This window comes from Heterodontus francisci, chromosome 30 (assembly GCF_036365525.1).
Source record: "Heterodontus francisci isolate sHetFra1 chromosome 30, sHetFra1.hap1, whole genome shotgun sequence".
NCBI classification, from domain to species: domain Eukaryota; kingdom Metazoa; phylum Chordata; class Chondrichthyes; order Heterodontiformes; family Heterodontidae; genus Heterodontus; species Heterodontus francisci.
In genome coordinates this window covers 22,685,918-22,818,216 of record NC_090400.1, presented here as the reverse complement: position 1 = coordinate 22,818,216, position 132,299 = coordinate 22,685,918, and the positions used below count along the sequence as shown (strand labels likewise).

The window sequence follows — 132,299 nt, the reverse complement described above, 5'->3', positions numbered from 1 at the left end:
TCTCCTCTGCCCTGGTCACACTAAATCCCATTCACGCATCACCCCTGAGCTTGTTGACCTAAATTAGCTCTCGGTCTAGCAATGGCTTGATTTTTAAATTCTCATATTTGTGTTCAAATTCTCTCCATGGCCTCACCCCTCCAAGACTCTGTTAACTCTTCCAGTCCCACAACCCTCTGAAAACTCTGGGTTCTTCCAACTGGGCTATTGTGCATCCCCCACTTCCTTCGCCCCATTACTGGCAGCCGTGTCTTTGGCCATCTAAGCACAAAGCTCTGGAATTCCCTCCCTAAATCTCTTCGCCTGTCTACCTCGTTCTCCTTCTTTAATATGCTCCTTAAAACCTATCTCTTTGACTAAGCATTTGGTCATCTGATCGAACATCTCCTTATGTGACTTGGTGTTAGATTTGTCTGATTACAATCTTGTGATGCACTTTGGGATGTTAAAGTTGCTAGTTGTTGTTGTTGGTGTTGCATCATTGCCCACCTTCAAAACTCAACTTAAAACTTGCATTTTTGACAGCTCATTCCCCCACCTCTCCCTATTTCCCTCTACCTTGCAATATCATGCTACACACTCTGGGCTTGATTTTCATCCCAGGCTGGGACTGGAGGTGGGCAGGCACTAAAAATAATGCCGCCGGCCTGCGTGCTGTTTCCTGGGCTCCTTCCCGACCCCAGGCCTTTTTACTGGAGGCAGGATGGAGGGGGCAGTAAGGCTACCCACCTGCATGCAGCGGGGAGAAGATTAAACCAATTAAGGGCTTATTAAGACCTATTAACGGAGGCCAACTGGGATTTTTCAGTCAGCATCTAGGATCCTGCAGGTGTCAGGGGTATAGTTTAGCTGCCTGAAGGCAGCCTCCTAGTGGCAGTCGGGAAACCATCCCTCCAGGCCCTCCCTGCCTGCGTGTGCAGCGCAGCCACAGGCCACCCTGTCGAGGGGTTCCCCAGCACAGTGGTGGGCCAGCTGCAAGGGCAATTTTTTAGTTTAAATTTTAAAAAGTTGAACCACCCTCTCCCTCACTTAGCTACCATGGTATCCTGCTGTTGCTTTCAAGCTGGAGGGCCTCTGATTGGCACTCCAGCTTCGAGAGCCCACTCACAATCCTTAATTGGACAGCGAGACCGCCCTCTGGCCAATAATTGGCAGCTCTGAGGAATATCACATTGAGTGACTGTTTCCACACAGTGTAAGCTTCTGACCCCCAATTGAGCCTGACAACAGGGTTCATAAGCCCGCACCTACTGTTACAAACAGGTGAGGAGGCGTCGCAAGGCTCTCCTCTTCCCTTGCTCTTGTTTGACTGCAACAGGTTTTATTCCATTTTAAAACAGTGGTTGTGTTTACCACCTCAGTGAGTGTTTTACCTTTTTCCTTTGTTGTGATCATAAAAGAACCAATTGGACAGGTTTTCTTTAGATTAAATAAGAAAGAGGTGAGTTTATTGTACTTAACAAAAATCTAAACCTAAGCTAGATAAAATAATAAAAAGTACGCTACACTTTCATTCACATGTGCACACGAGAATCATACACGCAAATAGAGTGATAAGAAATAGTTTGATTTGGATTAGAGTCCAGAACAAGTAAAAATGAATATACAGTCTGTGGGGGTCGGGTAATTCCATTGTCTTCCGGCTGAAGTTGTGATCTTGAAGTATTTGGCTGGTAGAAGTGCACTTTGTGGCTGACCCACCTGGCTCAGGGTTTTCTTGGAGACAGAATTGTAGGCGCCTTTCTTTCCCTGGGATCTGTCTGTAGCAATCTGTAGGGTTGGATGGTCCACATTCGCAGACGGTTTTCAAACTTGCAATGTTATCTGGAGAGAAAGAGAGAGATACACACAGTCCCACTGGGGTTCTGCATGGTTAGTACTCAAAGCTTGTCTGCTTCAAAGTCTCAGGAGTTATCTGCTGTGTGTAACAAAACTCAGTTTACACAGCCTGGGGAGACTGTCACATGATTCTCTCAATCTCCTTTCTTTTTAATGAGGTCCAAAGTCTAAAACCCAAACCTCTCTCAAGTGGTATTGTCAGTGTTTCCCTCTTGGAGGGACATCTCCATTCATGAATGCCTCAAGATGGCTTTGAATGTCCCGCTAACATAGGTGATATGGATAATCTACTCAGTTAGCCAAAACATTGTTCTGGATGGGATTCTTGTTAGACTTTTTTTCTATTGGTTCATGGGATGTGGGCATCGCTGGCTATTCCAGCATTTATTGCCCATCCCTAATTTCCCTTGAGAAGGGGTTGGTGAGCTACCTTCTTCTACCACTGCAGTCCATATGGGGTAGGTACACCGACAGTACTGTGAGAAAGGGAATTCCAGGATTTTGACCCAGCGACTTGAAGGAATGCCGATATCGTTCCAAGTCAGGATGGTCTGTGGCTTGGAGGGGAACTTGCAGGTGGTGGTGTTCCCATGCATTTGTTGCCCTTGTCCTTCTACTTGGTAAAGGTCGCGCGTTTGGAAGGTGCTGGCGAAGGAGCCCTGGTGCGTTGATGCAGTGCGTCTTGTAGATGGTACACACTGCTGCCACTGTGCGTTGGTGATGGAGGGAGTGAATGTTTGTGGATAGGGGCCAATCAAGCGGGCAACTTTATTCTGGATGGTGTTGAGCTTCTTGAGTGTTATTGGAGCTGCACCCATCCAGGCAAGTGGAGAGTATTCCATCACTTTCCTGACTTGTGCCTTGCAGATGGTGGGCAGGCTTTGGGGAGTCAGGAGGTGAGTTACTCGCCTCATGATTCCTAGACCCTGACCTGCTCTTGTAGCCATGGTTTATATATGGCTACTCCAGTTCAGTTTCTGGTCAATGGTAACCCCCAGGATGTTGATAGTGAGGGATTCAGTGATCGTAATGCCATTGAATGTCAAGGGGAGATGGTTAGATCCTCTCATGTTGGAGATGGCCATTGCCTGGAACTTGTGTGGCACAAATGTTACTTGCCACTTATCGACCCAAGCCTGGATATTGTCCAGGTATTGCTGCATTTCTACATGGATTGCTTCAGTATCTGAGGAGTCACGAATGGTGCTGAGCATTGTGCAATCATCAGCGAACATCCCCACTTTTGACCTTATGATTGAAGGAAGGTCATTGATGAAGCAACTGAAGATGGTTGAGCAGTGATGTCCTGGAGCTGAGATGATTGGCATCCAACAAGCACAACCATCTTCCTTTGCGCGACGTATGACTCCAACCAGCGGAGAGTTTTCCCCCATTGACTTCAGTTTTGCTAGGGCTCCTTGATGCCATACTCGATCAAATGCTGCCTTGATGTCAAGGGCAGTCGCTCTCACCTCATCTCTTGTGTTCAGCTCCTTTGTCCATGTTTGAACCAAGGCTGTAATGAGGTCAGGAGCTGAGTGGCCCTGACGGAACTCATACTGACCGTCACTGAGCAGGATGGAGATATTTGTGGAGCCACTTCCTCCAGTTAGTTGTTTAATTGTCCACCATCATTCACAACTGGATGTGGCAGGACTGCAGAGCTTAGATCTGATCCGTTGGTTGTGGGATCGCTTAGCTCTGTCTATCACATGCTGCTTATGCTGTTTGGCATGCAAGTAGTCCTGAATTGTAGCTTCACCAGGTTGCCACCTCATTTTGAGGTATGCCTGGTGCTGCTTCTGGCATGCCCTCCTGCACTCTTTATTGAACCATTGTGTCTCCAATTCGATGTCCTAGAATCTGAAGTATATCAGATGCAAATTGTTGTTGCCATCTTGTCTTCCAGCTTTTTAAAAGTTAATTGTAGGATCCCTGCTCCTTTTTTTAATTAAAAGTTTAATATAGGTTTCCAACTGATGAATTAAAAATCCTAATTTGGTATAGTATGCTTTCTTGACACCTACATTGGTGTAAATTTTCAGCAAGCTTAGTATAGCTGCGTTAGTTTCCAGGCTGGAGTTTTGCTACCCTCTTGGGAACAGGCTGGGAGCCAGGAAGGTTGTCAAAATGGAACGGGAAGGCATTGGTGGGGGCAAGCCCATTGCCTTCCTATCTTCATGCCATTTTGCCAGCAGCAGGAAATGTGGTAGATGGGCCGCCACCAAGAGACAAAATGAGCCATTCAAGTGGCCAATTAAGGGCCTCTTCCTGTCTCTGCTGGCACATTGCCGATGGCGATGGTGCCCGCCACCACATGGGGAGACTATCCAGTGAAAGCTGACGGGTTCAGGGAGGGAGGCCTTCCTTTTCGGGCACTCCATGGCCCATGGAGGGACCCCAGGCTTCCCCGTGGCCATGGCACACCTGCCCTCAGCGACCCCTCACCTTCCCCCAATCGCCAGGGCCTGACTGCCTGGCCCCAGCATCCCCAGACCCCACTTACCTGTCTACAAAGGCACATGGCCATCTATATGCCCTCATCCTGCATGTGTAGCCACAGCTGTGGCCACCACGAGTGGTGGCACTGCTGAGCTGCCAGCCCTCTGATTGGGCCAGCAACTCTTGCTGGCAAGCTGCCATCCTTAATGGGGATGACAGCCCCGGTGGCAGCTACTTAATTGGCCACCGCCAGGAAGTTGCTTCTCTGGGTCCTGCCACTAGCCTAAGAGGATTCGCCTTCCACTTTCAGCCCTTGCAGCAGCACTTCTACCTCGGTTATAAAATTCAGCCCCCAGTCTCCGCCACAATACTGGCTGACAAAATCAAGCATTCTTGGCTTTCTTTTTTACTGGCTAGATGGGAACCTCCCTCCCTCCTTCTGACAAATACGATGATCATTCTTTGCACAATTACTATGTACATAATGCTTACTTTATAAAAGGTGTTTAAAAAATTCAAGGACAAACTGAATCTTTAAGCGTTCAAGTCAAAAGATTGAAAATTAATCTGCAACAAATCCCAGGAGCACATTAAATAAATTTGAATATATTAGGATTTTTTCACTTTTTAGTCAGAAAACTGCAATCCACAGAAAATTCAAGAAATGTTGCAAAGCAGCCCTTAAAATAATTTCATACATATGTTGGAAATCAAACAATTTGCTGTTCGAGAGTTTGAGAATTAAATGTGGAAAATGATTTGCCAGCTATTTTAAAATGAGAAATTTATGCCAAACTGAAAAAATTTAATTGATTTAAAGACTTTATTCATAAATCACACAGATCTATTTACATTTCTGGAGAATTCATTTATATATATATATATATATATATATATTAATCATAGAATGGTTACAGCACATAAGGAGGACATTGTCTCTGTGCCAATTCTCTGCAAGAGCAAATCAGTTAGTCCCAATCCCCAGCCCTTTCTCTGTAGTCCTGAAAATGTTTTCTCTTCATGTGCTTATAGGCCTCCACCACACTCTTTGGCAGTGCATTCCAGATCCTAACCACTCACTGCAAAAAAAGATGTTCCCCGTGTCATCGTTGTTTCTTTTGCCATTCACCTTACATTGGTGTCCTCTGGTCCACCACTCTACTGCCAATGGGAACAGTTTCTCTCTATCCACTCTGTTTAGACTGCTCATCATTTCGAACACCTCTGTTAAATCTCCTCTCAATCTTCTCTTCCCTAAGGAAAACAGCTCCAGCTTCTCCAATCTATCCACATAACTGAGGTTCCTCATCCCTGGAACCATTCTTGTAAATCCTTTCTGCATTCTCTCAAAACCATCACGTCTTTCCTTAAAGTGCGGTGCCCGGAATTGGACACAATACTCCAGTTGAGGATGAACCAGCATTCTATAAAAGATCATCATAACTTCCTCACTTTTATACACTATGCCTCTATTTATAAAACCTGCCCTGCCATTTTCAATGATTTTTGCACATATACCCCCCAGGTCCCTCTGTTCCTGCACACCCTTTAGAATTGCATCCTTTATTTTATACTGCCTCTCCTGTTCTTCCTATCAAAATCTATCACTTTGCATTTCTCTACATTAAATTTCATCTGCCATGTGTCTGCCCATTCCACTAGCCTGTCCACGTCCTCTTGAAGTCTCTATTATCCACCTCACAGTTCACGATACTTCCAAATCTTGTTTCATGGGCACATTTTGAAATTGTGCCCTGTTTACCCACATCTAGGTCATTAAAATATATCAAGAAAACAGTTGTCCTGGTACCAACCCTTGGGGAACCCCATTATATACCTTTCTCCAGTATGAAAAACAACTGTTTACCACTGCTCTCTGTTTCCTGTCACTGCCCTCCAACTTTGTATCCATGCTGCCACTGTCCCTTTTATTCCATGACCTACAACTTTGCAAGCAAGCCTATTATGTGGCACTTTATCAAACGTCTTTTGGACATCTATGTACACCACATCAACCCTTGCTGTTACCATACGTCATGCAGGCCCCCACCTGCCAAGAATGCGGTACATTAATTTCGCCACATGGACATTAAATTTCAAATTGTTTCTGGGAAGAAGAGAAGGCCTGTTACAAGGGGTTGCCAGGCCCCTCGTTGGAAAGACATTTTTGCATGTTAACAGACAGTGTTTGGGAACAAAGGAGCTATCCCCTGCTCCAATATAATCCACAAACAGACATGGCAGACCAGTTAGTCACATGACTACCTTGCTGGACAACTTGGGGAGTTTAAAATTGTCGAGACAGTGTTTGAACCCAGGGCCTGCAGAATGCTCCTGGACTGAGAAGAACTCTCCTGCCTGCTCCCATCTCTTTCTCACCAGCTTCGGAATTCATTGAAGACACACGAACCCCAAGAAAGAAAAGTCCCCTACAACGAACAAGGTTTAAGGAGAATACAGGGCCCCAACGAAAAGCAAGACCTCCAATCAAGTACCCTACAGTGAGCTCAAAGACCCATAACAAAAAACTCCTCAGATATTGCCTCAAATTTTTCCACTTTATTTCTTCTGTTTTCGTTCTGTCTCTATCTACATGTTCATATCGCATATGCATGCTAACATGGGGCGCGGCATGTATCTGTAGGCGTTAACCGAATTAGAGTTTAAGTTCAAGTTTAATAAATTTCAACTTTTCTTCTTTAAACCCAAGAAAGCCTGTTTGTGCTGGTTTCTTTGCCTTATAACTGGAAAGTGAACAAGGATTCACCAAGGGGGAGCTCAAAACACGGTGTGTTTAAAATTAAACACTGTTACAGTAAGACCAGGTGAAGGCTGAAAGAGAACCCTAGAGCTCTTTCTCACCTGGTAGTAACAGAAATTTGGGTGCTAGCGTCTGGAATTTTAACCTCAGACAAACGAGTGAAATTGGAAGTGAGAAGCTAAATTGTTCCCAATCAAAAAAGAACAAGATTAATACAAGTTTTCTTGTGGATGTGTGTGATTTAATACTAACATGTCTGCAGCTGAAGCTAGTAGCTCCCCAAGCCAGGGTGAAGTAACTTGGGATAAGTTAATGGAGGAGTCTATTTGGAGTTGAGGAAAATGGCTGAGCAATGTGGGATCACTGTATGTGGCAAGGCGAGGAAATCTGAACTCTTAAGATGGCCAACCAGGTTTCCCTTGAATTTGAAGAAGTAGAACAGGGTTAGAAGCAGACTCCAATAGGGTATTGCTAGCAAAGACACAATTGGAACAAAGGAAACTTGAATTTGAGGAAAGAGAGAGGGAGAAAGAAAGAGCCTTCCAGAAAGAATGTGAAGAAAAACAAAGACAGGAGAAGGAACTGAGAGAGAGGAGAGGGAGAGAGAAAGAAGATTCGGGACGGAATGTGAAGAGAGAGAGCTGAAGCAGCTTGAGTTAACTCGGGGGCAACAGAGTAACCTCAGTGAAAACATGGCCAATATGGAGAAGCATAATTCAGGGTTGGGTACAAAATTGTTAAAACGAGCTCAACTAATTCCAAACTTCAATGAGGAGGATGTAGGAGAATTTTTGTGTCCTTTGAGAACCTAGCAAGGCAGCTAAAATGGCCAGCTGACACCTGGCCTCTTTTACTACTAAGGAAGCTAACTGGAAAAACCCATGAGGTTTATTCCCTGTTGCCAGAGGAGAGTTCATCAAATTATAAACAGACAAAAAATGGTCGGGCATATGAATTAGTACCCGAAGCCTTTCGCCAAAAGTTTAGAACCCTCAAGAAGCAAGCTAATCAAACTTATCTGGAGTTTGAAAGAAATATGCAGCCGATGTTTGACCAGTGGCTGAGGGCTTTAAAATACAGCTCAGCTATGAGAATCTCAGAGAAGTAATTCTGTTAGAGGAATTTAAACTCTCTCCCACTCTCCATAAAGACCCATGTAGAGGAGCAGCGGGTTCAGAGAGCCCAGCAAGCAGCCGTTCTGGCCGATGAGTTTGCTTTAATTTATAAGTCGGTTTCCCGGGGAGAACCTTTCCTAATCACCCCCAAAAATCCACCCCAAAGGGTGGAAAGGTGTTAGCAGCCCAAGCAGTCTTGGGAGAGAAAGGAAAACAGGAGACACAGGGGGCCCTCCTCTACCCAAAAAGGAAGGTGCTGTGAGCAACAGTGAGACCTGGAGACCTGTGTGCTTCCATTGTAATAAAGCAGGACATTTAAAAGCTGACTGCTGGAAACTAAAGGGAAAGACGGTCGGGTTAATGAGGGCACACCCGCTCAGTGAAGAAGAGACCCTGATGGAAAGCACAGCAGAACAAGCTGTGGCTTTAACTGCAGTAAGAGTGAGACCCAGGAAGCTTACGGCTGCAAGTGCAGGAAAATTTAACAGGATTCCTGAAGGTTATCAGGATTTTGTGTCCGAAGGGAAAGTAACCCCATACCCCTGGAGTGGGGCAAACAAGTCTATAGGGACACAGGGGCCACTAGATCCCTTTTACTGGGAAAAGGCCTAACCTTTTCCCCAGAGAGTGCAGTGAACACCAGAATGGTGGTGAATGGTATTGGAGGGTAGTGTATGCGACCTAGTTTTGGGACTGGTGATCATAGGGATTGTCCCTAGTTTGCCTGTTGACGGGATTGACCTGCCCCCAGGTAATGATCTGGCAGGGATGAAGGTGGTAGGCACCCCAGTAGTGAAAGAAAGACCACAGGAGGTCAGAGAGACAGGGCCGTGGCAGGAGACAGACCCCTGCAGTTTCCCTGAATGTGTAGTGGATCAGGCCATGATCAAACCAGCTCCCCAAGAGAAGACTGAATTGGCACTGCAGGCAGATGACCCTGAGGTCTGCCTATCCAAGACTTTCTTTGGAACGTTAGGAGACCCAGGGAATTAATTAAATGGATTTTCCCTAGCTGAGGTTCAGCGAGCCAACCCAGTATTGCAAGAGTTAGCACAGGCTGCCCAGTCTGAAAGTAAAGCAGAGGGAGTCCCTGATTGCTCCTATTTAAAGAATGAGGTACTGATGAGGAAATGGAGTTCTCCTCACAGACCTGAGAACAAGGAGTGGACAGTCATTCACCAGTTAGTGGTGCCGCAGAGATACCGGGGAGAAATATTAAGAAGGGCCCACGAGACTGCAGTGGCTGTACATGCTGGTGTAAGAAAGACCAAAGCCCACATAAGGCAGCAGTTTGACTGGCCAAAACTCCACAAAGATGTGATGGAGTACTGCAAGAGTTACCGCATGTACCAAGTTGAGGGGAAACCCCAACCTACAGTGAAGCCTGCACCCCTTAGGTCCTGTACTGGTGTTAGGAGGACTCTTCAGCCGAGGGCTGGTGAACTGTAAGGGACCCCCGCCGAGAACAAAAGGGGACAGACAGGCACATGGCTGGCAAAAGTTTAAAAAGAGAAGGGAAAAAAGTGACCAAGAGGGCAGGTTAAAGGAAGTCCAGGAGGAATCCCAGATGAAAACCCCTACTGTCCAGTCAGCCAACCCCGAGAAATGTGAAAAGTTGGACTCCACATCCTCCAATGTAAATGCAGACACTAGAAGCACCCCACCAGAGTTGCTAACAGCATGTACAGGGACAAAGAAAGACTTCTAGGGGGCAGAGAAACCATGAGGGTGATGCCTCACCTAGTCGATGTGCCGCAGGGGAGTGCAGTAGAGTCTGCACAAATACCTGCAGGCAGGAGTGTCCCAGAGAACAAAAGGGAGATTAACAAAGAGTCCTCCCACACAATCAGAGGAAAAGGAAACCACCCATCCCCTGAAGCCAAAAGCCTTTGCACGACTCAGCAAAGCACTGAAAGAGACATCAGGATTGACCCGCCCACTACTGAGTCTTTTGGAAAAAAATTCCAATTTAGGGCTATTTAAATCTAACTCTTCCCCCTGCCCCCCCTCCACTTGGCAGACCTCAATAGGAACGAAGACCCTTGGCAATTATGGCAATGGGCAAACTGAAGAAAAAATTCCCCAAAGAACCACATGATTAATGGGATGCCAAAAAGGGGAAATTAAAGCAGCACTGGCACCAAGAAAAGACAGTTTTAATAAGCTTTAGGATTTATGAATGAATGAGACTGAATGAGAGAAATGCATGGTTTTCTGTATCTTATATTTTCTCTCAAACCTTTTAATGAAATATGCCTTTCCTCAAATTGCATTTCATTCCCCTGGGTGTGGAGGTGTTATGCCAAGAATTGTGCCACATGGACATTAAATTTCAAATTGTTGCTGGGAAGAAGAAAAGGCCTGTGACAAGGGGTTGCCAGGCCCTTGGCTGGAAAGACATGTTTGCATGCTAACAGAGAGTGTTTGGGAACAAAGGAGCTATCCCCTGCTCCAATGCAATCCACAAACAGATGTGGTCAGACCAGTTAGTCACATGACTACCCTGCTGGCCAAAGTGGGGAGTTTTAAATTGTAGAGACAGTGTTTGAACCCAGGGCCTGCAGAAAGCAGAATGCTCCTGAACTGAGAAGAACTCTCCTGGCTGGCTCACCACTGCCTCTCCTGCCTGTCTGCCTGCGCCCATCTCTTTCTCACCAGCTTCTGAATCCACTGAAAACACATGAACCCCGCGAGAGAAAAGTCTCCTACAGCGAACAAGATTTAAGGAGAATACTGGGCCCCAACGAAAAGCAAGATCTATCTCTAATCAAGTACCCTACAGTGAGCTCGAAGACCTGTAACAAAACACCTCCTCAGGGAAATGCAGCAAGGTGGATACAAAATTGGCTCAGTGGTAGGAAAATAAGGGTAATTGTTGATGGCTGTTTTAGCGACTGGAGGGCTGTTTCCAGTGGCATTCTGCAGGGCTCAGTACTTGGACGTAACTGTAGGGGGCATGATCAAGAACTTTGCAGATGACACATAGATTGGCCGGCCGTGTGGTAGATAGTAAGGAGGTTAGCTGTCGGCTGCAGGAAGATATTGATGGTCTGGTCATATGGGCAGAAAAGTGGCAAATGGAATTCAACCTGGAGAAGTGTTAGGTGATGCATTTGGGGAGGTCAAACGAGGCAAAGGAATACATGATCAATGGGAAAATACTGAGAAATGTAGAGGAAGTGAGGGACCTTGGAGTGAATATTCACAAATCCGTGAAGGTAACAGAACTAGTCGTTAAGGTGGTTAAGAAGGCATATGGAATCCTTTCCTTTATTAACCGAGGTATAGAATACAAGAGCAGGGAGGTTATGCTGGAATTGTATTACTCATTGGTTAAGCCACAACTTGAGTACTGTGTGCAGTTCTGGACACTTCATGACAGAAAGGATATAATTGCACTAGACAGGGTACAGAGGATATTTACGAGAATGTTGCCAGGACTGGAAAAATGCAGCTATGAGGAAAGATTGGATTGGCTGGGGTTGTTCTCCTTGGAACAGAGAAGGCTGAGGGGAGATCTGATTGAAATGAACAAAATTGTGAGGGGCCTGGACTGGGTAGAGTTGAAGGATCTATTTACCTGAGCAGAGAGGTCGGTGATGAGGAGGCATAGATTTAAAGTGATTGGTAGAAAAATTAGAGGGGAGATGAGGAAAAAATTTTCATCCAGAGGGTGGTGATGGTCTGGAACTCACTGCCTGAAAGAGTAGTTGAGGCAGAGACCCTCAACTCGTTCAAAAGGAGTCTGGATATGCACCTCAAGTGCCGTAATCTGCAGGGCTACGGACCAAATGCGGAAGGTGGGATTAGAATAGGTGGATCGTTTTACCACCAGCACAGACACAATGGGCCAAGTGGCCTCTTTCTGTGCCTTAAACTTTCTATGATTCTATGATATAGCCTCAAACTTTTCCACTTTATTTCTTCTGTTTTCTTTCTGTCTCTAGCTGCATGTACGTATCGCGTATGCATGCCAGTGTGGGGCGTGTCATGTATCTGTAGGCGTTAACCAAATTAGAGTTTAAGTTCAAGTTTGATAAATTTCAATTTTTCATCTTTAAAGCTAAGAAAACCTGTTTGCGCTGGTTTCTTTGCCTTATAATTGGAAAGTGGTGAACAAGGATTCACCAAGGCAGAGCTAAAAACACGGCATGTTTAATATTAAACCCTGTTACGTTAAGACCAGGTGAAGGCTGAAAGGGAACCCTAGACCTCTTTCTCACCTGGTAATAACACCTTATCAAAAATACTCAATCAAGTTAGTTCATCAAGATTTTTCTTTAATAAATCTATGCTGGCTTTCCCTAATTAATGCACACTTATCCAAGTGACTATTAATTTTGTCCCAGATTATCATTTCTAAAAACTTTCCCACCATTGAGATTAAGCTTACTCGCCAGTAATTGTTGGGTTTCTCTGATCTCGGTAATATCCTCCAGCCATACAACCTCCTAGATATCTGCGCTTCTTCAATTCTGGCCTTATGAGCATCCCATATTGCTTTTAGCTGCCTAAGCTCTGGAATTCCTTCCCTAAACCTTTCTGCTTGTCGACCCTCCTTTAAGAAGCTCCTTCAAACCTAGTTGAGCACAAAAATCAAAAGACTAAGGGAGTGCTGCATTGTCAGATGAGATTTTAGACCTGCCCTCTCTGGTGGACATAAGAGATCCTATGGCACTATTTTGAAGAAGAGCAAGGGAGTTATTTGTGTGTCCTGGCCAATATTAATCCCTCAATCAATATCACAAAAACAGATTATCTGGTCATTATCACATGGCTGTTTATGGGAGCTTGCAGTTTGCAAATCGGCTGCTGAAGGTCCTACATTACAACAGTGACTACACTTCAAAAGTACTTCATTGGCTGTAAAGTACTTTGGGACGTTCTGAGGTTATGAAAGGCAATATATAAGTGCAAGTTTTTCTTTCCCTCTTTGACCACGCTAGTTACCCTAATAACTTTATGTGGCTTGATATCTGAATATGTTCCGTTTTAGTATGTTAAAAGCACAACATAAATGCAAGTTCTTGTTGCGCTCTGGTTAGCATGTTTTCCTGTTTCTGTTAAACCATGTGTTTCCCTGACTCTCTAACCTATTCCAAGCGCTTTAGCTTTCTTTGCCTTTCCAGCCCCGCCTGGCGGCTGTTAGATCCCACAGACCCGCCCTGCTTGCACACACTCCGCCCCGGTTCGCTGGCTCTGGCTATCGGTTGCTGGGTCTGGCATGGTCCGGCTCCGCTACTGACTCCGTCTCGCCCATCTTCCCGGGGGGCTGACCGGCAGCAGCATGTCCCGGGACCGCTTCGGCATCCTCAGCACCCGGCAGCTGAGGGATGTGTTGGAGGACGAGGAGAAGCTGGGCAGGATGGTGCAGCTGAGCTCGCAGGTAGGAGAGAGATAGACACCAGGCGCATTGTAATAAATCGCAATACAAAACCCTGCAGACAGCAGAAGCTGGCGCTGAGATGCTCGTTAATTTCACCCTGAAATTGAAGCCTCCGCCGGGCGCAGGGTTGGTGTGAAATTGACAAAGCAGGAATTTTCGCCCGGACTACAAACAAGGGATTCCTGTTATTGAGAGAGAAATGCTTTTGGGACCTCTATTGAAGCCAGGACTGTGTAGAGGGGCTGGGAACTGGGTAAGATGAGCCCTTGTTTGGAACAAAGGAGGAGGGATTGCTCCCCTTGTTGATCTGCTGGTAGCGACCCACTCCGTTGCTTGCATCACTTAACCCTGCGAAGATGAACGAGAACAAGGGAAGCCCAGTGTGAGTCAATTGGGGTCTCTGCTCTGAACCCACCGACTCCTGATCACATTCGCTGACTGCGCTGCTCCTTCAAAGGAGTCCCAGTCAGATCGGGCTCCATCCCAGACATCAAATTCATGCAGCCAAAGGTGTGAATGTTCGAGTGTTTAAAGGGCTTCCATGTTTCACATTAATATGTGCAATTGGCTGCATGCTGATTAACTTCAAAGTTGTTTTTGTAACCACACTGAAGAGCTAGTGATCTAGTTATCTATAAACCAAATTTTAAAGATCTCTCTTCAGGAGCACTTATGTCGACCCTACCCACTAGAATTCCGATGTCCACATTTATAATGGAAACTGCCTATGTAAACTGGTCACTCTGTAATTGCGCCCTCCTACCTGTTGAGGTGCTGCAGTGCCACCCCTGGCAGGATGGAGCATGCCAAGCTTACATATACAGTTTCTATTATAAATGCAGACTTAGGAATTTATAATAGCAATGTTTTTTTTTTAAAAAGGACAGAATTTATAACTTTAAAATGGGCCTGAATTGCATAAGTGTGGCTTGGTCCAACTGTTCCCAACTTCTTGCCTTACTTCACCTAGTCTTGACAATGCCATGGGCAATTGACTAGTAATAATATAAAACCAAAATATGATATAAAGTTTAAAAAAAAATACGGAGTGAAATGGGTCTTTTTGCCAGTAGCACAAAAAGAGCTCAGTGAATCGACAGCCGGTTTTACATCATGCCTGTTAACTTCAGTGAAAAGGAGATTGAGGCACAGTGTATCACTGGCTGCTGATTGTCTACAGACTTGTTTCACGATACTGGTGTAGACCAATTTCATTACCATTATGCATAACTTTAAAATGCTGTTTGAATTATGTTTGTGAGCTCTATTCCAATTATCCCCACTCTCTATCCTCACCACCTAAAGACGAGGGAGTAGAATTGGTCTGTGTTGTGCCCATTTTTCAGGTATAAAACAGCCGCAAAGTTGGGCAACTTAGCAGTAGGATGGTCTGTGCTCAATCTATGGAGATGGTCCCATTGCCAAATTGGTGGGGCTCAATTTTTAGGCATCCCGGGCAGTAACCTAAAACAAACATTAGGAATACTCTCCCCTGACTCCCCTCCCCTTCCTCGTGGTCCACTCTGACCCTGTGCCTCAATCTTATCTGAAGGCCTATTCCTAGCAAGGCAGGTGGTGTCTTCTTCACTCCAATGATTAGATGCGGCCTAAGGGCCAATTGGTACCAATCCTCGGGCCTCTTGCGTCCAGCTCATGCTGCCTTTGCAGCACCGAGTTTGCAACAAGACTAATCTCTGGACCATCACTTTGTCTTGATTCCCATGTGCATCACCACTGGATATTAATTAGTTAACATAGAAAAGTCTTAGGTTTGGTGCTCAGTTGCCACACTGTGTTACAGAGATAAAACATTCTTTAACAAAATTTAAAAAGAAAATCTGTCATTTCAGTTCTAATTGCCTCTGATTAACCTTGGGACTTCACAAGCAGCTAGAATTACCTAGACTTCTCTGACTATATCCCTTCATCACAGGATATACACAAGCAGTGGGGTTTTTTACCTCTCATAGAAGATTGCATTGTCAGAGGTTGAGCGTTTGGTGCATGTAGTTGTTCTGTATGGATGGGGCAGGCTTGATGAGCCCAATGGTTTGTTCCATTTTTTTTTTATATATCCATCTAGTTTACCGGGGAAGACCATTCAGTAGCTAAACACATCAATCATGCTCCATATCCTGGCCTACATGTGAACAGTGCCACAGGAGATCCACTAGTTTATATGATTTAAAAAGACAAACAAGCTTCAAAGCAATGAAGGATAAAGTAAAATAAATTAACTGGGAAATATCACTGAAAGATATTTTATTTGAGGAAAGATAAAAATGTTTAAAACTATGAGGCTGAGTCTGTAGGACAGGTAAACACCAGAGAAAAATAAATGTAAATGTTGCACATGTCTCCAAATTGGCTGGACAGGAAAATGACAAGAAGGATATAATTAATGGCCATAAAAACAGGGTAAAGGAACAGAAGGGCAGTGGGCCAAGTGTAGATATTTGCTGAAACAGGGATTAAAAGAGATATTAGATAAGCACAAGGATCTGGGAGATAAATACAGCAAGCACAATGCTGAAGCTTTCTGCAGCATGTTGAATTCTCATGTTTATACCGCTCCTTATCAAAATCTCTCAAAGCATGTCGCACAGTGGACAATTTTTGAATGTGGTGAAGTCAGAAAATGAAACAGCCATACTGCACCATCTAACGTAACAGCAAAAGAATCAAAACTGCAAGAGATAAAATTGTTAAAATTATTAAGTGACTATTTTCCAGCAGTATTTATCGAAGAAGGTAGCACTAATTTGTTACCCAGTTTCTGTTGTATACCCAAAATCCAAGGATTATGAAGTGAGTGCAGCAGATATACTTGATAGGTGAAAGAGGCTTAAGACTAACAAGACTTCTGCGACAGATTGACTAGATTCTAGAGCTGTGAAGTAGATTAGGGGGGCAGTTTACGAAGCACTGGGCACTACGAGGTCCTGCGTAACTTTAATTCCAGAATAAGCCAGGTTATCCAAATTCACGCCAGCATGCATGTTTGTAGCCAGACCTGTCAGCTGCCACTCATTTCGATTCAATAATGTCATCTTTATCTGACTCACTCTTAAAATGAATCTGTCAAGATCATTATGGTGTGGAAGACTATTTGGCCCATCATAATTCATCCATCTTGAATAAGTGTACAGTCTCATACATTGTTGCATCTTATTATTTCTCAAATATTCCAGAGTTTTCATCTCCACCACTCGATCTGAAAGTCAATTCCAAGTGTTGATCACTCTGTATTGTTGGAATTTAATTCTCCCATTTCTTAGAAGTGAATACACTTGGAAACCTGGAGTCAGCAGCTTTAGTATTATACAAAAAAATAAATCTAATGAATCATAACAAGCAAATTTTTATACATCTCTATACTTACAAGCAGACAATGCACTGGGTGAACTTAGTACACCCTGAACTTGATTTCTGGTGCCATCAGTCCAAGTTGCCTGTACCCTACTGGAAAGGCCTGACCTTTATGCTTACAAGGAAACATCTCAACAGGCTTTTGTCCTCAGTGGTTTTTCTATTAACCCAAGGATTTCATCCTTCCTGTTAATTGTGTTAATTTGTTAGAATTGTGCATTGTTAACTTACTTTAGTCCCTTGTTATTTATTCATTCTATATCAATTTAATCTGGCCTGTCTCATCTGCCTTTACTTCTGCTTCCTGCCTTATCCCACCTAGCCTGACTGGTCGCTTAAGGGTGTCTCTTCCTGTTATAGGCTAGCTTCTTTTACCCATAATGTCTGTGTTAGCCATTTTTACTAGTGTATCTAAAACCTACATACATGAAAAAGAACATTGATTTTCTGTTCTGAATTACCCTTTTTCTAATTTGAACCTATGATCCTCTGTCCTACTCTCATAATTTTAAGTAAAGTAATATTCCACATTTACCTTTTTTATTCCCTTAACCATCTTGTGTATCTCTGTAACATCACCTATTAGAGACCTCCTTTCCAGGCTGAAAAGCCCACATTTCTCTGATCTTTCCTCCTAATTCAGACCTCTGACATTGGGGATGGCCTTCTCCAATGCCTGAACATCTCCATTGTTTCTCAATTACCAGAACTGAACGCAATGATCAAGGTGTGGTCTGACAAGAGCACTGTACAGTTGGATCCTGATTGCCAGTAACTTGCAGTCTATAGTTTTGGCTATATAGTTAAATATCCCATTTACTTTATTGATATCTGCTCTGTATTGGTGTTGGACACATTGAACATCAAATCTACTAAGACTCCTACATCTCTTTCAACTTGACCCTCAGCTTATTCAACACCATTCATGGAGAGCGTGTGTTGCCAATGTTCTATCCTATATGCAGTTTGTTTAAAAGTAACCCTCTTGCCAAACACCTGTGATGTAATTGATGTCCAACAGTGGCTCAGGCACTTTCATGGATTCTCTGATCTTAGCCATGGAAGGTGAAATCAGTCAGTGTTCTTTTACTTTATCCAATTGTCCTCAACTGAATGAAACGTATATGTGGAATGGAACATAGATGTGAACAGTGGGTGGGGACAGGAATGGACATAACTGTGATGCCGCAAGATAAAATAGCCTGCTGGCACTCCCAGACTAAGAGGACTGGTCAATTTGATGGGGACTGCAGTATGCATGAAACTGTATCCAATCAAAATGCAGCAGGTTAGATTTTCCTTCACAATCCCATCCTAAATTGGGTAAGATAATGGCAGGAAAATGGTGCCTCCCCACATTGTCTTGAATTGTCGTTCCTCAGGCTAATGGGGTGGCTGCTGACTGCCGGTTCCCTTCCTGCTGCATGTAAATGCTGACAGGAAGGTGGGGCCTGGCAGCTCAACCCATTTTCCTCCCACCCGTTCCCTTACCACTGCTCCCTAGGTTCACCTGGTGGAAGGTGCCAGGAGACTCAGGGTAACCATCGTAATGGCCCTCAAGTTTGCTGCTGAGGCTGAGGCCCAAGGAAAGGTCTCCTCTCCCTCCAAATAGGCCTCAGTACCTACCTTTGAAGACCTTGGTCTCAATTGAGCACTACAAAAATTGCTATCATTTCTGTCTTTGGAGGTCTTTGGCCCCTTTAAGTATATAAGCACACCCTCTGGTGCTGCATTACTGCCTGATTTCTCTTACTTACCAGCGGGAATACTATCAGAAAACCAGAGTGCATGGAAAGTAACTCTGATGTAGGTAAATGGGATTATAACAGGCAAAAGTCCAGTCCAAAGTGGGAAATTCCACCCAGTATCTTCAGGAAAAGGCAGAGAAAATTGTTTCCCTCCCCCAGCCCCCAAGTTTGTACTTGCATTGAGTTCAGGTTTTAGAGATGTGAGGTTAGCCCCTTCCTGTTTGTGAGTAATGAGCCGTTAGGATTGCTCCATGCAGATCAACAACTAAGAGATTGATTTTTCTAGTAGACAATAACCAGAAATTAATAATTAACTAGACAATTAATCACCATTAGTCTGCGGCTTCAGTGCACACAGAGAGCAAAATAAACATAACCATATTATGAACAGAACAATTTTTGGAACTGTGAAAGGAGAACAAACCCAACAAGCACATCTCTTTTCAGCAGATCAACTCCACTCATCTATCGTCTCACCATTTCTCACACCACCACCTCTTTCCAGAAATGCATCGAATTTCCTCTTCAGCCATTTCAATTTATACTTCAACGGGCTTCCCAGTTAACATACTCTTCAATCGGGGAATCTGTTCAATGACAAGGTTCAACCTGACTTTCCACTTTCTCCTAACATCCATTTTTATCTATTGTTTGCTTGGATCAATCTCCTGTATGATAACATAATTGAGGTTGTTACAGTTAACTGATATCTTACATTGCCCCACCATTGGAAATTAGTTAACCCAGCAGCACCCACTGAAATCAACAAACCCTGCAGCACCCACTGAAATCAGTGAATCTGGAGCACCCACTGAAATCAACAAACCCAGCAGTACCCACTGAAATCAATGCATCTGGAGCACCCACTGAAATCAGTTAACCCAGCAGCACCCACTGAAATCAACAAACCCTGCAGCACCCACTGAAATCAGTGAATCTGGAGCACCCACTGAAATCAGTTAACCCAGAAGCACCCACTGAAATCAACAAACCCTGCAGCACCCACTGAAATCAGTGAATCTGGAGCACCCACTGAAATCAACAAACCCAGCAGCACCCACTGAAATCAATGAATCTGGAGCACCCACTGAAATCAGTTAACCCAGAAGCACCCACTGAAATCAGTTAACCCAGCAGCACCTACTGAAATCAACAAACCCAGCAGCACCCACTGAAATCAGTTAACCCAGCAGCACCCACTGAAATCAGTGAACCCAGAAGCACCCACTGAAATCAGTGAATCTGGAGCACCCACTGAAATCAACAAACCTAGCAGCACCCACTGAAATCAACAAACCCAGCAGCACCCACTGAAATCAGTGAACCTGGAGCACCCACTGAAATCAGTGAACCCAGCAGCACCCACTGAAATCAATGAATCTGGAGCACCCACTGAAATCAGTTAACCCAGCAGCACCCACTGAAATCAGTTAACACAGCAGCACCCACTGAAATCAGTGAACCTGGAGCACCCACTGAAATCAGTGAACCCAGCAGTACCCACTGAAATCAACAAACCCAGCAGCACCCACTGAAATCAATGAATCTGGGGCACCCACTGAAATCAGTTAACCCAGCAGCACCCACTGAAATCAGTGAACCCAGCAGTACGCACAGAAATCAACAAACCCAGCAGCACCCACTGAAATCAATGAACCTGGAGCACCCACTGAAATCAGTGAACCCAGCAGCACCCACTGAAATCAGTGAACCCAGAAGCACCCACTGAAATCAGTGAATCTGGAGCACCCACTGAAATCAACAAACCTAGCAGCACCCACTGAAATCAACAAACCCAGCAGCACCCACTGAAATCAGTGAATCTGGAGCACCCACTGAAATCAGTGAACCCAGCAGCACCCACTGAAATCAATGAATCTGGAGCACCCACTGAAATCAGTTAACCCAGCAGCACCCACTGAAATCAGTTAACCCAGCAGCACCCACTGAAATCAGTGAACCTGGAGCACCCACTGAAATCAGTGAACCCAGCAGTACCCACTGAAATCAACAAACCCAGCAGCACCCACTGAAATCAGTGAACCTGGAGCACCCACCGAAATCAGTGAACCCAGCAGCACCCACTGAAATCAGTGAACCCAGAAGCACCCACTGAAATCAGTGAATCTGGAGCACCCACTGAAATCAACAAACCCAGCAGCACCCACTGAAATCAGTGAATCTGGAGCACCCACTGAAATCAGTTAACCCAGCAGCACCCACTGAAATCAACAAACCCAGCAGCACCCACTGAAATCAACAAACCCAGCAGCACCCACTGAAATCAGTGAATCTGGAGCACCCACTGAAATCAGTTAACCCAGCAGCACCCACTGAAATCAACGAACCCAGCAGCAACCACTGAAATCAACAAACCCAGCAACACCCACTGAAATCAACGAACCTGGAGCACCCACTGAAATCAGTGAACCCAGCAGCACCCACTGAAATCAGTGAACCCAGAAGCACCCACTGAAATCAGTGAATCTGGAGCACCCACTGAAATCAACAAACCTAGCAGCACCCACTGAAATCAACAAGCCCAGCAGCACCCACTGAAATCAGTGAATCTGGAGCACCCACCGAAATCAGTGAACCCAGCAGCACCCACTGAAATCAGTGAACCCAGAAGCACCCACTGAAATCAGTGAATCTGGAGCACCCACTGAAATCAACAAACCCAGCAGCACCCACTGAAATCAGTGAATCTGGAGCACCCACTGAAATCAGTTAACCCAGCAGCACCCACTGAAATCAACGAACCCAGCAGCACCCACTGAAATCAACAAACCCAGCAGCACCCACTGAAATCAGTGAATCTGGAGCACCCACTGAAATCAGTTAACCCAGCAGCACCCACTGAAATCAACGAACCCAGCAGCAACCACTGAAATCAACAAACCCAGCAACACCCACTGAAATCAACGAACCTAGCAACACCCACTGAAATCAACGAACCCAGCAGCACCCACTGAAATCAACAAACCCAGCAGCACCCACTGAAATCAGGACTCTAACAGAGTAAATTAAAATCAATTTTTTTTCTTAAAGGTAAATCAGTCTAAAATTCACAGTAAAGAGACAAGAAACTCCAATTTAACTGAATCCTAGGACTGACCTGGCACTGGCCTGGCCAGTAATCCAGTGCATTTGGAATAGTAGTGGTGATCTGCTCAAGGGCAGGTTCTCTGCTCATTTCTCCATGCCTGTCAGTCCTGCGCTTTCCTCTTCAGTTGCTCATAAGAGCTTCCATGAGAAATGAGAAATGAGCAATATGACTAGGGAAAAAGTACATGAGGTGGTTTTCCATTGCCTTCCTGATGTGTGCTTTAAAGAAAATACAAGTCCTTTTCTCAAGGGTCCTCCGTCTGTAAGCAGTCGTTGTTTCACAAGTTTCTAGCTCTTCTGCCATCTGGTTCTATCATTGGCCGTGGCTTGTAACCCTGAGCATGGGACCCTTACCTGGCGAGTCGCAAAAGGGTAGGGACAACTGCTCCCTGAGGTCTCAAATGACCCTGCTACCCTAGCATTTGGAATAGAAGTTGGAAAATGAAATGGATGAATTATGTTACTGATTTCATTCAAGCTCCAGTGTGTTTATTTTCAGTGTTTCTCCTGTTCTTGGGGAGCTGTGTAAGATGTCAAACAAAAATTGGGTCATATTTTGAATCATATATTTTGAAAGAAGATTCCTGAGAAGACCATAATGAAAATCTGCATCAAGGTGTAGTCATTTATTGTGTCTGTAAGGATAAAGGAGAGAAGGTAGGAATACTTGCCCACACTTTATAAGTTCTTGCAGGGAGTGAACAGGCATGCTGGGCTTTACCACACAGCATGCACAGCAATAGCAATATATTTTTCCAAAATTATTCAGGCTTAACTTTAAAAATGGAAGAAATGTGAAATTCGGTGCCTGCTCATTGGCTAGATAGAGCAGTAGGAGGAATTGGATGGAGCATAGACATTGGGATGTGGCACATTGGAGAAGTGAGACACACATATTGAGTGACAGAGAGTGCAGGGGCTTGGTTGTCCTGATGGGAAAGTGCTGTATATACCACAACCATATCTTATCATTGAGGTCAAGCCCATTACTTGTGTTTCTGGGATATCTGCACACAAGAAGGCATAGGAACAGGAGTAGGCCATTCAGCCCCTTGAGCCTATTCCACCATTCAATTAGATCATAGCTGATCTGCATCTTAAATCCATTTACATGCCTTAATTCCGTATCCCTTAATATCCTTGCCTACCAAAAATCTATCAATCTGAGTTTTGAAATTTACAATTGACTAACGAAAGATAGTACTTTACAATTCCATACAAACTCCATGAGTAATGTACAATACTATGACTGATTATGTAAACAGGGTTAGCATGTTATTAAGAGGACTGCTGAACAGTTATTGACCTACAGACATTCAACCTGGTATTGGCATGCTATGAAGGAATGCTACTTTTTTGCAACAACAACTTATAGTTATATAGTGCCTTCAACATGGTAAAACGGTCCAAGGCTCTTCACAGGAGCATAATCCAACAAAAATTGACTCCGTGCCAAAGAAGGAAATATTAGGAGAGGATCAAAGAGGTAGCTTTTAAGGAGGATGTTAAAGAGGGATAGCGGTGAAGAGATTTACAGGGGGGATTCTTATACAATAGAGTCGTTCAGATATTGGAACCAACAAGTATCTCTGAGTAGAGATGATTCATAGGTTCTGATGTGCCCAACTTTTTCATTATGAGCTAAACACAGGAGTTGACTGACTGCTACTATTTTGAGTTCAAGAATCACTTCATTACTTCTTCATACTTACACAGAATTTCCAACTCACATGTGTTTGTCACCCTGCACAATCGCCCCCATTCATTAGTCAATGTACACTCATCTCATTCAATAGTTTACTGGTGCAATTTATCATCAAACAGAGCAAAGGTATAGTTTGTGACAACTGAAAGCATGCAGAGGCCTAAAGTAGGCCCAGATCACTACCAAATATGCTTCACTTACGCCTTCATTAAAACTTGACTGAATCTTCACCTTCATAAAATGTTCCTTAGGTGCAAAGATAACACATACAAAAATATGATTAAGCACTCAAGCTTATAAGACATTCCTAACATAGCAGGTGCTAATTAAATGCACTTCCTGCGTAGGATGATGTAAAATTTCACACTCCTAATGCACGATTCCTGTTGTTGCCTGTTAAATTATTTCACCTTCACAGCATTTATAAATGAGTGAGTCTTGTTCCCTGTATCTAAAGCTGGTGATAAACTGTATGCAGAGGTGATAAGGGACTGCTTCTACAAATATTTATTTGCCAGAGCCTCCAACTTTCCTAAGTAAAAAGCAAAATGCTTATTGTTACAGACCTGTGCTGCTGCAGAGTACTCTGGGTTATTTGGTTTCCCTGAACCAATCAAAAGGGGAAGTTTATGTTCCACACAGGAGAATTAAACAAGTCTGCAGGTTTGAGCTCATTAACAACAGTTAGTGGTTTAATATGTGGTCCTGAAACATTATGGCTGGTGTGTTCTCATTTGTTGCTCAAAAGCGTGTTACTTTTATCATGCACGAATGCACCCGAGGTTGCTGGAAGTGTAGAAAGTTGTACCTTCCTAAAAGTCTGTTTTAAAGAAAAGAGAAAAATTGCCTTCAATTTAACCAAGAATAATTTCACCTCCTGCTTAGCTGTAGTGGGATATGTTGCATTTTTTAGATGAACATTTAAATGAAGATAAGAGTAGTAAGTTTATAGCAAGTTTATAACACTAGTTTTATCACTAATTGTGTTATTATGCTTCTCTAGAATCTTTGCAGGATACCTTATCTGATGAGTGTTTTTTAAATCCAGTAATGATAGCCTACAGTCACTAACTTCTACAAAATATGCAGTTCAACCTGGTATGGCCATCTGCCTCACACACATGTGCGCACTCGTGCACACACGCACACTCTTACAAACATGCTCTTATACTCTCGTGCACATCCTCTCTCACACACGCTCCCTCTTTCATGCACACACACACATTTAGGAGAACAGCAGCCAGTGTTTCTGTTCCTGATCACAATCCTGCTGGAAAGTACACCTGTGTGGATGTTGAGTAGTCATAGGATCAGACTTGGCTATGATGGCCCATGCAATTAATAACCTGTCGAGGCTCACTGCCCTGTCAATACACTGCATCATTTCAGAATGAAAGGTCTGCCTGTGGAACCTTCCTTACTCCAGCGAGAGACAGCACCCTGAAAAGGAAATGAAATAAATGGGGCAAGAAAATGAAACATGTTCAGTTTAGTGATCCAGCATAACTCTTTGTTCCAGAACCATCCGTTCTCTCTTCATCAGAAAATATCACCCGAATCAATAAAATTATTGTATCAAGCCCCTGCCTTTTTAGCAACAAGCATTGTCAGAACAAGTAAACCAGGGAATGGTTTATAACATTATCACTATTATTTATTTGTCGTGCTACATTGTTATAATCAGCTCCGTCATTACAAAAAGAGCACACAGATTAGCAGCTTTGTACCCACATAGCGGAGAATTTTTCCTCAAAATGCATCATAAAAAGCATTTTGATGCGACAGGGCATCAATGCCAACGGAATGCAATTGTGAAAGGATTGCGCACAATACAGAATGCAACAAAACATACACATTGCTCAAAATGCACTGAAAAACCTTTGACACCAAACTTCATCCGTTGGATCTGGTGTTGGTGAATCTCTGTGGTTAACGCATGTGTTTCTACTTCCAGTTACAGACTCTCCAGCTGGAGCGAGAGATGATCCTAGCCAGTAACCGAAGGATGGCAGAAGACAATCTCAGCCTGCAGCCTCGGTTAGACGACAGCAAACTACTTTTGGCCAGGAAGTACCAGGAGTTGCAGGAGGTGACTGTAGTTTATGAGGATAAGCAGAGAAAAGTGGGTAAGCAACTCTTCTGCAATGTGCTGCCTTGCCGTCTCACCCCTCCCCACCCTTTTCCCTCCAGATTATAGTCAGCCTTTTCCTGTATAATTCTATACACACACACACCCAGATGGACAGTAGAACACTGGTCTGGGAGTGGTTAAAATCCCCCAGTGCCCCTGCTGCTCATCACTAGTTGGTGTGAAGTCTGCTGGATAATCAGGTGACAGTAAGAGTAAGGTTCAGCCTTCAAGTTGGTTTATATCCTAGCCTAAATGTTCCAATCTGCATTATTTTAACACCAACATTAGCCCATTCACAATATAAGTTGCGACCAGATAATTAGAAAATCAAAGTTTCACAGTTTAGGCACACACATGAAGAGTGACCTATGGGGAGAGAGACAGGAGGCGTCCAGCACCTATGACAAGCACATGTTTGAGAGTCTGGTAGCTGTGGAGGAGCAATGGGATTCAAATATTTATTTAAGCAAATTGCTAAAAGTTAGTGCACGAGGACAAAGAGTAATCAAAAAAGCCAACGGAAATTTCACTTTATCTGAAGGTTGGTAGAATACAAAGGTGAGGAAGTGATGCTTCTGTTGTACAGAACCTTGGTCAGACCTCAGCTTGTGCACTGCATTCCATTTTGGGCTCCAAAATCAGGAAAGATATATTTGCCTTGAGTGTGTACAGCATGGGAGTAAAAAGGGTTAAATTATGAGGATAGAATACATAAATTTGGCTTGTATTCCCTTGAGTTTAGACCTAATTGAGGTGTTTAAAATGATTAAGGCATTTGATAGGGTGGATACAGAGAAGTTATTTTGTCTGGTGGGCAATCCAGAACAAGGTGGCATAATCTAAAATTAGAGCTAGGCTGCTTAGGAGTGAAATTAGGAAACATTTTTTCATGCAAAGGGCAGTGAAAATGAGGACATAGTTCCCCAAAAGGCTGTGGATGCTGGGACTATTGAAATTTGCAAGAATCAGATCAAAAGGTTTTTGTTAGGTGAAGGTATCAAGGGATATGGATCAAAGATGGATAAATGGAGGTGAGGTAGAGATCAACCATGACGGAGCAGGCTCAAGGGGTTGAAAGACCTACTGCTGTTCCTGTGAACCCTATTGATATTCAGCACCTTCAGGAGAGGAGGGGAGGAGAGGAAAATGGGGGGCATTTTTCATTAGAGTAGGCAGTTAAAAATAGTTGCAGACAATAAAAGTGACTGCTGGAAATGACAGAGTAAATGCCACCGCATGCTTGAATGTTTGAACCACACTGCCTAAGGCTGCTGTGTGGGAGGCTGATCAAAATCATCTGCATGCTTTTATTAACATCACAAAAAGACTGAGTGAAGGTCAGACACTTGCCACTATAGGAGTCCCCTTTGTGACACATTTCAGACACTGCTGCACGGACAGATCAAACAACTGCACTGACTCAGCATTAACTCTGACAAATGTGATTTTACAAGAGTTTGGATTTATATAGCATCTTTTAAGCACTTTGGGTTATTTTATTATCAAACAAATTTGACACCAAACCAAATGAGGAAATATTAGGACAGATGATACAAAGCTTGGTCAAAATGATAGGTTTTAAGGAGGGTCTTAAAGGAGGAAAAAGAGACTCAGAGTTGGAGAGGTTTAGGGAGTGAATTCCAGAGCTTATGTCCTTGGCAGCTGCAGGCATGGCCATCAAATGTGGGGTGATTTTTTTGAAAAGGCCAGCATTAGAGTAGCACAGATATCTCGAAGGGTTGTGGGGCTGAAGAAGATTACAGAAATAGGGAGGGGTGAGGCCATGGGGGGATTTGAAACAAGGATGAAACTTTTAAAATCAAGGCATTGCTCAACTGGGAGCCAGTGTAGGTCAGTGAGCACAGGGGTGGTGGGCGAAGAGTACTTGGTGCAAGGTAGGATACAGGCGGTAGAGTTTCAGATGAGCTCAAGTTTATGGAGGGTGGAAGGTCCAGTGCTATGTTCAAGTAAAATCTGCAAACCAACTGTAGGTGCAAGGAAAAAATGCATCAAGTGAGTGGATTACGGTCCATTTTTAAACATTTTTCACATGTAACTTTGTAACGCCTTTTCTTTCTCTCTCTCACTCTCTGGCTGAAATTCTACACCACCCCAGCGAGCTGGATGGTGGTGGGGGGTGAGTGGGAGTGGGGTGGCGTAAAATTGAGCGGGAGGCTCCGGGAGGCCTTCCCAAACTGCTCCCGTCTCCGCCCCACTTTAAGTGGGCGAGAAATGGGCTGCCTGCCCCAGGCCAATCAAGGCCCTTAAGTGGCCACTTAACGGCCACTTCAGGGTCTTTGCCCGTCTCCATGGAGACGTTACCCGTGGCGAGTGGGTGTCCGGGAGACGTGAAAGGCTGCCCATTGAAAGCTGGCGGCCTCTCAGCGCCTGGAGGTGGGCCCTGACAAACAGGCACAAGGTGCCTGATTGAATGCCGCCCCCACTTCCCCAACAACCCCCAAGACCCGAGACGCCCCACCCCTTCCCCCCACACAGCCACCCTTGCCTCGCCAGGGCGTGACCAATCACCCCAGCGAAGCAACCCGAACTTCCCTGTAGTCCTGGCTCTGTGTCCTTGACTGGGCTGCAGTCCCAGCAGTGGCCACCGCTCCTGGTGGTGCTGCTGGGACTAAGAGCTGCTGGCCCGGTGATTGGCCGGCAGCTCAATGAGGCGGGACTTCCTCCCTCCAGCAGGTGGAAGTCCTGCCTCAGAACAATTAAAGCCCGGGGACCCATAAAATGCAGGACAGATCCCTGGGCTGGGTGGAAGTGGGTTCGCCACCGACATTTACGTCAGTGGCTAGCTCCCGTCCGCCTGACGTAAAATCCAGCTCTCTGTCTCTTTCTCAATTCCTCAAAAACACACAGTCCAGGATGAGATACAGACTGGGTATTGCATGGATCAAGGCAATATACAAACTGGAATTAACACGCATACTTGCCTGCTGTACATCTTTACACTGTTGCTGCATCGCAGTGTTTAATTCACATGGAGACAGCATTTGAAACCTGCAGTGACATAAAGAGAATGTGCCAACTACAAGCAGGACCAGCCCTCCAAACACTGTTTAATCTGGGACAGCTCAGACTCTCCCCTCTTACCACTTTTCAAAAATTAATTCTTGGGTTGCAGGCATCACTGAAAAGGCCAGCACTTATTGTCCATCTGTCATTGCCCTGAGGAAGGTGATAATAAACCTTTTTCTTGAGCCACTGGATAGCAGTTTTGATACAACTGAGTGACATGCTAGGTCAGTATGTGTCAACAACATTGGTATAGGTCTGAAGTCACATTTAGGCCAGACTGGGCAAGGACAGGAGGTTTCCTTCCCTAAAGGTCATTAGTGAATCAGTTGGGTTTATACAGTAATCACACAGCTTATGATCATTTTACTTTTTATTTCGAGATTTTTAAAAACTGAATTCAAATTCTCAAACTGCCATGGTAGGATTTGCACCGATATTCTCTGGATTATTAGTCCAAGTCTCTAGATTACTCATCCAGTAACATAACCACTGCTCTACTTGTCCAGTAATTCTACCACTGCACTGCCATGATCCATTCAGTGCTTTCGAATAGGTGCTAGAGTCTTGCCTGTTATTGATCCGCACTTGTTGACTGGGACAGTGCAGCATTAGACTGTCAAGTATTCAATCAAATGACCTGGCCTAAAACCCACTGCAACTCATTCTTTAAAAAAAAAGGTGACTCGCCTCATGTGGCTTTCCTGGAAGGGGGAAACACTGAAACTGGCAACAAGCCCACACTGATTTGATTGGCACTGACAGAGGCTGCCAGCTCCTGGTAACAGCCACAAGCTGCTGTAAAGGTTACTGTGAGGTTCACAGATTGTGCCCATGCAGCAGATGGGTGAAGTCAGAGAAGCAGATGGCAGTCGTGATGGAGCTCATTTCATGGTCACTTGGTAGGGTTTCCCCCTGTGCATTGTTTGTGTACAGAAGTGCTTCCTTATTATCTCCTCATTACTGAAGGCCCACTCTGCAGCTTCTCCCATCTGTTCTTATCCCAGATGTAGCGGTGGGGCTCTCTATTAGTATAGGTCATCGGGCCCACACAGCTGTTCACAGAACCTGTGCAGGACTGAAGATAAATCAAACAGTTTAAACACGCAAATAGTGAACATTATTCCGCAGTTTTTTCTCAGTTCTGGAAGGGCTGTATGTTTCTGATCCGTGAACTCTATACAAAACTGTGAAATTCAGTTCGAATTGTTGTCTGCTGCTCAATATTTTTCACAATCTCGGGATGTCCCAAAACACTTTATAGCCAATGAAGTACTTTAGAAGTCCAGTCATTGTTGCAATGTAGGGAAACACGACAGCCAATATGTGCACTATAAGGTCCAACACACAAAGCAATGGATAAATGACCTGATACCTTGTTATGGTAGTTGAAGGGATCTTTTACATCCACCTGAGGGGGCACAGGGCCTTGGTTTAATATCTCATCGGACAGACTGTGCAGAACTCCCTCGATGAAGGGTCAGCTTAGATTATGTGCCCAAGTCCTGAAGTGGGGCTTGAACCCAAGATTTTCTGAGTGAGTCAGATGTGAGAGTACTACCATTGAACCAAGGCAGACAAATGCTTTTTCCCTCAGAATTCACAGGACAATAGATTGTGTCCTGCCTTATCACTGAGCCAGGAGCCAGAAAAAAAGAGAAATTGGAATAAATTGCCAGCTAAAGAAACTACTGCTGGATGCATCACAATAGAAAATCATTAAAACCAAGAAACCCATTCCCCTTTTCATAGATCAACCCCTCGATCACTTATTATCTTCTTACCTACTTATTTATTTAACTGTCTGCTTCTGCCCTTACCGATTTGGCATCTAATGTACTGTCTTCTCACCCACCTTCTCACCAATCCACCTACCCATCTTCTAACCTACTTACTTATCCACATACCTGGCTTCTGACCCACCCACCTTTTCACCTACACATCATACACGCTCTTTAGATCTACAATCTATTTCTCTGATAGTATAACCCAATCCAGTGGATCCTGTTATAATAATCTATGTATAATAATTTGTGGGATTTTGCTATGTACACATGGAAAGGGTCGTCGGCAGTGGTATCAAGCAGCATTTGCTCAGCAATAACTTGCTCACTGACGCTCAGTTTGGGTTCCGCCAGGGCCACTCAGCTCCAGACCTCATTACAGCCTTGGTCCAAACATGGACAAAAGAGCTGAACTCAAGAGGTGAGGTGAGAGTGACTGCTTTTGATATCAAGGCAGCATTTGACCGAGTGTGGCATCAAGGAGCCCTAGCAAAACTGGAGTCAATGGGAATCAGAGGGAAAACTCTTTACTGGTTGGAGTCATACGTAGCACAAAGAAAGATGGTCGTGGTTGTTGGAGGTCAATCATTTCAGTCTGAGGGCATCACTGCAGGAGTTCCTCAGGGTAGGCCAAGCCATCTTCAGCTGCTTCATCAATGACTTTCCCTCCATCATAAGGTCAAAAGTGGGGAAATTTGCTGATGATTGCACAATGTTCAGCACCATTCACGACTCCTCTGGTAGCAAGACCTAAACAACATCCAGGATTGGGCTGATTGGTGGCAAGTTACATTCACGCCACACAAGTGCCAGGAAATGACCATCTCAATCAAGAGAGAATCTAACCATCTCCTCTTGACATTCAATGGCCTTACCATCGCTGAATCCTCCGATCAAGATCCTGGGGGTCACCATTGACCAGAAACTGAACTGGACCAACCACATAAATGCTGTGGCTGCACGAGCAGGTCAGAGACTGGGAATTTTGCAATAAGTAACTCACCTGCTGACTCCCCAATGCCTGTCCATCATCTACAAGGCACAAGTCAGGAGTGTGATGGAATACTCTCCACTTGCCTGGATGGGTGCAGCTCCAACACCATCCCAAGAAGCTCGACACCATCCAGGCCAAAGAAGTGTGCTTGACTGGCACCCCATCCACCACCTTCAACATTCATTCCCTCCTCAACTGACACACAGTGGCAGCAGTGTGTACCATATAGAAGATGCACTGCAGCAACTCACCAAGGCTCCTTAGATACCTTCCAAACCCACGACTTCTACCAGCTAGAAGGACAAGGGCAGCAGATGCATGGGAGCACCACCACCTGCAAGTGCCCCTCCAAGCCACACACCATCCTAACTTGGAACTATATCGCCGTTCCTTCACTGTCGCTGGATCAACATCCTGGACCTCCCATCCTAACAGCACTGTGGGTGTACCCATACACCAAGGACTGCAGTGGTTCAAGAAGGTAGTTTACCACCACCTTCTCAAGGGCGACTAGTGATGGGCAATAAATGCTAGCCTAGCCAGCGACTCCCACAAACCCCGAGCAAAAAAAAACACATAGGCTGTAACATTTGCCTATGCAACAACAGAGACTGTATGTATTTCAAATGCAGTTCATTAATTTTGAAGGTGTGAAAAGGTACTATCTAAATACAAGTTGTTTTTTCTTTTAATGGTCAAAGATATCTGATACAGCACTATTATAATTATTTATCATGATCAGTGCAGTTTGATTGTACCAATCATTTCAGCAGCAGTTTCTCAATGAGACAATTGCCTCATTTGTGATATTGTTAATCTGCGCCAGCTACCACATGAATGGGTAACAGCATTACTGATGGGTAGCTTACTATCCTTAACTGGGTTCACTGTGATAGATCCTGAGAATGTCTCAGTATCTGCACTGCATTCACCAGTACTTTAAACAGCTGAGTAGTGGTACCTAATGCTCAACAACACTTTAAGCAGCTCCATTTAGATTACCGATTTTGGTTAGGAGCAACGAATTAAACCAAATAAAAGTAACAATGTTATTTATTATTGCACTAATATGGGGCGGCACAGTGGCGCAGTGGTTAGCACTGCCACCTCACAGCTCCAGCGACCCGGGTTCAATTCTGGGCACTGCCTGTGCAGAGTTTACAAGTTCTCTCTGTGACCGTGTGGGTTTTCGCCGGGTGCTCTGGTTTCCTCCCACAGCCAAAGACTTGCAGGTTGATAGGTAAATTGACCATTGTAAATTGCTCCTAGTATAGGTAGGGGACGGTGGGGATGTGGTAGGAATGTAGGATTAGTATAAATGGGTGGTTGATGGTCAGCACCGACTCAGTGGGCCAAAGGGCCTGTTTCAGTGCTGCATCTCTTAAAACAAAAAATATTCTGATCATGCACATTGGGGTAGAGAGGCTGAACATTACAGTCCATTGTAATGTGCATGTGGCCTCATGCCATGGAAAGTTACCTGTTAGGGATGAATGATTTAAGATGAGAGGTTATATAGATCTTATAGACCTTTGCTTGATTTGGAATGAAATGCTGCAGAACTATTAGTTTAGATGGTGGAATGGAATTCATGGGCCAAAAGCTTATGCTGATGGGTGAAACAGTGACTGGATGGCCCAAGTCTCCATTGATGCTGCTGTGAAACTACCTATGTACCATAATGAACTGAAGCAACCCTCCTGCCAGTTTGTTACCCAATTTCCTCTGGATAGTTGTCTATCTCCACTCAGTGCACCCCACTCACTCACACAATCCCATTCTTATCGGTGACTGTTAAATGGCCCCATGTGACTAAGATTGAGAACTCACTGAGTGGAGGATTGTGTGGGAGGTCATCAGTCACTTTTCATGCTGTAGCACAATATGTTGATTCCCAGCTTTTCCAACGTTGACTGTAAGAGGAGAAGTGCCACAATGCGAAATTGTAAATTTGCTCACAAACCACCAAGTCCATTATTAGGAGTTGACTGCATTCTGGTGGAATGTATCCAGGGAACAATAGATGATCTTCCTTTGAGTAATGACAGGAGATGGAGCATGCCACTGCGATCTACTGATGTGACTGGGCCTGGTTTCTGTCTCCACAGCTGCCTACCTAGAAAGACACAGCCCCAAGACTGCACTGGAGCTCCTGCAGAGAGAGGCAGTCAAAACTGAAGAGGAATCTGAGGTGAGGCCTTGGCAAAAATAAAACTCCTGCAGGCCCCTTTCTGCTAGGTCTTAATCCTACCTCACAATCTGCAAACTTGAAAAGCAGAGACACTTTATTTTATGATGTGCAGTAAAATGAATATTCAAATATCCTCCCCTTCACATATTTTGTACTTTTATTTATGTACTTCTAATGAGTTTAATGTTTTGTTATGTGTGTACAAGTCCAAATGTTAAAAATTCCCGGTAATGGAAGGAAAAGGGACTAAATATGGCTCATAAATGGAATATCAAAAAGACACTAAAAGAGACTGAACGCAAGGTATTATTGGAGAGGAGGAGCATAGAATTATCTGTCAGTATATAGATCCCCTGCAATAATTGCAAATTTGGGTTGCATTCCTTTTTTTAGACCATCTGATTGAAAGATGTGAAGAAAACACATTAAGCACACAGGAAACCAAAGTCCCTAGGTTAAGAGTATTTACTGAGAATGTGCTTAATTTGATTTTCACACCTCTCAATCACAGAATCACAGAATAATACAGTGCAGAAGAGGCCCTTCGGCCCATCGAGTCTGCACCAATGCATTAAAGACATCTGACCTGTCTACCTAATCCCATTTGCCAGCACTTGGCCCATATCCTTGAATGTTATGACGTGCCAAGTGCTCATCCAGGTATTTTTTAAAGGATGTGAGGCAAGCCGCCTCTACCACCCTCCCAGGCAGTGCATTCCAGACCGGATCAAATGAGTTATCACCTTTATGCTATTTTGATTTTTCTGTGGCTCTGTTATATACACTCCTACATCTAAGGTTGCAGGTTCAAAACCCAGTCTAGGATCTGAGCACTTAATTTAGGCTGTTGCTTCAGGCAGCACTGCATTGCTGGATGAGATATTAAACTGAGGCCATGCCTGCCCTTTCAGTTATACGTTAACCATTTATGATGTCATTCATAGAAGAGAAGGATATGTTCTGGTGTCCTGGCCACCTCAAGCCAATAACAGATTTTTCTCATTCCTGTGTGAAAAATAGCTGATGTCTTCATCTACATAACTTCAAAGTTGTTGTTTTCCTATCTTCACACTCGTCCATTGAATAGTATGAAGTAGTGGAAGAATTTTCAAGCTGATTAACAGTCTGACAGGCCGAATGTGAACACACCATCCTTTCACAGTCTTAACCACACGGAAAAAGAAAATAAGTGACAACCATTCGCTAGTTCATTCCTCAGGGCAATGCCTTGACCAATCAGAGTCAAGCCGCCTGGTTTAAATTTTAAACAAAGCTTGGCAGTTAACTGTCAGTCACTGTAAACTGGTGCATTCGCCATGGCAATGCCTCTACCAATCAGAGTCCACTTGCCAACCAATCAGCACACTCTTCTCATGCAGTATAATTTGTTGTTTTCCCTTACATTGGTTATTCTTGCAATTGTCCTGATGAGTGCAAGATGAAAAGCTTAGACAACATGTCTCTATTTTCAGCAATACTCAAGTTCAATACTACTAAATGACTATTTGCTACCATAAGCTAAAGGCTTGTTCCATTTCAAAGTAATTTGATCATGGAGGGGCCTGGGATGGCTTTAGGGAACCCAGCTAAGAGGGGGAAAAAACTTGATAAAAGAAAATTATTTTAACAATTGTCTGTCATCAACTTTCAGCTTGAATCAGGAGTGCATTTCTTACAATGGAGTCATTCACTCTGTCTGTGTACTCCACCTGTCTATTACAGGCTCACCTAGCTCCCACCTCTTTGTCAATTCTTCGTAAAGTTGCTGCAGATTTGGATGTGGTGCCTCTGGCTCATTAGTGCTCAGTGGTTACATTTTCCCTTTGTTTTCAACAAACATAACAATAAATTACATTTATATAGCACCTTTAACATAATAAAACAACCCAATTCACACTTCACAGGAGCATTATAAAACAAAATATGTTACCAAGCCACGTAAGGAGATATTGGGTCAAATGACCAAAGGCTTGGTCAAAGAGGTAGGTTTTAAGGAGTGTCTTAAAGGAGGAAAGCAAGAAAGGGAGGTGGAGAGGTGGAGATGGAGAATTCCAGGGTTTAGGGCCTAGGCCACGAATGATGGAGTGAATAAAATTGGGGATGCTCAAGAGGCCAGAATTAGATGAGTGCTGATATCTCAAAGGGTTGTGAAGCTGAAAGAAGTTACAAAGATAGGGAGGGGTGAGGCCATGGAAGGATTTGAAAACAAGGATGAGAATTTTAAAATCAAGACATTGCTTGATCCGGAGTCAGTGTAGGTTATGGAGCACAGGGGTGCCAGATAAATGGGATTTGCTTTGAGTTAGGACATGGGCAGCAGCGTTTTGAATGACCTCAAGTTTATGGAGAGCAGAATTTGGGAGAGCAACCAGGAGTGCGTTGGAATAGTCAAGTCCAGAGGTAACGAAGGAATGAATGAGGGTTTCAGCAGGAGATGAGCTGAGGATGGGGTGAAGTCAGGCAATATTACAGAGGTGGAAATAGGTGATCTTCATCATAGTAGTAGACTCCTCATTGTTTATGCCCAAGCTGTAAATGATTTCATCATCTTCTGTGGGTCCTCTCTTGACTGAGGAGTCCGATTTGGGACCGGCATGGACGTGCACAGAACTGGCAGTTCATATTGTCGATGTTGGTGCTTGGGGGAACTTCTGCAGCTGCACCACCTCTCACCTTCCTCTGGGCATGTCGGATGTTGTGAGTTTAGCGTAGATGGTCCTCAAAACCTGCTGAATCAGATTTCAGTGTTTGCCTCTATGTGGGCCAGTCGGTTACAGTGTTTTCCCAAGAGAGGTGGTCTGCAATGGAGAAGTCTGTAAGGCTCTTTTTTAGGGTGTCCTTATATCATTTGTACTGACCACCTTGATGTTGTTTGCCCTGAGACAGTACCCCATAGAAGATCTGCTTGGACATTCTGTAATCATCCATGTGGGTGACATGGCCTGCCCATCTAAGTTGAATTTTTTGGAGGGTGGTCTTCATGTTGTTGAGCACAGCGCGATGGAGGACTTCATTGTTTGTGATTTTGTCCTGCCATCGAATTCTAATGGTAGACCTCAGGTGTCTTTGGTGGGAACGTTCCAGATCTTTGATGTGGCGCCTATAGCAAACTAAGCATTTTGTGCCAGGTGTTCTTAGTGATGGCGTGGATAGGTGGTCGGAAGCTCATCTCAAATATTACTTAGGATTACATAGGATATATGGCACAGAAACAGGCCATTCGCCCATGCTGGCACTTATGCTCCACTCGAGCCTCCTCCCATCTTTCTTCATCTAAAATATGACACCAAGGCAGTGAACAGACTGGTTTATCCTCAGACAGTTGTCAGGGCGAGGGATGGAATTGGTAGCTAGGGAATGGAGTTTGGAGTGAGGACTGAAAACAATGGCTTCAGTCTTCTCAACACTTAATTGGGGAAAATGTCTGCTCATCCAGTACTGGACTTCGGATAAGCAGTCTAATAATTTAGCAACAATGGAGGAGTCAAGAGAGGTGGTGATGAGGTAGAGCTGGGTTTCATCAGTGTACATGTGAAAACTAACGCTGTGCTTTTGGATGATGTCACCAATATTACATTTTGTTATATATCTTATAATATGTATTATATTCTGATACATCCATTCTTCATTCAATCTTTGAAGGTGGCAGAACATATTGAGAGTGGTTAGCAAAGCATATGGGATGTTGGCTTCATAAATAGAGGCATAGGGTACAAAAGCAGGAAAGTTATGCTTAACCTTTATAAAGCTCTGGTTAGGCCCCAACTAGAGTATTGCATCCAGTTCTGGTCACCACACTTTAGAAAGGATGTGAGGATCCTTGAGAGGGTGCAGATGAGATTTACCAGAATGGTTCCAGGGATGGAGGATTTTAGTTACAAAGTTAGGTTGGAAAACCTGGGGTTGTTTTCCCTGGAGGAAAGGAGATTGAGGGGAGATTTGATAGAGGAGTACAAGATTATGACAGGCTTAGATAAGTTAGACAGGGAAAAACTGTTCCTATTAACTGATGCAACAAGGACTAGGGGACACAGGTTGAAGGTTTTGGGCAAGAGATGCAGGGGGAATGTGAGGAAGAACTTTTTTTACACAGCGAGTAGTAATGACCTGGAACTCGCTGCCCACAAGGGTGGTGGAAGCGGAGACAATCAATGATTTCAAAAGGAAATTGGATGGGCAGTTGTATGAAATAAACTTGCAGTGATACAGGGATCGAGCGGGGGAGTGGCACTGACTGGATTGTTCCGCGGTCAGTTGGCATGGACTAGATGGGCTGAATGGCCTCCTTCTGTGCTGTAAATGATGCTATGACTCTATGACATCCCTTAGTTAGAGTGTATTGTATTTCATTTTGTTGGAGTGTCTCTGACTAATAACTGTCAGTATTATTTTTACAAATTTGGGCTGCATTATACTCTAAATGTATTATTTTTGATCCTAGTTCCTGTATCTGACATAATATATTTTGTATTTCTTTGCTGTCTCTTCAACACACCCTATTATGGTTCTGAAACGATAATCGTATTGAATGGTGGAGCAGGCTCGAGGGGCCAAATGGTCTACCCCAGTTCCTATTTCTTATGTTCTTTTCTGTGTCACCAAGACTGGGCCCAGGCTCTATACTGGTAATCAATTTTATTTTTTATTTTTTTATTTTAGAGATACAGCACTGAAACAGGCCCTTCGGCCCATCGAGTCTGTGCCGACCAACAGCCACCCATTTATACTAACCCTACAGTAATCCCATATTCCCTACCACCTACCTACACTAGGGGCAATTTACAACGGCCAATTTACCTATCACCTGCAAGTCTTTGGATGTGGGAGGAAACCGGAGTACCCGGCGAAAACCCACGGAGACACAGGGAGAACTTGCAAACTCCACACAGGCAGTACCCAGAATCGAACCTGGGTCCCTGGAGCTGTGAGGCTGCGGTGCTAACCACTGCGCCACTGTGCCACCCATAATCTGGTCATATCCATCACCTATTCCAGATTTCCTTATATGAGTAAACAGCTGTAGCTGGTTTTACTTTCACAAACTCAACATTTTTCTCCCTGAGCCCGCTCCACTCGGTCCTGGTGTCTCTGAATTCCATTTTGAGACGCTGATGGGTTTTACAGCATGGTGACAGCTCATACTAGTCCAGTTTTAATATTTTACTGTGGATCCTGCAAACCTGATGGGGGGAAAAATCACATTAGAAAGAGAATACGAAGCTTGAAAATCAGACTTCTGTTGCTCCATGTGTATTTTTTTTTAAACTGGCAATCTGCTCCTAAGAAAAAATTATCTGTATAAAAGCTGGACACTGGCAAGTTGATGAGATGTGATCTAGGAATCCCAGGAGTATTCAGGACAGCTGGTTTATGGAGGAGTCATGAGTCTCACCTGCTCTGGGTGAGAGAGCATGTTGAATATTTATGTACTGAGCAGTACAAAAGGAAAGACATCTGAATCCCCTTGAAATTAATTAAATGAGCTGGGTGGATGTGAGAGCATGAAGCTGGAGGGTGAGGAGGTAATATTGAAAGTTATGTCTCTTGCCCTCACCCAACACACACACATGCACAGAATGTTTAACTATGTTTTGGAAAACATTGCAGCATGTAAAACTTTATTATAGCTCACAGAACTCTCCTTATGCAGTTATGATGTTAGTAAATATCATAGCTATTTTGCACATTGCAGTGCCCCATACAAATGGCCGGTTACTTTGTGTGTTGGTTGAGGGAGAAATGTAGGCAAGAATATGGGCGGCACAGTGGCGCAGTGGTTAGCACTGCAGCCTCACAGCTCCAGCGACCCGGGTTCAATTCTGGGTACTGCCTGTGTGGAGTTTGCAAGTTCTCCCTGTGTCTGCGTGGGTTTTCGCCGGGTGCTCCGGTTTCCTCCAAAAGACTTGCAGGGTGGTAGGTAAATTGGCCATTATAAATTGCCCCGAATATAGGTAGCCTTCGCTGCCTCCGGAGAATGCTTGGCATCAGGTGGCAGGACCGTATCTCCAACACAGAAGTCCTCGAGGCGGCCAACATCCCCAGCTTGTACACACTACTGAGTCAGCGGCGCTTGAGATGGCTTGGCCATGTGAGCCGCATGGAAGATGGCAGGATCCCCAAAGACACATTGTACAGCGAGCTCGCCACTGGTATCAGACCCATCGGCTGTCCATGTCTCCGCTTTAAAGACGTCTGCAAATGCGACATGAAATCCTGTGACATTGATCACAAGTCGTGGGAGTCAGTTGCCAGCGTTCGCCAGAGCTGGCGGGCAGCCATAAAGACGGGGCTAAAATGTGGGGAGTCGAAGAGACTTAGTAGTTGGCAGGAAAAAAGACAGAGACGCAAGGGGAGAGCCAACCCGACAAATAAATTTCTCTGCAGCACCTGTGGAAGAGCCTGTCACTCTAGAATTGGCCTTTATAGCCACTCCAGGCGCTGCTTCACAAACCACTGACCACCTCCAGGCGCGTATCTATTGTCTCACGAGATAAGGAGGCCCAAAGAATAAGAATAGGTAGGTGGTAGGGAAATATAGGGATAGGTTGGGATGTGGTAGGAATATGGGATTAGTGTAGGATTAGTATAAATGGGTGGTTGATGGTCGACTGGCGCAGTGGTTAGCACTGCAGCCTCACAGCTGCAGGGATCCGGGTTCGATTCTGGGTACTGCCTGTGTGGAGTTTGTAAGTTCTCCCTGTGTCTGCGTGGGTTTTCTCCGGGCGCTCTGGTTTCCTCCCACAAGCCAAAAGTCTTGCAGGTTGGTAGGTAAATTGGCCATTATAAATTGTCACTAGTATAGGTAGGTGGTAGGGAAATATAGGGACAGGTGGGGATGTTTGGTAGGAATATGGGATTAGTGTAGGATTAGTATAAATGGGTGGTTGATGGTCGGCACAGACTCGGTGGGCCGAAGGGCCTGTTTCAGTGCTGTATCTCTAATCTAATCTAATCTAATCATGACACAGACTCGGTGGGACGAAGGGCCTGTTTCAGTGCTGTATCTCTAAATAAAAATTAAAAATAAAACACCAGGAGAGCCCCCTGCTTTCAAACAGTGCCTTGGAACCTTTAACAGCTACTGAACAAAGCTTTAGTTTAACAATCATCCAAATAATAGCACCTCTGTCAGACTTAACTCAATGCCATCACTATTGTCTTTAAGCCAGAAGGTTGGAGGTTCACTCGAGGAATTAATCACATAGCAGAACAGCTGAGGAGTTCTGCCCAATATTTATCTCCCAACTAAAATCACTAAAAACTGATTAAACTGTCATTCCTCTCAATGCTGTTTGTGGAATCTTGCTCCATGCAAATTGGTGACCATGTTTGTCAACATCATATTGGCTATAAAGCATTTTGGGATGTCATGTGGATGTGAAAGGCACTATATGAATACAAGTTCATTCTTTCTTTGACAATGCGGCACTCATTAGTACCGGACAGGATGATGTGTTCAAGTACGCTTGCATAAACTTGCTTTTTTTATTTTTCCTCATCTATAGTTATTTATCTCATGTTAATGGTGCTCCCCAATCCCGCCCAACCCACAAGCTATCTTCTTGCTTGAGTGCAACTGGGCTGCTGTTTTTGCTGGTGAACCTGCCCAGTGGAAGCAGATCCTTGTTGAAGAAAGCCCAGAAGAGATTGGCCTTGTCATAGTGTCAACCAAACTTTGAAACCGGGATTGGCTGAGAAACCTTCCTTGCTGTTGGTTTTCCACCAATCAGAGGTAATTTTTAAAAATGTTACATGCACCTCCAAAATGGGTACAGTGAATCTGGACTTCGAGGAAAACACTGACAGTACAAGAACTTTAAACATATTCTTTCAAAGAAAAAGGGTTAGAATAAATAAAGTAGTTAATATTAAACAGAAATGAAGTCCAATGAACATAAAGCTAAACAATCTAAATCGAACAGAGAATATGACTACAAGTTTTCATAAGTTTTTTATATTTAGGTAAATTGATTTGAAGTGTCTGTTTTTGTAGTTTAAGTTTATTATTATTGCAGCTATTCCAGACATTTCAATATTTTTATTCCTATAATATTCGTGTTTACTTTAGGCTCTTGGTCTCAGTTGAAAATTTTATCAGAAAGTCAGCCAAGGTGGACTGGAACCTCACCGGTTAGGTTGCAGTTAGGACATTGTGTCTCATTTTGGGCATCTTACATTAGGAAGGATTTCAAGGCCATGAAGATGGTGAAGCGATCCACTAAGATGTGGATGATAGGGTTTACGAACAAACATTAACCAGGCCTCTCCATTATAACAGAGAAGATTAATAGATCTGATGCAGGTTGTTCAAAATTGTGAAGAGTTTCGCTCAGGTAAATAAGGTAAAACCATTTCACTGGTGATGGGTCAGTAACTAAAGGGCACATATCACCTAAAGAATTAAGAAAAAGGTTGGGATAAGTATTTTTATGCAGCAGTTTGTTAGGATTTGGAATGCTGTACCATGAATAATGGCGGAAGCAGAATTCATAATGGTTTTAAAAAGAAGAGATTTTTAAACAAGAGCATTTTTAAAAGGTATGGGAAGGGGAATAAGATTTGGTAGGTTGGTTTTTTAGAAAATGGCACAGGTGCAATAAATGGAATAGTGTCCTGCTGTGCTGTAAATTTTGGGGAATTTACGGATTCCAATAGTCTAAGATTTAAGTCTGAGGAGTAAAAATGTAAATAGCTAACTTATGTAGCTATGGGAGATGTCCGGATATATCTTTAGATGTTTCCCATTCATGTTCCTGCTTGGTAACTTTTATTTTTTTAAATAAAAACAGAAAATGCTGGTTATATTCAGCAAGTCTGGCAGCATCTATGGAGAAAGAAACAGAGTTAATGTTCCAGGTCAGTGACCCTTAGTCAGAACTGGGAGTGCTTAGAGATGTAATAGTTTTTGCTTTCTGTTTCCCATCTCATGTTTAGTAAAACCTGTAGCATCTGCAGTACTTTGCTCTTGTACTATTTTATTTTGTTTCTTAAACCAGCCTACTTGGTGAAGTAGAAGATTAGAGAGCGTATAATAAAGAGCTGATTGTAGAAAATGGTTTGAGATGTTTCCTGAACTAATACATTCAATGCCAATAAAATTAATTGGCTTTACAGCCGATGCCTGGAAATTTTGCGTGTTAAGGGAAATAATTTTGTGGGTTTCCTCAACTTCCTCAACTTCTGCTGAGACTCCTAAGTATACTCCTGGGATTGAATGTTAAATATTTTACAGAGAGATTACAGCACAGAAACAGGTCACTTGCTACAACAGGTGCGTATGCTGCACACAAGCCTATTTGCACATTACTTTATCTCATCATATCAATATAAATGTCTACTCCTTTTTTCCTTATATGCTTAGCTAGCTTACCCTTAACTGCATCTATGTTGTTCACCTCAACCAGTCCATGTGATAGCTGGTTCCACATTCCCTGTCATAGTCATACTCACCGGAACATATCTTAGAGCCAGTGTCCGAGACACCTCCATCACCATTCCTGGGTTACGCCTATCCCACCAGCAGGACAGACTCACCAGAGATGGTGGTACAGTTGGGAGGGAGTGATCCTGGGAGTCCTCAACGTTGACTCCGGACCCCATGAAGTCTCATAGCGTCAGGTCTAACATGAGCAAAGAAAGCTCCTGCTGATTGCCACCTACTGCCGTCCCTCAGCTGATGAATCAGTGCTTCTCTGTGTTGAACACCACTTGGAAGAAGCACTGAGGGTAGCAAGGGCACAGAATGTACTCTGGGTGGGGGACTTCAATGTCAATCGCCAAGAATGGCTCGGTAGCACCACTACTGACCGAGCTGGCTGAGTCCTGAAGGACATATCTGCTAGACTGGGCCTGCGGCAGGTGGTGAGGGAACCAACAAAAGGGAAAAACCTGCATGACCTCGCCCTCACCAATCTAACTGTTGCAGATGTATCTGTACATGATAGTATTGTAAGGAGTAACCACTGCACAGTCCTTGTGGAGATGAAGTCCTGTTTTCACACTGAGGGTACCCACCATCATGTTCTGTGGCACTACCACTGTGCTAAATGGGAAAGCAGTTCAAAACTGGGCATCCATGAGGCACTGTGGGCCATCAACAGCAGCAGAATTGTACTCAACCACAATCTATAATCTGAAGAAGGGTCACTGACCTGAAACATTAACTCTGCTTCTGTCTCTAGAGATGCTGCCAGACCTGCTGAGTATTTCCAGCATTTCTTGTTTTTATTTCAGATTTCCAGCATCTGCAGTATTTTGCTTTTATCACAATCTGTAATCGCATGGTCCAGCACATTCCTCACTCTACCATTACCATCAAGCCAGAGGACCAATCTTGATTCAATCTGGAGTGCAGGAGAGCATGCCAGGAACAGCACCAGCCATACCTAAAAATGAGGTGCCAACCTGGTGAATCTACAACAAAGGACTACATTCATGCTAAACATGCAGAAGCAGCTTGCAACTGACAGAGCTGAGTAATCCCACAACCAACAGATCAGATTAAAGCTCTCCTGTCCTGCCATATCCAGCCGTGAATAGTAATGGACAATTAAACAACTAACTGGAGGAGAAGGCTTGAGGATGGGGGAGTCCAGTACATCAGTGCAAAAGTTAAGGCTAAAACATTTGCAACCATCTTCACCCAGAAGTGCTGAGTGGATGATCCATCTCTGCCTCCTTCTGATGTTCCCAGCATCACAGATGCCAGTCTTCAGCCAATTTGATTCATTCCAACTGATATCAAGAAACAGCTGAAGGCAGTAGATTCAGCAAAGGCTGTGGGCCCTGACAACATCCTGGCTGTAGTACTGAAGGCATGCTCCAGAACTAGCTGCACCCTTAGCCAAGCTGCTCCCATACAGCTACAACACTGGCATGTACCCGACAAAGTGGAAAATTGCCCAGATATGTCCTTTCCAGAAAAAGCAAGACAAATCCAATCCGATCAATTACTGCCCCATCAGTCTACTCCCGATCATCAGCAAAGTGATGGAAGGTGTTGCTGACACTGCTATCAAGCAGCACTTAGTCAGCAACAGCCTGTTCACAAATGCTCAGTTTGGGTTCCACCAGGACCACTCAGCTCCAGACCTCATTACAGCCTTAGTCCAAACATGGACAAAAGAGCTGAATTCCAGAGGTGAGGCGAGAGTGAGTACCCTTGCTATCAAGACAGCATTTGACCGAGTGTGGCATCAAGGAGCCCTAGCAAAATTGAAGTCAATGGGAATCAGGGGAAACTCTCCACTGGCTGGAGTCATACCTAGCACAAAGGAAGATGGTTGTGATTGTTAGAAGCCAATCAACTCAGCCCCAGGACATTGCTGCAGGAGTTTCTCAAGGTAATGTCCTAGGCCCAACCATCTTCAGCTACTTCATCAATAACCTTACCTCCATCATAAGGTCAGAAGTGGGGATATTCGCTGATGATTGCACAATGTTCAGCATTGTTCGCAACTCCTCATACACTGAAGAAGTCACTGGCTGCATGCAGCAAGACCTGGACAACATTCAGGCTTGGGCTGATAAGTGGCAAGTAACATTCGTGCCACAAAAATGCAAGGCAATGACCATCTCCAACAAGAGAGAATATAACCATCTCCCTTTGACATTCAACAGCATTACCATTGCTGAATCCCCCACCATCACAATCCTGGGGGTGCCATTGACCAGGAACTGAACTGGACCAGCCACATAAATACTGTAGCTACAAGAGCAGGTCAGAGGCTGGGAATTCTATGCTGAGTAACTCACCACCTGACTTCCCAAAGCCTGTCCACCATCTGCAAAGTAAAAGTCAGGAGTGTGATGGAATATTCTCACTTGCCCCCACAAGTGCAGCTCCAACAACACTCAAGCTCGACACCACCCGGGACAAAGCAGCCCGCTTGAACTTTTTTTCTTTATTCGTTTGTGGGATGTGGATGTCGCTGGCAAGGCCAGTATTTATTGTCCATCGCTAATTACCCTTTGAGTGGCTTGCTAGGCCATTTCAGATCAGCGCCCCATCCACTACCTTAAAGCCTCACTCCCTCCACTATTAACGCACAGTGGCAGCAATTCGCCAAACCTCCTTAGACAGCACCTTCCAAACTTATGACCTCTACCACCTAGAAGGATAAGGGCAGCAGATGCATGGGAACACCACAATCTGCAAGTTCCCCTCCAAGCCTTCAAGTGACATATCATCCTAACATGGAACTATATTGCATTCCTTCACTGTTACTGGGCCAAAAACCTAGAACTTCCTTCCTAACAACACTGTGGGTGCATCAACAACACATGGACTGCAGCGATTCAAGAAAGCGGCTTATCTCCACTTTCTCAAGGGCAATTAGGGATAGGCAACAAATGCTGGCCTTGCCAGCAACCCTCACATCCCATGAAAGAATAAAAAGAAATCCTACTGGTCTCTGAGTAAAGATTTCTACTGCACATTTACTCAAGAACCAAAGTTGGTGATTTTTCTTTTACTTGTTCAGCAGAAGTTAACTTGGAACAGGCAATTTAACTCAGGGCTTGCTCCAATTTCACATCACATTTTTGTCTCCCATTTTAAAAACTGGAGTTAATGCCCTGGAGGGCGTGAGCAGAGCAGGAGAGATTGATTAAAGGAAGAAGACTGCCAGATACTTTGGAGGAGAAACAGCAACAGTGGAAAACCACATGCAGGAAGGTGGATTTTTAGGTCTTGTTAACTGTTCAAAGCAGCATGAATACTGAGAGTTTGCCACCATGCGGACCTCAGCAAGAGACAGTGTCAAGGGGGTTGCACCTCAACAGGGATGCAATCCTGTGAACTAGACCTGCCATCAAGGAGTTGCATGTGGAGTGCTCTCATTCTTAGTACTAAACATCTGCACTACTGAGTAGTACCAGTCAACAACAGGAGATATCATTTGGATTGTACAGTATGCTGTTCAGAGCTGTATCCCTTAAGTAAGAGATGTCCTTTTGCATCAAATGTTGGCATATATCAAATGCAACAGTGGTACCTAGCCAGCGAGGCAGATCATTTTAAAGCATCATATAGTCCCCAAGTACACAATGCTATTAACTATCACTAATGTACCTGTCGTAACCACCCTCCTCATTATGAAAGGAAATGGTTTCTGCCTCTTTAAGATTCAGATGGTTTGTAATCACCAGCAAAAGGTCATGCAAGTTAATGCTTATTTTCCATCTATTATTCATGATACCCACATCTTGAAGGAATCAAGGGTTCCCCAAGTGTTTGAGGGTGATGACAGAATACAATGCTGGCAGGTTAACAGTTTTGCTATTATAGAATCAGCCAGTCACAATGTAGCATTTTTGTCCCTGATCTGCCTCCTTAAACCCCTAAAACCCACCTCCTGCTCCCTAACCTGCATTTCCCACTGAACTGCTGGCCACCCGACTTCTCTTCCTATTCCCAGTGCTGACGTTGCAAATTGCTCCATCTCCTCTGGCACTGTCACCCCTCCTTTTCAAAACTACTGTCATAAGTACTAGGAGCAGGAGTAGGCAATTCAGCCTGTCGAGCCTGCTCCACCATGCAATACGATCATGGCTGATCTCATCTCGGCCTCAACTCCACTTTCCTGCCCGTTCTCCATAACCCTTCAACCCATTTCTAATTAAAAATCTGTCCATCTCCTCCTTAAATTTACCCAATGTCCCGGCATCCACCGTACTCTGGAGTAGTGAATTCCACAAACTCACGACCCTTTGAGAGAAGTAATTTCTCCTCATCTCTGTTTTAAATCTGCTACCCCTTATCCTAAAACTATGACCTCTCATTCTAAATTGCCCCACAAGAGGGAACATCCTCTCTATGTCTACTTTGTCAATTCCCTTAATCATCTTTTATACCTCAATTAGATCTCCTCTCATTCTTCTAAACTCCAGAAGAGTAAAGGCCTAAACTGCTCAATCTCTCTTCATAAGACAAGCCCCCCATCTCTGGAATCAATCTAGTGAACCTCCTCTGAACTGCCTCCAATTCAACTACATCCCTCCTCAAGTAAGGGGACCAAAACTGTACGCAATACTCCAGGTGCGGTCTCACTAATGCCTTGTACAGTTGCAGCAACACTTCCTTACTTTTATACTCTATTCCTTTAGCAATAAATGCCAAAATTCCATTTGCCTTCCTTATCACCTGCTGTACCTGCAAATTAGTTTTCTGCAATTCATGCACGAGGACACCCAGATCCCTCTGCACTGAAGCACTTTGAAGTTTCTCCCATTTAGATAATAATTTGCCTTTCTATTCTTCTGACCAAAATGGAAAACCTCACACTTATCACATTAAACTCCATCTGCCAAATTTTGGCCCATTTATCTAATCTATCCATATCCATTTGTAGATTTCTTATTTCTTTATTGCAACTTACTGTCCCACCTATTTTAGTGTCATCTGCAAATTTGGCTATAGTACCTTCTATCCCTGCATCCAAGTCATTTATATAGATTGTAAATAGTTGGGGCCCGAGGACCGAACCCTGTGGCACCCCACTAGTTATATCTTGCCAACCAGAAAAAGATCCATTTATCCCGACTCTCTCTTTTCTGTTCGTTAGCCAATCCTCTATCCAAGCTAATAAATTTCCCATAACCCCATGTGAACTTACCTTGTGTATTAACCTTTTGTGTGGCACCTTATCAAATGCCTTCTGGAAATCCAGATAAACTGGATCTACAGGATCCCCATTATCCACTTTGCTTGTTACAGCTTCGAAGAACTTTAGCAAATTAGTCAAACACGATTTACCCTTCATAAAACCATGCTGACTCTGATGGATTGCGTTTTGACTTTCTAAATGTCCTGTTTTTACTTCCTTAATATTGGATTCTAACAATTTCCCAATGACTGATGTTAAATTAACTAGTTTCCTACTTTCTGCCTCCCTCCCTTTTTGAATAAGGGAGTTACATTAGCTTTTTACCAATCCACTGGAACCTTTCCCGTATGCAGAGAATTTTGGAATATTATCACCCCCTCTCAAAAAACCCACTCTCAACTCTTCTGTCTTTGCAAACTACCATTCCATCTCGAACCTCCCTTTCCTACCAAGTCTTTGGGTATGTTATCACCATCCAGATCTGTACCATCTTTGCTGCCACTCCATGTTTGAATCTCTCCATTCAGGATTCCGACCCTCCCGCAGCTCCAAAATAGTCTTATGCAAAGAGAGATATTTTTGTGACTGACTATAATGGGAATAGAGAAAATACTAGAAGTCTGAAAGAAAGTGGAGTTATTCTCACAGCAGAGAAGCCTAAGAGGAGATCTGATAGAGGCATTGAAGGGTCCTAATTTCTATTTCTTTGACGATGTCCATTTCTCCCTTACCCCTTGGTGAAATGGCTTGGGGTATCTTCTACATTAAAGGATGATGTAAATGCAATTTATTGTTGTTGGTGGCAGTCAGTCATGCAGTGACAGGGCTGCACTATTGTAGAGTCCATCAGTGTTGGGTCTGGAGTTGCTGTTGTCCCCACTCTATCCTAGGTCTTTGCCACTGTTATGTTCTTGTTATTGCTTCAGCCTTCCACCCTGGACAAACAGAGGACTCATTGATAGTCTGATGTTCTAATTATTTATATATTGTGAAACTTCAGTAAGCAAATATGAGGCTTGCTTGAAATTCATGGGATTCATATCAAATGCGTGAAATTTAACGTGTGCCAAAATGAGTTTTCAAACATTTCCTTCTGAGCCATTAAAGCCTATGCAGCTGCCACATGCAGAGATGACAATCCGCATTATTAGTTTTACTTATCAGTACAGTGCAGCCCAATGTTAGAACTCCTACAATATCAACCCAAGTTAGCTTGTGTGTTGATTGCTGCTCTCTCCTGATTGCTCAATGCCTCCGCCTGATGGGTATAGCTAGAAACAAGGACACATTCCACAGAAAATGGCTGCCATCTCTTGTACTAAATCCCTGTGTAGAATAGTAGTTCCTAATATATGAGGAAACCTAAGGTTAGCTGTTTATCTTTAGCATCCCATGTACAGCATCATCTTATGGGAGTGCCTATTGAAAATTAAAGTAGATGTGGATCCATACTGAAAGTTGAGGCCCTGATGAATGGAACAATGTGATAAGTAAATGCCCATCATATGCACTTTCCAACAGACTAGGTAAAATCTGCAATGTCTTGGAGACTGTTTTCTAAAATAAGTGTTTACAAAAAAACAGCAATACTTCAGTCTCATTACACAAGCTATAGCTGAAGAGGACAGAGTTGAGCAAGAATCAGATAGTGCTTTGCTACCCCAGGAAGCTGTGGTTCACCCTTTATCTGAGTTTTGTTTTGCACCAGATATCACACAAGTTGCCTAGCTGCAGAGCATTCACATACAGGAAGACCCTGTAAGAGCACTGTTCTCAATTTGTTACTTGCACCATATTTCATACAGGAAGTGATTCCCCTCCCCCCACTTGCCACCGATTATGAGCTAGCTGTTTATGTTGCAGTTTGAAGTCAGATTAAAACAAATTTTTTTGATTGGAAATACACCTCCCCTTTGGTTATATTTTCTTTGCTATAAAAGAAAATTATTTAATAATTATAGCAAAGAAATTATTTTTGTCATCGCCATTCATTGTGTAAATAGGTGGGCAGGAAATCTGTCCCAGATTGCTACCTTACAGGCCAACTAGAAAAACTGGCAAAAAATGGATTTGTAGTTAACCTGAGAATATAGTGGGACATAGCCTTGTCAAAATTTAAGGTGCAGGTATAACCAACATTATATCACTTGTGTATACTGATTGTGACAAAAATTTGGAGAAACTTGCAATCTATTCTGGATATGTGTCGGTACTCATTCTGCTATTCCCTTAGCAGGCGCTCTTTCACTTTGGGTTGGGTTTTTGATTGCTGTGGGGTTTGGTGTCCAGTTGTAGGATTTGGTGGCTTATAGCTGTCGGGTTAGACAGCCATTTCCTAAAGGGCTTTTTATCAGTGCTGTGGGGTTGTGTGTTTGATTGCTGCATTTTTTTTTAATCCTTTCATAGGATGTGGGCGTCACTGGCAAGACCAGCATTTGTTGCACATCCCGAATTACCCTTGAGAAGGTGGTGGTGAGCTGCCTTCTTGAACTGCTGCAGTCCATTTGGTGCAGGCACACTCACAGTGCTGTTAGGGAGGGAGTTCCAGGATTTTGATCCAGTGACAGTAAAGGAATGGTGATATATTTCCAAGTCAGGATGGTGTGGAGGGGAACTTACAGGTGGTGGTGTTCCCATGCGTCTTCTGTCCTTGTCCTTCTAGGTGGTAGAGGTCATGGGCTGGGAAGGTGCTGTCAAAGGAGCCTTGGTGAGTTGCTGCAGTGCATCTTGTAGATGGTACACACTGCTGCCACTGTGTGTTGGTTGTTGTAAGGAGTGAATGTTGAAGGTGGTGGATGGGGCGCTGATCAAACGGGCTGCTTTGTCCTGGATGGTGTCGAGCTTCCTGAGTTGTTGGAGCTGCACTCATCCAGGCAAGTGGAGAGTATTCCATCACACTCCTCACTTGTGCCTTGTAGATGGTGGACAGGATTTGAGGAGTCAAGAGGTGAGGTACTCACCACAGAACTCCCAATCTCACACCTACTCTTGTCGCCACAGTCTTTATGTGGCTGGTCCAGTCATGTTTCTGGTCAAAGGTAACCGCCAGGATGTTGATAGTGGGGGATGTAGCTAGCAATGGCAATGTCAAGGGGAGATGGTTAGATTCTCTCTTGTTTGAGATGGTCATTGCCTGGGACTTGTGTGGCGTAAATGTTACTTGCCACTCATCCGCCCAAGCCTGACTGTTGTCCAGATCCCGCTACATATGGACACGGACTGCTTCAGTATCTAAGGAGTTGCGAATGGTACTGAACATTGTGCAATCATTGGCAAACATCCCCATTTCTGCCTTTATGATGGAGAGAAGGTTATTGATGAAGCAGCTGCAGCAATGTCCTGCAACAGAGATGATTGACCTCCAACAACCACAACCATCTTCCTTTGTGCTTGTTATGCTAGGTTTGAGCGTCTCATTGCTGTAGAGTTAAATATTTAGCTGCTGTGTAGGATTTGGTGACTGATTGTGGGTTTGGTTCCCCATTGGATGCTTACTAAACGATTGGGTGGCTTGTCAGTCTGTGCTAATTTAGCTGATCTCAGTTGGGATAGCAGTGGGGGTTCAACAACTGCTTTTAGCTAGGGAGGAAAAATAAACAGGCTAGGTATCAATGTCCAATAACCCAAGTTTGATCAGGTCTGAGCATCAGGTGAGGCTTTTTTGGAAATGGCTGTGATGTCACTCCATTGCTATCATTGTCACCCTTTTTAATAATCTTTGAACATTTGCTGTCAACGCTCAGATTCCAGAAGGCTACGTGCACCCATAGAACAACACCACAAAATGTATCAGAAAGGGAAGAGAAAACATAGTGGGGGAAAAAATCTGGGGATTGGCACAAATAATTCTTCAAAGATTTAATGGTTAAGAGCTTCTTCAGCAATTTCTGGACCTTTTTTAATCTTTCTGTTATTTCACTCACCAATGTATCTGTAGCTCTGAAAGTCTTACAGATGGCTTATTTCCATAGTTCAGAGAGTATAGTTCAAAACCACAGGAAGAGACAACCTGTGGCTCCCAGTTTGTTTCGTTTAATTCTCTCCAGTTGTATTTACACTTGCGAGAAAGTTACATCCTGGTTGCAATGAGGTGGCAAGATGTAGGAAACAACTTAATGCTATAAACCACAGCATCAGAAACCACGGCAAAAGTAGAATGAGCATTTCCACTACAACTCAACTCAGCTGCCACATTTTAACCTGGAGTTGGTGAATGTACCTAGTTTATTGGCATCGCTGAACTTTTATTTCCATGTCTTCAGGGTAGATTTGCGGAGACATCTGTCGTGTTATATCCAGTTACACCCCATTGTATCAAAAAATGAGTGTACGATATTATGAGTTGATCTCTCCTTGCACCCTAGATACTTCAATTAGCTGAGGAATAGAGGTTATCAAACCTGCAGTTCTATGGGTGCTGACGTGCCTACTGGGTGTTTCCAGAATTTTCAATCTTCTTTGCTTCACTTCCTCCAGCGGAGCATTTTCATGCCCTGTTTTACCGTACTCTTTGCTACAGAATCAAAGGATATAATAAGATTGTTTTTCTTTATAGGAAATCACTGACACATTCCTGGCTGGCAAGGTGTCATTGGAGAGCTTTCTGGAGAGATTCCACAGGACAAGAAAACTTTGCCACATGAGAAAGACACAAGTGGAGAAGCTCCAGGACCTGATAAAAAAAGACAAAAAGAAGAATCAGCAACAGGCGGTGCAGCAGAGGCTGGAACAGCGAGTGGCTCCACACAATGTCCATCCCAGCCCGCAAAATGGACCTGCGGGTCTTGGGCTGCATCTGCGCTATGGCTTTGCACCCGTCATTGAGATAACCTCTCAGGCCACAAGTTCATTCTCTGTGCCTTCACCTCCTCCTCAGAGCAAGAACCTGCCTCCCCTCAGCTCACGTGAGCGGCAGCCTGTGGTTTCACGGCCTAACACTCCTTTCGCGCCCCAGGGCCTTCGCTCAGGCCTGCGCAGGCTGGGACAGCTTCCAATATGGACTCCAAAACCATTTAAAGTTCAGCGAGCATACCCAGTGCAGAAGCAACCACCTTACCGATAGGAATACACACAGCCCTTCCAGAAAGTTACTCTGTGCAGATCAAACACAGAACTTCTGGTGGGGAAGGATGGAATGATACATCGTATGGCAAAATCACATTCAAAACAAATTATCAGGAAAGGAAAGGGAAATGAAAAGAGTGATTGGATGGAAGGTATTTGTTTGGGGACAAAATGGATTTTCAAGTTGGGCTCTCCAGGTTGCTTGGTGGCCAACCAATATGGTTATTAAAACCAAAGGTGGAGATCTCATGCCTGATTCAACAACACGAGTGAAAATAGTCTGGCTGCAGGAACAACACTTTTCAGTCTGGTTAGCATTATTGAATATAAGCAGAATTTAACATGGCTAAATAAGTCAAATTCCGTACTACATTTATACTACATGGGATTTTCCACTATTTTAGCTGTTTCTCTGGGGGGAAATCTGACTCTACAAATCTGTCCATATTCCATGAAAACCACAGCTACTAACCGTGATTATATAAGCCATGGAAAAGATTGAATTGGTATCTAAGAGACTTGATGATTTTTTTGTATTTGTTATGTATCTGCTTTCTGATATAGTCAATGAGTAGCCCTAAAAGGAAGGAAGACCAACTGACCTAAGCTTGGCCAATGGCATGAGTTCCTATAGATGGCAGATGAGCATAGCTTTGTGCAAAGAAACTGGACAGTATTCCTCAGATCTAATCATATCAGTATTGTTTTGCTTCAATTCAGCTTGCTCTGGGTTGGCGTGGCACATCCCATCATTGAATTGATCCTGATAACATCTGGAAGAACTCATGCAGACACTCAAAGCTATCCTGAAATGAAACAATGCAGTATTTACTTAAAGATCTGCCTCTGACAGTCAGAACACACGAATGGACAAGACCAGCTCTACCACCCAAGCTCTGGCAATCAATTTGATGATAGGAATTTCTCCATGGTACCTGCCAATGGTTGGCAACTTGTCTTTGAACTGGCCTGTTTTGTTTGGGGGTGGCCACCTGACATTCTCAGGAGTGAAAGTCAGTCAGTAGATGTTCATTTAATAGCTGCTACATTAATAAAAGGGGTGGGCATGCATGAAAGGAACATATTCATTAGTGGGTTCAGTTTACATTGATGCATATGCAAGAGAACTTGTCTCAGGTGTGCACATACATGCCTTTTAAAAATTGCTGCATTCCATCTGCTGTTTCAAATTCTTGTAACACAGTGAATACTTGAACCAAAATATCTGCAGCTTCTTAAATCAAGCAACAAACAAATCTTTTTCCTGACCTGCTATGACCCAAGATATACAAAGTCTGTATCTGTCACACACAACAATGTCACACTTTGTTACTAATTCAAGCTTGCGTTTAAGAAAAGGAACGGAAAGAAAGTCACTGATCTTCAGCCGGAAATTTACAAGCAGTTATAACCAATGTTCCTTCTAAGGTGCATGGATGTACAGTGTCATGTCTTAATGTTGTTTTCCTGGTTCCCAGATGTTGAAAAGAATCACACTTTAAACTTGGAAATGGCTGGAGTCAGTCTTGTTTATTATAGCACCATGCTGTCTGCTATAGAACCTGATTCAACTGGTTGTTGTGTAACATATAACATGACTCCCCAGTGCAGCTGTGACTGTGGTTCCCCAGTGGAACACTTACACATAACAACTAGTTCCTAGTTAATTAGTTCCTAACACTTTACAGATAGTATAACAATATATAACATATATACGTCCCACTTACTTCAAAACATAATGCCCCTATATCAATATAACTGTCAATATAAATAAAGAAGATTATCATCAGACTTGTGGAAATAATCTGAACTCCTTTTTAGAGTCTTTTATAGTGTGTTTTTAAAAAAAATATTATTCACGATATCGCTTGGGTGGTAAGATGTGTGCCTCTATCTTGTAGATTTGGCATTTGTTGCTCTCAGTGGTGAGTTGGCACGCTGTACAGGCAATGTTGTGCCACTTGCTGGTGATGTGGTTAACGTTGTCTCGCTGGATAGTGAGGTTTCCGGTGGTGTTGATGGTCTTTTCTGTTGTTCCAGCTCAGGTGTAGGTCGAATATGGATTCTGTTCCTTCTCATTTGGTTACTGGTTTTGGTCTCAATGATATTTGACCTTGCAGTCTCAGCTTTACTAACAGCTTTTGCTGGGCTCCAGATTTTCATGATTGGATCCTGTACGTATACAGTTTGTCCTTTCAACAGCTCGGGTAGGGATTTAGCATACAGTTGAAGTGTTGCTCTCCTCTTGCCTGTGCTTCAGTGAGTTGCTGTCTCACTTCCTCCTGGTCACTTGAAGGATGTATTTTGCTTGGCAGACTTGTCATATTTTCTTCCATTTAACAGCTCTGCAGGTGATTTCATGTCAGCCTTGAGAGGTGTGGATTGGAGTGACAATAAGGCCAGGTTTGGGTCTTCCTTCATCTCTTGGCATTTCACAAGTGTTCTTTTGACCGTCTGGATGTGTCTTTCTATAAATCTGTATCCCCGTGGGTAGTGTGGTGATGAGGTGATGGTGTTGAACCCATACTGGTCAGCGAATTCTTTAAATTCTCTGGATGTAAATTGGGTGTCATTGTCACATATTAACCATTCAGGAATCCCTTGCTCAGTGAACAGAACTCGTACTGCTAAGATTATTGTTGTGGCTCTCAAGTCTTTCATCTTCCGGATAAAAGGGAATTTTTAAATTTTACTTATTTAGAGATACAGCACTGAAACAGGCCCTTCGGCCCACCATCAACCACCCATTTATACTAATCCTACGTTAATCCCATATTCCTACCACATCCCCACCTTCCCTCAATTCCCCTACCACCTACCTATACTAGGGGCAATTTATAATGGCCAATTTACCTATCAACCTGCAAGTCTTTGGCTGTGGGAGGAAACCGGAGCACCCGGCGAAAACCCACGCAGTCACAGGGAGAACTTGCAAACTCCGCACAGGCAGTACCCAGAATTGAACCCGGGTCGCTGGAGCTGTGAGGCTGCGGTGTTAACCACTGCACCACTGTGCTGCCCCTAACCACTGTGCCACTGTGCTGCCCTGTGAACCCATACTAGTCAGCGAATTCTTTAAATTCTCTGGATGTAAATTGAGTAGTAGTCTATGACTATGAGATACCATTCTTGATTATGTGTGAATAAATCGACTCCTACAGTATGCCATGGTCTGGGTGGTACTTCAGTTGCTATCATCTCCTCTTTCTGTTGTGAGTTTCTGTACTTCCGGCATTCATTGCATGTAGACACCATATTTTCAATATCTTTGTATATGCCTATGCAGTACACAGCTGATCTGGCTCTGAGCTTACACTTCTCCATTTCCATATGGCCCTCGTGTATCTTTTGGAGAAGTTCTTCCTGTATTGTTTTGGGTATGATTATTGTGGATCCGGCCAGCAGAACACCATCTTCTAGTGAGATGTCATCTCTGATAGACCAGTCCTGCCGTATTGCTGGCTGTGTGCTGTATCTTATCAGGCCGTCCCTGGATCACGTGCTGAGATAGCATCTGTAACATTTCATCTTTGTTGGTCTCATCTCTAATTTGACTCAGTTTCGGTGGTGTTACGTTCACTAGGTGATGAATCTTTATGCTTAGATCTTCTATCTCATGTTTCTCCTGTGGTGACAACTGAGATAGGGTGTCTGCCAGCACCATGTCTCTTCCTGGCTTATATTTCAAATATATTTCAAAGAGTAAAATCATAACTCTGAAGCCTCAAGAGTAACCTCTGCAGTCTTGCTGGTGCCTTACATAGATTTTTCTGCTCCAGTCACTCTCCACTGTGAACGTTCTCCCATAGAGATATGTGTGGAACTTCTCACATCCATACACGACTGCCAAAAGCTCTCTCTCTATGTTGGCATATCTTGTCTCAGCTGATGTCAGAGCTTTGGACGCAAATGCTATTGGCTTTCCCTCTTGTACCAGGGCTGCTTCCAGTCCTTTTGTGGAAGCATCTACTTGCAGAGTGACAGGTTTCTTTCTGTTGTAGTATGACAAACTTGTCTCCTTGCACATCATCTTTTGGAGTTTGTTGAAACTCCTGTCATGTGACTCTGACCACTGGTACTCTACATCTTCTTTCATCAGCTCCCGCAGGTTTGCTGTGTGTTCCAACATATGCGGAATAAAGGAGCTCATGTATTGTATCAAACCAAGGAAACTTCTCAACTCTCTCTTATCTCTTGGGGCCTCCATCCCCGAGATGGCTGAGATTCTTTCAGGGCTCAGCTTGACTCCGCCAAGTGTACACACCATTCCGAAGAACTGGCATTCTGTCACTTTAGCTTAATCCCAGCTTTCCTGGTTCTCTCCATGGCTTCATGTAGATGGTTGTCATGATCTTTTCCATCTACAACATATATCTGTATATCATCTGCAATGCTGACTGCTCCTTTTGTGTCCGCTGTATGTCTCATCTACTTTCTGTTGGAACACATCCTGGCACACTTTGAGGCCAAAGGGTAGACACAGGAATTTGTACCATCCAAAGGGTGTGTTGAATGTTGTCAACAGTGAAGATTCTGCATCTAGCTTCAAATTCCAGTAGCCATTTCTGTCATCAAGCCAGGGTTGGTGTGATCTCTTCCAGTGCTGGAATAGGGTAGTGATCCCTCTTTATTGCTTTGTTAAGATCTTTGGGATCTAGGCAAATTCTTAGCCGTCCATTTGGCTTCTCTCTCACCACGGTGGAATTTACCCAATCTGTAGGCTCTGTGACTCTGGCGATCACCTTCTTTTCTTCCATTTCTTGGAGCTCTCTTTCAAGCTTTCCTTTTAGTTCTACTGATACTTTACATGGAGGATGGATCACTGGTTTCATCGCTGGGTCAATAGTGATGTGATACTCAAAATCTTCAAAGCATCCAAATGTCTCATCAAAACATTCTGGGTACATTTGTACCAGATCTTCTTTGCTTCTGAGCAGAGGGCTCTTTTCAACAGGCGTACTATTTGATTTTTAGAGATACAGCACTGAAACAGGCCCTTCGGCCCACCGAGTCTGTGCCGACCATTAACCACCCATTTATACTAATCCTACACTAATCCCATATTCCTACCACATCCTCACCTGTCTCTATATTTCCCTACCACCTACCTATACTAGGGGCAATTTATAATGGCCAATTTACCTATCAACCTGCAAGTCATTTGGCTATGGGAGGAAACCGGAGCACCCGGAGGAAACCCACGCAGACACAGGGAGAACTTGCAAACTCCACACAGGCAGTACCCAGAATTGAACCCAGGTCGCTGGAGCTGTGAGGCTGCGGTGCTAACCACTGCGCCACTGTGCCGCCCTTTAACCCTCAGTGTCGCCTCCTTCACCTGATGGTTTACTGAGATAATCTGCAGCTCTTCACAACTGCTCAACCCCAGGAAAGCTGGACCATCTGTTTCTGTGATGTAGAACATACAGTTAACATCTTTTCCTTTGTGTGTCCCTCTGATTTGGGTTGTTCCTAGCTGTCGAATCTCAGTTTCCCCGTATGCTGTTAGCATGACGTTTGGTTTCAGAGCACCTTCCTTGGATAATAATTTTTCTCCAAATTTTCAGGAAAGATCTTCTGGTATAGTCTGAGCGGGATGACATTACTCTGCACTCCAGCATCGATCTTCACCTTCAGATTTATCGTTGTGGGCTTATTTTTCAGCCCCTTCCTGATCTGAATGGTATGTGAATTTCTTTTCTCTGGGAACGGTCACATCCAGACATTTCATGCAATTCTATGGTTCCTATGTCTATCATGTTCTCAAACCCATCACCATCTTCCAGGGTATGGATGTTTTGGTTTCTTTTGCTATTCCTTCGTCCTGTTACTCTGGCTCTGATGACTCGTCTACCACCTTCTTGCCTTGTTCTGCACATCTTTTCCCAGTGATTGGTCTTTCCGCAAGCTCTGCAGCTTGATCCATATGTGGGACATTTCCTTCTATCTGTCAATTCATGTGGTCGTCCACAGCTCCTGCACGTCTTTCTCTCTGTTTGGTGTACATTCTTTAGTTGTTATTTCACTGCATTGACCCTGCTGCCTGTTTCTTGGCTTAACTGAAGGATATCCATTTGGGAGGTTAGAGTCTTCATCTGTCTGCTCGTGGCTTCATGTGCTCTGGCAGTGTCTACTGCCTGCGATATTGTGAGCTTGTCCTGTCTGATTAGAACTTTCTGTACTTCAGGATGTGCAGAACCTCAAATGAGCTGATCGATCAGCCATTCATCTGTGTCCTAAAATTACATTTTCCAGCTGCATTTTTCAGTCTTGCTATAAAATTGTCAATAGGCTCACCTAGTTCGAGTATGAGGCCTTGAAATTCATATCGGTATATCCGATGATTTGATTTTGGCCGGGGATGGGTGCTGAATCTTTCAAAAATTTTGACTGGGTTTCTGCTGTCCTCTTCGCTTAGGTCTCAGCTGTTGAATAATTTTAATCCTTTATCTCCAGCCCACAGAAGGACATAACTGACCCTCTCCACTTCACTGGTGCCTTTTAAGAAACTACTGATTGCCAAATTGCACTTTTGTTTAAACTTCTCAAATGCCTCTATGACATCATCAGCTTCCCAATTCATTATGGGCTGCAGCTGTGCCTTCATGTTCCAGCTGACATGTCGTTTTTTGTTTTTGCTCGAGTCACTCAGTATTTCTTTCTCTCTCTCTGGCACTAATTTGGGTCAATTTTCTCAATCTGATGCTTTTAAAAATGTTCTAGGTTTACTCACAGATACTTGCTACCACCATATTATGTCTTTATGTTGTTTTTTTGGTTCCCAGATGTTGGAAAGAATCACACTTTAAACTTGGAAAAGGCTGGAGTCAGTCTCGTTTATTACAGCACCATGCTGTCTGCTATAGAACCTGATTCAACTGGTTGCTATGTAACATATAACGTGACTCCCCAGTGCAGCTGTGAATGTGGCCCCCCCACCCAACTGGAACACTTACATAGAAACATCGAAAATAGGAGCAGGAGTAGGCCATTCAGCCCTTCAAGCCTGCTCTGCCATTCATTATGGTCATGGCTGATCATCCAACTCAGTAGCCTGTTCCTGCTTTCATCCCATACTCTTTGATCCCTTTAGTCCCAAGAGCTATATCTCACTCCTTCTTGAAAACAAACAATGTTTTGGCCTCAACTGCTTTTTGTGGTAGCAAATTCCACAGGCTCACCACTCTCTGGGTGAAGAAATTTCTCCTCATCTCAGTCCTGAAAGGTTTACCCCGTATCCTTAGACTATGACCCCTGGTTCTGGACTCCCCCACCATTGGAAACATCCATCCTGCATCTACCCTGTCAAGTCCTGCTAGAAATTTATAGGTTTCTATGAGATCCCCCCTCACTCTTCTGAACCCCAGCGAATATAATCCTAACTGACTCAATCTCTCCTCTTACATCAGTCCCATCATTCCAGGAATCAGTCTGGTAAACCTTCGCTGCACTCCCTCTATAGAAAGAACATCCTTCCTCAGATAAGGAGACCAAAACTGCACACAATATTCCAGGTGTGGCCTCACCAAGGGCCTGTATAATTGCAGCAAGACATTCCTGCTCCTGTACTCGAATCCTCTCGCTATGAAGCCCACATACCATTTGCCTTTTTTACTGCCTGTTGCACCTGCATGCTTACCTTCAGCGACTGGTGTACGAGAACACCCAGGTCTCGCTGCATATTCCCCTCTCTCAGTTTATAGCCGTTCAGATAATAATCTGCCTTCCTGTTTTTGCTACCAAAGTGGATAACCTCACATTTATCCACATTATACTGCATCTGCCATGCATTAGCCCACTCACTCAATTTGTCCAAATCACCCTGAAGCCTCTCTGCATCTTCCTCACAACTCACCCTCCCACCCAGTTTTGTGTCATCTGCAAATTTGGAGATATTACATTTAGTTCCCTCATCTAAACCATTAATGTATATTGTGAATAGCTGGGGTCCTAGCACCGATCCCTGCGGTACCCCACTAGTCACTGCCTGGCATTTGGAAAAAGACCCATTTATCCTTACTTTTTGTTTCCTGTCCGCCAACCAATTTTCTATCCACCGCAATACACTACCCCCAATCCCATGCGCTTTAATTTTACATGCTAATCTCTTATGTGGGACTTTGTCAAAAGCCTTCTGAAAGTCCAAATAAACCACTTCCACTGGCTCCCCCTCATCAACTCTACTAGTTACATCCTCGAAGAATTCTAGTAGATTTGTCTAGCATGATTTCCTTTTCGTAAATCCATGCTGACTCTGTCCGATTCTACCACTGTTCTCCAAGTGCTCTGCTATAAAATCTTTGATAATGGACTCTAGAATTTTCCCCACTACCGACGTCAGGCTGACTGGTCTATAATTCCCTGCTTTCTCTCTACCTCCCTTTTTAAATAGTGGGGTTACATTAGCTGCCCTCCAATCTGTAGGAACTGTTCCAGAGTCTATAGAATCTTGGAAGATGACCACCAATACAGCCACTATTTCTAGGCACATAACATTATTTCTACACATAACAACTCTTCTTCTTCTTTGGCCTCCTTGTCTCGGGAGACAATGGGTAAGCGCCTGGAGGTGGTCAGTGGTTCGTGGAGCAGCGCCTGGAGTGGCTATAAAGGCCAATTCTAGAGTGGCAGGCTCTTCCACAGGTGCTGCAGAAAAATTTGATTGTCGGGGCTGTTACACAGTTGGCTCTCCCCTTGCGCTTTTGTCTTTTTTCCTGCCAACTGCAAAGTCTCTTCAACTCAAACATAACAACTAGTTCCTAGCTAATTAGTTCCTCACACTTTACAGATAGTATAACAATATATAACATATATAACACACAGCAACCCAGAAGGTACTGTGCAGGCCACTCACAAGTTGTCCCAGGTAAGATAATGCGCATGCATGGCCGTGCAAAACAATCTAAAGGTATAGCGCATTGAAATGAACAGGACATGCACAACAAAAAGAAATTAGCTGGAACATTAATTATAATTAACTTGTGCATAAATTCAGCAAATTACAAGCAGCTACAACATGAACTGCAGTGGTTCAAGAAGGCAACTCACCATCACCTTCTCAAGGGCAATTAGGGATGGGCAATAAATGCTGGCTTAGCCAGCGATGCCCACATCCCATGAATGAATAAAAAACACAATGACCTGGATTATATATTTAGATCAGCAATCTTAAAGAGATGGGCCAGCTTAGTAGCTAAACCTCATAGCTGTACTCCAGACCTGAGAATACTGGTGAGCAGTCCCACAGAGGATTTGCTAGTGCATACAAATCTGGGTAAATTACGGCACTAAAACCATATTTAAAGTTTACTGTCTGTTTCAAACCTGCATTGGCTTTACAGCAGCTTCTATAACGAGATCAACATTATTTAATATTTGGAGAAGTTACATATACATATATAGCTACCCCATAGCTCTGTAGCACCTAGTATATTTTATTCATTTGTGGGTGTCACTGACTAGGCCAGCATTTATTGCCCATCCCTCATTTCCCTTCAACCAAGTGGCTTGCTAGGCCATTTCAGAGTCAACCACATTGCTGTGGATCGGGAGTCACATGTTGGCCAGACCAGGTAAGGACAGCAGATTTCCTTCCCTAAAGGCCATTAGTGAACCAAATGGGTTTTTATAACAATCATTTCATAGTCACCATTAGACTAGCTATTTTTAAATTCCAGATTTATTAATTGAATTCAAATTTCACCATCTGCCATGGTGGGATTTGAGCCCATGTCCCCAGAGTTTTAGCCTGGGCTCTAGATTACTAGTCTAGTGACATTATCATTACACCACTGCCAGCATTAAAGCACATTGAAAAGGAAGGTACCTCGGTTCAGTCCCATATTCTGCGCTGGTTAAATCTTAGCCTGGTTAACAGTAAAATTTCGGATACTGGCCTTTGTACACCTAGCACAAGGAAGGGAAAATCAGCCAGAGGTCCTATTCAGTGAATCCTCCTGGAAAGTAAATGTGTTTAAATGTTAGTAATACCTCCCCATCAGCAAAACTGGTGCTAACATTCACTGACTAGACACACATTTGAAAACTGACTTCTTGAGTGAGGTATTGAAGGGCCGTTGGCAACAATGGTACAGGACCTCTGTGCATTGTTTTCAAACTCTTCATCCTTGTTTATAAATTCCTTCACCACCTCACCCTGTCTCTGCAATCTCCTCTAGTGATGTATCCCCTCCTGAGGATACTACACAATTGCAACAGCCAATATTACATACAGCAAACTTCCTCAAACAGTAAATCAGATGGTGTATTTTGGTCCTGTTTTTAGGAAGAAACACTACCCACAATATTCTGGGAATTCCCCTGCTCTCCCTCATGGAATATTTTCCCACCAGAGCATGCAGACAAGGCCTTGGTTTAACAACTCATCTGAAAGACAACATCTCTGACAATGCAGCAGTCCCTCAGTACTGCACAGAAGAGTTAAGCTAGATTATGTGCTCGGGTCCTGGGGTGAGGCTTGAACCAAAAACCTTCTGACTCAGAGGCAACTGAGCCAAGTTTGCATTTAAGAGTAATAAACCTAAAAGTCACAAGCCAGCGAGTCTAACATATTATGGGTAAATCTTTGAGAACACTACATGGGATACTTTCACTGCTCAGCTAAAGAGCACAGAGGCTATAGGGAGCAGTCAGCATGAATTTAGAAGCAATAGGTCATGGCTCACTAATCTTCTGGAATTCTTTGAGGAGGTAACTATTGGACTGAACTATGGGGGGATATAATGGATTTGGATTTTCAGAAGGTGTTGGTAGCAAAAAAAACTGTTAAAAGCAGTTAAGACTCATGGAGTGAATGGGAAATGAGTCTCTAGATTGAAAAATAGATTGACAGTTGGAATAGGTAATAAGAAATGGAAGGAGCTTAGTTTGGGGGGTGGGGGGAGGGGTTGGTGGTGGTGGGGTGATGTGATTAGCCTGGGAGTAGTAGCAGAGCGCTGTGATGTTCTTCTGGGTTCTGTTTGGTACAATATCCTTGATAGAGATATAGCAGTGTGTTTCCTGTATGTAATATTTTCTAAAATTTATTGATGACTTCAAGCTATGTGAAGGAGATGAACAGCCTTCAGAGACTTTGGGATCAATTAAACAGAAGGTCTAAGTTAATTCAGTTTTAATCCAATAGCAAACACTGACAAATAGATAAGCAGTAAAATGCTAAGAAACAGACAGCAATATTGGCACTGTGTCAGTGTGCCTCAGTTGGTAGCACCCCTGCCGCAGGGTCAAAAGGTTGTGTGTTCAAGTTCTACTCTCAAAAACTGGGGTACAAAATCTAGGCTGCCATTCTAGTGCAGTACTGAGTGAGAGCTGCATTGTTAGTGGTGCTTTCAGATGAAATATTAAACTGAGGCACTGTCAGCTATCTCAGGTGGATGTAAAAAAGCTGACCATTTTGAAGGAGAGTTATCCCAGTGTCCTGGTCAATATTTATCCCTCAATCAACATCACCAAAAAAACAGATTATTTGGTCATTATCACATCGCTGTTTGTGGGAGCTTGCTGTGTAAATATTGGCAGCGGTATTTCATATATTAGAACAGCAACGACACTTCAAAAGCACTTCATTGACTAAAGCACTTTGGCACGTCCTGAGGCCATGAAAGGTGCTATATAAATGTGAGCCTTTCTTTTTAACGCGAGCAGGACATTTGACTCAGACTTTAAACGCTGAATAAAGCAAAGCAGGAGTTTAGAAAACATTTTTGGGAATCCAATAAAAAATATTTTAAAACATTTTCCCCCCCAAGTGTTAGATATATGAATCAGATTCTCTGCACAATTAGCTGATGGTATGTTAATTAATTCTTTTAAAATAAAGTTGGATAAATATGATTAGGAAAGAGATTGTGGCTGTATGTGCAGACTGAGATCCTCCTTGCTGCACAGACCTGATGGTGTAGTGGTAATGTCACTGAGCTAGTACTCTAGACATCCTACCTAAATCCTATCATAGCAGCTGGTGGAATTTTAAATTCAACTAATTAAATAAAAAATCTGGAATTAAAAGCAAACTATCATCAATTGTCATAAAAACCCATCTGGTTCACTAATGTCCTTTAGGGAAGGAAATCTGCTGTCCTTACCTGGTCTGGCCTACATGTGATTCCAGATCCACAGCAATGTGGTTGACTCTTACATGCTCTCTGAAATGGCCTAGCAAGCCACTCAGTTGTCAAGGACAATTAGGGATGGGCAACAAATGCTGGCCTTGCCAGTGATGCCCACAATCCATGAAAGCATTAAAAAAACATTGGTTCTTTTTGCTCCTGTGGGGAGGAGGGATGGAATGGTGAGGCAGCAGGCTAGGGTTGAAAGATGAAGCTTGGAAGATGACGAACACTTCTAGAGTTTTGCTTGACTATTCTCGTGTTTTGGTGGGGTGTGGTGGGAGGGGGTGGTGGGCGCAGAGTCAAAGCACAAATAGCACTAGGTCAGATCTTTAAGCTCCACTTGTGCTTTCTGCTGGTTTTGTTCACTAGTTTACTCAAATCTAGTTTTTTTGGCATACTTTATGAGCAGAGAACAATATTCCTATGAGGCTTTAAAGTCATGTTTGGTCGTCAGTGCACAGCAAAAAATTGCCATCAGATGTAGTTAAAACTGGGCATGTTTCAGCAAAACCCTCACAGAAATCAAGGATAGCAAATGTTGGCAAAGAGAACAAAGGAGTGAGCTGCAGAGGGTGGATTTAACGCAACATTGTCAGATCAACCATATGTCACATGACTCCTGCCATTCATAAACTGATCAAAAATTGACACTGTCACTGGGTCTAATGTAGACAAAGCAAGTAAATTTCCTCAAAGCGTCTCCCACTCTGCTGCCATAACCTTGGTGTAAGTTCAGCAGAAACTCCATTTACGTGTGAAAACCGTTAGGCTGGTGAAACAGAGAAGCCCTAAAGAAATTCACACCCAAAGCTCTTATTTCCTGGAATCCCTCACTCTAATTGGAACATGTTGATTAAAAATAATCCTTATTTCTCCCTCAGAGGCCCAATAATTTAATATTATTGATTCATAAAGTCATATTGGGCCCATGCCAGCTCCCTGTGACCTTAATGATCTTGGCATAATTGCCATTCCTCAGGGCAGCGAGTAAACATAAATATCCAAGTGTCATTGCAAGGGTTGCTATGGTGATGTTAACTGCTTAAATCTGTGGGAGCAGTTAAGATTGGATTGTGATTACTGTGGAAGTGATTTCCCTGAAATTCAAAGTTGCAGACCATAGTGACTTTCCTCATTACCACATATACCCAAATAACAACAATGCCTCAAAAGTAATTCACTGACTGTGAAATGTCTTGGAATGTCCTTGGGTGAAAGCCAGTAAATAAATGTAAGTTTTTTTCTTGCTGGCCAAACAATAGATGATTTTGTCAATGTTCTTCCTAACCCAGTGTTAATGCAATATTTTAGGTGAATCTCCATTTCTGTTTCACAACTCCCTCTGTGCCACTCTCTTCTGATCTATTGACTCTTGCCTTTCATTTCCGTGTGGCTATCCCACAACCCTGCCAGCTCCACTCTTTCAGGCTCCTCTGCGATTCCCTTGCAACCCTGTCTCACACATTCCCTCACATCCCTGAATCCTTCAGAAGGCCTTATGCCTCACTCCATTATGACCCCAGTAGCCCATTTTCCACAGTTCCTCCTGCTGCTTTTGTCCCATGCCCTCGCTGCACTGTTTGCCCCACACTTTGACAACCTCATCTGACCCAAAACCTTCTCATACCTCCACCACTCCCATACCTCCCTGCCTCATTTTTATGGCAGGCCTTTTGCCCCTGTTGTCCGACAGTACAATGCCCCTCAGACTGAATATCTATGCGGACATATAGATAGGGAAATCATCTGATGAAAGGTTTTGGAGTCAGAGGCAGTGCAGGTAAAATAGAGATTCAAACTCCACAGAGCTATTTGCTCTGACTTGTACCAACAGCAAATAAATAGTTCCAAACAGAATGAAGAGCACAGAAGCAGCCAAAGGAAGGTTCTAGGCAGGTGTCCTGCAGTGCTGCTGGGAGTGAATGAGATCACAGTGGAAACACCAGAATTTTTAGAATCAAAGTGAAGGAACACAGAGTCTTTTGTATGTCAAAATTCCAATAAAAAATCTTTTGCTAAAATTTGTGCAGCAGGTGTGCTTTATCAAGTCTTTTGGGTCCCAATGTCTGTTTTCACTCCTTATTAAAACGAAGTGAGTTTTGTCTGAAGGACAGAATGTTCTTTTAATTCACAAGCGACACTAATGGGATTGGGCTCCTATCATCAATGATGTAATTTTCTCAGCTTATACATATGACCTTTTGACATATCATTAATGCTTCATATACAAATCTTGTATCCACTATTTTAATGAAGACTTCAGCCGATATAAACTTAAACAATTCAATCTTCTGTTAAAATAGCAGACAAAGGAATTACACAAGAATGAGAGTTAACTTTCGCCAGAATGTACTCCTGTATTGGCAGAGGGGTCTACTACACTCAAATGGTTCTTTAAAATATAATTTTGATGAACAATTCAATACTAATATTTATGCAATAGCATCTTAAGGTAAATAGTCCACTATTGAGCTTCCATTTTCAGGAAAAAGCCTACCATGGAGATTTGGTTAAAGTTATAGTGAAAGCTGGTTAAAATGACACTGGGCAGCAGTTGTAAGAAGCACCAACATATCCTGTGGGCAGTCCTCAGAATATCCACAAAAACATATCTCAAGTAGGGTCAAGCATTGCTTTTTATCCCAAACTGAGGTTCAAAACTTGGAAGCCATCAACTGCCCAGAAAGCAGATAGCCATTGCCTTTTCATCCTCCTGCATCAGCTTCTGACTCCCTGCTGCAGCACCACTTTGTGCAGGAAAGTGCACTAGTGAGGGATTATTGCAACCTTTTCATAGCAAATCATGGACATTTGGGAAGTCAGGAAAGGAGTGAGAGGTGTGCCCTCCACCTCACAGGTCACCTGCGGGGTTCAGGAGCATATTTTCCTTGTTACAGGTCTGAGAACTTGTGGACACAGGACCTATTTGTTGCATGTTGAGTAAGTTGGCTTTTCAGACAGGTATGTATCTTCATAATTCTGAAGAACAGATCCATTCCTTGGCAGTAAATGAGGAGAAACACCAAAATCTCTCACCATTGAATAATTACTTAGCTTTGGTAAGAATGTGACACTAACATCACTTGCCACATTTCAACTGAAGGACTCACTCTGTGTAACAATTCTGTCAGTGTGACAGGTCACGTCACCACATTTCCCTTGAAATACTACAGTTGAAATGATGTATCATATTGCTCCCTGCTCCACTTAGCATAACATAATGCATATCTGTACATACACAGAATAGCCCCACATCTGGTGTTCCTTATTTTGTTAGGACTTCAATGAAAAGGTAATATAAATGAATGACTATTACAATGTTTCTCCACAGTCCTCTTGTTGGGAACTAATAATTCTTTTAAACAAACAAATTGTCCATAGTATACAAAATACATGTATTTTTTTTTACAAAAAAATTGAATGATACTTGGCCCTCCTGTTTTGAACATTTTCCCCATGTAACCATGAACTTGACACAAAGGCCTGCTCGTTCCTAACGGTCACTCTTAAAAGTCCCCTGTCATGGCGGTATTGGAGGACGTGGGGTGGGGGAGCTGAATCCAAATGTGAAGGAGGATTACGATGCACAGGTTACATTCATCTTGCCTGTATATCAGAACAAGAAATTTGTTGTACCATTGGACGATTTGTGTCTTCAGAAGGGGTTTCCAAGGCTTTCCTCTAGTGTTAAACCTCTCTGCAGAGAGTCATTGCTGTTAGATCCAATGGTCTGCCTATAGTTTCCAAATCCTTTTGCCACAGCAATTTCCATCTGATGAAGGTGATTCTGTACCTGACTGAAACCAGTACGAAGCAGCTCTGAAACTCCTGCCAGATCTTCCTACTAGGGATTGAACCTCTCTCCAATATTTGCAAGCCCTACGTTTGCAGCTGCTTGCAGCAAAGACCCTCCTGCCTATTATAGCCCAAACTTCAAATTAACTGTTAGCTTAAACAGCCTCTGTCTGCTGGTACAAACCCCATCCCCCGACCTTACCTTGTGAGCTCTGGTAAAGATCTGGATAAGTCCTGGATGTGGTTTTTCTCTCAAATCTGGCTTCAAATTCCTGGCTTCACTGGAAAGCAAGATCATGCTTCTGCGCTGGACTACATTGGAAAAATGTAAGAGTTTTCTTCCATCTATAATCTGCTGCCTTTTTCTATTTTTCCTATCTGTGAACAGTGGAAAAGATCTGGAAAAATCTACATTGTTACTGTCAAAGCCACCAATCAAAATATACGATTCTAATTGTGGTGGGAGAAAGGTATTGATAATTCAATCCCGTCGCTCCACAGATCGCCTAACATATCATTTAAAACTTTCCAAATTAAAGAAAGGCCTAGTCAAATTGTACTGTCTATTAACCCCCAAATGAGGCTAACCAAACCAGGTGTTTTTAAATCAACAAATTAACTCTTTAATTAAAAAAACTAAATTCTTAAACACTATGAACATTTAAAAATAGAAAAATTAGAGTCCTTGCAAATTTACAGTCCAATGTTGTTCGAAGTCCCTGCAGAATGTTGTTCAAACTCCAGCGAATTTCAACAATTAACAACTTGCAAACATTTTCAACAGAATCAATCCGACTTTAGAGATTTTTGAGGGATAAAGATTGTCACAGTCCAACTTCCCTTTCTTCAATTTAAATTACCAGAGATCTCTGTCTTGGCTTGACTTTTTAGAATTTCGAGAGATAATAACTAAACAGATAAAAATCCTATTTCCTTCAGTTTAAATGGTTGAGAGCTCTTTTTCAGTGCTGCCACCACAGCTGTCTGTGTCCTCTGTGTCTGTGTTCACTTTGGACAAACTGTCTTTAACTGCCAGTTCAAAACTAAATTGTATCCAATGTATCGCATCAGGCTCACTCCCGGTGGCTATATCTACGGTAACGAGAATGCATCCTTTGAATCGTAGTCTCCAAATGGCTGTTTCTAAGACAATGAAAATGCACCTTCCTATAACTCCTAAGGCTTGCCGGCTCTTAAAGCAATACTGATCCCTTGCAAGCCTTAAAGGCAAACTGCATATTCTGAAAAAAAACTGCAGGACCATGACAACATCTGGATCCTCTTTGAAGCTTAGCTTCAAATTTCTGGACTTATCTCAACATCAAGAAGATCCTTTTGCTCTGAACTACACTGGTTATAAGGCAAGACCCAACTTTGTTTCTGAATTGCTGCTCTGTTGTGATATTTAAAATAACTCTGATCAGTTTACTGGCCTTCCCCCACCACTGCTGTGTTTGAGAGACTTCAGCCCAAAGTCTGGCTCGGGTATAAAATTAAAACCTGACCCGGGCCTGAGGCGACACCAGCCAACCCGAACCCGACCCAGGCCCGAGTCCTTTAATTTTTTTCATGGCCAACCCGACCTGAAAATAACAAACATATTATTGAAGCAGAAAAAAATCATAGATTAAAACGAAAACAATACAAAACAGCACAGTCCAGCCCGACCTGACCCGAGCCCGAATGCTGGACACATAATACAACCCCGACCCAACCCGAACCCAACATAGGTAGTCGGGAACAAAAACAAGAAATGCTGGAATCACTCAGCAGGTCGGGCAGCATCTGTGGAAAGAGAAGCAAAGTTAACGTTTCGGGTCAGTGACCCTTCTTCGGAACTGACAAATATTAGAAAAGTCAAATATTAGAGGTGGGGGTGGGGCAAGAGATAACAAAGGAGAAGGTGTAGATTGGACCAGGCCACATAACTGACCAAAAGGTCACGGAGCAAAGGCAAACAATATGTTAATGGTGTGTTGAAAGATAAAGCATTAGTACAGATTAGGTGTAAATACACTGACTATTGAACAGCAGCAAGTGCAAACCTGAAAAAAAACAGTGGGTAAGCAAACTGAACAAACTAAGATGAAATGAAATAAATGCAAAAAGAAAAAGATTGTAAAAATGTAAAAAAGAATGTAAAAACAAGGAAGAAAAAATAACTAAAAATGAAAGTAAAATGGGGGGCTGTCATGCTCTGAAATTATAGGTAGTCGGGTTTGGGTCAGGTAGCCAGGCTTTACTTCAGCCTCCTGCTGAGCCTGTGACTGGCCACTGGTTATACTGTTTTTTGTACTTCAGCCTAATCCTGCCAGCTCCATGAGGGGTCCTGGGGAGCCCTTGGAGCAGGAGCCCTTGGAGCAGGCTTTCAGCTACCTCTTCAAGAACACACTGATGCAGATCCACACGGCCTGCATCCGGGCTCGCCAGCTGGACATGCCGGTCATGTGTGTATTAAACCCGTCTCTGTAGCGGAGCCTGGTCTCCAATTGTCTCGGCCCCCACCCCCCGCCATTGGACAAAGATCTTTCTTCGCTTGGACTGTGTAGTAGTCAGTGTGCAACGGCCACCCCACGTTAAAAGAACCCACGCACAGGCATCTTCCACCTCTTCAAAATGAACATCGGGACCTGGAGTATCAGGATTGGACTATTCAGTCACCTAAGTACCCACAACCCCGGAGTGGAAGAAAGTCATCCTCGTTCCCAAGGGACTGCCTATGAGAAGAGAGAGAAGATAGCTAAATATGTCCCACTTTGTAATTGAATTTACCTCCATGCATTCCAGCACATCATTAGTCTCAGTGATGAACATTTGACATTCTCCATCGTATGGTGCGTGAATGCATCAATTCTCCAAAGATAGCTACAATATTGCTTTTGCTATTATGCTAATACTCTTGGGTGCGTGCTCTAATGATCTTCATGCCTTATTGCTACTCTTGAGACAATTGAGGCCTGTAACCTGAAGTGGGTCACTCTGTGTATCAGGTAAGCACTCATTCGGTAGAGATGTGGTTGAGTGCGTTGATGCAGTTTTCATATTTCCTGTGCCATTGGTTGAATCCATGTTGATGTGGGGTGCATCTTTAAAGATGCTGTAGGTGTGTGTCACTGTGCGAGTGCTACTGGGTTTACAAAGCAGCTAAGCGAAACATAAAATGCTAGGAATCACTAACACTGGCAACTGGGATTACTTTTCTTCTGGGCAGCTGGCTGTGCATGTCCCACCTCCCACAGTGTTTGGATAAATACCTTTGCACACTTTGGGCTGAACTAAATGTGGCTGTTAAAAGGGGGAATGGTGATGTGGGGAACGGAGAATGGGATTGGAACTGTCCATCTGGAAATCCGGCGCTGTGACATGGGTTCCGGATTAAGTCAGAGGCGGGAAAGCACCCAGGCAGTATTGCCACCCCCAACGTGATGGGAGTCTCATTTAAATTGCTGAGCAAATGATTGTAATAAATTTGCACCTAATTCACCTCAGTTTAATTGTGGACTTGTGATTTAGTTGACGGAGGGCGACACCTACGTGCCTTCGGGATTACGACTGTTCAGAGCTGGTGGCACCGAGGTGAGAGGCTTCACAGCCACGACAGCGAGGAAGCCATGAACAGTGCTGCTAGGGGAAGGGGAGGTCGCGGAGGACATTTTTGGTCAGTGTTGCTGTGTGCACTGCAAGAAGGGGGTTGGGGTCTCGGGATCTCTGACGGGGAGTTCGGGTCTTGGTTGCTTTGCAAAGTGGGGTGCCTGGGTTTGGATGGCTGTACTGGGTGAACAACCTATTGGGTAAAATGTTTGGTCACCCAAACTGCTGGATGAGAGGATGAGAGGATTGGCGATCAGCAAGGGCGGGCACTGAGGGCCATCAGGGAGACTGCCAGGAGAAGTGTTAAAAGCTCAGTTGGCAGGACAGGGTCCTCTCTGAAGGCCTACTGGTTACCTGGCATGGGTCTCATACACCCTGCCTTTTTGGATTCCCAGGGCGTAATGCGACATCTCTGATGGAGGGAGGACCAGAAGGCAGCTGGGCCTCCCATGAAGCTCACGAGAGCGACAGCAGCCAGGAAGGGCCCACCAGCTCCAGAGAGTGTACCGGACTCGACTCAGCTACCTGCAAATGTCCGAGCAGCACTGTTAGCGAAGACAATGGCTCTCCTGCGAGGCTGTCACTGAATTCTGCGCCCTGCTTCAGGGCGAATTTCGGCCTACAGGATTTGGGGTGTCACCCTATGCACATGGCCCTGAAGATCACAGTGGCACTGAAGGTTTACACGTCTGGATATTTTCAAGGATCCAACAGGGGCATGTGTGGAGTCTCCCAAGCAGCAGCGCATTGCTGCATCAAGGAGCTGACCAGTGTCCTGTTCAAGAGCACAATATCTTTGGAGAACTGACGCATTCATGCACCATAAACCCGAAGGCACGTGAATGACTATGTGCACTACCAGACCGACCCTGACAGTCAGGCTGAGTGGGCCATTGGATTCGGGGCTATCGCTGGATTTCCCCGGGTGCAAGGTGTGATAGATTGCATGCATGTAGCCATCAAGGCTCCCACAGACCAGCCAGCCGCCTTCATCAACAGGAGGATGCAGATGAGGGAGAGGATGAAGTGCCCCCGGATGTTAAAGCCCTTGCAGCAGAGGCCAGGCAGACTGAGCGACGTGCCGAGGCAAGAGACAAGCTCATAATCAACTGTTTCCAGGCTCCCTAATGCCCACTCACAGAGAAACCAATAAAGTCTAACCTCAGTGCATGTAGACTTTCGCCTCCTTTTCAATTGTGTTCTCTGACTCACGCCCAGCTGCAAACCGTGCTAGTGCCCATGGGAATCAAATGTTAATGAGGTCTGTGGTTTCATTAGCATTCCACTAAGGAAGAAGGGTGAAGTCAGCAGCTCACAACTAAGGCATAATGGAATAATGACTAAAATAAAAGCAAAATACTGCGGATGCTGGAAATCTGAAACAAAAACAAGAAATGCTGGAATCACTCAGCAGGTCTGGCAGCATCTGTGGAAAGAGAAGCAGAGTTAACGTTTCGGGTCAGTGACCCTTCTTCAGAATGCGTTCAGAGTTCTGAAGAAGGGTCACTGACCCGAAACGTTAACTCTGCTTCTCTTTCCACAGATCCTGCCAGACCTGCTGAGTGATTCCAGCATTTCTTGTTTTTGTTATGGAATAATGACTGTTACACAATGATCATTAATTACGTGAACAAAAGAACTTTATACTGATCATTATGTTTCAGGTGGCAGACACCCATGACTCCCCAAGTGTGGCTGGGAGGTTTTCTTATTATGTTTGTGAGTGCTCCCACAAAGGTTTGATCTCAGGGACAGCGGCTGGGCTGGAGGCAGGCAGTGTTCAGGCTGTCCCTTGGCCTGTGATGACTTTTGGTCCTTTGGCTGCCTGAGCTCTGGAAGGCCCTGATTGCATGAGGGTTTCCTGCATGGGTGCAGGACTCTCCTCAGGCACCGCGGCTGCTGAAGCTGGGTTCAATGGTGGAGGGGCTGAGGAGCCACAGTCCACACTCAGAGTGCCCTGAGGTGAGCCTCCAGCTGTGGCGGTCAGTTTCTCCTCCTCCCGTTCAAGGTTTGCTTGAACCTGCCTGCTCATCAGAGAATGGTGAGGAGCAGGAAACAACTCCAGGCACCTCCTCTTGCTCATGGCCAAGGCGATGGTGCACAGGTCTGTATGCATCAGTAAAATCTGGATCTCCATGAGGATCACCAACCTGTCGATGGAGGAAGTCATGCACTCACTTGCCTGGGACGTGGCAGCAGTCTTGGCATGTTTGGACTCCTCCATCGTCCACTCATGGCTGCGCATGGCCTCTGGAAGCTCCACCAGATGTTGCCTTACCCCTCTCTGCAACTCCAGCATGCACTGTGCCCTGTGCTGACAATACCAGAGGCTTGTCATCAGCCTGAGGCTTAGCATGGGCCTGGCCATCCATAGCGTGCCGTAGTAAATAGTTGTTTAAAACAGCAAGTCATAGTAAATGGTTGTTTTTTAGACTGGAGAATGGTAGACAGCGATGTTCCCCAAAGGTCAGTGCTGGGACCGTTGCTTTGTTTGCTATATATAAATGACTTGGATCCTGGAATACAGAGTAGAATCTCAAAATTTGCCGATGACACCAAACTTAGAGGTGTGGCAAACAATGAAGATAATATGAATTGCCTGCAACAGGACATAGATAGGCTAGCAGAATGGGCAGACAGATGGCAGATGGAATTTAATATTGACAAGTGTGAGGTGATACATTTTGGCAAAAGGAATAAGGAGAGGCAATATATACTTAATGGCACAGTTCTAAAGAGTGTGCAGGAACACAGGGACCTGGGGATGCATGTGCATCGATCTTTGAAGCTGGCAGGACATACTGAGAGAGTGGTTAGTAAAATAAGTGGGATCTTGGGCTTCATAAACAGGCATTGAGTACAAAAGCAGGAAAGTTATGCTGAACATTTACAAAGCTCTGGTTAGGCCCCAACTAGAGCATTGCATCCAGTTCTGGTCACTACACTTTAGGAAGGATGTGAGGATCCTTGAGAAGGTGCAGAGGAGATTTACCAGAATGATTCCAGGGATGGGGGATTTTAGTTACAAGGTTAGGTTGGAAAACCTGGGGTTGTTCTCCTCAGAACAAAGGAGATTGAGGGGAGATTTAATAGAAGTGTACAAGATTATGACAGGCTTAGATAAGATAGACAAGGAAAACTGTTCCCATTAACTTATGGTACAAGGAGTAGTAGACATAGATTGAAGGTTTTTGGGCAAGAGATGCAGAGGAAATATGAGGAAGCACATTTTAAAAAGCAAGTGGTAATGACCTGGAAGTCGCTACCCACAAGGGTGGTGGAAGCAGAGACAATCAATGATTTCAAAAGAAAATTGGATGGCCACTTGAAGGAAATAGATTTGCAGGCTATGGAGATTGAGCCGGAGAGTGTGACTGACTGGATAGCTCCGTGAAGAGCCGACATGGACTCCTTTGGTGCCATAAATGACTCTATGGCTCACTGACTATCAGAGGCCTTGGCTGTCTCAGCCTCAGCCAGCTGCTCAGGCATGTGAGCAGTGCTCTTACCAGCTAGTGACCCTGATTCTACAGCCCAATGGAAACCCACCGAGGTGAAAGTATCTGCACTGGTGGAAGGTGCCGGAGGATGGTGCTTCCTCTGACTGCTGATCCTCCTCAGAGGTGGAATCTTGCCCCTCTTCCACTGGAGTCTCCTGCGAATGGCGACCCGCACGAGAGAACACAAACATATGTGGGTTAGGATTAGCAGATCTAGTCATGCCAACCATGCGCCATGGGTGTCTCCAGAGGTGAACTATATGTCGATGGAAGTGAATCCTCACTCTCTTGCACAGACTCCAGTCTCACCATCTGAAATGGAGTGGCTCCCAGCTCTAGTGCCTCCTCCTCAGCCGTGGAGAGACCTGATGTCTGGCATCCTCCACCAGTCCATGATATCTCCCTCCTGTTATGGGCCCTCTTGTCCTGCAAGTGAAAAGAGGGAGATAGTCATACCTCACAGAGAGATCAATATGACAGCCCCTCGTCCCTACTGGGGTATCCTATATTGTTCATCCTCACATCAGCTCTCAGAGGAGTTAATAGGGGTGAGCTGTGAAAGAGGGTGGCCTGTGGCCGAGATGCAGCCATGCATCTGTCAGCATGAGGTGATGCTTAACACCACCTTGCCCATGCTTTTGTGCTGCCTCCCTCCCCATGTCCTGCTTCCTCCTGCGTAGCCACATGCAATCACGAAAAAGGGTAAGGAGCAATCACCTTGGCGGAACGAAAGAGATCGTTGTCCCTCTTGCGACACTGAACCCATGACCGGGGAGTGACCCCCACAGTTGCTGACCTCCTCAGTGATCTCCGTCCAGGCTTGCTTGGTCAGGCAGGAGGATCTCTTCTTGCCAACACTGGGGAAGAGCACCTCCTGCCTTTCCCTTGCAGCCTGGAGGAGAATCTCTAGGGAGGCATTGCTAAACAATGGGGCCACCTGGTGTCTTCCATCTGCCATGGTTATTGCAAACTTGGGTACAGGTTGGCTATCAGACGGCTGAAGGGTCCGGGGCAGCAAATGGCACATGTGCAGGCACTCTTTTAAAGCAGGCAGGAGTGAATGCAGGGCTGGCAGATCTTTAAATATATTGGCAGGACCTGCTCCAGATCATCTGTTGCTGTTATCAGCCTCTTGCCACCCACCCCTGTTGTGTGATTGGGGGATGCCCCTTGCCTCCAGCGTGTAAAATGGCCTCCTGCTGTGTGATCACAGTGGGCCGCAGTCATTCCTGTCACAATCAGGAACAGCACCCATTTCCAGTCCTGGCGGCGGCATGCCTAAATTCAGCCCTTTGGCTTGCCGTACACATGTGATGAGATGCTCAGATATGATTTGACCTCTGACGTCAATGTAGGCACATAAAGGATCTTGCCATTTTATTTGCACCACATCGAACATGATGTCAGAAGTGAGTCACCAGGATTTGAGAGGATTTTGATAGCCTACGGAGTGAGGCATGCATGTCAGCTGTAAGACACCCAGCAGATGTGCAAAACATCAGAGGATAATTATGCCCCATGGAGTTCCAGCAAGGAATGTTTTAGTGCAATTTTGAACATAAGTTTGACCGGCTAGGGTCTAGCCACGCTTACACAGATGAGTGAGATCAGTGTATTAAGAAGCCCTCCCTTGCCCACGTGTACATTTTGCACAGGAGCCGGGTCATAAAACCTCTTTCTGCAACTTTGCATGGGATTTCATTTTTAATATAGTAACACTCAGGCAGTTTCTCTGCTTTTGCTTCAGAATAGGCAGTCTGTGGTATCCTTTTTAAATAAGGGTCTGCCTTCTGGGCTTCAGTTAATGAGCATCTACTATGTACCTCCTTTTCTTCCCTTAAATTTCCAAAAAAATGTTTCAGCCAGCCAGACCTCTGAGTCATCTGACTGAATTACTGGCTCAGCTCTTTCTGGGGGAGCTTACTTGGCCATGGCCCTGGTCACTACACAGGCAGAAAAGATTCCAGAGACTTCCTCCTGTATTTGGTCTATTTCCCTGGCCTCATTTGGCTGGTCTAAAACCACTGGGGCTGCTACCACCTTACCTTCAGCCAAATCATTACCTAGCAACAAATCTATTCCGGCCACAAGCAGACTAGGGACAATCGCTACAGTGACCAGTCCAGAAACAAGCTCGCACTGCAAGTGGATCCAATACAGGGGTACAGACATGTATCCTCCTTCAATCCCTTTTCCCAGAACCTTCGCTTTTAGTGAGCTCTCTGGTGGGAAGGTCATTCCTTTATCCACCAGGAGGGATTGAGTGGCCCCTGTGTCTCAAAGCAAGACAATGGAGTTACCTGTCTCACTAGAGGGGTATGGGGACACCATTTTTTTAATACATAGTCATGATCGCCTTCAGATATTTTCTCTACTTCTGCTGCACCTACGGTGGTATTCTTTTCGGGGTTCCTTATCATGGTTAGGGACATAGGTGTGTCTGCCTTGCTACCTGCTTGGTAACCCTTTTCTTTGCTAACTTTGTGCACGCCTACAAAATTAATTGGCTTTCCCTTTAACTTCCAGCAGTCATCTCTCACATGCCCTGTTTTACTGCAATGGGAACACACAGCTCCGTGGTATACATTCCTGCCCTCTGCATTTTCTTTCCTTACTGGTGGAGGGCTTCCTGCATTCTCATTTTTATTTCCCTATGACTAACACTCCGTCTGTTATCACTTTCCCATTTTCTGTCCAATCCGAATCTCTGGAAATTATGTTGGAAGGATTTTCCTGTGAGAAGGGTTTATGAGAAAGCTCATCATCATCTGCCACGGCTGTGGCTTCTCTCAACCTTGTAATTCTCTGCTCCTCAATATGAATTCTTATGTTAACTGGGATGCTATTTTTAAATTCTTCTAATAGAATCACCTCTTTCAAATTTTCATTGCAGGGTTCAAGCTTGAGAGATTGTATCCAGCGATCGAAAGCCATATATTTAATTCTTTCGAATTCAATGAAAGTTGGGGCAGAGCTTTTCTCAATTTCTGTTTCAGGTACTAATTCAGATGCATTTAGAATTGCTGTTTTAGTTTGTTTGTAGTCAGAAGAACTCTCTTCTGATAACAGAGAAAAAATTTCACGAGCTCAACCCACTAATTCGCCTTTTAGAAGGATAGTCCAATGTTCTTTGGCCATTTTAGTCTATTATTTTTTACAATTAGATAAAATAAGACTCAACCTCCTCCTCATTAAATTTTGGCTGTAGTCTTGAGTGTCTCGTAATGTCAAAGCTTTGTTCTGAATTGGGAATACTGTTTGAATTGCTGGTAGCATTCTGATCTTGTGTTTGTGGTCTTTCTAACTCAAACTTTCTTGCCGCTTCCTCTCTTCTCAACTGAAACTCTCTTTCCTTTTGAAGTTGTATTTCCTCTCTTTTCAACTGCATCTCCTCTCTTTTTATTTGCAATTGAATTCTAGCTAAGGATATCTTTCAGATTCCGATTTCATGCTTGCTTCTTTTGCTTCAGGAGTAAAATTAAAATAGCAGGACTCTTCACTATGTAAAGTTTCTTTGCCTTTTGCTTGACAGTGACTCCCACCTCAGTAGTTAGGGTTTTTAAATCTTCAATACTTAAGTGATTTAATTTATCATGGAATATGTCTCCCTGCTCTACAAACCCCTTAGTATTAAATGTGGCCATGTCTTTTATTTCTAGCGCCGTAGAGGAAAAAAGAATACAAGAAAACCTGTTTGTTTAATTTTTCACAGTTTTAGAGGTCAATTTTCCATCTGTTTCAAAATTTGCTTAATCTGATTGTTCAAAGAAATCCTGGCTTTGAGCCCCCAATTTGTTATGGACAGGTGGGTGATGGCGTGGCTGGTTTACACTTTTCACCTCCCACTGACTACAGTGTTTTTGTATTACTAGTGTTTCAGCCCCTATGTTTTGTTTGGCAAATAAACAGACAATGACAGGTTTTCTCGTAGGTCTAAAACAGAAGATTAAATATTTATTGAAAATATTCATCACCTGAAATGTTCATAACACTACCCATGCATACATTCATTCTCACATGCACACACAAGAGAAGATAAATAGAAGGGAAAGGGTAGGAGGTGTTAAGAGTTCAAGGTGTAAAAGACTGTTGTTTCAGGAAATCCTATGGGATCCTCTTGGAAGGTGAGTTTTAAAGTTGCAGGCCTGTTTGCTGGTTGTCTTATATTTGCTGGGTTGCTGAAGTCTTCTGGTGGTTCACTTCAGTTTAAAGACAGTGCTGATTTCTTATTTCAGTTTCAGAGGTGGAGGAGTGGTTTAAAAGGCATTCTCTTTTCTCTGCTGCAGTTGGCTTTCAACTTGTCTCAGCAGGGTTCAACGGTGTTAGCCGGAACTGATCTCTCTCTCTCTCTCAGTCTTGTGCTGGAATTCAAGATGGCTTTCGATATTGACAGTGTGGCTGGAGAGCCCAGACTGATGTTGATGACTGATATTCTGTAGTGGAACATACAAACATATGAATTAGGAGCAGGAGTAGGCCACTCGGCCCCTCGCATACGGTCCGCCATTCAATAAGTTGATGGCTGAACTAATTACTCCACATTTCCACCTACCCCTGATAACCTTCCACCCCCTTGCTTATCAGGAATCTATCTACTTCTGCCTTAAAAATATTCAAAGACTCTGCTTCCACCACCTTTTGAGGAAGAGAATTCCAAAGACTCACGACCCTCTGAGAGAAAATATTTCTCCTCATCTCTGTATTAAATGAGCGACCCCTTATTTTTAAACAGTGACCCTTAGTTCTAGATTCTCCCACAAGGGGAAACATCCTTTCCACATCCACCCTGTCAAGACCCCTCAGGATCTCATATGTTTCAATCAAGTCGCCTCTTACTCTTCTAAATTCCAGAGGATACAAGCCTAGCCTGTCCAATCTTTCCTCGGAAGACAGCCTGCCCATTCCAGGTATTAGTCTAGTAAGCCTTCTCTATACTGCCTCCAATGTGTTTACATCCTTCCTTAAATAAGGAGACCAGTACTGTACTCAGTACTCCAGATGTGGTCTCACCAATGCCTTATATAGCTGAAGCAAAGCCTTCCTACTTTTGCATTCAATTCCGCTCACGATAAATGATAACATTCTATTAGCTTTCCTGATTACGTGCTGTACCTGCATACTAACCTTTTGCGATTCATGCACTGGGACACCCAGTTCCCTCTGCATCTCAGAGCTCTGCAATCTCTCACCATTTAGATAATATTCTTTTTTTGAACTCTTCCTGCCAAAGTGGACAATTTCACCCTTCCCCACATTATACTCCATTTGCCAGGTCTTTGCTCACTCACTTAACCTATTTATATCTCTTTGTAGCCCCCTTATGTCCTCTTCACAACTTACTTTCCTACCTATCTTTGTGTCATCAGCAAATTTACCAACCATACCTTTGATCCCTTCATCTAAGTCATTTATATAAATTGTTAAAATGTTGAGGCCCCAGCAAAAATCCCTGTGGCACACCTCTCGTTACATCTTGCCAACCAGAAAATGACCCATTTATGCCTACTCTCTGTTTCCTGTTAGCTAGCCAATCTTCTATCCATGCCAATATGTTACCATGAGCTTTTATTTTCTGCAATAACCTTTGACGTGGCACCTTATCAAATGCCTTCTGGAAATCTAAGTACAATACATCCACCGGTTCCCTTTTATCCACAACACATGTAACTCCCTCAAAGAACTCCAATAAATTGGTTAAACATCATTTCCCTTTCACAAAACCATGTTGCCTCTGCCTGATTACCTTGAATCTTTCTAAATGCCCTGCTATACCGTCTTTAATAATAGCTTCTAACATTTTGCCTAAGACAGATTTTAAGCTAACTGGCCTGTTCTCCCTCCCTTTTTGAATAAAGGGGTTACATTCGCTATTTTCCAATCTTCCCCGAATCTAGGGAATTTTGGGAAATTAAAACTAACGCATCAACTATCTCACTAGCCACTTCTTTTAACATACTAGGATGAAATCCATCAGGACCCGAGGACTTGTCAGCTCGCAGCTCCAACAATTTGTTCAGTACCACTTCCCCGGTGATTGTAATTTTCTTGAATTCCTCCCTCCCTTCCATTTCCTGACTTACTGCTAATACTGGGATGTTACTTGTATCCTCAATAGTGAAGACTGGTGCAAAATATCTGTTCAATTCATCTGCCATCTCCTTATTATCCATTATTAATTCCCCAGATTTGCTTTCTATAGGATCAACGCTCACTTTGTGCTTCAGAACTTTAAAGGCGAATTCCTAAGTGTTAGTTTTTCCCATGTGATGTTAGGTTTCAGTTCTTGATGGGCAGGTACAATAGCTTTTTATGGCCACATTTTGATAATAATATGGGAGTTGTTCACACTTCATTTTGTTGACAGAAAATGTACCAGTCTTTTAAAATTGTTCTAACTTTTTTATAACTCTTCAGTTTGTTTCTGTATTTTCATTGCTGCACTTCTTGTGAGCGTGACACAAGAAAGTGACCACTCCTACACACTGGACTAGCAGCATGGTAGCAGTGGAAAAAACTGGAAAGCTGAGTGTGTGTATACATCCAAAGGACCTCATAAAGCTTTGAAGAGATCTCACCACCCTGAAGAGATTCTGCCTCAACTTGCCAAGGCAAAGGTCTTTCTTTACCACCCTCGATGCTATAGATGGATACTGGCAAGTGAAGTTGGATGAAAGCAGCAAGGTTCTGACTACTTTCTGGACACCATTTGGGAAGTACAGTTGGTTGCGCCTGCCGTTTGGCATTTCTACTGCTCTAGAAGAGTACCAACGCAGACAGCATGAGATAGTCACTAGTCTACCAGGAGTGAAAGTGATTGTGGATGATCTTGTAGGCTATGGATGTGGAGTTACAATGGAAGAGGCCATCACAGACCATGATCGGAATCTAGTGAGACAGCTAGACAGAGCTTGCTGGATGGACCTGAAGCTGAACAAGAAAAAGTTGCAGCTGTAGATGACTGAAATCAAGTACATAGGGCTTGTCCTGAGAGCTAAAGGACTGAACCCAGATCCTGATAAAGTGCAAGCTGTAGCATGAGATGCGAAGACCCACACTACTGCTTACCTGCTCTGCCCTAGGTTGAATGCCATTAACATATTTTGTGGTTTTTAGGGATAAAGTGCAATAGAAAATGTCCACAATTCACAGGCTAAGACTATTTCAGTTTCTAATATGCCTCCAATGTACTTGGATGTGCACTTGAGGTGCCGTGACCTGCAGGGCTGTGGACCGGGAGCTGGAGGGTAGGATTGGGCTGGATGGGGTCCTTCCGTGCTGTAGATTTCTATGATTCTATTTCTAGGTAGTTCGACGATTTTTGGATTTGTCAACTGCCTAGCCAAGTTCTTGCCCAATCTGTCGTAAGAGTGTGAATCTCTACACGAGCTCACTGTAAAGGAGGTTCAGTGGTATTGGGGCACAGAACAAGAAGGGGCTTTTACTCGCACCAAACATCTAGAGCTGAGGTACTATGAAGTCAACAATGAAGTCACCCTGCAGTCTAATGCCAGTGAAACAGGACTTGGAGCAACCCTCATGCAGCAAGGACAACCAGTTGCATTTGCATCCAAACCGTTAATGCAAACTGAACGATGCTATACACAGATCTTATCTGGCTATTGTTTTTGCTTGTGAGCATTTCAACTAGTACCTGTTCGGGAGAGAGAAAGTGATGGTAGAGTCTGACCACAAGCCACTTCAAAGCATCTTTCTCAAACTGCTTCTATCTGTTCCAAAACATTTGCAAAGGATGTTACTTCATTTGCAGAGATATCACTTGGAAGTGAAATGCAAGCAATGGTTGCAGATGTGCATTATCGACATGTTGTCGAGAGCTGCACTCCCTTTGAAGGAAGTTGATGATGCTAGTACAGAGTGTGAAATCTTCTAGATTCAGCAAGAAGCAACAACACAATATGCTCTGGAACTCATCAACCCAGCACAGACATTGAGTCTGACAGGTTGGAAGTGCTCAGAGAAAAGAGAACACTGATTTTTGAAATAGTTTGGAAGATCCACCCTATTGCTACTGGGAGGAGTTTGGGCCTTTTAGCAGCAAAGGATTTTGCCATCAAAAAGGACTGTGTAATGTATCAGTATGGTGTGAAGTTTTCAAGTAATTTAATAAGTAAAGAAAATACCTTTCTTGGTAACCTGGGGTATCAGCTACTTTGTTACAATCAGATGAGGAGGGATCGCAAGGATCCCTTATTGTCTTTCTCCTTGTTTGACTGCAACAGGGTGTATTCCTTTTTAAACAGTGGATGTGCTTACCACTTCAGTGAGTGCTTAACCTTTTACCTTTGTTGTGATTATAAAAGAACCAATCAGACAGGTTTTCCTGTGTTTAAACCAAAAAACCCGACCTAAATAAAATAATAAACTATGCTACACTTTCACTTACACACACACACACACAAGAATCACACACAAAAATAGATTACAAAGTGGAGAGGAATAGAGTTTGGATCAAATAAAAAAGAATATACAGTCTATGGTGTCTGTTAATTCAATTGTCTTCCGGCTGAATCTGGAGTCCTGCCGTTCGTGATTGGTAGATGCTCTTGAAGACAATGGAGCAGGTGGTCTTCTTCCCAGGGGGGGTCTTTATCTTGGATCTTTTCCAGCCAGCAGGCAAGCTTCAAATGCCCCAAGGTCACCTGGAGAGAGGGAGAGAGAGTCACCCCACTATGGGTTCTGCACCATCAAAGTCTCAGGAGCTTGTCCCTTTGTAGCAAAAGGCTGCTGGTTTTTCACTGATGGGGAGGCAATCACATGATTGTCCAGTGTCCTCATTTGCAATTTAATTAGATTCAAGTCTAGGAATTCTCAATCTTTCTCAGGTCTCATTGTTTCAATATTCTCCTGGAGGTATGTCTCCACTGGTGAATGTTCAAGATGGCTTTGAATGTCCTGCTAACGAGGGTGATACTGGATAATCTACTCAGTTATCCAAGCCATTGTCCTGGATGGGAACCTTGTTAGATATGCGTCTCCGATTCAATGTCCTGGAATGTGAGATATTTCAATGCAAATTGTTGTTGTCATCTTGGCTGCCAGCTTTTTAAAAGTTACATGTAGGATCTAGCTTTCTTTTTTAAAAATTTAATGTAGGTTTCCAACTGATGAATTAAGAATCTTCATTTGGTCTAGCACGTTTTTTTGATAACTTACAAAGTACGATTAGTTAATGGGGATTTCTTTTAATTTAGTTGTTATAATAAAAGTCTTAAAACATGAAATCTTGTGGTGTAATTCTTTAAATTGCTCTGGGGGATCACATCTTGTATTTTAACATTAACGGTCTCACTGAGGTCATAACAGATACAAATATTTATATTCGTTTTCCTGAACTTGGACACACCTCAGATTTAAGAGAAATGTTCACTGAGCCTCCACAGTGAGTCCCATAAAAGATAACTTCAATCAACACATAATGGAGCAAGTTTTGAGAAATTATGAGATAGTCTCAAAGACAGTTGAAGTGTTTGAATTAAAAACAATGAAGAACATGAGGACAGAAATTATGCCAATAACTCTTAGTGTGTTTGTATGGTCTTTCTCTGTTCATTGTCTTAATGCAGGCACTAACCTGATGCTTATGTTAAGAGTAGCACAGACAGGAATTTGGTGCGAGTACCTTAACTGCTGCTCCAAGAACAGTGCCCCAATAGAGAATAAAGTGTAATTTAATCGTCAAACAGCTACACAATGCTCAAAGCCCAATGTTGAAAGAATGATTGAGGGGCCACATGTCTGCTGAGTGTCCAGTTTGTAAAATGCTCAATACAAAGAAAGACTGAACTGTAAAGGTTACAACAGGGTCAGAATTTACACAACTCAAACTAATGACCCATTTAGACCTCCCACTGAATCACACACAGTGAACGACAGGGAAGTGTTCTGTTTTGTTCCTGCAATTTCAGCTTGTTTGCTGTTGCCTGCATCTCTTTGCCTTCCTATTGTTTCCCAGGTGTAGGGTTGCTCTGTTCAACTCTTCACTCAATACCTAAAGTTCTGGGTTCTGGCAGGGTTTTGTATTGAAGGGAGAAACATGGTGTTTAAAAATTCATGATGATATATTGCCGAATTAATAGTAATGCCTTGTAGTGTGTGCGAGTGTGTGGGATAGGAAGGCAATTTGTAATGAGAGGACTATAGGTACCTATATTGTAACTAAACATTTTGGATTCTGTTTCAGTCTCAATGGGGCAGTCTCACCGTTTGGGTCCCGCTCAAAGAGATCTGTTTATGCAGAGTGTTAGATGGTGAGGGCAGTGCCTTGTGTGTTACTGAGCCACATAGACCAGGAAGATTTCAGACTGTACACAGCCAGGGTAGCGGTTGGATGCTACAAATGATCTCAATGTGTATGGGTAAGTGAGGGAGAGAAAAATTAGCTTGGATTTGACTATCCTGTGGTGATTGCAGATCTCTCTTCAGGGACTGCTGATCATTATCTAAGGATTCCTGATCGGATCCAAGGATTCCTGCAGGGAGCTCCACAGGTGACCACGGGTAATGATACGATGGGACTTGACTTTTTTTATTCGTTCATGGGATGTGGGCGTCACAGGCTAGGCCATCATTTATTGCCCACCCCGAATTGCCCTTGGGAAGGTGGTGGCGAGCTGCCTTCTTGAATGGCTGCTGTCCTTGGGTTGGAGGTACACCAGTGCTGTTAGGAAGGGAGTTCCAGTATTTTGATCCAGTGACGGTGAAGCAACAGCGATATAGTTCCAAGTCAGGATGGTGTGTGGCTTGGAGGGGAACTTGCAGGTGGTGTTCCCATGCATCTGCTGCCCTTATCCTTCTCGGTGGTAGAGGTGCGGGTTTGAAGGGTGCTGTCGAAGGAACCTTGGTGAGTTGCTGCAGTGCATCTTGTACATGGTACACACTGCTGCCACCGTACATCAGTGGTGAAGGGAGTGAATGTTGACAGTGGTGAATGGGGTGCCAATCAAGTGGGCTGCTTTGTCTTGTATGGCGTCGAGCTTCTTGAGTGTTGTTGGAGTTGCTCCCATCCAGGCAAATGGAGAGTATTCCATCGAACTCCTGACTTGTGCCTTGTAGATGGTGGACAGGCTTTGGGCAGACAGGAGGTGAGTTACTCGCCTCAGGATTCCTAGCCTTTGACCTGCTCTTGTAGCCACAGCATTTATGTGGCTGGTCCAGTTTAATTTCTGGTCAACGGAGTCCCCCAGGATGTTGATAGTTGGAGATTCAGCAATGGTTCTGCCATTGAACATCAAGGGGAGATGGTTAGATTCTCTCTTGTTTTGAGATGGTCATTGCCTGACATTTGTGTGGCGCGAATGTTACTTATTGCTTATCAGCCCAATCCTGGATGTTGTCCAGCTCTTGCTGCATATGGACATGGGCTACTTCAGTATCTGAGGAGTCACGAATGGTGCTGAACACTGCAATCATCAGCGAACATCCCCACTTCCTACCTTATGATGGAAGGAAGTTCATTGATGAAGCAGCTGGAGATGGTTGGGGCTAGGACACTACCCTGAGAAATTCCTGCAGTGATATTCTGGGACTGAGATGATTGACCTCCGACAACCACAACCATCTTTCTTTGTGCTAGGTATGACTCCAACCAGCGAAGAGTTTTGCCCCTGATTCCCATTAACTCCAGTTTTGCTAGGGCTCCTTGATGCCATACTCGGTCAAATGCTGCCTTGATGTCAAGGGCCGTCACTCTCACCTCACCTCTGGAATCCAGCTCTTTTGTCCATGTTTGCATCAAGGCTGTAATGAGGTCAGGAGCTGAGTGGTCCTGGCGGAACCCAAACTGAGCGTCAGTGAGCAGGTTATTGCTAAGCAAGTGCCGCTTGATAGCACTGTTGACAACCCCTTCCATCACTTTGCTGATGATCGGGAGTAGACTGATCGGACGGTAATTGGCCAGTTTGGATTTGTCCTGCTTTTTATGCACTGATGATCCCACAGTTGAACAGCTTTCTGATACGCACTAACCAGGTTTACACATAAAGTATGACCATTTCAGTCAGATACCAGAAGGTGAGTACAACCATACCCTACCAAAGGGAGCACAGAAGTAATTGGAGAGAAAATTATTACAGGTAACGTGCCACACGATGTCAACTTGAGAAGCAAGCATCTATCTATTGACAGGGAATGAGTTAAGGTTTATGGAGAAAGGGAGTCTGTCCATTGGCAATGAGAAGATTAAAGTTACTGAGACTGTCTGACCTGGTAGTGAAAGGTTAAGGAGGAAGTGCTGCTTGTGCTGTGGCAGGGAGAGGGTTACTTATTACCAATTGCCTGCCCTGCATGCAGTGACATTCCTACTGTGTATATGATATGCAGCTGCCTCTAATCTAGACATGACGAGGCATTAATGTGTTGGGCCTGGGGGTGGTCTAAAGCAGGTTCAGACAGGCAAGGTCCTGAGGTTTAGCAAGGCATTATTACTAGCAATCCCATGTGTTCAGGTCAGCTTCTAAACACGCAAAACGAGCAGAGATTCTGAAACCTCAACTGCAACACATTCAAGGATTTCCATATCAACAGGAATCAGCCAAATTCATCAACTGTGAGACAATTCAATCTTTCAGACCCTGAGGAACCCTCACATTGAAGGTTAAACTCTTAGCTCATTCTCATGACCTTCAAAACAACTGCATCTTTGGCATGATTGTGCAGAGATCAAGGAAAGCATTTAGTATAGCTGATCCACTACAATCACACAAGGGAGAGGAGGTCATTCACTGATAGAGGGTGGCTACATCACTCATTGTTAACAGTGTAAACTAACTGGCAACTTCTGAAGTGTGGGCCGTTGTCTGAGAACGTGTACTTACCTTGATGACCCTTGCCTCCACATTGCCGGTATTCCTTTCCTAATTGGTGAGATTAGGAACAGCCCCTAAACCTGAGGAGTCCCAACTGCTGTTTGTGAGCAGCTATGGACTTGCTGGGTTATTGTTGAAGTTTTACCCCACAGTGTAAACTGGTATTACCAGTGCACAGTGACAAAAGATATCATCAAATGGAAACAGCTCTGCAATATTAGTGGAACATAAAATCCTTACGTTGCTATGGTGTGTACAAGGTGAGGGAGAATCCCACAGTTAACAGACAGGAAAGCACCTTTCACAACGTAAGTGGATCAAAGCAATGACTAGCAGGCCAACATGTTGTCCCTGCAGTAGGGATACTGTAAGGTGGCAGGGAAGTGATGTGTGTCTCTACCCCCGAGGCTGTGGTACATGCCATGGGTCACTGATTCTATCTCATCACACAGAAGAAGTTTAATGACTGAGTCTGTGCTTGTTTTATGTAAGCAGCTGGGCTGTACTGCCTTTCAACAAAACAGGGTTAACCATTTCAGCACCACAGACCTCAGCCATATACCCATTTGGTCACATGGATCTTAACTTGTGGTTCACTGCAGTTTTATAGATATGATGTAACTATTAAAGGAACATAACACAATGCATTATGCATATTAAATGAAAACAAATCTCCACGAGTGGCAGTTATTTTAACATTGATGCAATAAACTTTGCAAACAGTGAATATATTTATTTCCTTTTTATGCAAAGATTCCTCCCTTCCTTTCTGCAACCCCACAGCTATTGGCCTCCTTCCAGTATTTCTGCCAACCATAGATTCTTCAGGTGCAAGCCCAGACAGTGAGTGTTAGCAGATTATTCGATTACAGAGACCATCAGCCAAGGCCAATCCTGTCCGAACTTGTCCTGTCAGAAAGACTTGCATTTATATAGTTCCATTCACAGCCTTAGGATGTCCCAATGACTTTTTAAGTACTTTTATTGGAATAGTCTCTGTAGTAATGCAGGAAAAGCAGCAGCCAATTTGCGCAAAGCAAAACCCCATAAATAACAATGTGATAATGACCAAGTAATCTGCTTTAGGTTTTGGTTGAGGGACAAATATGGGGCAAGACACTGGGGAGAACTTCCCTGTTCTTCTTTGAAATAGTGTTATGGGCTCTTTAACATCCAGCAGAGAGGGCAGACGGGGCCTGGATTTAACGTCTCATCTGACAGATCGGACATCCAAGCACATGCATTTCGAGGAGAAGCTGCTGGGTAGCAATAATGACCAGAAATATTGGCTACATTTTTCCTTCTTAACTCAGTGGCACTGAGGCCAATTAGAGTGTGTCAGAACAGAAAGCATGTTACAAAAGTTCAAACAAGGTACACAAGGAAATAGAACAGTGTGAATAGAAAGGTGGTTGATGCACAAGGTTAGATTTAATGGGGACAGTATAGACTGAAGGAGAGTTGGAAGTCATGTACCCAGTGGCCAATGCAAGGCCCACTTTTGATTTCACTGTATAAATCATTCAAACATGGGCATAGGGAGCATAATATAAACATTTACTGATCATGCAAAAGTAAAGGGTGTGACAAACAAAAAGGAGGATTGCAGTTGACTAACAGGCAGATTAACAGGTTTGTGGAATGGGCAGACAGGTGGAAATTGATATTTAATTTAAAGAAGTCTCGGGTAATACGCTTTAGAAGGAAAAACAACGACTGGGAGTTTACTCTCAATTGAAAAAGGCTAAAGGGTTCAGATGAACAGCGAGACCTAGGGATCAAACACATAATTCCTTGTAAGTTAAAGTACTGAGTGCAGTTCTGGGAGCAACCCTGTAGAAACAAGATTCGGGCTATTCAGCATGTCATACATACGAATTAGGAGAAGGAGCAGGCCACTCGACCCCTCGAGCCTGTTCTGTCATTCAATAAGTTCATGACTGAACTGATTACCCCACATTTCCATCTACCCCCGATAACCTTCTACCCCCTTGCTTATCAAGAATCTATCTACCTCTGCCTTAAAAATATTCAAAGACTGCTTCCACCACCTTTTGAGGAAGAGAACTCCAAAGACTCTCAACCCTCTGAGAGAAAAAATTTCTCCTCATCTCTGTCTTAAATGGGCGACCCCTTATTTTTAAACAGTAACCCCTAGTTTGAGATTCTCCCACAAGGGGAAACATCCTTTCCACATCCACCCTGTAAAGACCCCTCAGGATCTTATATGTTTCAATCAAGTTGCCTCTTACTCTTCTAAATTCCAGCAGATACAAGCCTAGCCTGTCCAATCATTCCTCATAAGACAGGCCACCTATTCCAGGTATTAGTCTAGTAAACCTTCTCTGTACTGCCTCCAACGCATTTACATCCTTCCTTAAATGAGGAGACCAGTACTGTACACAGTACTCCACATGTGGTCTCACCAATGCCTTGTATAGCTGAAGCATAACCTTCCTACTTTTGCATTCAATTCCCCTCACGATAAATGATAACATTCTATTAGCTTTCCTAATTACGTGCTGTACCTGCATACTAACCTTTTTTGATTCATGCACTGGGACACCCAGTTCCCTCTGCATCTCAGAGCTCTGCAATCTCTCACCATTTAGATAATATGCTTCTTTTTATTCTTCCTGCCGAAGTGGACAATTTCCCACTTTCCCACATTATACTCAATTTGCCAGGTCTTTGCCCACTCACAACCTATCTATATCTCTTTGTAGCCCCGTTATGTCCTCTTCATAACTTACTTTCCTACCTATCTTTGTGTCATCAGCAAATTTACCAACCATACCTTTGATCCCTTCATCTAAGTTATTTATATAACTTGTAAAAGATTGAGGCCCCAGCAAAAATCCCTGTGGCACACCACTCATTACATCTTGCCAACCAGAAAATGACCCATTTATGCCTACTCTCTATTTCCTGTTAGCTAGCCAATATTCTATCCATGCCAATATGTCACCCCCTACAGCATGAGCTTTTATTTTCTGCAATAACCTTCGATGTGCCACCTTATCAAATGCCTTCTGGAAATCCACCGGTTACCCTTTATCCACAGCACATGTAACTCCCTCAAAGAACTCCAATAAATTGGTTAAACATGACTTCCTTTTCACAAAACCATGTTGACTCTGCCTGATTATCCTGAATTTTTCTAAACGCCCTGCTATAACATCTTTAATAATAGCTTCTAACATTTTTCCTAAGACTGATGTTAAGCTAACTGGCCTGTAGTTTCCTGCTTTCTGTCTTCCTCCCTTTTTGAATAAAGGAATTACATTCGCTATTTTCCAATCTAAAGGGACCTTCCCCGAATCTAGAGAATTTTGGAAAATTAAAACTAACACATCAACTATCTCACTAGCCACTTCTTTTAACACCCTAGGATGAAGTCCATCAGGACCTGGGGATGTTGATTTTAGGTTCACCAGGATGATGCTAGTGGCAGTAAATTATAATTGTGAGGAGAGATGTGCGATATTGGGACTACTTCCAATAGAGTAGACAAGGCTGTGGAGATTTATTATAAGTTTTTTTCTTACATTATGAATGGTTTTGATCGGGGGAAAAGGGAAAGAATATTTTTCATCTGCTCGGTAGTAAGTGACAAACATCCAACAATTTTAAATTGTCAGTAAGACAGTGAGCAGAGGGGTTAGCAGTTTCTGTACACAGAGGGATATTGGAACATGGGATGACTTGCCAGACAGTGGTTGAAGCAGAGATGCTTCAGCTATGCATTACAGGTAGGTTTAAGGTGCTGTAAGGTTTGATTAAGGGAAGGTTAGGGTACGGGAGGGATTTATTAATGGAAGGGTTAGGGTAGGGAAGGCTGTATTAATGGAAGGTTAGGGTAAGGGATGATTGTATTAATGGAAGGGTTAGGGTATGAGAAGGATGCATTAATGGAAGGGTTAGGATACTGAAGGATTGTATCAATGGAAAGGTTAGGGTACGGGAGGGATGCATTAATGGAAGGGTTAGGGTACTGGGGAGATGTATGAATGGAAGGGTTAGGGTACTGGAGGGATGTATTAATGGAAGGGTTAGGGTACTGGAGAGATGTATGAATGGAAGGGTTAGGGTACTGGAGGGATGTATTAATGGAAGGGTTAGGGTACTGGGGAGATGTATGAATGGAAGGGTTAGGGTACTGGAGGGATGTATTAATGGAAGGGTTAGGGTACTGGAGAGATGTATGAATGGAAGGGTTAGGGTACTGGAGGGATGTATTAATGAAAGGGTTAGGGTACTAGAGAGATGTATTAATGGAATGGTTAGGGTATCGGAGGGATGTATTAATGGAAGGGTTAGGGTACTGGAGAGATGTATGAATGGAAGGGTTAGGGTACTGGAGAGATGTATGAATGGAAGGGTTAGGGTACTGGAGGGATGTATTAATGGAAGGGTTCGGGTACTGGAGAGATGTATGAATGGAAGGGTTAGGGTACTGGAGGGATGTATGAATGGAAGGGTTAGGGTACTGGAGAGATGTATGAATGGAAGGGTTAGGGTACTGGAGGGATGTATGAATGGAAGGGTTAGGGTACTGGAGGGATGTATTAATGGAATGGTTAGGGTACTGGAGAGATGTATGAATGGAAGGGTTAGGGTACTGGAGGGATGTATTAATGGAAGGGTTCGGGTACTGGAGAGATGTATGAATGGAAGGGTTAGGGTACTGGAGGGATGTATTAATGGAAGGCTTAGGGTACTGGAGAGATGTATGAATGGAAGGGTTAGGGTACTGGAGGGATGTATGAATGGAAGGGTTAGGGTACTGGAGGGATGTATTAATGGAATGGTTAGGGTACTGGAGAGATGTATGAATGGAAGGGTTAGGGTACTGGAGGGATGTATTAATGGAAGGGTTCGGGTACTGGAGAGATGTATGAATGGAAGGGTTAGGGTACTGGAGGGATGTATTAATGGAAGGGTTAGGGTACTGGAGGGATGTATGAATGGAAGGGTAAGGGTACTGGAGAGATGTATGAATGGAAGGGTTAGGGTACTGGAGGGATGTATGAATGGAAGGGTTAGGGTACTGGAGGGATGTATTAATGGAATGGTTAGGGTACTGGAGAGATGTGTGAATGGAAGGGTTAGGGAACTGGAGGGATGTATTAATGGAATGGTTAGGGTACTGGAGAGATGTATGAATGGAAGGGTTAGGGTACTGGAGAGATGTATGAATGGAAGGGTTAGGGTACTGGAGAGATGTATTATTGGAAGGGTTAGGGTACTGGAGGGATGTATTATTGGAAGGGTTAGGGTACTGGAGGGATGTATTAATGGAAGGGTTAGGGTACTGGAGGGATGTATTAATGGAATGGTTAGGGTACTGGAGAGATGTATTAATGGAAGGGTTAGGGTACTGGAGAGATGTATTATTGGAAGGGTTAGGGTACTGGAGGGATGTATTAATGGAAGGGTTAGGGTACTGGAGGGATGTATTAATGGAATGGTTAGGGTACTGGAGAGATGTATTAATGGAAGGGTTAGGGTACTGGAGAGATGTATTATTGGAAGGGTTAGGGTACTGGAGGGATGTATTAATGGAAGGGTTAGGGTACTGGAGGGATGTATTAATGGAAGGCTTAGGGTACTGGAGGGATGTATTAATGGAAGGGTTAGGGTACTGGAGGGATGTATTAATGAAAGGGTTAGGGTACTAGAGTGATGTATTAATGGAATGGTTAGGGTATTGGAGGGATGTATTAATGGAAGGGTTAGGGTACTGGAGAGATGTATGAATGGAAGGGTTAGGGTACTGGAGAGATGTATGAATGGAAGGGTTAGGGTACTGGAGGGATGTTTTAATGGAAGGGTTCGGGTACTGGAGAGATGTATGAATGGAAGGGTTAGGGTACTGGAGGGATGTATTAATGGAAGGGTTAGGGTACTGGAGGGATGTATGAATGGAAGGGTTAGGGTACTGGAGAGATGTATGAATGGAAGGGTTAGGTACTGGAGGGATGTATGAATGGAAGGGTTAGGGTACTGGAGGGATGTATTAATGGAAGGGTTAGGGTACTGGAGAGATGTATGAATGGAAGGGTTAGGGTACTGGAGGGATGTATTAATGGAAGGGTTCGGGTACTGGAGAGATGTATGAATGGAAGGGTTAGGGTACTGGAGGGATGTATTAATGGAAGGGTTAGGGTACTGGAGGGATGTATGAATGGAAGGGTTAGGGTACTGGAGAGATGTATGAATGGAAGGGTTAGGGTACTGGAGGGATGTATGAATGGAAGGGTTAGGGTACTGGAGGGATGTATTAATGGAATGGTTAGGGTACTGGAGAGATGTATGAATGGAAGGGTTAGGGAACTGGAGGGATGTATTAATGGAATGGTTAGGGTACTGGAGAGATGTATGAATGGAAGGGTTAGGGTACTGGAGAGATGTATGAATGGAAGGGTTAGGGTACTGGAGGGATGTATTAATGGAATGGTTAGGGTACTGGAGAGATGTATTAATGGAAGGGTTAGGGTACTGGAGAGATGTATTATTGGAAGGGTTAGGGTACTGGAGGGATGTATTAATGGAAGGGTTAGGGTACTGGAGGGATGTATTAATGGAATGGTTAGGGTACTGGAGGGATGTATTAATGGAAGGGTTAGGGTACTGGAGAGATGTATGAAAGAAAGGGTTAGGGTACTGGAGAGATGTATGAATGGAAGGGTTAGGGTACTGGAGGGATGTATGAATTGAAGGGTTAGGGTACTGGAGGGATGTATTAATGGAAGGGTTAGGGTACTGGAGGGATGTATTAATGGAATGGTTAGGGTACTGGAGGGATGTATGAAAGAAAGGGTTAGGGTACTGGAGAGATGTATGAATGGAAGGGTTAGGGTACTGGAGGGATGTGTTAATGGAAGGGTTAGGGTACTGGAGGGATGTATTAATGGAATGGTTAGGGTACTGGAGAGATGTATGAAATAAAGGGTTAGGGTACTGGAGAGATGTATGAATGGAAGGGTTAGGGTACTGGAGGGATGTATGAATTGAAGGGTTAGGGTACTGGAGAGATGTATGAATGGAAGGGTTAGGGTACTGGAGAGATGTATGAAAGAAAGGGTTAGGGTACTGGAGAGATGTATGAATGGAAGGGTTAGGGTACTGGAGAGATGTATTAATGGAATGGTTAGGGTACTGGAGAGATGTATGAATGGAAGGGTTAGGGTACTGGAGAGATGTATTAATGGAAGGGTTAGGGTACTGGAGGGATGTATTAATGGAATGGTTAGGGTACTGGAGAGATGTATTAATGGAAGGGTTAGGGTACTGGAGAGATGTATTAATGGAAGGGTTAGGGTACTGGAGGGATGTATTAATGGAATGGTTAGGGTACTGGAGAGATGTATTAATGGAAGGGTTAGGGTACTGGAGAGATGTATGAATGGAAGGGTTAGGGTACTGGAGGGATGTATTAATGGAAGGGTTAGGGTACTGGAGGGATGTATGAATTGAAGGTTTAGGATACTGGAGGGATGTATTAATGCAAGTGTTAGGGTATGGGTGGGATGTATTCATGGAAGGGTTAGGGTACTGGAGGGATGTATTAATGGAAGGGTTAAGGTACTGGAGGGATGTATTAATGGAAGGGTTAAGGTACTGGAGGGATGTATTAATGGAATGGTTAGGGTACTGGAGGGATGTATTAATGCAAGTGTTAGGGTATGGGTGGGATGTATTCATGGAAGGGTTAGGGTACTGGAGGGATGTATTAATGGAAGGGTTAAGGTACTGGAGGGATGTATTAATGGAAGGGTTAAGGTACTGGAGGGATGTATTAATGGAATGGTTAGGGTACTGGAGGGATGTATTAATGGAAGGGTTAGGGTATTGGAGGGATGTATTAATGGAAGGGTTAGGGTACTGGAGGGATGTATTAATGGAAGGGTTAGGGTATTGGAGGGATGTATTAATCCAAGGGTTCGGGTACTGGAGGGATGTATTAATGGAAGGGTTATGGTATTGGAGGGATGTATTAATGGAAGAGTTAGGGTACTGGAGGGATGTATTAATGGAAGGGTTAGGGTACTGGAGGGATGTATTAATGGAAGGGTTAGGGTATTGGAGGGATGTATTAATGGAAGGGTTAGGGTATTGGAGGGATGTATGAATTGAAGGTTTAGGATACTGGAGGGATGTATTAATGGAAGGGTTAGGGTACTGGAGAGATGTATTAATGGAATGGTTAGGGTACTGGAGAGATGTATGAATGGAATGGTTAGGGTACTAGAGAGATGTATTAATGGAAAGATTAGGGTACTGGAGAGATGTATTAATGGAAGGGTTAGGGTACTGGAGAGATGTATGAATGGAAGGGTTAGGGTACTGGAGGGATGTATTAATGGAAGGGTTAGGGTACTGGAGGGATGTATGAATTGAAGGTTTAGGATACTGGAGGGATGTATTAATGGAATGGTTAGGGTACTGGAGAGATGTATTAATGGAAAGGTTAGGGTACTGGAGAGATGTATGAATGGAAGGGTTAGGGTACTGGAGGGATGTATTAATGGAAGGGTTAGGGTACTGGAGGGATGTATGAATTGAAGGTTTAGGATACTGGAGGGATGTATTACTGGAATGGTTAGGGTACTGGGGAGATGTATTAATGGAAAGGTTAGGGTACTGGAGAGATGTATGAATGGAAGGGTTAGGGTACTGGAGGGATGTATTAATGGAATGGTTAGGGTACTGGAGAGATGTATGAATGGAATGGTTAGGGTACTGGAGAGATGTATTAATGGAAAGGTTAGGGTACTGGAGAGATGTATTAATGGAAGGGTTAGGGTACTGGAGAGATGTATGAATGGAAGGGTTAGGGTACTGGAGGGATGTATTAATGGAAGGGTTAGGGTACTGGAGGGATGTATGAATTGAAGGTTTAGGATACTGGAGGGATGTATTAATGGAATGGTTAGGGTACTGGAGAGATGTATTAATGGAAAGGTTAGGGTACTGGAGAGATGTATGAATGGAAGGGTTAGGGTACTGGAGGGATGTATTAATGGAAGGGTTAGGGTACTGGAGGGATGTATTAATGGAATGGTTAGGGTACTGGAGAGATGTATGAATGGAATGGTTAGGGTACTGGAGAGATGTATTAATGGAAAGGTTAGGGTACTGGAGAGATGTATTAATGGAAGGGTTAGGGTACTGGAGAGATGTATGAATGGAAGGGTTAGGGTACTGGAGGGATGTATTAATGGAAGGGTTAGGGTACTGGAGGGATGTATGAATTGAAGGTTTAGGATACTGGAGGGATGTATTAATGCAAGTGTTAGGGTATGGGTGGGATGTATTCATGGAAGGGTTAGGGTACTGGAGGGATGTATTAATGGAAGGGTTAAGGTACTGGAGGGATGAATTAATGGAAGGGTTAAGGTCCTGGAGGGATGTATTAATGGAAGGGTTAGGGTATTGGAGGGATGTATTCATGGAATGGTTAGGGTATTGGAGGGATGCATTCATGGAATGGTTAGGGTACTGGAGGGATGTATTAATGGAAGGGTTCGGGTATTGGAGGGATGTATTAATGGAAGGGTTATGGTATTGGAGGGATGTATTAATGGAAGAGTTAGGGTACTGGAGAGATGTATTAATGGAAGGGTTATGGTATTGGAGGGATGTATTAATGGAAGGGTTATGGTATTGGAGGGATGTATTAATGGAAGAGTTAGGGTACTGGAGGGATGTATTAATGGAAGGGTTAGGGTATTGGAGGGATGTATTAATGGAAGTGTTCGGGTATGGGTGGGATGTATGAATTGAAGGTTTAGGATACTGGAGGGATGTATTAATGGAAGGGTTAGGGTACTGGAGGGATGTATTAATGGAAGGGTTAGGGTATTGGAGGGATGTATGAATTGAAGGTTTAGGATACTGGAGGGATGTATGAATGGAAGGGTTAGGGTATGGGTGGGATGTATTCATGGAAAGGTTAGGATACTGGAGGGCTATATTAAAGGAGCGGTTCGGGTCCTGGAGAGATGTATTACATTGTTTACACGTCAGTATATATTCATAAATGTATGTTGAGAAATGTATCTCTGAGACAATGTTATTATTGTGTATTGCATTTATGCTTATTAAATCAATTTGCTAAATTAATTCCAAAATAGTCTTCAGTAAAATAAAACAAAGCTTGATGTTCAAGGCTGTTGAGTGTCTGCCCAGTCTTGCGAAGAGATCCCAGCTCTTGGCATTTGTTTGAGGCAGCCTTGTTGCTCACAGGATGTCTACATGTGCACAGAAAAGATAAACCATCAACTGTGCTTGGCATCACAATCAACACTACCAGTTCCCGTGCTGTCCTCTTCTTAGTTGCTAAAGGCTATAAAATATGCAAATGTACAACTTTCAGGCAGGAAAATTGCTTATAGTTTCCCATCTCTCAATTCAGGATATTCAACATTGGGTGGGAGCCAAAGGTTACTCTTCCTTGATGAAACTGAAATGACAGAAGCAGCAGGGGGCATCCCACATGATGCTAATCCTTTTAAAATGATGAATAAATAGGCAAGAAATGAAACAGCAGGGTGATTTGAAATGTGAGGCATTATTCAAAGTGAAACAAACAGATGAATGAGATTTGGTTTCAGAATGACCTGGAGCCGAGAGGATAACTGTTCAATTTCACCTCCTCCATCGCCACATTAGCAGTGGCCTAGAATACTGCAGCACCTCAAGGCCAGCCCCAGCATCGCAAATACGCTCATCAAGCACAGTGAGCAAGACTGAGCACAGAGGAAATCCCAGCCAGAGCACAAAAAAAGAGCATCATTTCACAGTATTCTCTCTGGTTGTGAGGCAATGGGAGCTCTGACTATCAGGGAGAAGCAGAAAGGGAAGGAAGCTTTGCCTCATGCCCACATACGGTGAATGGAGTATGAGTGTTAAAATGGTGCACAATATTTTTGCGGACAGGCTGATCCTAGTCGAATCAATGTTCTTTCCCCATGTTCCTATTCTTATTTGTCCTTTCTATGCAGCAAGATGGATTCAGAGCAAGGACGGGAACACATGCAGATGATCAAAGGCTGGAAGTGTGAGATTGGTGGAGTCGTACAGCACAACAAGGCCAGCCCACTCTGTTGGGCCCCAGCATCTGCTGAGCAAGGGGAGCAGAAGAGAAAACCATGACACTTTGTGCCCCAAAAACTGTTGTCTTTATTGAGAAGTAAAGGATGAAAGGCCAAACTCCCCAGTGCAGGACTGCACCAATTGTGAAATATTGCTGAATATTGTCAGCATGCAAAAGGTGGGGGAATGAGAAATAAACAAAATTGCATTGTTATAAGTACAGAGTCCTATAGCACAGAATATGCAATGGGGTGGAATTGCAGGGAATCGGCTTGTTAGTTACTCTGAGATTTGGTATTGACCCAAGCTGATCTATCAAATCAAAATTCAAATTGCTTCTGTCTCTTTTGGATTTCTTAATGTCCTGGCATGTTCTCAACCTCTTTCCTCTATTTTTTATTACCCTGCACCCCAGTTCTGATACTAGGTAAAGGTACCCATGGGGATTTCCTGGATCCAGAATATACTGAAAAGGGGACTGGATTCTCACTCCAATCGCTATCCAATGACTCCAGCTGAAAGGTGCGCATGTGTGGAGATGGGAAGAGAGCAGGAGTGATGCCCTTTGTGGTCACATAGCTCACTGTTTAAGTTTGCAATAGCAGAAAAGGTACTTCAGTGGGGTCTATATATATATATATATATATATATATCAAGGCTTGGGCTGATAAGTGGCAAGTAACATTCGTGCCACACAAGTGCCATGCAATGACCATCTCAAACAAGAGCGAATCTAACCATGTCACCTTGATGTTCAATGCCATTACCATTGCTGAATCCCCCACTATCAACATCCTGGGGGTTACCATTGACCAGAAACTGAACTGGACCAGCCACATAAATACTGTGGCTACAGGAGCAGGTTAGAGGCTGGGAATTCTGCAGCGAGTAACTCACCTCCTGACTCCCGAAAGCCTGTTCACCATCTACAAGGCACAAGTCAGGAGTGTGATGGAATACTCTCCATTTGCCTGGATGGATGCAGCTCCAACAACACTCAAGAAGCTCGACACCATCCAGGACAAAGCAGCCCGCTTGATTGACAACGCATCCATAAACATTCACTCCCTCCACCACCGATGCACAGTGGCAGCAGTGTGTATCATCTTCAAGATGCACTGCTGCAACGCACCAAAGTTCCTTTGACAGCACCTTCCAAACCCGTGACTTCTACCACCTAGAAGGACAAGGGCAGCAGATGCATGGGAACAAAACCACCCGCAAGTTCCCCTCCAAGCCACACACCATCCTGACTTGGAACTATAATCGCCGTTCCTTCATTGTCGCTGGGTCAAAATCCTGAAACTCACTTCCTAACAGCACCGTTGGTGTACCTACACCCCAAGGACAACAGCTGTTCAAGAAGACGGCTCACCACCGCCTTCTCAAGGTCAATTAGGGATGGGCAATAAATGCTGGCCCAGCAGGCCGACGACCACATCCCATGAACAAATAAAAAAAAGGTAGTGGATGATTGTCAGCACCCGTGGAAATTAACCTAACAAACAGGGAGTACCTTCAGGAGAAATGAAAAAGGGAAGGAAATTACAAAAGAATTTAGGCTGTACGAAACTATAGGAGGGAAATATCTCCTTCTAATTAGCAAACACTGAACAAAGGTTCATCCATCACAATTAGAGCTGTGACTCTTGGGGTCACCATAAGGTGTGTTGAGGTGCCACCTCCTGGTCATTAATGGAACTGTAGATTCAAAGCCTCTTCTTTGGCCTCCTTGTCTCGAGAGATATTGCCTGGAGGTAGTCAATGGTTTGTGGAGCAGTGCCTGGAGTGGCTAGAAAGGCCAATTCTAGAGTGACAGATTCTTCCACAGGCACTGCAGATAAAATTGGTTGTCGGGGCTGTTACACAGTTGGCTCTCTCCTTGCACTTCAGTCTTTTTTCCTGCCAACTGCTAAGTCTCATCAACGCGCCACTCTTTAGCCCCGCCTTTATGGCTGTCCGCCAGCTCTGGCGATCACTGGCAACTGACTCCCACAACTTGTGGTCAATGTCACAGGACTTCATGTCGCGTTTGCAGACGTCTTTAAAGTGGAGACATGAACGGCCGGTGGGTCTGATACCAGTGACGAGCTCGCTGTACAATGTGTCCTTGGGGATCCTGCAATCTTCCAGGCGGCTCACATGGCCAAGTGGGCCCACATCAGAGACGCCATCTATGACTCAGCAATGACCACCTTTGGCAAACGTGAGAAGCAGAATGCAGACTGGTTTCAATCTCACTTTGAAGAGTTGGAACCTGTCATAGCCGCTAAGCGCACTGCACTGTTGAACGACAAGAAAGCCCCCAGCGAGTTAACATCCGTAACACTTAAATTGGCCAAAAGCGCTGCACAAAGAACAGCCAAGCGCTGTGCAAATGACTAGTGGTAACACCTATGCAGTCGTATTCAGTGGGCCTCCGACACCGGAAATATCAGAGGAATGTATGATGGCATTAAGAGAGCTTTCGGGCCAACCATCAATTTAGAATTTTTAGAACATTACAGCGCAGTACAGGCCCTTCGGCCCTCGATGTTGCGCCGACCTGTGAAACCATCTGACCTACACTATTCCATTTTCATCCATGTGTCTATCCAATGTCCACTTAAATGCCCTTAAAGTTGGCGAATCTACTACTGCTGCAGGCAGGGCGTTCCACTCCCTTACTACTCTCTGAGTAAAGAAACTACCTCTCACATCTGTCCGATATCTATCACCCCTCAACTTGAAGCTATGTCCCCTCGTGTTTGCCATCACCATCCGAGGAAAAAGACGCTCACTATCCACCCTATCTAACCCTCTGATTATCTTATATGTCTCTATTAAGTCACCTCTCCTCCTCCTTCTCTCCAACGAAAACAACCTCAAGTCCCTCAGCCTTTCCTCGTAAGACCTTCCCTCCATACCAGGCAACATCCTAGTAAATCTCCTCTGCACCCTTTCCATAGCTTCCACATCCTTCCTATAATGCGGTGACCAGAACTGCACGCAATACTCCAGGTGCGGTCTCACCAGAGTTTTGTACAGCTGCAGCATGACCTCTTGGCTCCGAAACCCGACCCCCCTACTAATAAAAGCTAACACACCATATGCCTTCTTAACAGCCCTATTAACCTGGTTAGCAACCTTCAGGGATTTATGCACCTGGACACCAAGATCTCTCTGTTCATCTACACTACCAAGAATCCTCCCATTAGCCCAGTACTCTGCATTCCTGTTACTCCTTCCAAAGTGAATCAAGAAGATCGTCCCCCTCAATTTCAAAGCCTACTGCTCTGAATAACATACAAGTTGTATTAATCAACAGATATTAACTGCAAATGCTGGAAATTCATAGTATGTCTGTCAGCATCTGTAAACAGAAAAACAGGTTAATATCCCAGATTCCGCATGTATTTCCAGCATTGTTTTTATTTGATGCAAGTTGTGCACTCCTCAATGCATTATGCTCACTGGCCTCTGTACAAGTTAACTCCGCATCTTCAGGAATTTTAAAACCTATTATTACTGCACATGACATCCTTCTTTGAGTTTTCAGAAATAAGTTGTACAAGTATTGTGAGACTACATACATGTACACGAAAAATGTCAGAATGCATATTGTACACGCAAAGTGTAAGGGAACACAAGTGGTGTGAGTATACATTGTATGATTAGTGTAAGAATACATGCAAAACCTAAGTAGTGTGAGAGTATATGTTGTATCTGATTATACATGAGTGAGGTGAGAGTATATGTACATGAGTGGTCTAAGAATGTATGTTGTACTAATGGTATGACCGTACATAATTTGTACAACATAGAAACACAGAAAACAGGAGCAGGAGTAGCCTGCTCCACCATTCATTATGATCATGGCTGATCATCCAACTCAGTAACCTGTCCGGCTTTCTCCCCACACCCTTTGATCCCTTTAGATCCAAGAACTATATCTAACTCCTTCTTGAAAACATTCCATGTTTTGGCCTCAACTGCTTTCTGTGGTAGTGAATTCCACAGGCTCACCACTCTCTGGGTGAAGAAATTTCTCCTCATCACAGTCCTGAAAGGTTTACCCTGTATCCTTATACTATAACCCCTGGTTCTGGACTCCCCCACCATCGGGAACATCCTTCCTGCATCAACCCTGTCAAGTCCTGTTAGAATTTTATAGGTTTCTATGACTCTTCTGAACTCCAGCGAATATAATCCTAACCAACTCAATCTCTCCTCATATGTCAGTCCCGCCATCCCAGGAATCAGTCTGGTAAACTTTCACTGCATTCCCTCTATAGTAAGAACATCCTTCCTCAGACAAGGAGACCAAAATTGCACACAATATTCCAGGTATGGCCTCACAAATGCCCTGTATGATTGCAGCAAGACATCCCTGCTTCTGTACTCAAATCCTCTCGCTATGAAGGCCAACATACCATTTGCCTTTTTTACTGCCTGTTACACCTGCATGCTTAGCTTCAGTGACAGGTGTACGAGAAACACCCAAACGTGGTTTAAGAGCACGCAACAAGTGAGATACTTTTAAGCGGCTCAGTGATAATAATTTCTCCTATCTGCTTGCGTGAAAATGACTGTCCTCTGCTCACAGTTGTACATCCACAGCTGTAGAATTTAAATCCTACTGAACAGGCCTGTGACTGAGCTGGAGTATTAACTTTGTTGTCACAATGTTTTGTTGGATTTCTCACAGGTTATAAAGTACTCAAATTCAGGCTGAGGAAATATAATCCGACCTTGTAAATGTCTGCAAACAACATCGTCTACTGATCATGTTCAGTGGAGCAGTGCAGGTGATAGGCAGAGACGGAGGACAGGGAGCAGTGCAGGTGCCAGTCGGAGACACACAGGACAGGGGACAGTGCAAGTGCCAGGCAGAGACACACATGACAGGGAGCAGTGCAGGTGCCAGTCGGAGACACACAGGACAGGGATCAGTTTAAGGGCCAGGCAGAGACACAGAACAGGGAACAGAGTAGGTGCCAGGCAGAGAAACAGGGCAGGGAGCAGAGCAGGTGCCAGTCGGAAACACACAGGACAGGGAACAGTTTAAGTGCCAGGCAGAGACACACAGGACAGGGAGCAGTGCAGGTGCCAGTTGGAAACACACAGGACAGGGAACAGTTTAAGTGCCAGGCAAAGACACACAGGACAGGGAGCAGTGCAGGTGCCAGTCGGAGACACACAGGACAGGGATCAGTTTAAGTGCCAGGCAGAGACACAGAACAAGGAGCAGCGCAGGTGCCAGGCAGAGACACAGGACAGGGAGCAGTGCAGGTGCCAGACGGAGACGCACAGGATAGGGAACAGTTTAAGTGCCAGGCAAAGACACACAGGACAGGGAGCAGTGCAGGTGCCAGTCGGAGACACACAGGACAGGGATCAGATTAAGGGCCAGGCAGAGGCACAGAACAGAGAACAGAGTAGGTGCCAGGCAGAGAAACACAGGACAGGGAACAGTTTAAGTGCCAGGCAGAGACACAGAACAGGGAACAGAGTAGGTGCCAGGCAGAGAAACACAGGACAGGGAACAGTTTAAGTGCCAGGCAGAGACACACAGAACAAGGAGCAGCGCAGGTGCCAGGCAGAGACACAGGACAGGGAGCAGTGCAGGTGCCAGTCGGAAACACACAGGACAGGGAACAGTTTAAGTGCCAGGCAAAGACACACAGGACAGGGAGCAGTGCAGGTGCCAGTCGGAAACACACAGGACAGGGAACAGTTTAAGTGCCAGGCAAAGACACACAGGACAGGGAGCAGTGCAGGTGCCAGTCGGAGACACACAGGATAGGGAACAGTTTAAGTGCCAGGCAGAGACACACAGGACAGGGAGCAGTGCAGGTGCCAGTCGGAAACACACAGGACAGGGAACAGTTTAAGTGCCAGGCAAAGACACACAGGACAGGGAGCAGTGCAGGTGCCAGTCGGAAACACACAGGACAGGGAACAGTTTAAGTGCCAGGCAGAGACACAGAACAAGGAGCAGCGCAGGTGCCAGGCAGAGACACAGGACAGGGAGCAGTGCAGGTGCCAGTCGGAAACACACAGGACAGGGAACAGTTTAAGGGCCAGGCAGAGACACAGAACAAGGAGCAGCGCAGGTGCCAGGCAGAGACACAGGACAGGGAGCAGTGCAGGTGCCAGTCGGAGACACACAGGATAGGGAACAGTTTAAGTGCCAGGCAGAGACACACAGGACGGGGAGCAGTGCAGGTGCCAGTCGGAGACACACAGGATAGGGAACAGTTTAAGTGCCAGGCAGAGACACAGAACAAGGAGCAGCGCAGGTGCCAGGCAGAGACACGGGACAGGGAACAGATTAAGTGCCAGGCAGAGACACAGAACAAGGAGCAGTGCAGGTGCCAGGCAGAGACACAGGACAGGGAGCAGTTTAGGTGCCAGGCAAACAAACAGGACAGGGAGCAGTTTAGGTGCCAGGCAGACACACAGCACATGGAGCAGGGCAGGTGCCAGCCAAAGACACACAGGACAGGGAAATGAGTAGGTGCCCAGCAGAGAGACACAGGACAGGGAGCAGTGCAGGTGCCAGCCAAAGACACACAGGACAGGGAACTGAGTAGGTGCCAGCCAAAGACACACAGGACAGGGAGCAGTGCAGGTGCCAGCCAAAGACACACAGGACAGGGAACAGAGTAGGTGCCAGCCAAAGACACACAGGACAGGGAACAGAGTAGGTGCCACCCAAAGACACACAGGACAGGGAAGAGAGTAGGTGCCAGCCAAACACACACAGGACAGGGAACAGAGTTGGTGCCAGCCAAAGACACACAGGACAGGGAGGAGAGTAGGTGCCACCCAAGGACACACGGGACAGGGAACAGAGTAGGTGCCAGCCAAAGACACACAGGACAGGGAGGAGAGTAGGTGCCAGCCAATGACACACAGGACAGAGAACAGAGTAGGTGCCAGCCAAAGACACACAGGACAGGGAGCAGTGCAGGTGCCAGCCAAGGAAACACAGGACAGGGAACAGAGTAGGTGTCAGGCAGTGACACAGGACAGGGAACAGAGTAGGTGCCAGCCAAAGACAAACAGGACAGGGAACAGAGTAGGTGCCAGACAAAGACACACAGCACAGGGAACAGAGTTGGTGCCAGCCAAAGGCACACAGGACAGGGAAGAGAGTAGGTGCCAGCCAAAGACACACAGGACAGGGAACAGAGTAGGTGCCAGCCAAAGACACACAGGACAAGGAACAGAGTAGGTGCCAGCTAAGGACACACAGGACAGGGAACAGAGTAGGTGCCAGCCAAGGACACACAGGACAGGGAACAGAGGAGGTGCCAGCCAAGGACACACAGGACAAGGAACAGAGTAGGTGCCAGCCAAGGACACACAGGACAGGGAACAGAGGAGGTGCCAGCCAAAGACACACAGGACAGGGAGCAGTGCAGGTGCCAGCCAGGGACACACAGGACAGGGAACAGATTAGGTGCCAGCCAAAGACACCCAGGACAGGGAGCAGTGCAGATGCCAGCCAAGGACACACAGGACAGGGAACAGAGTAGATGCCAGCCAAAGACACACAGGACAGGGAACAGTGCAGGTACCAGCCAAGGACACACAGGACAGGGAACAGAGTTGGTGCCAGCCAAAGACACACAGGACAGGGAACAGAGTAGATGCCAGCCAAAGACACACAGGACAGGGAACAGAGTTGGTACCAGCCAAAGACACACAGGACAGGGAAGAGAGTAGGTGCCAGCCAAAGACACACAGGACAGGGAAGAGAGCAGGTGCCAGCCAAAGACACACAGGACAGGGAACAGAGTAGGTGCCAGCCAAAGACACACAGGGTAGGGAACAGAGTAGGAGCCAGCCAAGGACACACAGGACAGGGAACAGAGTAGGTGCCAGCCAAAGACACACAGGACTGGGAAGAGAGTAGGTGCCAGCCAAAGACACACAGGACAGGGAACAGAGTAGGTGCCTGCCAAAGACACACAGGACAGGGAGAAGTACAGGTGCCAGCCAAGGACACACAGGACAGGGAACAGAGTAGATGCCAGCCAAAGACACACAGGACAGGGAGCAGTGCAGGTGCCATCCAAGGACACACAGGACATGGAGCAGTGCAGGTGACAGGCAGTGACACACAGGACAGGGAACAGAGTAGGTGCCAGCCAAAGACACACAGGACAGGGAAGAGAGTAGGTGCCAGCCAAAGACACACAGGACAGGGAACAGAGTAGGTGCCAGCCAAAGACACACAGGACAGGGAACAGAGTAGGTGCCAGGCAAAGACACACAGGACAGGGAACAGAGTTGGTGCCAGCCAAAGGTACACAGGACAGGGAACAGAGTAGGTGCCAGCCAAAGACACACAGGACAGGGAGCAGAGAGGGGGCCAGCCAATGACACACAGGACAGGGAACAGAGTAGGTGCCAGCCAAGGACACACAGGACAGGGAACAGAGTAGGTGCCAGCCAAGGACACACAGGACAGGGAACAGAGTAGGTGCCAGCCAATGACACACAGGACAGGGAACAGAGTAGGTGCCAGCCACGGACACACAGGACATGGAACAGAGTAGGTGCCAGCCAAATACACACAGGACAGGGAAGAGAGTTGGTGCCAGCCAAAGACACACAGGACAGGGAGCAGTGCAGGTGCCATCCAAGTACACACAGGATAGGGTTCAGTGCAGGTAACAGCCAAGGACACACAGGAAAGGGAACAGAGTAGATGCCAGCCAAAGACACACAGGACAGGGAGCAGTGCAGATGCCTGCCAAAGACACACAGGACAGGGAACAGAGTAGGTGTCAGCCAAAGACACACAGGACAGGAAGCAGTGCAGGTGCCAGCAAAGGAGACACAGGACAGCGAACAGAGTAGATGCCAGCCAAAGACACACAGGACAGAGAGCAGGATAGGTGCCAGCCAAAGACACACAGGACAGGGAACAGAGTAGCTGTCAGCCAAAGACACAAAGGACAGGGAACAGAGTAGGTGCCAGCCAAAGACTCACAGGACAGGGAAGAGAGTTGGTGCCAGCCAAAGACACACAGGACAGGGAGCAGAGTAGGTGTCACCATAAGACACACAAAACAGGGAACAGAGTAGGTGTCAGCCAAAGACACACAGGACAGGGAACAGAGTAGGTGCCAGCCAAAGACACACAGGACAGTGAACAGAGTAGGTGCCAGCTAAGTACACACAGGACAGGGAACAGAGTAGGTGCCAGCCAAGGACACACAGGACAGGGAACAGAGTAGGTGCCAGACAATGACACACAGGACAGGGAACAGAGTAGGTGCCAGCCAAGGACACACAGGACAGGGAACAGAGTAGGTGCCAGCCAATGACACACAGGACAGGGAACAGAGTAGGTGCCAGCCACGGACACACAGGACATGGAACAGGGTAGGTGCCAGCCAAAGACACACAGGACAGGGAACACAGTAGCTGCCAGCCAAAGACACACAGGACAGGGAACAGAGTAGGTGCCAGCCAAATACACACAGGACAGGGAAGAGAGTTGGTGCCAGCCAAAGCCACACAGGACAGGGAGCAGTGCAGGTGCCATCCAAGGACAATAGGATAGGGTTCAGTGCAGGTAACAGCCAAGGACACACAGGACAGGGAACAGAGTAGATGCCAGACAAAGACACACAGGACAGGGAGCAGTGCAGATGCCTGCCAAAGACACACAGGACAGGGAACAGAGTAGGTGTCAGCCAAAGACACACAGGACAGGAAGCAGTGCTGGTGCCAGCAAAGGACACACAGGACAGGGAACAGAGTAGATGCCAGCCAAAGACACACAGGACAGGGAGCAGAACAGGTGCCAGCCAAAGACACACAGGACAGGGAGCAGAGTAGGTGTCAGCCAAAGACACAAAGGACAGGGAACAGAGTCGGTGCCAGCCAAAGACACACAGGACAGGGAAGAGAGTTGGTGCCAGCCAAAGACACACAGGACAGGGAGCAGAGTAGGTGTCAGCCAAAGACACACAGGACAGGGAACAGAGTAGGTGTCAGCCAAAGACACACAGGACAGGGAACAGAGTAGGTGCCAGCCAAAGACACACAGGACAGGGAACAGAGTAGGTGCCAGCTAAGGACACACAGGACAGGGAACAGAGTAGATGCCAGCCAAGGACACACAGGACAGGGAAGAGACTCGGTGCCAGCCAAGGACACACAGGACAGGGAACAGAGTAGGTGCCAGCCAAGGACACACAGGACAAGGAACAGAGTAGGTGCCAGCCAAGGACACACAGGACAGGGAACAGGGTAGGTGCCAGCCAAAGACACACAGGACAGGGAACAGAGTAGGTGCCAGCCAAAGACACACAGGACAGGGAGCAGCGCAGGTGCCAGCCAAGGACACACAGGACAGGGAACAGATTAGGTGCCAGCCAAAGACACCCAGGACAGGGAGCAGTACAGGTGCCAGCCAAGGACACACAGGACAGGGAACAGAGTAGATGCCAGCCAAAGACACACAGGACAGGGAGCAGTACAGATACCAGCCAAGGACACACAGGACAGGGAACAGAGTTGGTGCCAGCCAAAGACACACAGGACAGGGAACAGAGTAGATGCCAGCCAAAGACACACAGGACAGGGAACAGAGTTGGTATCAGCCAAAGACACACAGGACAGGGAAGAGAGTAGGTGCCAGCCAAAGAGACACAGGACAGGGAACTGAGTCGGGGCCAGCCAAAGACACGCAGTATAGGGAGCAGTGCAGGTACCAGCCAAGGACACACAGGACAGGGAACAGAGTTGGTGCAGCCAAAGACACACAGGACAGGGAACAGAGTAGATGCCAGCCAAAGACACACAGGACAGAGAACAGAGTAGGTGCCAGCCAAAGACATACAGGACAGGGAACTGAGTAGATGCCAGCCAAAGACACACAGGACAGGGAACAGAGTAGGTGCCAGCCAAAGACACACAGGATAAGGAACAGTGTAGATGCCAGCCAAGGACACACAGGACAGGGAACAAAGCACGTGCCAGCCAAAGACACACAGGAAAGGGAACAGTTTAGCTGCCAGCCAAAGAAACACGGGACAGGGAAGAGAGTTGGTGCCAGCCAAAGACACACAGGACAGGGAACAGAGTAGGTGTCAGCCAAAGACACACAGGACAGGGAACAGAGGAGGTGCCAGCCAAAGACACGAGGACAGCGAGCAGACTAGGTGCCAGCCAAAGACACACAGGACAGGGAACAGAGTAGGTGCCACCCAAAGACACGCAGGACAGGGAGCAGACTTGGTGCCAGCCAAAGACACACAGGACAGGGAACAGAGTAGGTGCGAGCCAAGGACACACAGGACAGGGAACAAAGCACGTGCCAGCCAAAGACACACAGGACAGGGAACAGTTTAGCTACCAGCCAAAGAAACACAGGACAGGGAAGAGAGTTGGTGCCAGCCAAAGACACACAGGACAGGGAACAGAGTAGGTGTCAGCCAAAGACACACAGGACAGGGAACAGAGGAGGTGCCAGCCAAAGACACGAAGGACAGCGAGCAGACTAGGTGCCAGCCAAAGACACACAGGACAGGGAACAGAGTAGGTGCCACCCAAAGACACGCAGGACAGGGAGCAGACTTGGTGCCAGCCAAAGACACACAGGACAGGGAACAGAGTAGGTGTCAGCCAAAGACACACATGACAGGGAACAGAGCAGGTGCCAGCCAAGGACACACAGACCATGGAGCAGTGCAGGTGTCAGGCTGTGACACACAGGACAGGGAGCAGAGTAGGTGCCTGCCAAGGACACACAGGACAGTGAGCAGTGTAGGTGCCAGCCAAAGACACACAGGACAGGGAGCAGTCCAGGTGCCAGCCAAGGACACACAGGACAGGGAACAGAGTAGATGCCAGCCAAAGACACACAGGACAGGGAAGAGAGTAGGTGCCAGCCAAAGACACACAGGACAGGGAGCAGTGTAGGTGCCAGCCAAAAAAACACAGGACAGGGAGCAGTCCAGGTGACAGCCAAGGACTCACAGAACAGGGAAGAGAGTTGGTGCCAGCCAAAGACACACAGGACAGGGAAGAGAGTAGGTGCCAGCCAAAGACACACAGGACAGGGAGCAGTGCAGGTGCCAGCCAAGGACACACAGGACAGGGAACAAAGTAGATGCCAGCCAAAGACACACAGGACAGGGAGCAGTGCAGGTGCCAATCAAAGACACACAGGACAGGGAACATAGTAGGTGTCAGCCAAAGACACACAGGACAGTGAGCAGAGTAGCTGCCAGCCAAAGACACACAGGACAGGGAACAGAGTAGGTGCCAGCCAAATACACACAGGACAGGGAAGAGAGTTGGTGCCAGCCAAAGACACACAGGACAGGGAACAGTGTAGGTGCCTGCCAAGGACACACAGGACAGGGAGCAGTGTAGGTGCCAGCCAAAGACACACAGGACAGGGAAGAGAGTAGGTGCCAGCCAAGGACACACAGGACAGGGAGCAGTGTAGGTGCCAGCCAAAGACACACAGGACAGGGAAGAGAGTAGGTGCCAGCCAAAGAGACACAGGACAGGGAACTGAGTCGGGGCCAGCCAAAGACACGCAGTACAGGGAGCAGTGCAGGTACCAGCCAAGGACACACAGGACAGGGAACAGAGTTGGTGCAGCCAAAGACACACAGGACAGGGAACAGAGTAGATGCCAGCCAAAGACACACAGGACAGAGAACAGAGTTGGTACCAGCCAAAGACACAAAGGACAGGGAAGAGAGTAGCTGCCAGCCAAAGACACACAGGATAGGGAACAGAGTAGGTGCCAGCCAAAGACACACAGGACAGTGAACAGAGTAGGTGCCAGCCAAAGACACACAGGATAGGGAGCAGTGCAGATGCCAGCCAAGCACACACAGGACAGGGAACAGAGTAGGTGTCAGCCAAAGACACACAGGACAGGGAGCAGAGTAGGTGTCAGCCAAAGACATACAGGACAGGGAACAGAGTAGATGCCAGCCAAAGACACACAGGACAGGGAACAGTTTAGCTGCCAGCCAAAGACACACAGGACAGGGAAGAGAGTTGGTGACAGCCAAAGACACACAGGACAGGGAAGAGAGTAGGTGCCTGCCAAAGACACACAGGACAGGGAACAGAGTAGGTGTCAGCCAAAGACACACAGGACAGGGAACAGAGTAGGTGCCAACCAAGGACACACAGACCATGGAGCAGTGCAGGTGTCAGGCAGTGACACACAGGACAAGGAGCAGAATAGGTGCCAGCCAAGGACACACAGGACAGGGAGCAGTGTCGGTGCCAGCCAAAGACACACAGGACAGGGAACAGAGTAGGTGTCAGCGAAAGATACACAGGACAGGGAGCAGTGCAGGTGCCGGCCAAAGACACACAGGACAGGGAACAGAGTAGGTGCCAGCCAAAGACACACAGGATAGGGAGCAGTGCAGATGCCAGCCAAGCACACACAGGACAGGGAACAGAGTAGGTGTCAGCCAAAGACACACAGGACAGGGAGCAGAGTAGGTGTCAGCCAAAGACATACAGGACAGGGAACAGAGTAGATGCCAGCCAAAGACACACAGGACAGGGAACAGTTTAGCTGCCAGCCAAAGACACACAGGACAGGGAAGAGAGTTGGTGACAGCCAAAGACACACAGGACAGGGAAGAGAGTAGGTGCCTGCCAAAGACACACAGGACAGGGAACAGAGTAGGTGTCAGCCAAAGACACACAGGACAGGGAACAGAGTAGGTGCCAACCAAGGACACACAGACCATGGAGCAGTGCAGGTGTCAGGCAGTGACACACAGGACAGGGAGCAGAATAGGTGCCAGCCAAGGACACACAGGACAGGGAGCAGTGTCGGTGCCAGCCAAAGACACACAGGACAGGGAACAGAGTAGGTGTCAGCGAAAGATACACAGGACAGGGAGCAGTGCAGGTGCCGGCCAAAGACACACAGGACAGGGAACAGAGTAGGTGCCAGCCAAAGACACACAGGACAGGGAACAGTGTAGGTGCCAGCCAAGGACACACAGGACAGGGAACAGAGTAGGTGCCGGCCAAGGACACACCGGACAGGGAACAGTGTAGGTGCCAGCCAAAGACACACAGGACAGGGAACAGAGTAGGTGCCACCCAAAGACACGCAGGACAGGGAGCAGACTTGGTGCCAGCCAAAGACACACAGGACAGGGAACAGAGTAGGTGCGAGCCAAGGACACACAGGACAGGGAACAAAGCACGTGCCAGCCAAAGACACACAGGACAGGGAACAGTTTAGCTGCCAGCCAAAGAAACACAGGACAGGGAAGAGAGTTGGTGCCAGCCAAAGACACACAGGACAGGGAACAGAGTAGGTGTCAGCCAAAGACACACAGGACAGGGAACAGAGGAGGTGCCAGCCAAAGACACGAAGGACAGCGAGCAGACTAGGTGCCAGCCAAAGACACACAGGACAGGGAACAGAGTAGGTGCCACCCAAAGACACGCAGGACAGGGAGCAGACTTGGTGCCAGCCAAAGACACACAGGACAGGGAACAGAGTAGGTGTCAGCCAAAGACACACATGACAGGGAACAGAGCAGGTGCCAGGCAAGGACACACAGACCATGGAGCAGTGCAGGTGTCAGGCAGTGACACACAGGACAGGGAGCAGAGTAGGTGCCTGCCAAGGACACACAGGACAGGGAGCAGTGTAGGTGCCAGCCAAAGACACACAGGACAGGGAGCAGTCCAGGTGCCAGCCAAGGACACACAGGACAGGGAACAGAGTAGATGCCAGCAAAAGACACACAGGACAGGGAAGAGAGTAGGTGCCAGCCAAGGACACACAGGACAGGGAGCAGTGTAGGTGCCAGCCAAAAAAACACAGGACAGGGAGCAGTCCAGGTGACAGCCAAGGACTCACAGAACAGGGAAGAGAGTTGGTGCCAGCCAAAGACACACAGGACAGGGAAGAGAGTAGGTGCCAGCCAAAGACACACAGGACAGGGAGCAGTGCAGGTGACAGCCAAGGACACACAGGACAGGGAACAAAGTAGATGCCAGCCAAAGACACACAGGACAGGGAGCAGTGCAGGTGCCAATCAAAGACACACAGGACAGGGAACATAGTAGGTGTCAGCCAAAGACACACAGGACAGGGAGCAGAGTAGCTGCCAGCCAAAGACACACAGGACAGGGAACAGAGTAGGTGCCAGCCAAATACACACAGGACAGGGAAGAGAGTTGGTGCCAGCCAAAGACACACAGGACAGGGAACAGTGTAGGTGCCTGCCAAGGACACACAGGACAGGGAGCAGTGTAGGTGCCAGCCAAAGACACACAGGACAGGGAGCAGTCCAGGTGCCAGCCAAGGACACACAGAACAGGGAACAGAGTAGATGCCAGCCAAAGACACACAGGACAGGGAAGAGAGTAGGTGCCAGCCAAGGACACACAGGACAGGGAGCAGTGTAGATGCCAGCCAAAGACACACAGGACAGGGAAGAGAGTAGGTGCCAGCCAAAGAGACACAGGACAGGGAACTGAGTCGGGGCCAGCCAAAGACACGCAGTACAGGGAGCAGTGCAGGTACCAGCCAAGGACACACAGGACAGGGAACAGAGTTGGTGCAGCCAAAGACACACAGGACAGGGAACAGAGTAGAAGCCAGCCAAAGACACACAGGACAGAGAACAGAGTTGGTACCAGCCAAAGACACAAAGGACAGGGAAGAGAGCAGTTGCCAGCCAAAGACACACAGGATAGAGAACAGAGTAGGTGCCAGCCAAAGACACACAGGACAGGGAACAGAGTAGGTGCCAGCCAAAGACACACAGGATAAGGAGCAGTGCAGATGCCAGCCAAGCACACACAGGACAGGGAACAGAGTAGGTGTCAGCCAAAGACACACAGGACAGGGAGCAGAGTAGGTGTCAGCCAAAGACATACAGGACAGGGAACAGAGTAGATGCCAGCCAAAGACACACAGGACAGGGAACAGAGTAGGTGCCAGCCAAAGACACACAGGACAGGGAACAGTTTAGCTGCCAGCCAAAGACACACAGGACAGGGAAGAGAGTTGGTGACAGCCAAAGACACACAGGACAGGGAAGAGAGTAGGTGCCTGCCAAAGACACACAGGACAGGGAACAGAGTAGCTGTCAGCCAAAGACACACAGGACAGGGAACAGAGTAGGTGCCAACCAAGGACACACAGACCATGGAGCAGTGCAGGTGTCAGGCAGTGACACACAGGACAGGGAGCAGAATAGGTGCCAGCCAAGGACACACAGGACAGGGAGCAGTGTCGGTGCCAGCCAAAGACACACAGGACAGGGAACAGAGGAGGTGTCAGCGAAAGATACACAGGACAGGGAGCAGTGCAGGTGCCGGCCAAAGACACACAGGACAGGGAACAGAGTAGGTGCCAGCCAAAGACACACAGGACAGGGAAGAGAGTTGTTGCCAGCCAAAGACACACAGGACAGGGAAGAGAGTAGGTGCCAGCCAAAGACACACAGGACAGGGAACAGTGTAGGTGCCAGCCAAGGACACACAGGACAGGGAACAGAGTAGGTGCCGGCCAAGGACACACCGGACAGGGAACAGTGTAGGTGCCAGCCAAAGACACACAGGACAGGGAAGAGAGTTGGTGCCTGCCAAGGACACACAGGACAGGGAACAGAGTAGGTGCCAGCCAAATACACACAGGACTGGGAAGAGAGTAGGTGCCAGCCAAAGACACACAGGACAGGGAACAGAGTAGGTGCCAGCCAAATACACAGAGGACAGCGAGCAGTGCAGGTGCCATCCAAGGATACAGAGGACATGGAGCAGTGCATGTGTCAGGCAGTGACACACACGACAGGCAACTGAATAGGTGCCAGCCAAAGACACACAGGACAGGGAGCAGACTTGGTGCCAGCCAAAGACACACAGGACAGGGAGCAGTGCAGGTGCCAGCCAAAGACACACAGGACAGGGAACAGAGTAGGTGCCAGCCAAAGACACGCAGGATAGGGAGCAGTGCAGGTGCCAGCCAAGCACACACAGGACAGGGAACAGAGTAGGTGCCAGATAAGGACACACAGGAGAGGGAACAGAGTAGATGCCAGCCAAAGACACACAGGACAGGGAACAGAGTAGGTGCCAGCCAAATACACACAGGACAGGGAACAGAGTAGGTGCCAGCCAAAGACACACAGGATATGGAACAGTGTAGATGCCAGCCAAAGACACACAGGACAGGGAACAGAGTAGATGCCAGCCAAAGACACACAGGACAGGGAACAGAGTAGGTGCGAGCCAAAGACACACAGGACAGGGAACAGAGTAGGAGCCAGCCAAGGACACACAGGACAGGGAACAAAGTACGTGCCATCCAAAGACACACAGGACAGGGAACAGTTTAGCTGCCAGCCAAAGACACACATGACAGGGAACAGAGTAGGTGCCACCCAAAGACACGCAGGACAGGGAGCAGACTTGGTGCCAGCCAAAGACACACAGGACAGGGAACAGAGTAGGTGTCAGCCAAAGACACACATGACAGGGAACAGAGCAGGTGCCAGCCAAGGACACACAGACCATGGAGCAGTGCAGGTGTCAGGCAGTGACACACAGGACAGGGAGCAGAGTAGGTGCCAGCCAAAGACACACAGGACAGGGAGCAGTCCAGGTGCCAGCCAAGGACACACAGGACAGAGAACAGAGTAGATGCCAGCCAAAGACACACAGGACAGGGAAGAGAGTAGGTGCCAGCCAAGGACACACAGGACAGGGAACAGTGTTGGTGCCAGCCAAGGACACACAGGACAGGGAACAGAGTAGGTGCCAGCCAAAGACACACAGGACAGGGAGCAGTGTAGGTGCCAGCCAAAAAAACACAGGACAGGGAGCAGTCCAGGTGACAGCCAAGGACTCACATAACAGGGAAGAGAGTTGGTGCCAGCCAAAGACACACAGGACAGGGAAGAGAGTAGGTGCCAGCCAAAGACACACAGGACAGGGAGCAGTGCAGGTGCCAGCCAAGGACACACAGGACAGGGAACAAAGTAGATGCCAGCCAAAGACACACAGGACAGGGAGCAGTGCAGGTGCCAATCAAAGACACACAGGACAGGGAACATAGTAGGTGTCAGCCAAAGACACACAGGACAGGGAGCAGAGTAGCTGCCAGCCAAAGACACACAGGACAGGGAACAGAGTAGGTGCCAGCCAAATACACACAGGACAGGGAAGAGAGTTGGTGCCAGCCAAAGACACACAGGACAGGGAACAGTGTAGGTGCCTGCCAAGGACACACAGGACAGGGAGCAGTGCAGGTGCCAGCCAAAGACACACAGGACAGGGAGCAGTCCAGGTGCCAGCCAAGGACACACAGGACAGGGAACAGAGTAGATGCCAGCCAAAGACACACAGGACAGGGAAGAGAGTAGGTGCCAGCCAAGGACACACAGGACAGGGAGCAGTGCAGGTGCCAGCCAAAGACACACAGGACAGGGAAGAGAGTAGGTGCCAGCCAAAGAGACACAGGACAGGGAACTGAGTCGGGGCCAGCCAAAGACACGCAGTACAGGGAGCAGTGCAGGTACCAGCCAAGGACACACAGGACAGGGAACAGAGTTGGTGCAGCCAAAGACACACAGGACAGGGAACAGAGTAGATGCCAGCCAAAGACACACAGGACAGAGAACAGAGCTGGTACCAGCCAAAGACACAAAGGACAGGGAAGAGAGTAGGTGCCAGCCAAAGACACACAGGATAGGGAACAGAGTAGGTGCCAGCCAAAGACACACAGGACAGGGAACAGAGTAGGTGCCAGCCAAAGACACACAGGATAGTGAGCAGTGCAGATGCCAGCAAAGCACACACAGGACAGGGAACAGAGTAGGTGTCAGCCAAAGACACACAGGACAGGGAGCAGACTAGGTGTCAGCCAAAGACATACAGGACAGGGAACAGAGTAGATGCCAGCCAAAGACACACAGGACAGGGAACAGAGTAGGTGCCAGCCAAAGACACACAGGACAGGGAACAGTTTAGCTGCCAGCCAAAGACACACAGGACAGGGAAGAGAGTTGGTGACAGCCAAAGACACACAGGACAGGGAAGAGAGTAGGTGCCTGCCAAAGACACACAGGACAGGGAACAGAGTAGGTGTCAGCCAAAGACACACAGGACAGGGAACAGAGTAGGTGCCAACCAAGGACACACAGACCATGGAGCAGTGCAGGTGTCAGGCAGTGACACACAGGACAGGGAGCAGAATAGGTGCCAGCCAAGGACACACAGGACAGGGAGCAGTGTCGGTGCCAGCCAAAGACACACAGGACAGGGAACAGAGTAGGTGTCAGCGAAAGATACACAGGACAGGGAGCAGTGCAGGTGCCGGCCAAAGACACACAGGACAGGGAACAGAGTAGGTGCCAGCCAAAGACACACAGGACAGGGAAGAGAGTTGTTGCCAGCCAAAGACACACAGGACAGGGAAGAGAGTAGGTGCCAGCCAAAGACACACAGGACAGGGAACAGTGTAGGTGCCAGCCAAGGACACACAGGACAGGGAACAGAGTAGGTGCCGGCCAAGGACACACAGGACAGGGAACAGAGTAGGTGCCAGCCAAATACACACAGGACTGGGAAGAGAGTAGGTGCCAGCCAAAGACACACAGGACAGGGAACAGAGTAGGTGCCAGCCAAATACACAGAGGACAGCGAGCAGTGCAGGTGCCATCCAAGGACACAGAAGACATGGAGCAGTGCATGTGTCAGGCAGTGACACACACGACAGGGAACTGAATAGGTGCCAGCCAAAGACACACAGGACAGGGAGCAGACTTGGTGCCAGCCAAAGACACACAGGACAGGGAGCAGTGCAGGTGCCAGCCAAAGACACACAGGACAGGGAACAGAGTAGGTGCCAGCCAAAGACACGCAGGATAGGGAGCAGTGCAGGTGCCAGCCAAGCACACACAGGACAGGGAACAGAGTAGGTGCCAGCCAAGGACACACAGGAGAGGGAACAGAGTAGATGCCAGCCAAAGACACACAGGACAGGGAACAGAGTAGGTGCCAGCCAAATACACACAGGACAGGGAACAGAGTAGGTGCCAGCCAAAGACACACAGGATATGGAACAGTGTAGATGCCAGCCAAAGACACACAGGACAGGGAACAGAGTAGATGCCAGCCAAAGACACACAGGACAGGGAACAGAGTAGGTGCGAGCCAAAGACACACAGGACAGGGAACAGTGTAGGAGCCAGCCAAGGACACACAGGACAGGGAACAAAGTACGTGCCATCCAAAGACACACAGGACAGGGAACAGTTTAGCTGCCAGCCAAAGACACACATGACAGGGAACAGAGTAGGTGCCACCCAAAGACACGCAGGACAGGGAGCAGACTTGGTGCCAGCCAAAGACACACAGGACAGGGAACAGAGAAGGTGCCAGCCAAGGACACACAGACCATGGAGCAGTGCAGGTGTCAGGCAGTGACACACAGGACAGGGAGCAGAGTAGGTGCCAGCCAAAGACACACAGGACAGGGAGCAGTCCAGGTGCCAGCCAAGGACACACAGGACAGAGAACAGAGTAGATGCCAGCCAAAGACACACAGGACAGGGAAGAGAGTAGGTGCCAGCCAAGGACACACAGGACAGGGAACAGTGTTGGTGCCAGCCAAGGACACACAGGACAGGGAACAGAGTAGGTGCCAGCCAAAGACACACAGGACAGGGAACAGTGTCGGTGCCAGCCAAAGACACACAGGACCGGGAACAGAGTAGGTGCCAGCCAAAGACACACAGGATAGGGAACAGTGTTGGTGCCAGCCAAGGACACACAGGACAGGGAAGAGAGTAGGTGTCAGCCAAAGACACACAGGACAGGAAGCAGTGCAGGTGCCAGCAAAGGACACACAGGACAGGGAACAGAGTAGATGCCAGCCAAAGACACACAGGACAGGGAGCAGGACAGGTGCCAGCCAAAGACACACAGGACAGGGAACAGAGTAGGTGTCAGCCAAAGACACAAATGACAGGGAACAGAGTAGGTGCCAGCCAAAGACACACAGGACAGGGAAGAGAGTTGGTGCCAGCCAAAGACACACAGGACAGGGAAGAGAGTAGGTGCCAGCCAAAGACACACAGGACAGGGAACAGAGTCGGTGCCAGCCAAAGACACACAGGACAGGGAACAGTGTAGGTGCCAGCCAAGGACACACAGGACAGGGAATAGAGTAGGTGCCAGCCAAAGACACACAGGACAGGGAGCAGTGCAGGTAACAGCCAACGACACACAGGACAGGGAACAGAGTAGATGCCAGCCAAAGACACACAGGACAGGGAGAAGTGCAGATGCCAGCCAAAGACACACTGGACAGGGAACAGAGTCGGTGTCAGCCAAAGACACACAGGACAGGGAGCAGAGTAGGTGTCAGCCAAAGACATACAGGACAGGGAACAGAGTAGATGCCAGCCAAAGACATACAGGACAGGGAACAGATTAGATGCCAGCCAAAGACACACAGGACAGGGAACAGAGTAGGTGCCAGCCAAAGACAAACAGGATAGGGAGCAGAGTAGGTGTCAGACAAAGACATACAGGACAGGGAACAGAGTAGATGCCAGCCAAAGACACACAGGACAGGGAACAGTGTAGGTGCCAGCCAAAGACACACAGGACAGGGAACAGTTTAGCTGCCAGCCAAAGACACACAGGACAGGGAAGAGAGTTGGTGCCAGCCAAAGACACACAGGACAGGGAGCAGTGCAGGTGCCAGCCAAAGACACATAGGACAGGGAACAGAGTAGGTGCCAGCCAAAGACACACAGGATAGCGAGCAGTGCAGGTGCCAGCCAAGCACACACAGGACAGGGAACAGAGTAGGTGCCAGCCAAGGACGCACAGGACATGGAGCAGTGCAGGTGTCAGGCAGTGACACACAGGACAGGGAACAGTTTAGCTGCCAGCCAAAGACACACAGGACAGGGAAGAGAGTTGGTGCCAGCCAAAGACACACAGGACAGGGAGCAGTGCAGGTGCCAGCCAAAGACACATAGGACAGGGAACAGAGTAGGTGCCAGCCAAAGACACACAGGATAGCGAGCAGTGCAGGTGCCAGCCAAGCACACACAGGACAGGGAACTGAATAGGTGCCAGCCAAAGACACACAGGACAGGGAACAGAGTGGGTGCCAGCCAAAGACATACAGGACAGGGAACAGAGTCGATGCCAGCCAAAGACACACAGGACAGGGAGCAGTGCAGGTGCCAGCCAAGCACACACAGGACATGGAACAGAGTAGGTGCCAGCCAAGGACACACAGAACAGGGAACAGAGTAGATGCGAGCAAAAGACACACAGGACAGGGAGCAGTGCAGGTAACAGCCAAGGACACACAGGACAGGGAACACAGTAGATGCCAGCAAAAGACACACAGGACAGGGAGCAGTGCAGGTGCCAGCCAAAGACACACAGGACAGGGAACAGAGTAGGTGTCAGCAAAGACATAGAGGACAGGGAACAGAGTAGATGCCAGCCAAAGACACACAGGACAGGGAACAGAGTAGGTGCCAGCCAAAGACACACAGGATAAGGAACAGTGTAGATGCCAGCCAAAGACACACAGGACAGGGAACAGAGTAGGTGCGAGCCAAGGACACACAGGACAGGGAACAAAGTACTGTCAGCCAAAGACACACAGGACAGGGAACAGTTTAGCTGCCAGCCAAAGACACACAGGACAGGGAAGAGAGTTGGTGCCAGCCAAAGACACACAGGACAGGGAACAGAGGAGGTGCCAGCCAAAGACACGAAGGACAGCGAGCAGACTAGGTGCCAGCCAAAGACACACAGGACAGGGAACAGAGTAGGTGCCACCCAAAGACACGCAGGACAGGGAGCAGACTTGGTGCCAGCCAAAGACACACAGGACAGGGAACAGAGTAGGTGTCAGCCAAAGACACACATGACAGGGAACAGAGCAGGTGCCAGCCAAGGACACACAGACCATGGAGCAGTGCAGGTGTCAGGCAGTGACACACAGGACAGGGAGCAGAGTAGGTGCCAGCCAAGGACACACAGGACAGGGAGCAGTGTAGGTGCCAGCCAAAGACACACAGGACAGGGAGCAGTCCAGGTGCCAGCCAAGGACACACAGGACAGGGAACAGAGTAGATGCCAGCCAAAGACACACAGGACGGGGAAGAGAGTAGGTGCCAGCCAAGGACACACAGGACAGGGAAGAGAGTAGGTGCCAGCCAAAGACACACAGGACAGGGAACAGTGTCGGTGCCAGCCAAAGACACACAGGACCGGGAACAGAGTAGGTGCCAGCCAAAGACACACAGGATAGGGAACAGTGTAGGTGTCAGCCAAAGACACACAGGACAGGGAGCAGTCCAGGTGCCAGCCAAGGACACACAGGACAGGGAACAGAGTAGATGCCAGCCAAAGACACACAGGACAGGGAAGAGAGTTGGTGCCAGCCAAAGACACACAGGACAGGGAAGAGAGTAGGTGCCAGCCAAAGACACACAGGACAGGGAACAGTGTCGGTGCCAGCCAAAGACACACAGGACCGGGAACAGAGTAGGTGCCAGCCAAAGACACACAGGATAGGGAACAGTGTAGGTGCGAGCCAAGGACACACAGGACAGGGAACAGAGTAGGTGCCAGCCAAAGACACACAGGAAAGGGAACAGTGTTGGTGCCAGCCAAAGACACACAGGACAGGGAAGGGAGTTGGTGCCAGCCAAAGACACACAGGACAGGGAAGAGAGTAGGTGCCAGCCAAATACACACAGGACAGGGAAGAGAGTAGGTGCCAGCCGAAGACACACAGGACAGGGAACAGAGTAGCTGCCAGCCAAATACATGGAGGACAGCGAGCAGTGCAGGTGCCATCCAAGGACACACAGGACATGGAGCAGTGCCGGTGTCAGGCAGTGACACACAGGACAGGGAAATGAATAGGTGCCAGCCAAAGACACACAGGACAGGGAACAGAGTAGGTGCCAGCCAAAGACATACAGGACAGGGAACAGAGTAGATGCCAGCCAAAGACACACAGGACAGGGGGCAGTTCAGGTGCCAGCCAAAGACACACAGGACAGGGAACAGAGTCGGTGCCAGCCAAAGACACACAGGATAGGGAACAGAGTAGATGTCAGCCAAAGACACACAGGACAGGGAGCAGTGCAGGTGCCAGCCAAGGACACACAGGACAGGGAACAGAGTAGATGTCAGCCAAAGACACACAGGACAGGGAGCAGTGCAGGTGCCAGCCAAAGATACACAGGACAGGGAACATAGTAGGTGTCAGCCAAAGACACACAGGACAGGGAGCAGAGTAGCTGCCAGCCAAAGACACACAGGACAGGGAACAGAGTAGGTGCCAGCCAAATACACACAGGACAGGGAAGAGAGTTGGTGCCAGCCAATGACACACAGGACAGGGAGCCCTGCAGGTGACAGCCAAGGACACACAGGACAGGGAACAGAGTAGGTGCCAGCCAAGGACACACAGGACAGGAATCAGTTCAGGTGCCAGGCAGAGACACAGGACATGGAGCAGTGCAGGTGTCAGGCAGTGACACACAGAACATGGAGCAGTTTAGGTGCCAGGCAGAGTCACAGGACATGGAGCAGTGCAGGTGCCAGGCAGTGACACAGGACAAGGAGCAGTGCAGCTAACAGCCAAGGACACACAGGACAGGGAGCAGTGCAGATGCCAGCCAAAGACACACAGGACAGGGAACAGAGTAGGTGTCAGCCAAAGACACACAGGACAGGGAGCAGTGCAGGTGCCAGCCAAGGACACACAGGACAGGGAACAGAGTAGGTGCCAGCCAAAGACACACAGGACAGGGAGCAGTGCAGGTGCCAGCCAAAGATACACAGGACAGGGAACATAGTAGGTGTCAGCCAAAGACACACAGGACAGGGAGCAGAGTAGGTGCCAGACAAACACACACAGGACAGGGAACAGTGCAGGTGCCAGCCAAAGACACACAGGACAGGGAAGAGAGTTGGTGCCAGCCAAAGACACACAGGACAGGGAAGAGAGTAGGTGCCTGCCAAAGACACACAGGACGGGGAACAGAGTAGGTGCCAGCCAAATACACACAGGACAGGGAACTGAGTAGGTGCCAGCCAAAGACACACAGGACAGGGAACAGAGTAGGTGTCAGCGAAAGACACACAGGACAGGGAGCAGAGTAGCTGCCAGCCAAAGACACACAGAACAGGGAACAGAGTAGGTACCAACCAAAGACACACAGGACAGGGAGCAGAGTAGGTGCCAGCCAAAGACACACAGGACAGGGAACAGAGTAGGTGCCAGCCAAAGACACACAGGACAGGGAGCAGAGTAGCTGCCAGACAAAGACACACAGAACAGGGAACAGAGTATGTACCAACCGAAGACACACAGGACAGGGAGCAGAGTACGTGCCAGCCAAAGACACACAGGACAGGGAACAGAGTAGGTGCCAGCCAAAGACACACAGGACAGGGGACAGAGTAGGTGTCAGCCAAAGACACACAGGACAGGGAACAGAGTAGGTGTCAGCCAAGGACACACAGGACAGGGAGCAGTGCAGGTGCCAGCCAAAGACACACAGAACAGGGAACAGAGTAGGTGTCAGTCAAAGACACACAGGACAGGGAACAGAGTAGGTGCCAGCCAAAGACACGCAGGACAGGGAGCAGACCAGGTGCCAGCCAAAGACACACAGGACAGGGAACAGAGTAGGTGCCACCCAAAGACACGCAGGACAGGGAGCAGACTTGGTGCCAGCCAAAGACACACAGGACAGGGAACAGAGTAGGTGTCAGCCAAAGACACACTGGACAGGGAACAGAGTAGGTGCCAACCAAGGACACACAGACCATGGAGCAGTGCAGGTGTCAGGCAGTGACACACAGGACAGGGAGCAGAATAGGTGCCAGCCAAGGACACACAGGACAGGGAGCAGTGTAGGTGCCAGCCAAAGACACACAGGACAGGGAACAGAGTAGGTGTCAGCGAAAGATACACAGGACAGGGAGCAGTGCAGGTGCCAGCCAAGCACGCACAGGACAGGGAACTGAGTAGGTGCCAGCCAAGGACACACAGGACAGGGAACAGAGTAGATGCCAGCCAAAGACACACAGGACAGGGAGCAGTGCAGCTAACAGCCAAGGACATACAGGACAGGGAACAGAGTAGATGCCAGCCAAAGACACACAGGACAGGGAGCAGTGCAGATGCCAGCCAAAGACACACAGGACAGGGAACAGAGTAGGTGTCAGACAAAGACACACAGGACAGGGAGCAGTGCAGGTTCCAGCCAAGGACACACAGGACAGGGAACAGAGTCGATGCCAACCAAAGACACACAGGACAGGGAGCAGTGCAGGTGCCAGCCAAAGATACACAGGACAGGGAGCAGAGTAGCTGCCAGCCAAATACACACAGTGCAGGGAAGAGAGTTGGTGCCAGCCAAAGACACATAGGACAGGGAAGAGAGTAGGTGCCTGCCAAAGACACACAGGACGGGGAACAGAGTAGGTGCCAGCCAAATACACACAGGACAGGGAACTGAGGAGGTGCCAGCCAAAGACACACAGGACAGGGAACAGAGTAGGTGCCAGCCAAAGACACACAGGATAGGGAGCTGTGCAGGTGCCAGCCAAGCACACACAGGACAGGGAACAGAGTAGGTGTCAGCGAAAGACACCAAGGACAGGGAGCAGAGTAGCTGCCAGCCAAAGACACACAGAACAGGGAACAGAGTAGGTACCAACCAAAGACACACAGGACAGGGAGCAGAGTAGGTGCCAGCCAAAGACACACAGGACAGGGAACAGAGTAGGTGCCAGCCAAAGACACACAGGACAGGGAGCAGAGTAGCTGCCAGCCAAAGACACACAGAACAGGGAACAGAGTCGGTACCAACCAAAGACACACAGGACAGGGAGCAGAGTAGGTGTCAGCCAAAGACACACAGGACAGAGAGCAGTGCAGGTGCCAGCCAAAGATACACAGGACAGGGAGCAGAGTAGCTGCCAGCCAAATACACGCAGTGCAGGGAAGAGAGTTGGTGCCAGCCAAAGACACACAGGACAGGGAAGAGAGTAGGTGCCTGCCAAAGACACACAGGACGGGGAACAGAGTAGGTGCCAGCCAAATACACACAGGACAGGGAACTGAGGAGGTGCCAGCCAAAGACACACAGGACAGGGAACAGAGTAGGTGCCAGCCAAAGACACACAGGATAGGGAGCTGTGCAGGTGCCAGCCAAGCACACACAGGACAGGGAACAGAGTAGGTGTCAGCGAAAGACACCAAGGACAGGGAGCAGAGTAGCTGCCAGCCAAAGACACACAGAACAGGGAACAGAGTAGGTACCAACCAAAGACACACAGGACAGGGAGCAGAGTAGGTGCCAGCCAAAGACACACAGGACAGGGAACAGAGTAGGTGCCAGCCAAAGACACACAGGACAGGGAGCAGAGTAGCTGCCAGCCAAAGACACACAGAACAGGGAACAGAGTCGGTACCAACCAAAGACACACAGGACAGGGAGCAGAGTAGGTGTCAGCCAAAGACACACAGGACAGGGAACAGAGTAGATGCCAGCCAAAGACACACAGGACAGGGGACAGAGTAGGTGTCAGCCAAGGACACACAGGACAGGGAGCAGTGCAGGTGCCAGCCAAAGACACACAGGACAGGGAACAGAGTAGGTGTCAGACAAAGACACACAGGACAGGGAACAGAGTAGGTGCCAGCCAAAGACACGCAGGACAGGGAGCAGACTAGGTGCCAGCCAAAGACACACAGGACAGGGAACAGAGTAGGTGCCACCCAAAGACACGCAGGACAGGGAGCAGACTTGGTGCCAGCCAACGACACATAGGACAGGGAACAGAGTAGGTGTCAGCCAAAGACACACAGGACAGGGAACAGAGTAGGTGCCAACCAAGAACACACAGACCATGGAGCAGTGCAGGTGTCAGGCAGTGACACACAGGACAGGGAGCAAAATAGGTGCCAGCCAAGGACACAGGACAGGGAGCAGTGTAGGTGCCAGCCAAAGACACACAGGACAGGGAACAGAGTAGGTGTCAGCGAAAGATACACAGGACAGGGAGCAGTGCAGGTGCCAGCCAAAGACACACAGGACAGGGAGCAGTCCAGGTGCCAGCCAAAGACACACAGGACAGGGAACAGAGTAGGTGCCAGCCAAAGACACACAGGACAGGGAAGAGAGTAGGTGCCATCCAAAGACACACAGGACAGGGAACAGAGTCGCTGCCAGCCAAAGACACACAGGACAGGGCAGAGAGTAGGTGCCAGCCAAAGACACACAGGACAGGGAAAAGTGTAGGTGCCAGCCAAAGACACACAGGACAGGGAACAGAGTAGGTGCCGGCCAAGGACACACCGGACAGGGAGCAGTGTAGGTGCCAGCCAAAGACACACAGGACAGGGAAGAGAGTTGGTGCCAGCCAAAGACACACAGGACAGGGAAGAGAGTAGGTGCCTGCCAAAGACACACAGGACGGGGAACAGAGTAGGTGCCAGCCAAATACACACAGGACAGGGAACTGAGTAGGTGCCAGCCAAAGACACACAGGACAGGGAACAGAGTAGGTGCCAGCCAAAGACACACAGGATAGGGAGCTGTGCAGGTGCCAGCCAAGCACACACAGGACAGGGAACAGAGTAGGTGTTAGCGAAAGACACCATGGACAGGGAGCAGAGTATCTGCCAGCCAAAGACACACAGAACAGGGAACAGAGTAGGTACCAACCAAAGACACACAGGACAGGGAGCAGAGTAGGTGCCAGCCAAAGACACACAGGACAGGGAACAGAGTAGGTGCCAGCCAAAGACACACAGGACAGGGAGCAGAGTAGCTGCCAGCCAAAGACACACAGAACAGGGAACAGAGTCGGTACCAACCAAAGACACACAGGACAGGGAGCAGAGTAGGTGTCAGCCAAAGACACACAGGACAGGGAACAGAGTAGATGCCAGCCAAAGACACACAGGACAGGGGACAGAGTAGGTGTCAGCCAAAGACACACAGGACAGGGAACAGAGTAGGTGTCAGCCAAGGACACACAGGACAGGGAGCAGTGCAGGTGCCAGCCAAAGACACACAGGACAGGGAACAGAGTAGGTGTCAGCCAAAGACACACAGGACAGGGAACAGAGTAGGTGCCAGCCAAAGACACGCAGGACAGGGAGCAGACTAGGTGCCAGCCAAAGACACACAGGACAGGGAACAGAGTAGGTGCCACCCAAAGACACGCAGGACAGGGAGCAGACTTGGTGCCAGCCAACGACACACAGGACAGGGAACAGAGTAGGTGTCAGCCAAAGACACACAGGACAGGGAACAGAGTAGGTGCCAACCAAGGACACACAGACCATGGAGCAGTGCAGGTGTCAGGCAGTGACACACAGGACAGGGAGCAGAATAGGTGCCAGCCAAGGACACAGGACAGGGAGCAGTGTAGGTGCCAGCCAAAGACACACAGGACAGGGAACAGAGTAGGTGTCAGCGAAAGATACACAGGACAGGGAGCAGTGCAGGTGCCAGCCAAAGACACACAGGACAGGGAGCAGTCCAGGTGCCAGCCAAAGACACACAGGACAGGGAACAGAGTAGGTGCCAGCCAAAGACACACAGGACAGGGAAGAGAGTTGGTGCCAGCCAAAGACACACAGGACAGGGAAGAGAGTAGGTGCCATCCAAAGACACACAGGACAGGGAACAGAGTCGCTGCCAGCCAAAGACACACAGGACAGGGCAGAGAGTAGGTGCCAGCCAAAGACACACAGGACAGGGAAAAGTGTAGGTGCCAGCCAAGGACACACAGGACAGGGAACAGAGTAGGTGCCGGCCAAGGACACACCGGACAGGGAGCAGTGTAGGTGCCAGCCAAAGACACACAGGACAGGGAAGGGAGTTGGTGCCAGCCAAAGACACACAGGACAGGGAAGAGAGGAGGTGCCAGCCAAATACACACAGGACAGGGAAGAGAGTAGGTGCCAGCCAAAGACACACAGGACAGGGAACAGAGTAGGTGCCTGCCAATGACACACAGGACAGGGAACAGAGTAGGTGCCAGCCAAATACACACAGGACAGGGAAGAGAGTAGGTGCCAGCCAAAGCCACACAGGACAGGGAACAGAGTAGGTGCCAGCCAAACACACAGAGGACAGCGAGCAGTGCAGGTGCCATCCAAGGACACAGAGGACATGGAGCAGTGCAGGTGTCAGGCAGTGACACACAGGACAGGGAACTGAATAGGTGCCAGCCAAAGACACACAGGACAGGGAACAGAGTAGATGCCAGCCAAAGACACACAGGACAGGGAGCAGTGCAGGTGCCAGCCAAAGACACACAGGACAGGGAACAGAGTAGGTGCCAGCCAAAGACACACAGGATTGGGAGCAGTGCAGGTGCCAGCCAAGCACACACAGGACAGGGAACAGAGTAGGTGCCAGCCAAGGACACACAGGACAGGGAACAGAGTAGATGCCAGCCAAAGACACACAGGACAGGGAGCAGTCCAGTTAACAGCCAAGGACACACAGGACAGGGAACAGACTTGGTGCCAGCCAAGGACACACTGAACATGGAGCAGTGCTGGTGTCAGGCAGTGACACACAGGACAGGGAACTGAGTAGGTGCCAGCCAATGACACACAGGACAGGGAGCCCTGCAGGTGACAGCCAAGGACACACAGGACAGGGAACAGAGTAGATGCCAGCCAAGGACACACAGGACAGGAATCAGTTCAGGTGCCAGGCAGAGACACAGGACATGGAGCAGTGCAGGTGTCAGGCAGTGACACACAGAATATGGAGCAGTTTAGGTGCCAGGCAGAGACACAGGACATGGAGCAGTGCAGGTGACAGGCAGAGACACAGGACACGGAGCAGTGCAGGTGCCAGGCAGTGACACAGGACATGGAGCAGTGCAGGTGTCAGGCAGGGACACATGGTACATGGAGCTGTGCAGGTGCCAGCCAGAGATACACAGGACAGGGAAGAGTGCAGGTGCCAGGCAGGGACACAGGACATGGCGCAGTGCAGATGCCAGCCAGAAACACATAGGACAGGGAACAGTGCAGGTGCCTGGTGGAGACACACATGACACAGAGCAGTGCAGGTGCCGCCATAGACACAAGTCAGGGAGCAGTGCAGATGCCAGGCAGGGACACACAGGACAGTCCAAATTCTACATGGTCTTGGCAACAACTTGCATTTATATCCCACCTTTCATGCAGAAAAAGGTCCCAAGATGCTCACAGGACGACTATTGAACAAAATTTGACACCAAGCCACCTAAGGAGATATTGCAACAAATAGCGAAAAGTTTGGTCACAGGGGTAGGATTTAAGGAGCATCTTAAAGGAGATGAGACAGGTAGAGGCAGAAAGTTTTAGGGAGGAATTCCCAGTGCTTCAGGACAGGGCCACTGAAAGAACGGCTTGCAATAGCAGAGATATTAAGATCGGGGATGCACAAGAGGCCAGAATTGGAAGAGAACAGAGGGTCTTGGAGGGTTGTCGAGCTGGTGGAACCAATGAGATAGGGAAGGGTGAAGACATGGAGAGATTTGAAAACAAAGGTGAGAAATTTAAAATCGAGGAGTTGCTGCACAAGCGGCCAATGTAGGCAGGAGAGAAGAGGGGTGTAACAATTGAACAGTATGATATCAATAGAGTGCCCAGTTCTCATGGTATCATACCACAGTCGTGTGCTCAATCCCCATGTTATATCCAAGTAGTGTACCCAGTCTCATGGTATCACAACCCAGAAACATGTCCAGTTCATAGTATCCATAGCTACATTGTGCACAGACTGCATAGTATCATACCCGAGCATTGTGCCCAAAACCAATAGTATCTTATTCCAGCACAGTGCCCAATCCCCATAGTATCTTATCCCTACACTGTGCCCAATCCCAATATTATGTAATCCCAGCACTGTGCCCAATCCCCATCGTATTTTATCCCAGCATTGTTCTCAATCCCAATAGTACCTTATCCCAGCACAGTGCCCAATCCCCATAGTATCTTATCCCAGCATTGTTCTCAATCCCAATAGTACCTATCCCAGCACAGTG

At 46.2% G+C, this 132,299-nt stretch overlaps 1 protein-coding gene and 1 long non-coding RNA gene across 2 annotated transcripts; one reads left to right on the top strand and one right to left on the bottom strand.

The window, feature by feature from the left end:
• Nucleotides 1–13,292: 13,292 nt before the first annotated feature.
• vps37d (VPS37D subunit of ESCRT-I) lies at nucleotides 13,293–67,649 on the top strand. The gene is made up of 4 exons (XM_068010213.1): nucleotides 13,293–13,543; nucleotides 25,428–25,599; nucleotides 33,515–33,597; nucleotides 52,759–67,649. Exons 1-4 carry the CDS (start codon nucleotides 13,445–13,447, stop codon nucleotides 53,263–53,265), a joined length of 861 nt encoding a protein of 286 aa, XP_067866314.1. The 5' UTR covers nucleotides 13,293–13,444; the 3' UTR covers nucleotides 53,266–67,649.
• On the bottom strand, nucleotides 52,101–70,314 carry LOC137346621 (uncharacterized). Its single transcript, XR_010968736.1, has 3 exons — nucleotides 69,396–70,314; nucleotides 63,094–63,223; nucleotides 52,101–52,875 (listed from the first exon to the last, which is right to left on the bottom strand). It is a non-coding gene; the product is annotated as an uncharacterized lncRNA (long non-coding RNA).
• Nucleotides 70,315–132,299: the final 61,985 nt, after the last annotated feature.

What these genes read in the sequence shown, in the direction of transcription:
- vps37d (XM_068010213.1), top strand. Translation starts at nt 13,445, where the DNA reads ATGTCCCGGGACCGCTTCGGCATCCTCAGCACCCGGCAGCTGAGGGAT. An exon ending in GGATAAGCAGAGAAAAGTGG is followed by an intron (nt 25,600 to 33,514) that starts GTAAGCAACTCT and finishes CTGTCTCCACAG; the next exon opens with CTGCCTACCTAGAAAGACAC. An exon ending in AAACTGAAGAGGAATCTGAG is followed by an intron (nt 33,598 to 52,758) that starts GTGAGGCCTTGG and finishes TTTTCTTTATAG; the next exon opens with GAAATCACTGACACATTCCT.